The 144,179-nt window shown below is 39.8% G+C and overlaps 2 protein-coding genes and 1 pseudogene across 2 annotated transcripts; all 3 read right to left on the minus strand.

Moving 5' to 3' along the window:
* Positions 1-28,722: 28,722 nt before the first annotated feature.
* PGGT1B (protein geranylgeranyltransferase type I subunit beta) lies at positions 28,723-84,281 on the minus strand. Its single transcript, XM_005890860.3, has 9 exons — positions 84,117-84,281; positions 73,570-73,688; positions 58,399-58,466; positions 54,334-54,485; positions 52,276-52,408; positions 44,430-44,475; positions 39,280-39,464; positions 34,098-34,206; positions 28,723-31,020 (listed from the first exon to the last, which is right to left on the minus strand). Exons 1-9 carry the CDS (start codon positions 84,254-84,256, stop codon positions 30,839-30,841), a joined length of 1,134 nt encoding a protein of 377 aa, XP_005890922.1. The 5' UTR covers positions 84,257-84,281; the 3' UTR covers positions 28,723-30,838.
* Positions 84,282-88,344: 4,063 nt separating this feature from the next.
* Positions 88,345-118,576, minus strand: CCDC112 (coiled-coil domain containing 112). The gene is made up of 10 exons (XM_070377197.1): positions 118,285-118,576; positions 108,533-108,654; positions 104,930-105,051; positions 98,981-99,070; positions 96,619-96,694; positions 95,833-96,223; positions 91,996-92,406; positions 90,478-90,573; positions 89,181-89,299; positions 88,345-88,950 (listed from the first exon to the last, which is right to left on the minus strand). The coding sequence occupies exons 1-10, from the start codon at positions 118,396-118,398 to the stop codon at positions 88,920-88,922; spliced, it is 1,572 nt and encodes a 523-aa protein (XP_070233298.1). The 5' UTR covers positions 118,399-118,576; the 3' UTR covers positions 88,345-88,919.
* LOC102272157 (small ribosomal subunit protein eS27-like) lies at positions 104,340-104,584 on the minus strand (annotated as a pseudogene).
* Positions 118,577-144,179: the final 25,603 nt, after the last annotated feature.

Below are 144,179 nucleotides of genomic sequence, written 5' to 3' on the forward strand. Positions count from 1 at the left end.
TGCGAGGCCCGGGCACTGCAGCAAAGGGTCACCCGTCACCAAGACTAGAGAAAGCCTGTGCACGGCAATGGACACCCAGCACGGGCACAAGTAAAAATACATACATGTTTTAGAGAAATGTTTTTTAATTTCCCCTTTTCACAGGCTATTTAGAAATATATTGCTTAATTTCCAAATTATTCCAAATTTCTAAATAATTTAGATTTCTATTTCTTCCTGTTGATTTCTCATCTAATTTGAACAAAAATCATTTTAAAAAATGATTTCAGTGTTTTTTAAATATATTAAGGCTGTGGAGAAATTGGAAGCCTAGTACATAGCTGGTGGTAGTAGAAAATGACGCAATGAGAAACAGTTCAGTGGTCCCTTGAAAAGTTAAACATAAAATTACCAGCAATTCCACCTCTCAGAAGAACTGAAATCAGGACTCAGGAGATACTTACTTGCACACAAAGTATTCACTGGTGCATTTTTTACAGTAACCAAATGGTATAAACAACCCAAGTGCTGATCAACATATGACTGGATAAACAAAATGTAGTATAACAGATACATATAATGGAATATTATTTGTCTATAATATGGAAGGAACTTCTGATATATGTTTACAATATGGACAGACCTTAAAGACATTAGGCTAAGTGAAATAAGCTCGACACAGAAGGACAAATACTGTGTAATTTCACTTATGTAAAATGTCTACAATAAATAAATTCAAAATGGAGAATTATCATTTAATCGGTCCAGAGACTATGCTGTGGATGATGAAAATTGGGGTATAGATAATGGTGATGGTTGTACAACATTATGAATGCAAATAATGCCAATGAATTACACACTTAAAATAGTTTTGGAAAATTAGGTGCCTGGCCCTTGGGTAGTAGTTTACTATTTCCTAAAATATTATGTTTTGGGTAATATTCCATGTATGCTTAAAATGTAGTGCATTCTGCTATTGGGTAGAGAATTCCATGTCTCAGATCTTTGTTCTTCCTCTGTTCCTCCTTTACTGTATTCTTTTGTGTTTAATATTTTTTAATGAACATACTTTCATTCTTCTGTTGATTTTTAACAATTCCTATTTCTTAATAGTTACTTTAAGAGTTATGATATAAATATTACCTGTCACAATCTACTTTAGGTTAATAGTGACTTAATACCAGTAAATTATAGCAGCTTAATTCTCCCCCCTCAATTGCCATATATATTATGTATGTATAACACCTATGTATGTTATAAACCCAAGAATACATTCTTACAATTAGCACTTTACACAGTCTAACATTGCAGTCTAAGATTGCAAAAGAAATTGAGTTTAAAAACATATGTACACAATTTATTTACTCATGATTTATCATTTCTGGTACTCATCATTTTCTGCTATCTGTAGTCATTTCCTTTCATTCTGAAAACCTCCTTTAGTATATTTGCAAGACAGTGTGTTAGCAACAAATTTCTGCAATCTTTTAATTAATCTGTAAATCCAAAATAATCACAATAAAAGTACTCTCAGGATTTTCCAGGAATTTGCCAAGTTAATTATAAAATTAATTCAAAAGAGAAATACACAAGATTTTAGTCAAAACAATTTATAAAAGAACAACGCTCTAGCAAATACAAAAATGAAGCCATAATAATTAGAACAATTGGTATAAGAATAGTAAGTAGATCAATAAGACAGAATAGAAAATCTAGATTAAAACTTGTGATTAGATTTTACATGATTTATATTTATTTTCTAAGTAATACAGGTGATACTTCAAATCAGTGATGAAAGGGTGGAGAGCAAGGTGATGGAATAGGAGGATGCAGAACTCACCTGCCCCTGTGGACACATCAAAAATACAATTACACGTGGGACAATTCACACTGAAACTAACTGGTGACTGGCAAGAAGACTGTCATACAACCAAGGCGGTACAAAAGATACATGCAGCAGAATCAGGTGGGAAGGGAAGGGGAACAGTCAGGTTGGGACCTGTGGTCCTGGGAGAGTGTCAGAGGCAAACAGGGATTACACGGGTGGAGATTCGCCCTGGGAGTGAGTCATTCAGGCACAAACCGGCACCCTAGCCCTGAGGTCCAACATGGGGAGGACAAGCCCCCGTGACTGGCTGGAGGGCTGGTGGGGCTAACAGGAGGCCTGCAGAAAGCCGGGACTCCACTCGTGAGGAGGACACGGCCACCAGCCTGCTCCCGAAGCAAGGCAGAGACGGTGGATTGAGACGGCACACTGCTCCCGAGCCTGCCCCAGCCTGAGACAGCGGCTTGAGTCACAACCAGCTCTACACTGGGCTGGGGGCTGCCAAGGCTCAGAGAGAGGGCTCAGCAGAGAGACCACATGTGACTCAGGCCTGATGTGACGTCCGAGCAGGGCAGGGCCAGCCGTCACTGGTTCTTCCATAGGCGGCAGGTCAGAATGCAGCCTGGGTCTCTGACCCCAGCCAGACTGCTACAGGCCATGCCCCAACTCACGCCAAGGGCCCACACCAGCCCTCCTTGTCCAGCACTGCCTCCCCATAGGGTGAAGGGACGGGTGCCGGGATGGGCGGGAGAACTCACTAACAGGGAATGGAAACAGCTCAGACCCAATCCTCAAGGCTTCCGCTCCAGTAACCTGGGACCCAAGCCGGCCCCTGACTGGGTGATGATGGTCAAGGGAAAGACAGGAAGACCTAGCTCACACCTGGCTCCAGCCCAAGCCCCTCCAACTCAAGCGCACCTCCTACCAAGCCAGTAGCTGCCAGCACACCCTGGGGGAGATGTGACTCAGGACCACAGCAGATTCAGCTCTCTTGCCAAAGCCACTGGGCACTCACTGAATGAGTATGCGCCCACATAAGGAGCATACTCCTTCAAGACCACAATGGGTAACTGTCTCACAGAATTTCAGAGAGACAAAGTCAGAAAGAATGAGAAGACAGAGGAATCTGTCCCAATTGAAAGAGAAAAAGAAAACTCCTTGGGAAAAAAATGAAATAAACCATTTCATTCTTTACCAGGCAAAGAATTCAAAGAATTAGTAATATCAATGTTAACTGAGGTACATTTTTTGTGAAAGAAAAATATCTCTCTAGTAGAAGCCACTAATCTCATTCTAGAGGGCTCCATTCTTATGACCTAATCACCTCCCAAGGAGATCAGTCCTGGGTGTTCACTGGAGGGACTGATGCTGAAGCTGAAACTCCAATACTTTGGCCACCTGATGCGAAGAGCTGACTCATTTGAAAAGACCCTGATGCTGGGAAAGATTGAGGGAGGGAGGAGAAGGGGACGACAGAGGATGAGACGGTTGGATGGCATCACTGACTCAATGGACATGAGTTTGGGTGGACTCCAGGAGTTGGTGATGGACAGGGAGGCCTGGCATGCTGTAGTCCATGGGGTTGCAAAGAGTCGGACACGACTGAGCAACTGAACTGAACTGAATCACCTCCCAAAGCTCCTACCTTCTAATACCATCACAATAGGGGTTGGGATTTCCACACAAGTGCTCTGGAGGGAACACACACATTCCATCTAAGGCTGAAGGCTGTCTGTCTTGTTTCTGGTCGCACTGTTGAGCTCCGTTATTATTTCTAATAGTTTGCTAGTTAAGTCTCCTGGAATAATAAAAAAAAAAGAACACACATTATATTATCTGAATAGACATAGCTCACTTTTCCTATTCTTTGCCAATATTTAGAGAATTTTTTGCCCATTTTGTTACACTTTTCATTATAATGTTGGCTAGCAGAAATGATAAGTCATTCTGGACTTATTTCTGATTTTAATGGAAACCTTCCAAATAGTTCATCTTTGTAGTTGAGGATTTGGGGGGTTAAGGATTTTGGGTTAATAATATCTTTTATTGGGGTAAGAAAGTTTTTTCTATTCCTACTATGCTAAAAAGAATTTTTTATTAGATATACATGTTGAAATTAATTGAATTCTTTCATGAGGCATCTGTTTACATGACTGTAGGATTTCCATTTTTAATGTAATAATAGAGTGAATTATGTTAAGTTTTTTCCAGTGTTGAATCTCTTCTGGAATAAGTCCTGCTTGGTTATGATATATAAGTCTATTAATACATTACTGATGTACCAACATGTTCTTCAGCATTTTTGCTTCAATGTCCATATTTGTCTCATTTGATCACTTTCTGGGGGCCTAGGATTCCTCCTGTTCCTTGTATGTGCCCTGAGTCAGTAGCACATTTGAAGTCATTTCCATTTTTAGCTTAGTAGCTTTTCTCTGTTAACATTATTCCATCTGCTTTGCATATATTTCAGGATTCCTTATAATAATTTCTGGCCTGCCCAATGTATCACTTCCTGTTTCCTAGTACTGCTATGAATTTTTTAAAAAAGCATAAAAGATCTGTCATTTCCAGGAGCCTGACATGGAAGGAACAGAGGTCTTTGCATGGCTCTATTTCCTTCTTCCTCAAACTCCAAGGTTGATGCCATTTTAGACTCTTGCTGCTGCTGCTAAGTCACCTCAGTCGTGTCCGCCTCCGTGCAACCCCAGAGACGGCAGCCCACCAGGCTCCCCCGTCCCTGGGATTCTCCAGGCAAGAACACTGGAGTGGGTTGCCATTTCCTTCTCCAACGCATGAAAGTGAAAAGTGAAAGTGAAGTCGCTCAGTCGTGCCCGACTCCTAGCGACCCCATGGACTGGAGCCCACCAGGCTCCTCCGTCCATGGGATCTTCCAGGCAAGAGTACTGGAGTGGGGTGCCATTGTCTTGCTGGAACCTGATAATTTCTAGTATTCTCTGATCAGTTTAACTATCACCAGAAGCTAAACACATCTACCTAGTAACATTTTCTTCTCTTTCTAATGTGGTTTTTTGGTTAAATTCCATAAAATGTAGCTGTTAGGAATAAAGGTAGTAATACATTAGCCAAAGTTGTCTGTTACAGAGATAAGTCACAATTTGCCTTCCCTAAATGACTTTTCAACACTCAATTGGGACAAATTCTTAGACTTTCTTAGAATGAACCAGCTTGATCAGCTACCAATCTTTTTTTCCCCTCTGCATCAGAATAAGGATTTTTTTCCCCCAAATGAAATGTTAGTTACCTCAGCAACATTAAGAAGAACTTTCCTTTTAAGTCCCCTTTCCCTTGAAGTGAAAAGGATATTGTGTTTTCTACCAGCTTCTTTTCTTCAGAAGTTTATCACAGACAATCTTTGGCCCAAAGAGGGTGGCAAACTGCTTTAGGGCGGTTTGTTGAAGGACAGAGGATCAATTCTTGTCTCAGAGTTTCCCAGACTACAAAGTTGGAACTGGGTGCACATATCCTAAATTCATCCATGGTCTCAGAGGACACTGTTGTTTCTCAAGCAAGTAAGACTGGGCCCAGAAGGAAGCCTGGAATGGCCAGTTCCAGCTATCTTAGGAGCCTGCGGTCCCATCAGCCAAGCTGCTGAGCACAGAGACTTGAATGCCTGCATTCCACGTCCATTCACTGAGTCCCGATAAGTATACCAACAACATTCATTCATTCATTCATCAAATATGACTGACCACCTACTGTGCGACCAGCAGTGTTCTGGCAGTGCAGATTCAGCAGTGAGCAAAATAAGCAAGACTCTTAAAATATAAGTGCCCTTTCAATACCATGCTGTGCTTTCAAAACCTCAATTTTGTATTAGACTTTTTGATGCTGAAGGTAATATGATCTGGCAGGGAGGGCAGAACTTTTTTTTCCTGCAAGGTACACTGTGAAATGATACACCATTTCTTTCCTAGGAAATGGGATATGCAAAGAGATCACTGGTTTGTCTGTCACTAGATATGGTAGAACTATATTAGATAACCAGGCTTCTTGTAACTAAGGTCCTGAAAACTAACCCCACACCTTGTCCCCAACCCGTTCACATTGGGACATAATTCTTTGGAGGATGGATGACATCCACACCCTCTATAAGTACGGGAAGGTAGGGTTAAGAGAGGAACCTGCCTCTGATCAATACAGCTGTGGCATCATCATAAATAATTTAACCACATACTCCGTTTTAGTTTCTTTGATCTCCTTCTCTCATCACGCTTGCTTGTGTTACTGCCACATAAGTTTGCTCTTTGCAGGGCTGAAGAATCTTCCCGCAGGACCTCAGTCATTCTCTGGGGGCAAAGGTCCACTTTGTATTATTTCTTCTGCCTCACAGGTTAGCATCAGTGTTTTTTAACCATCCTGGAGAATCTTGAGTCCATTGCTGCTTTGAGATGTTACAAGCCAGGGATGAAAGAAGTTACTTAGTGCTGTAATAAATGGGCTGGCTCTAGACCATTCTCCTCTAATTCCTTGTTTATTGTAGAGGGTTGTTTCTTTTGTGAGAATTGTGGGAGGGAAGACATGGGAGGAAGGAGAAGGGGTCATTTTCAGGATTCAGATCTGGTATGGTTTTGGCAGCAGTGAGTGAGGAGATGGGGTTGCATTTAAAGGAAGAAATTAGTGTAAGATTATCACATAGCAGAGTTCATTGGCTTTGGTAAAAGTGATAACGTGCATCTATTGTTTTCTTTTGTGACAAAACATATTTAAAAAATCTTTTTGTGCCACTGTTTCTCAGCAAAGAACACAGCTCATATCTCCATTAATTTGAAGTTTAAAATGTCAACATCAATATCGGCCACCAATTTACTGGTTAATCCAAGTACTGATATTTGATAGGGCTTCAAGTAGTGGTGATCTATTATACAGGGGAGAAGTATCTGGGGAGAAATTTACAGAGTAGAAAAAAATGGTAAGAAAAAGACTCTAAACATCATACTATAAAAACATTGACTTTAAGCAGTAAGAAGGACAAGCTTTTGGTCAAGAATTTTCACTTACAATTAGCCAGCCAAGGCAGAGGTGAGCTATGGAGTATATTCAAAATTTTAAAAGTAGCACCTTTGTCTGAATAAGATTAAGGGCACATGGGAAAATGCATGAAACTTCTATTTATTAACCTACTTGCTGCTCTTCGGTAACTCCCGCATTTATTCCCTTCTCGGGGAACACTCTCCTTCCAAGTTTGGCTATCCTCGCTGCCTCACCTCTCCTCACTGACTCTACTTCATCTGCTTCTTATTTGAATCCAGAATTGAAATGCAAGGACCTGTGTCTTCTGTGATGTGAAATAGATATACTCTCTTTTAAGAGCTCAAATAACTTTTGCTGCCCCTCTCCTAACGCTCGCAGGTCGTCAGCTGTGTCATGAAGCTCCCAGGATTGCCAAGGTTCCACCCTGACCGCTGCCGCCCCATGTACGCTGGCAGAGGAAAGTGAGGACATCCAGAGTTTTGCTGGTTTGGCCAGTGTTAGAAGGTAATTACAATTAGTAACAAACTGAGAGTAAACCACAGTACCCCAACCTTGAGCTCTGACTCTGACCTCTCTCTTCATTTACCCGGAGGGGCACAATTTTGAATTCTATCAGGGGAAACATTATTATGACACTTCCCGTTACAGAGGATTCTACTATGATTTTCTTTCTAACATATTTCTGGAACACAGTGACACTGTAAGTATTTCCTTAGAGATGCAGCAATATAGCTACATTAATATAAATTTTAAAAATATGTGCTGCAAATGTTATCTATTTTAGAGTTCCCTCAGCTTGCTAGGGGGAAGTGTTATATTTCATAAATCCATTTCATATTATATTGTTTACTCTTAAATAGGAAAATTGTTAATATTTATCTTCTAGTACTTATCTAGTACAATATTTATCTTCTTTGCTATATAGCAAAACATGTATTGTGAATCATTACATATAAGGGTACTAGAAGATAAATATTAACAATTTTCCTGTTTAAGAGTAAACAATATAATATGAAATGGCTTTGTGAAATACAACACTTCCCCCTAGCAAGCTGAGGGAACTCTAAAAAAATAGATAACATTTGCAGCACATCAGTTAGAACTGGACATGGAACAACAGACTGGTTCCAAATAGGAAAAGGAGTACATCAAGCCTGTATATTGTCACCCTGCTTATTTAACTTATATGCAGAGTACATCATGAGAAACGCTGGGCTGGAAGAAGCACAAGCTGGAATCAAGATTGCCGGGAGAAATATCAATCACCTCAGATATGCAGATGACATCACCCTTATGGCAGAAAGTGAAGAGGAACTAAAAAGCCTCTTGATGAAAGTGAAAGAGGTGAGTGAAAAAGTTGGCTTAAAACTCAACATTCAGAAAACAAAGATCATGGCATCTGGTCCCATCACTTCATGGGAAATAGATGGGGAAACAGTGGAAACAGTGTCAGACTTTATTTTTGGGGGGCTCCAAAATCACTGCAGATGGTGATTGCAGCCATGAAATTAAAAGACTTTATTTTGGGGGGCTCCAAAATCACTGCAGATGGTGACTGCAGCCAATAAATTAAAAGACTACTTGGAAGGAAAGTTATGACCAACCTAGAAAGCATATTCAAAAGCAGAGACATTACTTTGCCAACAAAGGTCCATCTAGTCAAGGCTATGGTTTTTCCTGTGGTCATGTATGGATGTGAGAGTTGGACTGTGAAGAAAGCTGAGCGCCGAAGAATTGATGCTTTTGAACTGTGGTGTTGGAGAAAACTCTTGAGAGTCCCTTGGACTGCAGGGAGACCCCATCAGTCCATTCTAAAGGAGATCAGTCCTGGGTGTTCATTGGAAGGAATGATGCTAAAGCTGAAACTCCAATACTTTGGCCACCTCATGCGAAGAGCTGACTCATTGGAAAAGACTCTGATGCTGGGAGGGATTGGGGGCAGGAGGAAAAGGGGACGACAGAGGATGAGATGGCTGGATGGCATCACCGACTCAATGGACATGAGTCTGAGTGAACTCCGGGAGTTGGTGATGGACAGGGAGGCCTGGCGTGCTGTGATTCATGGGGTCGCAAAGAGTCGGACACGACTGAGCGACTGAACTGAACTGAACTGAATGTGTACCTAGTTGAAATATTTGCATCTCATTCCAGAAGGAGTTTTAAGTTTCTTTTTTCAATATATCAAATTTGGTTTACTTGTATGAAAAGAAATTTAACTGTAAAAGTACTGATTGAGTAACAAACTCCATAATTAATAATTACCCCATTATTTTGTTAACACAGACAAAAAGGACTATCATATATAAAGTATCCAACACCTAATAAGCCCACAAGTATATATTCAATGAGTGAATGAATATATATATATAAATATATCTACTTTATAACTGGAGAAACCGAGGTCAAAAGAAAGGTTTTTAGCTATAATTATGTATAACTCAGGAAATTCTCTGAAAATATGATTCATATATTCTTTTCCTATATTTCCTTAAAGGATAAAGAAAGTTCTAATAATGGACATTTCCTCTTTGAAAGGGAAACCTGGGAGTAATGTTTTACAGATAAAAAGCCTCAGATTAAAATTTCAGAATAAAAATAAGGAAGAAAATTATTTGATCTAAAATACCACTTCTGTGTTTCTTTTAATTAAAAAAGTCTGGAAAAATAGTTTAAATACTATGAATTTACAGAGTCTCATCAATTATGACTTGAAATTGTGGATAAGAAAAAGCTGGAAATCTTAGTAAAGTTATAACTTTTTAAAAATTGCATACACCATCTTATTCGTATTTTCCAAATGACTATTGCAAGTGGGAAATAAAACCAGAAATATAGCCATATCTTTACCTGCTATTGGCCCCACAGTTCTACTCTGAAAAGCTGTATTTTATGGCTGTTTTGCTGTTTAGTTGCTAAGTCATGTCTGACTCTTCTGCCATCCCATGGACTGTAGCCCGCCAGGCTCCTCTGTCCATGGGATTTCCCAGGCAAGAATACTGGAGTGGGTTGCCATTCTCCAGGGGATCTTCCCAACCCAGGGATGGAACCTGCGTCTCCTGCTTGGCAGACTTACCACTGTGCCACCTGCGAAGCCCGCATTTTTTGGCACTTAAGTCCCAAATGTATTTTCTCCCCTTCTTTGTTATAGAACCTTGATCAATGTGCCCAGCATAGAGAAATAAAAACAAAACCCCAGCGGTCTTTGCAGCTAGAGGTAGTCAGTGAGATGTCACCGGAAGTTGTTACGTGCGGCTTCCAGGGAAGCCCTCTGCCCTCTCCTTTCTTCTCTCCTAACTGAAACACAGTTCTGATGCCTGGCACTCCAACCTCCAGCTCGGACTCCCGAGGACACCCTGAGGATAGAAGTCATGTATTAGGATGACTAGAGAAGAAAAAGAGAGGAGTCCAGTTCTCTAGGAATCTTGGGGCTTCCCTTCTAGCCTTAGACGTCCTACTCCCCCCCCACCCCGACCCCCGTCTGCTTTTACTGAAGAGAAAATTAAACTCTAACTTGTTTAGACTATGTTTTTTGGAGAAGGAATTGGCAACCCACCTCAGTACTCTTGCCTGGAAAATTCCATGGATGGAGGAGCCTGGTGGGCTACAGTCCATGGGGTCGCCAAGAGTCAGACAGGACTGAGCAACTTCACTTCCTTTCTTTTCTTTTCTTTTTGAGTTTTCTGTTACATGCAACCAAATATAGTCCCAACTGATAGAACCACATCATACCTATTTGGCCTTTAGTTATTCACTTAACTTTTCTGTATCTCAGTTTACTCATCTTTAAAAATGGGCAAAATAACAGTACTGGCTCAGAGAATTGTTATAAGGATTAAATGAACTAATACATGTACAGTGATTATAATTGTAAGCAGAGCAGACTGAATGCTCAATGAATCCTGTCTGTCACTATTCTGCACTTGTACCATCCATAATACCATACTTGGAGTTTAAATGTGAAAGGAGAGTGTGTGTGAAGAGGCAAATTCGCGGAATTTGTTTCTTGCTGCATCCTTCAGAGTCAGAGACCTGGGCAAAGGGCCTAACAGAACCCTGATAATACAATAATGCATGCTTCTCAATTAAAATCACTTCAGAGATTCGCAAACACCTTCAGATAACCAAGTTCCTCTAGGCCTTTCCAGAGTGCTGAGATGAAGGTGAATGCTGAGGCTCGTTTGTGTTGGCAGGTCACTAGCTGACGGGCTCAGTGGCTGGAGCCCAAGTTCGCCGTTCCAGTGAGGGCCAGCTGGCTGGTTCCATTCCATGGCTTTAGACTGTGCAGTGTACTTAACCCTGGTTAATTGCCCTCTGAACAGGATTCCAAGTTTCAATTGTGTGGGAGAAGACATATGGGCGTGTAACTCAGCCATGCTGGAGAAACTGTCTGCCTTCTCCACCTGCCAGCAGGTGCACGTGGGTTGTAACAGGCTTTTTTTTTTTTAAGTGATTTCTGAGATCTTTTTCAGAAATCTGACTTTTTTTCCATCTGGTTTATTTAGGCTTCTGAGCCTTAGGGTTTTAACTTTAGAGTGCCTCTCAGATTAGCTTCACTCCAATTTTAATATAAAAATGAAGACAGTTGATATGTACTGAGGCATTCACTCTGAGTCAGCACCATTGTAAGTGCTAACTCATATCATCCCATTTGATCCCGACAAAACTCTACAAGGCAGTTATTACCATATCCACTATGTCCAGAGAAGGTTACCCTAAGCCACAAACAGTGGGGTGACTTGCCCAGCATCCCCGGGAGAAGCAGCAGCAGAGTGAGGAGAGAGCCCACACTCTTAGCCTGCACACAGTGTCTTAGTCATGAACTCTCCACTTCTGCCTCAACTCTTCAAGCCCCAGGTGGGCGGAGGTGTGACTATTTGACCTAGTGCCTTTAATTGTAGTTGTATTTTTATGACTTGTTATTCCACTCTTTCTTTACTCACAAAGGATGATAAAATCTCTCAGGCAAGATCAAATCCCAGGACTGTACTGTTTTTTGTGCTGGGGGCTTGTCTTCGGCTGGTCCTTTATCTGAGTTCACTATCAAAAGCCCACAGGAACTTCTGGTCTGTGGCTCCAAGGCCACTTCTCTGTGGACATTTTTCCTAAAGAGTCCATTCCTGCTAGTGATATCCAATTGAGGAGAATGATGTCTTGTAACACGTGCAGGAATAGGGCCCATTTCCTTGATACTAACTGGCATCATCAATGTATTAACAGCGTTTTGGCAGAGGCAGGGGGAGAGAGGAAGTGAAAGAACTTTTAAAAAGCAGAAAGCTATAAAAATGTATTTTACTTCTGTGATCTTCCTCCCAAAACCTACTGTTGTTGTTTAGCTGCTGAGTCGTGTCTGACTCTTTTGCGACCCCACAGACTGTACTCCACCAGGCTCCTCTGTCCATGGGGATTCTCCAGGCAAGAATACTGGAGTGGGTTGCCATTTCCTTCTCCAAAGGATCCTCCCAACTTGAGGATCGAACTCATGTCTCCTGTACTGGCAGGCAGACTCTTAACCACTGAGCCACCAGGGAAGCCCCCCAAAACCCATAACCCCAGTCTAATAATGAGAAAAACATCAGACAAATCCCAACTGAATGGATTCTACAAAATACCTGACCAGTACTCAGAACTGTCCAGGTTATGAAGAAAAGTCTGAAAAACTGTTACAGTCAAGAGAAGACCTGAAAACTAAATGTAATGTGGTATCTTGAATGGGATCCTGAGACAAAAAAAGAACACCAAGCAAAACCTAAGGAAAATCTGAATAGAGTTAATAATAAGAAGAATGCATTAGTATTGGTTAAGTAATTATAAGTAAATATAAGTAACACCCTGCTAACGTAAGGTGTTAATAATATGGAAAACTGCGTGAGGAGTGTTTGGGGACTCTCTGGACCATCTTTGCATTTTTCTGTAAATCTAGAACGTCTAAAAATGAAAAGCTTGTTAACTTGGAGCAAACATGGCAATATTGTCAAGTCCTAGCACACATGTGAGAATCTGCTGGGCTGGCTGACATACTGTTCTTTCATTTACGGAACTCAACACCCCTGTTGTCTGAAGAGCTGTGGGCAATTTATAAAGACAGACACCTTAGTTTTCATTATTTGGAGCTATCCATGAGGCACATTTTATGATCCCCGTGTTATGCAATCATGAGATCTTGCACAGGCATGGCTTGCTAAAGGTCACCGGGATGGGAGCCGAGCTGGGTGTGGAGCCCTGACTGCTAACCTCTCCTGGTACCCCTGCAGGCTAGGTGGGGAGATGGATGTCAACTAGCACCCACCAGTACTGGCCTTAAGCTGAATGGGGTGCTCCCTGCTCAAAGGCTGCACGGTGCAGGTGGGGAGAGAGAAATACATCAACAGTTATTTTCAACACAAGAGCTAAGTGCCAAGGCAGACAAGCGAAGAGCATGGAGAGAGTTGAGAGGAAAGGCTCCCCCAGGAAGGAGGTGGCTATTTAGTCCTAGAAAACAAAATCTCAGCCTGAAGTGCAGGTGAGGCCTGCTTAGGGAAAATGTATTTCCCAGTTCGTTAGGGGTCCTGCTGCGTCTGGCCTCTCAGCCCGTTCAGGCCTCCTCTTAGGGTCACGTGGAGGCAGGGGTGAGGCTGCAGCACTGAAACCCGCTTTCTGGAAGGGCAGTGATCTTACAGTCAGTGACCCAGATCCCGTGAGCGCATGGAAGGGCTCCAACAGACACGAATAGCAAAACAGAAAAAGAAGCTACTGTCCAATTTGCTTGGCTTCCTCCTGTGTCTCTGAAGTGTAAATGGAAAAGGGAAATCATGCAGGATTTTCTGGGCTGTGAGGTATGTTGGCACTCCTAGGAGAGTGTCGACAGCCTGAATTTTCTGTTTGTGCCTTTAGTGATTAGCTAGTCAGGACCACATAGACTAATGCAATTTTCTTACACCCTTTGCTAGCAGGGCACAGGCAGATCTTCGTAGGCTGTGAACCTCTGCTTGGTCCGTTTCCTCCCTGTGGGAGATGCAAGGAGTCATGGTAACTCTGTGCTCCTCTAGGCCCTGGTCTGAGGTACTGTACAAAGCCCATTCTGCAAATGCGAGAGATTGTTTTCTTTGTAATAGCGAGTCTCTGAATTAAAGAAGCAGTTCCCTAAATGGGAGGTCTCAAATCAGTTGTTATCTGCTAGTTTTATTCTATATATTTTTGAAATTATTTGCTCCTTTTCCTTGTTCTCGGAACATGGCAAGCAGCCAGCAAGTGGGCCCCTCTTCCATCCCTCCTTGGAGCCTTCTGTCACCACCAGCCCCTCTCAATGTCCTAGAAGTTCCTGCTCTCAAAGACAATGCCGCATCTTACCCCGAGAGAGTTAATACCCTTCCCTTCATGCTCATTTCCCTAAATCCAGAAGAGGAAAGAGACTCTATTTGCTGGCGCTGTCACCGGTGTGGTCTCACGGGCTGCACTTCTTCGGTAAATTACCCCAATAATTGTTCCGCCTTTGGGGGAAATTGGTCTTTTATAACATCTTCCTTTTATGAGTCTTCCTAACAGTAAAATTTCTTTCACACCTAGAGCTGGATTTTAAAAATGGTGCGTTTAAAAGGCTGGCTGAGGATGTATGTGGGGATACATACATAAGTTTACAATACCCAGGGGAAAAAAAGGATACAATCTGAGAATGTGATTTTTAAAGTGAATGCAGACCAGCTAGGAATCAGGATTTTTTTTTTTTTAGCATCTTTAAAGAAAAGATGGTAATCAGTATTTAGAGTTACACTGTTGAAAAATAAGCACCGAATGGTGGCTTACTAGACAGTAGTCATATCAGAAGATGTGTTCATCTATAACTTATTTGATATGATTTAATTTCTCTTGTAACAACTTTGTTACAGTGATAATATTAAATCATAAAAAGAGCATAATTGTACATCTGGCCTGAAGGATAAGAAATGGGGTACGTGCTAGCCTGCATTTCATGAAAACCAGCCACAAATCAGAGGAATACAAACAGAATTATTTTGAAACGACTTATAAATATTATATACATTACTGCTTTAGGGAAATAGCCTTCTTGTAAAAATGGCCAACAAGATTCCCTGATTGATTTATCCAATGAGCATGACTGTCACACCTACCACTACCCAAGGATGAATAAACCGAAGCTGCTGACACCGAGCATTCACAGTCTGCTTGAGTAAACAGGTAATTACCGTCCAACCTGGGAAGTTCTTTAGCAGAGGCACATAATCAGAACTAGGGAGCAACAGGGCAGAAGCAAAAGTCTGAAACAGGCCAGCATCTTGCTCTGCCCAATTTAGCTGGGCGGGTGAAACCTGACTTTTAAGTTGATGGTTGAAGGGAGAGGAAGAGTTCAGAAGGGCAGATAAAGGGCATTCTAGGCTGAGAGGCAGTCTATGCAAAGGAAAGAACAGAGAGAGCAGAGTGCCCCCTGGTATGAGGGGTTGGAGAGAAGGGAAGGACTAAAGGCAGTGCGGCAAAGGGAGGCAGGGCTTAGCTCACCAGGGCCTTATCCAGCTTGCTAAGGAGGTACGTGGTTACTCCATGGACTCCACCCCTCAGACTTTAATGGTCACAAGACTTACTGGGGAGCTCGTTAAAACAGATGCTGACTGGACGGGTTTGAGTGTCAGCTTTTCCAACAAGCACCAGGTGATGCTGCCGCTGCAGTATTTTTCAGGCCTCACTTGGGTAGCAAATAATCACCAATTCCAGTAGCTGGAATGGATCCCCTGTGTACTAAGATATGCTACTGTTAATCCTTTGAGAAGGGTCTAGGGTAGGACCTGGGCCAACAGCCTGGTGGGTTACAGTCTACAGGGTTGAAAAGAGTCGCACATGACTGAGCAACCAACACTGGGCAACAGAGCCTCTAGGATGTTGGATGCCCTCCAAAAGCTGCCTCCTGGGCTGACTGAGTGGCTTACAAACAAAATCTCTTATATGTTCTATGATGTGAGGAAGGTGGAGAAACGGAGCGGGCACAAACAAGCAGGTCTCGCTGTAAGAACCGCAATTTGGTTTTCTATTGAGAAACCACAGTGTTGCAACAAATAACCCCAGTTACCCTCAGCGGCTGATACTGGTTGTTGGCATGGCCCCAGGGCCTTCTCTCCTCAAGTGTTAAGTGTCAGGAGATTGAAATTTGCTTCCAGTCCACCTCTGCAGCAGACAGGTCATCCAGCCTGTGGTGGTGTCTGCAACAGCCCCACTTTACCGAGCTCAAAGTTGCCACTACGCAGAGGTGGCAAAGGAGCAGCGGAAATGAGAAATTCAAGATCTTGTTCTATGACCTCCCAGTTACTATTGTTTAATTATTTCTATAAGTGATTTTAAGTCATCCCTTAGTCCTTTCTAAAAATATAACATAGATGATAAAACTGACCATTTTTTCTTATAAAATATCAATATTTCAATATAGTAACAAACATTGAGCCAGCCCCCACTTCCTCAATATTCTCAGGAATGAAATAGAAATATGGAAAATGAATACACCAGACTCTGTCAAATAAAAGAAAACTCGGGTTTCTGCTGAGTAGATTGGTCGAGGTCGCCACCGTATATAAGCATGTGGGTATAAACATTCACACGGATGTGGCTGTATCTGCAGGTCCATTTCTAGCAGTTGGACACACGTGTTGCCTCTGCAGACGGCTGCTGCAGGATCGGGGTCAGCGTGTCACTGTGGTCTTGCTTAAAATTTTTCTGATATGATCACTTGCCTTTAAAAAGAGTAGAGAAGACAGAGGTCACCATGGTCGAACGCATGATGACATTTGCCACACCCTTTAGTCTGCTGGTTTGGGCAGTAACAATCATCTGGTCTTAAAGCTCTTCTTGTTCTATGTGTTTCAGGGGCAAAAAAGAAAGTCGTCAGGTCTCCTGAAGCTAAGTTACCCGGGCCTGAGTAATTTATTAAGGAAATAAATCTTTGAAATAAATTCCCTGTTAAGTCAGAATTTTTTCCAACTGTGTCCTTGGTTGACAGTTTCTGCCTTCTCTTCAGACAACAGTGAAACAAAATCAAAATGAGACGTAAAAAAAAAAAAAAAAAAATGAACTGGAGGGAAAGGCATGTTTTCTTTTTTAAACACAGGCTAACTTCGTCATTGATGCCCTTCCTACCACTTTGTCTCCCCCACATATACTATCACACAACTCTGGGGCAAAGCACTTTCCAGGTAGATGCTACATTGTTAAAATTTAATGGATAATTTCCATTATGGTATTATATATTTATAAGCAGAGAAGAAGCTACTTCCATAGACACTATGAGTATTAAACATTCATAGACACTATGAGTATTAAACATGCAACACTTATAATAACCCAGTTTGCAATCTCTGACTTAAATGAAATCTCCTTTTAGTGAATTGGAGTGAGCTCTCTGAAGCCATTTAGACACTAAAGTAAAGTTGGTACATGCCTGCTGTAGAAATAAAAGCTGGGATAATTCGGTCTGGAGCACTGTGTTCTGTAATCTGTGTTTCTTCTCCTTATAGGAGGTAGCACAATGTTTGAAAAAAAAAAAACTTAGCCAGGCAGTACTTCCTAAAACTCATTTGTCTACTTACATATTAATAGGTCCTCCACTTAGAAATTCTTCCTGCATTTTTTGGTTTCATCTGTGAGTGACTGAGCTAAAACATTTCAATATAATAGCTAATATCGAGCCAAACCTCACTTCCTCAGTCTTTTCAATACAAACATCTTCCGTCTCCAGTGTTGGACATGTCTCCTACAGCTAGGTCTGACATAGAAAATCAAGAGCTACGAGTATCCTTTACCTGTATTTTTCCCTCTTCCAAATCTTCAGGCTTCTCAATACTGATGAACTTTCGGGTATGGGTGTGTGGGGCGGGGCAGGAGAGGGACACACGTGCGTTCTGACTGCCTCCTAAAGACCGCTGCTTGGAGCTATTATTCAAGATACATACATTTATCAGTCTGAAGTCACCTTAACATCATCTACAATCCAGGTTAAAACGCCCTTGGAATTACTTAGTATAAACTCCTAAACCTGGCTTCTCATCAGAATTACCTGTGGTATTTAAAGATTCCTGTCCACCATAACCTTCTGAATGAAAAAGCTTTGGAGGTGAGCCTCACTCTGGTTCTTTAAAAGGGCAGCTCTGAATTTATCAATCCAAATTCTCAGTGAATCTCTAAAATATGAGAAAAAAATTTTGTATAACATAAACCATTATCACAATTAACAAAATTAAAAACTTTAGTGTCACTAACACGACTGAGCGACTTCACTTTCACTTTCCACTTTCATGCATTGGAGAAGGAAATGGCAACCCACTCCAGTGTTTGTTTGTTTGTTTGTTTTTCCTTTGGGCTGCAGAGCTCCGTGCTTCCCCAGAGCAGAAAGCAGAGGAAGAGCCTAGAGCGTGGCCCCATGGTGCCCACGAAGCCACTCCCACCCACTGCAACCCCACTCCAGTGTTCTTGCCTGGAGAATCCCATGGACGGAGAAGCCTGGTAGGCTGCAGTCTATGGGGTCGCAGAGTCGGACACGACTGAAGCGACTTAGCAGCAGCAGCAGCAGCAGTGTCACTAAATACCTAGTTCATATCAAATTTTCCTAGTCCTCTCAAAAATGTCTTTGGAAAATTAGTTTGTTCAAATCAGGACCCAAACTCAAATTAGGTGCATGTGTTATCTCTCATTTCTCTTAACGGTCTACCTTATCACGTCCCCTCCATTTCTTCACGCCACTGCCTTCCTGAAGAACCCAGAGTCGTCCTCAGGATGCGGTACCTCTGACGTGGCTGTCTGCTTCCTCATGGTGCCATTTTACTTTCCCCATTTCAGGTCTAGCAGATTGAGTAGATCCAGCCTCGTCTTTGGCAAGGATGCTTTATTGCTAGTACAGAGTACCTCACAGGGCATCAGTCAGGAGGCTCTACTGCCTGGACCTATGTTCAGGGTCATAGCGGCGGCTGCGCGGCGCTGGAGCCACAAGTGGCTGAGAGGAGCTACCTCACATCCAAGGTAGGTGCAGTGGCTGCACTTCGCTGGAGCAGCCGTGAATAGATATCCCACGTCCAAGGTAAGAGAAACCCCAGTAAGGCAGTAGGCGCTGAGAGAGGGCATCAGAGGGCAGACAGACTGAAACCACAATCACAGAAAACTAGCCAATCTGATCACATGGACCACAGCCTTGTCTAACTCAATGAAACTAAGCCATGCCGTGTGGGGCCACCCAAGACGGACGGGTCATGGTGGAGAGGTCCGACAGAATGTGGTCCATTGGAGAAGGGAATGGCAAACCACTTCAGTACTGTTGCCTTGAGAACCCCATGAACAGTATGAAAAGGCAAAAAGATAGGACACTGAAAGATGAACTCCCCAGGTCGGTAGGTGCCCAATATGCTACTGGAGATCAGTGGAGAAATAACTCCACAAAGAATGAAGAGACGGAGCCAAAGCAAAAACAATGTCCAGTTGTGGATGTGACTGGTGATAGAAGCAAGGTCCGATGCTGTAAAGAGCAATATTGCATAGGAAACTGGAATGTTAGGTTCACAAATCAAGGCAAACTGGAAGTGGTCAAAGAGATGACAAGAGTGACCGTCGACATTCTAGGAATCAGCGAACTAAAACGGACTGGAATGGGTGAATTTAACTCAGATGACCATTATATCTACTACTGTGGGCAGGAATCCCTTAGAAGAAATGGAGTGGCCATCATGGTCAACAAAAGAGTCTGAAATGCAGTTCTTGGGTGCAATCACAAAAACGACAGAATGATCTCTGTTCGTTTCCAAGGCAAACCATTCAGTATCACAGTAATCCAAGTCTATGCCCCAACCAGGAACGCTGAAGAAGCTGAAGTTGAACGGTTCTATGAAGACCTACTAAAAAGGAAATGGCAACCCACTCCAGTACTCTTGCCTGGAAAATCCCATGGACGGAGGAGCGTGGTAGGCTACAGTCCATGGGATCACAAAGACCTTCTAGAACTAATAACCAAAAAAGATTTCCTTTTCATTATAGGGGCTAAGACGCTTCAGTCATGTCCGACTCTGTGTGACCCCATAGACAGCAGCCCACCAGGCTCCTCTGTCCCTGGGATTCTCCAGACAAGAATACTGGAACGGGTTGCCATTTCCTTCTCCAATTATAGAGGACTGGAATGCAAAAGTAGGAAGTCAAGAAACACCTGGAGTAACAGGCAAATTTGGCCTTGGAGTACAGAAAGAAGCAGGGCAAAGGCTAATAGAGTTTTGCCAAGAGAATGCAAACACCCTCTTCCAACAACACAAGGGAAGACTCTACACATGGACATCATCAGATGGTCAACACCAAAATCAGATTGATTATATTCTTTGCAGCCAAAGATGGAGAAGCTCTATACAGTCAGCAAAAACAAGACTGGGAGCTGACTGTGGCTCAGATCATGAACTCCTTATTGCCAAATTCAGACTTAAATTGAAGAAAGTAGGGAAAGTCACCAGACCATTCAGGTATGACCTAAATCAAATTCCTTATGATTATACAGTGGAAGTGAGAAATAGATTTATGGGACTAGATCTGATAGTCAGAGTTCCTGAAGAACTACGGGTGGAGGTTCGTGACATTTGTACAGGAAACAGGGATCAAGACCATAGCCAAGAAAAAAAAAATGCAAAAAAGCAAAATGGCTGTCTGAGGAGGCCTTACAAATAGCTGTGAAAAGAAGAGAAGTGAAAAGCAAAGGAGAAAAGGAAAGATAAACCTGTTTGAATGCAGAGTTCAAAAGAATAGCAAGGAGAGATAAGAAAGCCTTCTTCAGTGATCAATGCAAAGAAATAGAGGAAAACAACAGAATGGGAATGACTAGAGATCTCTTCAAGAAAATTAGAGATATCAAGGGAACATTCCATGCAAAGATGGGCTCGATAAAGGACAGAAATGGTATGGACCTAACAGAAGCAGAAGATATTCAGAGGTGGCAAGAATACACAGAAGATCTGTACAAAAAAGATCTTCATGACCCAGATAATCACGATGGTGTGATCACTCACCTAGAGCCAGACATCCTGGAATGTGAAGTCAAGTGGGCCTTAGGAAGCATCACTATGAACAAAGCTAGTGGAGGTGATGGAATTCCAGTTGAGCTCTTTCAAATCCTGAAAGATGATGCTGTAAAAGTGCTGCACTCAATATGCCAGCAAACTTGGAAACTCAGCAGTGGCCACAGGACTGGAAAAGGTCAGTTTTCATCCCAATCCCAAAGAAAGGCAATGCCAAAGAATGTTCAAACTACCGCACAATTGCATTCATCTCACATGCTAGTAAAGTAATTCTCAAAATTCTCCAAGCCAGGCTTCAGCAATATGTGAACCGTGAACTTCCAGATGTTCAAGCTGGTTTTAGAAAAGGCAGAGGAACCAGATATCAAATTGCCAACACCCACTGGATCATGAAAAAAGTAAGAGAGTTTCAGAAAAACATCTATTTCTGATTTACTGACTATGCCAAAGCCTTTACTGTGTCCATCACAATAAACTGTGGAAAATTCCGAAAGAGATGGGAATACCAGACCACCTGATCTGCCTCTTGAGAAATTTGTATGAAGGTCAGAAAACAACAGTTAGAAGTAGACATGGAATAACAGACTGGTTCCAAATCAGGAAAGAAGTATGTCAAGGCTGTATATCGTCATCCTGCTTATTTAACTTATATGCAGAGTACATCATGTGAAATGCTGGGCTGGATGAAGCACTAGCTGGAATCAAGATTGCTGAGAGAAATATCAATAACCTCAGATATGCAGATGACACCACCTTTATGGCAGAAAGTGAAGAACTAAAGAGCCTCTTGATGAAAGTGAAAGAGGAGAGAGAAAGTTGGCTTAAAGCTCAATATTCAGAAAATGAATATCATGGCATCCGGTCCCATCACTTCATGGCAAATAGATGCGGAAACAATGGAAACAGTGTCAGACTTTATTTTTGGGGGCTCCAAAATCACTGCAGATGGTGACTGCAGCCATGAAATTAAGAGACACTTGCTCCTTGGAAGAAAAGTTATGACCAACGTAGACAGCATATTAAAAAGCAGAGACATTACTTTGCCAACAAAGGTCCATCTAGTTAAGGCTATGGTTTTTCCAGTAGTCATGTATGGATGTGAGAGTTGGACTATAAAGAAAGCTGAGCACTGAAGAATTGATGCTTTTGAACTGTGGTGTTGAAGACTCGTGAGAGTCCCTTGGACTGCAAGATCCAACCAGTCCATCCTAGAGGAGATCAGTCCTGGGTGTTGATTGGAAGGACTGATGTTGAAGCTGAAACTCCAATATTCGGCCACCTGATACGAAGAGCTGATCATTTGAAAAGACCCTGATGCTGGGAAAGATCGAAGGCAAGAGCAGAAGAGGACAACAGAGGATGAGATGAGTTTGAGTGAACTCCGGGAGTTGGTGATGGACAGGGAGGCCTGGTGTGCTGTGGTCCATGGGGTCGTGAAGAGTTGGATTCGACTGAGCGACTGAACTGAACTGATTACCCTTTTAGAGACGGCAGGACTGACCAGTGGACTCAAGTGCAGGAATTCTGAGCCTTCCATTTTATAGTTTCCATCAATTTTTCTCCTAATGGCTTCAGTATCCACTGATGATTTTTACCTAGAATCCATGAGAATTTTTAAAATAGTTCTTTTCAACCACCCCCCCACCCCCCGCCCATCTCCCATCATTCCTTTTAAACTGAGACTTTTTCTGAAAAGAGGAACTTTCCCACATCAATTAGGATTTGTTTACTCTGAACATGCAGTTTGTTCAAGAACAGGCAATAGGAATGCTGACTTTAGAAATGGAGTCATATTCTAAAATCATAGTGTTTGTTTTCCTCTTTGACATTCTGCCGTCCAAACTGACCATAATCTAAAGGCAAGTTTAGCCACGCATGGCCAGCCTGTGGTCCTCTGATCATTCCTGCCTTCCAGCTGAGCTCACCTTCTCTGGGGCGGGAAGCTAACTGGTTCCATTCCAGCTTCATGCAGCTCTGACTTTGCAAAGTCCTTTATCTTTCTCATGTAGAGACTCCTTTATCAATCCATTATTCAAAAAATATTTTTGTTTTACATGTTTAAAGATTTGAGTGGTGCCAGTTCCTGGTGGAGCCAGACTGTGACAAACGAGGGGTACACACAAGGATTAACCCCCAATCCTCGCCTGCTCTCTGAAGCCAGCTCAAATAAACACGATAAACAGAGTGTTTGGCGACACGCAAATCAGCTTCAAGGAAGTCCTCTAGGCCTCACCTTCTTCCTGATGGCCACTCCCTAAGCCCACACCAAACACATTCTGGAGTTGGCAATGAATCTAAACCTTATTCCACAGAACGGCTCTCAAGTACTTGCATGGGATACATATGGCCCATTTCTTGTCCCCCTGGAAAGCCTCATCTTCCCACTTGTAACCGTTTTGCTGTGTGCTCCTGTGAAACTGACAGAACAGAGCGTGGTGGTGTCAGCACCTCCTTCGTTTCAGCAGCCCTGCTTCTCCTGAAGGGATGCTTCAATAGGCAGGGGCTAACTGAGCAACCTGGCGGTGTTTTTGCCTTTGCATTTCCTGTTCCACCAGAGGCACTCGTTTACCTTGAGAGGTTTAGCATATTACAACAAAGAGAAAGGGAAGCAATAAACCACCTTAGAGTCTGCAGCAAAATAAAAATCATAAAGCCAGCCTCTGTCACTTGAGAAAGAATTTTCTAAATCAAACTCCAGTTAACATATCAAGGTGATGGTAGAGAGAAGTTGGGAAAGAAAGAAGTCCCTGCTACACACACATGAGAAATCGTGTTACTCTCAGCCCTGGGGAAGTGCAGAGGATGAGAGAGATGGAGTGGAGGTGTGTGGACGGCCTCCTAGCAGGGTCTAGGCAGGCGTGCAGGAAGAGAACAGAGGCTGGCACTCTGTCAGTGCTGCCCTTAGATCTGGGAAAGGAGGCCGCAATGCAGCGCTCCCCGTAGGAGACTGCCGGGCCCCCTTTCTGGAGCATTCCCCCAGGGACCAGGGACAATGAACTCCAACAGGAGCCCACTTCCAGGGCCTGCACGTGGCTCTCGCTGGACTGTGCTATTAGTGGGTGCGCACCCTGGGGCCCAAGGTATGACGACGGAGCAGCTGCCTAGGGGAGCTGGAGGCGATATGAATCTTGTCACAAGCATAAGGGAGCCAGCCCTTCAAGGTGTGGGAGGGTGCCTACGTTGGGGAGAGGGCTGGCCATGGGCTGTGATCCCTGAGGAGGCCAAGATTTCTAGATTTCAGCACCTGTTTCAAGATGCTTGATAGGGTGACGTTGGTGGGTAAGGAGTCTGGACAGACGATGTGGGCAAAGATCACCTGGCTCAGACTGTGTGGAGTAACTCTGTGCTGGGATGGAAGAGGCGCAGGGGCGCAGAGAAAGATCAAGTCTGGGGGTGGATGTGTGCAAGAGTCACCCCCTACACTCCCTCCAAGAAGAAAAGAAAGTGGATGCGTATTCTGCTGATATTTCTAACCATGGCAGGGAGCCAGGGCTGGCAAGCCAGGGGATGCCTTTTCCCTTTGTCTGCCTGTTCTGCTTCAAACGAGCAACAGTCATTGCCAAGGCATGGCCTGGAGTGGAAAGTGAAATTAATCGTGCTCTTAAGCTATTCACCATCATTCTGCATCACTTGCTGCCCAGCCCCTGATCTGTCATCAGGATGTATTTGTTAGTTTGAAAAATTAAAGTTGCTCAGTTGTGTCCGACTCTTTGTGACCCCATGGACTTCTCCAAGCCAGAATACTGGAGGCGGTAGCCTTTCCCTTCTCCAGAGGATCTTCCCAACCCAAGGATCAAACCCAGGTCTCCCACATTGCAGGCAGATTCTTTACCAGCTGAGCCACAATAGAATGTAATTCCCTCGCATGAATTCCAACTCTTAAAATATGTACACATATAGTTTATGTGCTGGCCCTGTGACCTGAAGTCCCAGGACAAACAGTTTTCGCTTACCTCTACACCCAGGGTGGCTCAGCAACACTGACGTGGGAGGGGATATATATACTAGATATATGAAATGAAGACCATGTTTCTGGAATAAAGACCCAGGAGTTTCTGCATAGGCCAAAGAGATGGGATGGTGTGTGTAGGGGACTTGTGGGTACAGAGAAGAGTCTCACTAAAATCAGGGATACTGGTGGTGGCCTGGGATTAGAGCAAAAAGGCCACAGCCATGGGACTGTGTAATCAGAAGCAAAGGGCAGAAACCCACCCGGAAAGGCCATACTAGACCAGGGGCAGACACCCAGTAGGCACCACATCAGGCCAGCAACCTACGAGAGTCCCCCACTCCCCGCCACAGACTGCCAGGGGGCACATACACACAGACAACAAAGAGCAGAAGGAAAAAACAAAACACAACACTGGTATCAGAAGAGTAGCTGACAAATGTAAATGGTCCTGCTCCTTAACCTCCTCTACCCTTTGACAGCCAAAGACGTGGGCAAATGAAGCCTGGGTCCGTTTGAGAAAATTTGCATCTTCTTATCGCCACTGCGCCTTCATTACATTTCAACCCTACTACCACAGACTAAGGTCATACTAACCTTTTTAGGGTGGGAGCAAAGATCACATTGTTGAATCACACTCGTCACCTAAAACTTTTTACAATTTAAATTTGCAAATAATTATGGGGTTCTTACTTTTTCCTCCTCCCAAGGTACTTTTTCTAAATCAGTGATTGGTTCTCAAGTTTCTAAGTGCACCAGAGCCACCTGGAGGGCTTTTAAGAGTTCTACAATTTTCTCCATACAGGATTTGGGCATTTTAAGTTTACAGATAGGTGGTTTCTGTTTGTTTTTCTGCAATCATTAAGAGGAATCTTCTCTTTAAGCACACCTTCTAACTAGTTTAGGTTTATATGTAAAGTTTTTTATTCTTTTTAGTAGACATTTTTCTAGAACTAAAATTACACATACAGAAAACTGCACAAGTCTTAAGTGTCCAGCTTGATATTCATAAAGTGAATGCACCGATGTGACCAGCGCCCAGAACACAGAACATCACCAGCACCACAGGCTCTGCCGCGCCGTGTGCTCTTCCAGGCCCTGTGGGGCAAAAGAAACCAGATGGAAACTAACGTGTTGGTTATGACTCCACTCAGAGAAAGTTCAAAAACTGACGGTGATTTAAGTCATGACTGCTTACATTTGAGAAGTGAGGCGGTGACTAAACAAGGGCACTGATTTCTGACATCATTCATGATCAATTCTGCCCATCCTGAACTTCATCTAAATGGCATCAGAGCATGCACTCTATGCCTGGTGAAAGCTACTGATATTTACCTATTAGCTGTGTGCAACTGATACTTTACTAAGTTCTCATGGCTTTCCAACAAATTCCTTTAGGTTTTCCAGATACAAAATCAAACTTGCAAATAGTGTGCCTATACCTTTTCAGTTCACATTTATTTCATCTAATTTCATAGACTAAAACCTCCCAACACAAAATGAAGTAGTAGAGGAGGGGTAGGCCTTGTCCCTGACTTTAGTTGGAAAGCCTCTTGTATCAACAGCAACATGCTGGCTTCTATGGAGAAGTACAGTGTGAAATGAATTACTCAACAGGTTCTGCTTATTGAGTATACTTAACATAAATGAATGCTCAATTCTGTCAAATATCTTTTCTGCAAAGATGGAGATAATCATTATTTTCTCCTTAACTCTTTAACATAATGTACTAATATTATTCTTGCATTCCTATAATGAACCCAAATTAGTCATGACTTAATAGTGCTTTTTAATTATTTGCTAATGTTATCAGTGCAATACATGCACTGATATATTCATGTTAAGAGCCATCCGTAATTTTCTCTTTGGTACAATCTTTGTTAGGTTTTAAAAAACAACGCCATCATGTTCACTTTACAAAATGAATTTAGAAGTCTTTTTTTGTTTCTATTTTCTTACCCCTTTGGGGTTCAAGAGTCTCTTAATAGCCCCTGGAATTGTTTAAACAATATTAGGATTATTTCATGACAGTCTGGTAGAAATACCCTTGAAACAATCTGGGCCTGATACTGTTTTGGTAAAAAGCCCATTTGTTTTCAAATTTCTGTATCAACTAGGGTAATCTTGGCAATTGGCATTTTTCTAAGAAAAGCTATTATTTTCTAATTTATCACATAAAATTACGTTGTAATTTTGAAAAATTTCCTGGCTTATGGTTATTTCTCTTGCTACTGAAACTTATCCTTTTTCTGTTAGGAAGTCTGGCTGTTTGTCTTATCACGTCTTCCCCCTTCCCCATTTCTATTAATCCCTTCCTTCTACTTCCTTTGGGTTTGCTTTTTCCTCCAGCTTTTAAGACTTGATTATGTAATTCTTAGCTTTTCCCATTTTTATTGATCTTGTTCTGAAACTATACGTTTCCTGTCGTAATAGTTTTTCATAGTCTCGTGGTCATGTCCTTCTGGTGTGCTTTCGCTGTCTGAGGGACGCTGGGCTCTCCTTCTATTCCTTAAGACAGTTTTAACAGGACTTGACAGTAATCCTTCTCAGGTTGTTTCTGGCAAAATGAGTTTTCCTGTACTCTTACGGGGGAGCGGTGCCCTAGGACGCCTCTTCTTTGTTCTCTGGCCCTGTAAGCTCCTGTTTCACTTTCACAAAGTGATCACCTATGTCCACGTATCGTGTCTATGTATTCTGACCTTTCTTTCTATATATCTGGCCTCTCTCTTCTCTTGGTCCTGTGGTACCTATCTGGGCCACTTTGGATTCTAACTTGAGCAGGGCTTTGTCTCATTAGGTTTAAGATGCAAACAGGACAGGGCTCAGGCTGCTCCCGCACAACGATCAGACCACACTATACTGATTTAACACTTAGGTGCACGTGGGGACCTGTGCGACCCCTTCCAGTTCCAGCTTTTGCTCTCAGACTGGCCCGCTGCACTTTCTAGTGAGAAAACTGTGGGCAGTGTGATAGCTCTGTTCTCAAGGCCAACAGAAACCAGCTGCCTGCCTTTCACTTCCTCCCACACAGATGCTGAAACTACGCTGGTCAGTGGGTTGTCCAACACTGTATTTTGAAGTTCACGGGGACACCCTGTCACCTGGTTTTGTAGAATGGGGTCTGTGGTGATCCTAGTTACTCTAGGGTCGAATGGGAAGACTCAGAAACTACACTGCTGCCATCATCTTCCTAGAGTTTAAATTCTGTGGGATCTCTATTATAGAAAAGAGAGGTTTTAAAAACAATTTGAAGATGGTTATGGTTATAACAGAAATTATAATTAGGAGTTCACTGTATTCAGGTAGTATGCTAAGTACTTAATATGTATTATCTCATCTGACCTTCTGGAGAAGGAAATGGCAACCCACTCCAGTATTCTTGCCTGGAGAATCCCCTGGACAGAGGAGCCTGGCAGGCTACAGTCCAGGAGGGTCACAGAGTTGGACATGACTGAAGCGACTTAGCAATGCATGCATGTGACCTTCAGAAAACCTTGTGAGATCCCCTCATCTCACTTTATCAAAGGGGGAGCTAGGGTCCAGTATGACACTGGTGAACTGGCAGATGTGGGACTTAAACCCCAGTCATCTGACTCCAGAGTACCTCTTTACGATAATGACACTGAAATATTATCAGACCCAACAAACCACAGTTTCAAACGATGTACCCTGTTGGAAAAAATTTCTATTTGAGTTTAAATATTTATAAATGATTATTTAAAGATCTAATTAAAATGTACACATAGGTCAAGTCTAAAAGCACTTGTAGATGATAAATAGGTTGAATTGTGTTGTAATGACCTGATCAACCTTGTTTTCATGCAGATGTCCAAAACAAGGATTCTCCTACCACAGTTTAAAAAAATACCACACTGGAGGTGGGGAAAGAGCATAGGGAACAGATTGAGACTTCATAATCCCCCTTCTCATTCTATTACCACTGCTAAAGATCAAGTATACATATGAAGCAGTGCTTATAATTTATTTTATTCATACTTTCCTGTTAGTAACTATTTAGAAAAAGTTCGGAATAGCTTCTCCACAATTCACAATGGCCTGGTGGTTTTTTTGGTCAATATGCTGTTGTGGAATTGAACATTCACTGGCCAACAGTTTCTTAAGAATGCCTCTCAAGAGCATGCTAATTAGAATCGCACTGACATATGTAATCTTATGCTATTAAATTACACAAGGAGTTAGAAAATATTTAGCAGTTTTATGAAATACTTTGACCTTGGAATTCTACATCTTACGAATACAGATACTAACTTTTTTACACTTTCAACCACTAATGGCAATTCAGAATAAAAAAAATCGGGGGCTTTTCATATAGTTCTAAGGCTATTACATATATCTCATTTTGACTCCTGATGTCTAAGAAATGTCTTAGTTTGAGATGCAGGTATCTTAATTTGTCAGGATTTAAACCAGTGCAAACTGGAATAATTCATGGAAGGATGACACCTGTTGTCAGGTTTATTTTTTCCCCACCATCAGTTCTCTGATTTTATTTCTATTAAAAAAAAAAGAGTTGACTTTGGCAAATTGAGGTTTAAACTAAGCATGCGAATAATAAATGAATCATTTTGTCATGTATATACTAGGTTTCCCCTGGGATCATTATTTAAGGGTACTTTTTTTTCACCACTAAAAAATAAAAATTTAGATATTACAATACCTAAACAGTGATACCAGTAATTTAGTTTTCATCCTGATACTTGTAAACCTAAAAATCCAACATTTATTTTCACCAAGATTTTAACTTAAACCTAGTCCCTCTGGTGAAGTGATTTCCTTCTCCGTTTCAAAACTACTCTCGTAACTTTGTCACTGAGCAAACAGTGATGGGTGTAATTCATTGATAAACTGATTACTAATAAAGGGAAGTTTTTACACCACTCCTTATACAATTCAGGTAGGTAACAAAATGAAGAAAACAGAACAATGAAAAGCAAACCCCAGTCCTTAACCTCTAAGGGATACATTACCTTCCCACTTACCTGAAAATATTACAAAAATATGAATGACTGTGTATGGAGCTATACCATTAAGTTTAATTGAGAGGTGTTATTTTTTTTCACTTAAATGTTTACTTATTTAACTTCAAAAAATTAGAAAATCATCACTTTGAAATCAGAAAAGCTAAAACACTGGGAGCAAGAACAACAAAAAACCAAATGGCTAAAAATAACTCAGTTATAAAAATACAGTTTAAAATTTATCTCAGAAAAAGAAACAAAACCACTAAATGTTTTTCCCTCTAGGTAAGATGGCTTTCCCTGGAGAAAGGAGAAAAAAAAAAATTACTAATGATTCGAGATTAAAAGTAAACGTAACTGTTATTTACCCCAACAACATCTAAAATAGATGACCCACACAGCACGAAACTTTCCCATTCACAATCACACACAGTTAAATTACTTTCTCCTCAGCTACATAAGAGTCTTTGTATAACAATCTCCCTTTAGGAAATTACTGTATTAGTTAAGCCTATTCATTCTTGCTATGAAGTTAATTTCATTTATATAGGCCACAAAAGTTTAATTGGCACATTTTACTTAAAAATAACACAAAATAAGTCATTCTTCTTTTAAAAATTATGGGATCATCTGTTTTCAAAGAATAACCCCAGATACTTAATTCATTAAAGCAATGTTCCACCATAAGCAGTCAAGCTTTTTAAATGATCACTAAGTGCTCACCCGAAGATTACCACTGCTATGTGAACTTCTTTTGAAGATTCGTGTCCATTTTATAATATGATACAATTCGGTACTCAAGTTTTTTTTTTTTAAAGATAACCTACATACATACAGTTAATTTGCCTCAAAGAACTTAGAAATACAGTATAAACATTTAAGAACCACGACGAAGTCCACTGTGGTTCAAACTTCAACAAAGATTTTCTTGAAACCTAGTACAAAGGTTACTGGCTCAAGACCATATTCCAAAGTGACATCGGCACAAGATTCGATTGTAAGACTACCTCTTAAAAAAAGAGCACATGTGGTTATCCATGGCTTTTAACCTTGAGCTACAGTTAGGCTACAAACCCTCCCCGCCGCCCCCGGCTAAAGTTAGTCATGTGGAGATGTGCACATTCTCTGAGCACTGTTTAGAGTCCTTGGTTTTCCAGCTCTGATGGAGATCTCGAAGGCGCTCAGAAGTCCGTGTGCTTACGTTCAGGGCAGGATGAACCTTACAAATGCCGCTTTCCTCCATTAGTGACAGGCCACAAATTCCAAAGTATGCATGCAAAGCATCTGAAAATAAGACATTTTTTCATCACAACAGGCATTATTATTTGTACAAAATATTTAGCTACTTATCAGCCCATCACTACATTAAAAATAAATTTAGAAAAATACTAGTGTTGAAATATTTGCTTTCTCAGAGTCTCAAACCTCAAATTTTTAAAAACTAGATGATCAAAATCAGATGATATTCAAGAAAATATCACTAACAAGGAAAACAGTTCCTAGCTTAAGAAGTGAGTCCACCAACATCTTCTGTGACTGAAGAATAAACAGGAAGAGTACTAGCAAAGACTCCTCACTTTAATGGGTTTTCTCTTTTGCTGACAACAGAATATGGAAACAAAGATGTTTCTATTATAAAAGGAACTTTTCTTCTTAAAAATGAAAATAAATAAACCTCGGAATCTAAGTAGCACTGCATTCCCTGCTAAGTTTTAACTCTGACAACTCCTAAACCACACAATGCCAACTCTGTGTTAAATGAAAGAAGGCTGAGCAAAATAACTCATTCTGGAATGCTGTACTATATTTAATTTTCCTATTTGAAGTAATGTCAGTCACTCTAAAAATATACAACCTGAAAGTAAAAACAAACTCAGACATTCTGTTTGGTTGTAATAATGTGACTGTTCACACCAGAACGATTCTGCACTGACCTCACTATAGTTTCCCATCTTTCGGGGGCAGTAACTTTCTTCCATTAAATGACCACTGAAATCACATGGCTGTTGCCTGCATGGCAGCCTTATATGGAGTCGTAAAAGTGCTCAGAGTTCTGCTGTTATGGGAACACTTACAAAAAATAGATTTTGTACTAGTCAAAATATTTTTCTATTTTTGAGTTGGTTATTATTTATAGCTTCATGGGCTATTAAGGTTCAAAACATCTTACCAAGTCAAAGTGTATCAAAAGAATGAAAGAGAAAGGTTGACTTAAATAAATATCATTTAGTTTTCACAACAGGAATGACAGACAGTTGTACTTATTCAGTGTTATTTGTGAAAAAGTTATTTCACCAGTTAGGCCCATGTTAATCCCCTTTTATGTTTTTTTCAGAGAATGCTTATGACTTCTTCTAGCTCACTTTCCTCTAATTTTCACACCAAAAAAAAAAAAATTTGATTTTTCCTATTTTATTTTTCTTGCAGTTATGTTAAATTACAAAAGGCACAAAGCAACATTAAATTTTATTGTCTAGAAATGAGAAAACTTTTCTAGGAAAAAAATGCAACAGAAAATACACTCATAATAATGTAAAATAGGATCTTACACGTTCCAGGTAATGTAAAATTTTTATTCCTCAAAAGGATTTTTTATAAAAGCTAATGAAATAGAAGTTAAACATTTCAAACCTTAAAAATAAATAATAATCTCATCTGTAGGTGGTGATGTATTCGAGCACTTTAGATGTAGAAATATACATTTTCTTCATAGTAAAACTTAATTCCTTTAATAAATTTTTCCTGTTAATGTATATAAAATCTCTTTGTGTCAAAAGATTGATTTATTAGAACCAAGCATAAGCTAATTTTAAAAAATCCTATTAAAATAATCTTTATAACAGCTCTGGAAACAAATCTTTTCCACATAAATTCAATTTATCATACAACGATTTCTATGCTCTGTAATGTATAGAATCGGAAGACACTGCAACATTTCTATAAAGAATATCACAACCAAGCATTTACACAAATATTAAACTTAGCAATTGACCTCTCTACAAAAAAGCTCCAAGAATTTTCTTTTAAAAAAGCTATTGTAAAAAATCAAAATGTATCTCAATATGTTTACATAAGAAATGCTTTTCAAGAATGTCATTTCCCTATTCTCATTATTTGTTAAAAATAGTACCATGTACTGGTTGAAAACAATGGAATTGATACCAAAACAATTGTTTTCTTGAGGGACTTTTAAAACATATTTACAGCTATGGGTTACAGATGCCAAAATTTCTAAATATTCCCAGATGGTGCTAGTAGTAAAGAATCCACCTGCCAACGCAGGAGATGCAAGAGACATGGGTTTGATCCCTGGCTTGAGACGATCCCCTGGAGTAGGAAATGGCAACCCACTCCAGTATTCTTGCCTGGAAAATCCCATGGACAGAGAAGCCTGATGGGCTACACAGTCCATGGGGTCACAAAAAGTTGGATGTGACTGAGCAACTAACACTTTCTAACACGTAGAAATAAAAAGCATTGCAATTTTTTTTTTTTAAAGAAGCATATTTTGCATGAAAAAAACAAGTAAATATGGATATAAGGAAATATTCCTGCTTTCTTCAGGTACAAAAATATGATTTCATGAGCCCTTTATTTGTATTTCAATTCAGGTACATATTCTGACTGTAACAGTTCTATGACAAGAGATGAGGTAAAGAGGTTCTAGGCTAACAATAAAAACCATGATATTATTGCAATGCTGCAAAAGCAATCATTTCTTGAATCTAGTTTCATGTATTTATAGCTAATACTTTGTCATTCTGCTTATCAAAAGTGTCAGAGTTCTGACTTATTTTTAACAAACTCTTGAATTGAGATTATGGAGGCTGTAAATATATCATTTACTGGAGGTGAAACCTAAGAGGGAGGAGGAAGTAGCTTGGAGAATGACTTCTGAAAAGAGTAAGAATTAGTTCTCTTTTGGATTTAAGAGTAATTTATTCTACACATAGCTCAAGTGACAGCTAATACTCCTAAAGATTTTGGATGAACCAAATTATTCTATAAAAACCCGGGACCATTTGAACCAAATTATTCTATAAAAACCTGGGACCATTTGAACTGGGACCATTCAGACCACCTGTCTTATTGTCTGCAATAACATAATACATTGCTAAGTGAAATATTTGGGAAAAAAGGCAAACTATACCAGTATCTTGATAATCAAACCCTTCCTTTATACCCTGAATATCCTAAATCTACTGTAAACTGAAACAATTTACCTTCTTAAAAACCTTACTTAAAGTTAAGTTTATAACTGTGGCTATATTTTCTATCACATACCCTTTCTGACAAACGCTTAAAGATTATTCAATAAATAAAACAAAGGTTGCTCTGGATTTACGCAAAAAATAAACTACCTGGATGACTATCCGGCCACTTGGCAAATCCCCCAACGAGGCGATCTTGAGTTGATAAGATGTAATTTCTATTTTTCTCAAAGTTAGTATACTGGAAAATTTTCAGAAGCTGAAACGACAGTAACAAATATAAATTTATTGACATAAAACTTTCATATCAACCTGTGGCTCAATTTTCAGATATATATAATTTTAAAATGCTTTTCTCTAGTTAAGGCTCTCAAAGCAAGCCTAAGGGATTTGAACATTTAAAATTATCAACCACATTAACTTTTTAAAAATCATCTACTCTCATTTTCGTGACCTATTCACTATTTCTTTCTTTTGAAACAGATCCAAATGACTTCTCTGCAACATATTCAAAACACAACTTGCCAATGTGTTCAACTTCACCAGTTATTTTTACAAGGGCAATTTTATTTACCCATATTCTAACTCTTATAATAGATTTCTGAACTGTTATGAACTATAGTAATGATAAGTAAAAATACTTCAAAAAAAAGGACAATAAAAATTATTAACCACACGCTAAAGACAATTTTGAGAATAGTAAAAAATTAAAGCTCTTTAATTAAGAAAGATAAAAGGTGAGACAAATACAATTTTAGCATAAAAGATTAAGTAGCTTAAAGATTCAGGACATGTATTGTTCTTTTCCCCAAGATCCTATTAAATAGAAAAAACAAAGGATAAATCAAATTGTGAAGAGAACAGGGTCAGGGGATGGTGGAAAGCTCAAGTGTCACAAAGCAGCTGAAGGTGTGCTAATAATATGAATCAGAGAGCCACAGAAAGTATTAAAGACTAACAAAGCAGCATCATGTCTCAAAAAGCAAAATAAAACCAATTAGAAAGTTACGGTACTAATAAGAAGCAAACTTATTCATTCATTTTTATTTAACTAATAGAATATAAGCAGAGACTCTTTAGACTCCTGATACTAGAAATGCTTTCTAGTATCAAGTGGCACATGGGTCATTACATAGAGAAGAAACTATAATCGTACTTGGTTAAGCAATAAAGAATATTTACACAATTCTAGTAAGTGATTATTAGTTTTCAAATTTTAAAATCAACCTATAGGCAAAGCATAAAATATTTGACCATTGTTACTGAGCAAAATATGAATGTTACCTAACTTGACGTTATACAAAAAAGGCAAACTGACAGATTTAGAAGGAAGAGGAAGAGAAAAGGTTCAGAACTTAAGAAAAAAAAAAAAAAAAAAAACCCAGTAACAATTTGCTGGAAAAAAGGGAGACCAAATTTTCATTTTTCACAACTGGGAATCAAAGATAATGTCTAAATGAGTCAACTCAAGCAATCAGCATGTTTAAAGTTATTTAAAGTTATCTATAAGAATTAAAAATTTTAAAAGTTGCCTCTAGAAAGTTGTCAAAGGCCACCAAAATCATACAAAGAGACTCAAGAACGAACTTGAAGGGGCTTGTACTGGTCAGAGATGGGACAATCTGAGCATTAACAAGAACAATGTAATGGACTAAAACAGATAAAACATTAAAATCTATGGGTTCACAATGGCACTCAAAGGGTAAAAAAGAAAAAAAACCCTAAAATCCAATTATTTTATTGGAAAACTGTAGAGGATGCTAGAGAACCAACTCAATGGATGGAATGAACATTATTAAAGTTAAAATAAATAATCATCTGTCTTTCTCTGTATAACCACATCTTAAGTTAAAGTGAACTTCTTTACAAAAGGATACTAGTTAGTAAATTTACAGGGAATGGTAGAATATCACCATTTAACAACCCCCAATGACATAATGGATTTAAGAAATGATCGTCAATAGCTGCTAAAACCATTCTGTAAGAAGATGATAAAGCTTTTACACACCAGCAACAAACAATCCAAAAGGAAACTAAGAAAGCAATTCTACTTATAATGGCTTCTAAAAGAAGCCACTAAATACTTGAGAATACATTTATCTAAGGAGGTAAAAGCTTTGTACGCAAAATACTATAAAACACTGGTGAATGAGATTAAAGATCTAAATAAATGGAAAAGCATCCCATCATCATGGATAGGAAGACACTTAAGATGTCAACACTACCCAAGCAATCTGTAAATTCAATGCAATCTACATACAAATGTGAACAGCCTTTTTCCTAAGAAATGGGAAAGCCAATCCTAAAATTCGTGTGAAATTGCAAAAACAATCTTTAAAAAGGAAAATGTTGAGGACTCATACTGCTTGATAACGATACTTACAATGCTACAATAATTAAAATAGTAAGGACCAATGCTTACTATGGAGAGCACAGAAATAAACTCTCACATACAACATCAGATGACTTTCAACAAAGGTGCCAAGACCACTTAATGGGTAAAGAACTGTCTTTACAATAAATAGTACTAGGAAAGCTGGATATCCACATGTAAAAAGATGAAGCTGAAGTCCTTGATTTACACCCTTACAAAAATTAACTCAAAGTGGATCAAAGACCTAAACTTAAGAGTTAAAACTAAAAACTGCTGTAATAAAACACTGGGGAAAATCTTCATAATATTGGATTTGGCAATGATTTCATGGAACAACAACCAAAAGCCCCAAACAAAAGAAAAAACAGATAAATCAGACATTTCTCCAAAGAAGATATACAGATGGTCAATAAGCACATCAAAAGATGCTTGATATCACTCATTGTTCAGTTCAGTTCAGTCACTCAGTCGTGTCCGACTCTTTGCGACCCCATGGACTGCAGCATGCCAGGCTTCCCTGCCCTTCACCATCTCCCAGAACTTGCTCAAATTCATGTCCATACCCATCAGGATGGCAATTATAAAAAAATGGAAGAAACAAGCACTGGTGAAGATGTGGAGAAACTGGAGCCCTTATACATCACCAGGGGGGATGTAAAATGGTGCAGCCTTTGTGAAAAACAGTTTGTTGGTGCCTCAAAAGGTTGAACACATAACTATCATATAATCCAGCAATTCCACTCCTAGTTAATTACCTGGAAAAAATGAAAGCAGGGACTTGAACAGATATTTTATACCAATGCTCATAACCACCTTATTCATAATAGCCAAAAGGTGGAACCAATCCAAGTGTCCACCAGCAGATGAACAGATAAACATAATGTGGTATATACCTACAGTAGAATATTACTCAATCATAAAAAGGAATAAAATTGTGATATATATGACAATATTGATGGATCTTGAGAAATATAAGCCAGACACAGGACACATATTACATAATTCTACTTATATGATGGACCTAGAATAAGCAAATTCAGAGAGGCAGGAAGCAGGAAAGAGGTTACCAGGGGCTGGAGGAATGGGAGAAAGGGTGCTATTGTTTAATGAGCAGAATTTATGTTTAGGGTGATGGAAATGTTTGGGGTATAGATAATGGTAATGATTATACAACACTGATCCATACACTCACAAATAGTTAAACTGATAAATATTACATTACATATATTTTACCACCATAAAAAAAGGTGAAGAAAAACAGGTTGATGGGGAATTTTATAATGTATAAATCAGCTTTGACAACTCTGGAGCCCTTAGATCAAAAAGCAGAGACAACCAGAGACTGATTATATTATATTCCTCTTGATGTGATGCAATAGGAAATAGCTACCTTTGTTTAATGATTGTACTGAAGAATTTCCAGATAAAGTAAAAAGGGGTTATCTAGGAATTGCTTTAAAATAATACAGTGAGGAGGAAAGTGAGCAGCTGTATGAATGAATGAAGGCTGGCTTTGAGATGAGAACTGTTGAAATTGGCTACTGAACATATTAAGTGTTCATTATACAGCATTTTCTCTTTTCACTATGTTTGAAATTTTCCGTAATTAAAAAAATTAAAATGGTGCACCAGATAAATGGTACTAGAAGTGAGAATAGAAAAAACATTCTATTTTCTTTATTTACTTCAACCACATGTATAAATTTTAAGAGAAAAAAATTAACATGTTATATAGATGATGAATATACTTTTGTTAGATTCCAGAATATCAGGCCTAGGTGATACTTGCAATTTTAGGATATAGAAAACTTGTGGGTACTCAATGGCTAATAATCTTATGGATTTACACAAATGAAAAGGTAGCAGAGATGGGGAAAATGTATGATCATATAAATGAATACATTTCAGAAGGCTTACACAAATAAATGAATAAAAAACAGAAAACTTTAAATGGTTTTTAAAGGAATTACCCCGTGGTTTATCTTTTAAGGTATTTTCCCATAAATCCTTTACTGGTATGTTCAGACATGTTCCATCTAGGTGGACTACTGGTAAGTTTCAGTTACAAGCTTTTTATAGCACTACACCTAGTTTCTTACATAGGTTCTGGACACTAGAGTCCTATAAGAATAAAAATTTTTAAGTAGTAGAACAGGTAACTGAATTCTGTGGAAAAACCATACAGAAACTGCCGGGAGCCCGCGAGAGACATTCCACTCGTGACAAAGGTCATGAGGAAGGAGGCTCGGCATATGCAAAGGCGGCATCGAGCCTCAGGAGTCCCCCTGGATAAATAAATCACCTAAACCATTTGTATACGATAAATTTGCAGGAAAGAAACCCTGGTTTTTGATAAGGATCAAAGACCGCTGACTTTGCATCCCCTATTATCCTCTATGTGTAACTTAGGGTATAAAAGCCCCTGTTGAAAATAAAGCTACGGGCCTTGCTCACCAACGCTTGGTCTCCCCATGTCATTTTTCCCCTCAATTTCCAGCTGAGTCTCCATCTGGAGCGCGGATATCCTCTGCAACCATTTATCTGCCTGGGCTTCTAAGACCCACTCGAGAAGGTGTCTAAGGTGGGGCACCTTCCGCTATTCAAGAGGGCGCCTGCGGCCTCCGTGGTCAGAACTAACCTGGTGACATGGGTTATATTGATTTTCCGTGTAAACCAAGCTACTCAGCTTCTTTTCTCCACTGAATTTTCCTACTGAGCTATCCTCATTCTATTACTCTTTATATCTTTGATAAATATGTAAATAGTCGCCGACACCGTCTCCCCTTCGAATACCCTGGATCAGCCGGGGCTGGACCTCCGCAAGAAACCAGCTTTGCCAGGAAAACCTTTTTGGCTTTAACCTAACAATATTTAATGAACACTAAAAGACCAAACCCTTTAAGCACAGTTTTTTATTAACAAAGAGTAAAAGTTTCTCATTTTCATTATTTCTCTTACCTTTAGAGTTGCTCCCACCCAAAAAGAGTAACAGGTGTCAACAGGCTTATTAGGCCTTCCATGATAACCGTTCTGTTGTCTCATTATGCACCACCTTTTTATCCGGTTCAGTTCTTTTTCTGAAAAAACTTCTTCTAGTTTACCCATCAGGCACAGTGATGCAATGCCACAAAAAGTTGATCCTCCTGTTAATTAAAACCACACAGTACTTTAAACTTATTAGATGTCTAGGGAAGTAATATGAAATGATTGAAGAAAAAAAAATGGTTAAGTAATTCTAGGAAGCAGTGAAAGAAAGGTAAAATTAAAAGAAATATAATTTTACTTTTATATTACTATTTTATTTACTTAAATCTCACTATTTAAAATAACCACTAGGCACTGAGGTCTTCAATATGCACTTAATGAAACAGAAAAAGTTTAAAATAATTTAAAAGTATAAGAATCATTTTTTTAAAGGAAAAACATAAGATTTATAAAGTAGTTCAAAATTTTATGGCTAATGGGAGGGCTGAAACTAAAGTCTAGGACTACTGTTTCCTGTCTACCACTCTTAAACACCTGAGTCTGATTTTAATTCCCTTAAAAATGACAGTGTACTGTTTATAACTAAGGTCCCATCTGCCTAAGCTACAGGCTAATTTTTACATATAACATAAACTAGAGGCTTATATGCACTCAGCTTCAGAAATTTAAGGAAGAAAAAGTGAAAGTGAAAGTCGCTCAGTCCTGTTCGACTCTGCAACCCCATGGACTATATATAGTTCATGAAATTCCCCAGGCCAGAATACCAGAGTGGGTAGCCTTTCCCTTCTCCAGGGGATCTTCCCAACCCAGGGATCAAACCCAGGTCTCCCACATTGCAGGTGGATTTTCTTTAGCAAAAGTTATCTTAAGGAAGAAAAGTTCCTTAAACAAAGGAATAGGAAAGGGAAAGAGTATATGTGTGTTGGGGGTGGAGAAGAAAACTATCTGGAAGTAGATGCACAATACGTATCGATGCTCACTATGCTAGATTGAAAAATGCCCCACCCCACCCCACCTGCCACCACTGCCCAGTGATACCCAGGTCCTAATCCCTGGAACATGGGCATGTTTTCTTATATGGCAAAATGGACTATGAAAACGTGATGGAAGTTAAGGATTTGAGATGGGGAGATTATCCTGGGTGGGAGACACCCTAAATGCAACCTCAAGTGTCCCTGTAAGAGAGGGACAGAGAGAGACTAAACTACAATCAAAAAGGAGGCAATGGAAGCAGAGACTCAAGTGATGTGACGGCAAACCAAAGAACGTCAGCAGTCCCCAGAAGCTGAAAGAGGCAAAGGGACAGACCTCCTGGAACCTCCAGAAAGAACCCACCCTGCTGACATCTTGATCTGAAGCCCTGTAAGATGCAGTTCAGGACTTCTGGCCTCTGGAGCTATGAGAACAAATTTGCATTGTCTTACACCCCTAAGTTTATTAAAATGTTATAGCATCAAAGGAACCAATACAGTCACAAAGGTAACTACTTTCCTCAGGAAATGAAAAGTCAGTATTTTTCCACATAGGAAAAAACAAACAAAAAAATTCCACCACTTTCCATTGGCACTATCTGTTGTCAACTCCAAACAATCTGAAAATACTCCATATTTCCAATTTATTACAACTTCAATTACAGATTTTTATTAGTTCTAGCTCTTTAAATAGATTGTTCCTAATATGCCTCATTTTGCAATTCTCCTTTTGGTGTTACAAATCTTGGTTATATTCTCTGGCAAAGGAAAAGTGAGCATTCGCTCTAGGAAATGTAAGGCAGCTATCACACTAAAATGGTCACTGTCAAAAAATAAAAACAAACAAATAAATAAAGGGTCACTGTAAGAACTATTTAGTCTTCAGATTTTTTTTCCCAATGGAAAAAAAAAAGAGGAAGATCTATGTTAGCAATAAGTATATTAAAACAAAAGTAAAACAAATATATCATAACCTTTTAGATTAATTTCTATTCAGCAACTATCAATCTTATTCCTCCTTCAATGACCTACTAGTTTCAATTTCTCTTTTATGAAGCTGCCCATGACTTCAAGTATTATAGATCATTAAATATAAAGCCTCTAACAAAAAGTACATAATTTTTAAAACTAACTGCACCAAGAAATAAAGAGGTATTTAATTGCTACTCTCCAAAATTATTGTTGGAATTTTTTAAAGCAAGCCAGAACAATTCAAAATAAAAATACTCTTTACTTTGCCCAAACAACCAGATTTTGAAAATAACAACTTCTGAAGTAAGCTTGGACTCTGAAGAGCCAAACAGTTATTACAAAGACTATGCTTTAAGCTAAAACTCACTTATCAACATTTATTCCTAAGAGGTTCCTATCTAAACAATTCTAAAAAACCAGTTCTTAAAATGTGGATTAAAAGTAGCATGGTAGAAGAGTGTAAGAGGCAGACATAAAAACAGCAAAAGACAGGTAACATTCTGACAGTGTAGTATATTAAAAAACATTACCAACAGAGCAGGCACGAGAACTCAACTACAATATGCTTTTAAGGCTAAATATTAATAGGATTAGGTCAATGATTTCTACAAGCATCAAAAAATTTGAGAACATCCCATCATTATATTAAATTACAATTTAAGAACTGCTTCTCATAATAATGATCCAAATTCTAATCTTTGTTCATTATGCCTCAGTTGAAGAAGGTTATGTAAACAAATGACCTTCTTTATCGAAGGCAGTAAGAGAATATTAAGGCACATACAAGTAAGAGGAAGATTTCCAGATAGAGAATGGGATATGTATATATGGTTGGTTTCCAATTCTAAAAATGAGCTGTGTTTGTCGTTAGTTTGCAATTTTAAATAGGGGGCTTATCCAAAAATATCATTTGAGCCAATACCTGGAGGATGTGAAGATTGGGTGGCAATAGCAACTGTGTCACTGGTCATCAGCACTTAGTAAGTGGAATACACTTACAGCTGCACAAAGAGGAAATCTGGCACCTGTAAGAATGTCTGAGAAGATGGGGTCTGAGCTCACTATTGTAAAGAATGTTAGTGGGCACCCTGGGTGAGGAGATACTGAGCAGTGCAGGAGACTTGTGGAACAGACACCAGAAAATGAGACTATGTTCTCTGGGATGTGAAGGAGAGCTGCTGCTAAGTCGCTTTAGTTGTGTCCGACTCTGTGCGACCCCATAGATGGCAGCCCACCAGGCTCCCCCGTCTCTGGGATTCTCCAGGCAAGAACACTGGAGTGGGTTGCCATTTCCCAGGGCCGCTCAAATCTGATACTTGCTGATGGAAAGAAAGGAGAACAAACATGACAACTTCACAGACTGCCCGAACTGCAGTGCTCGTTTTTAGAAAGAGGTCTCTCTTGCCAGTGCAGACAGGGATAAGACAAAGAAGGGAGACTATACCAAAGCCTTCCAGAACAGTACTTCTCAGCCTGTCTAACCTCACAGCACACAAGAACATTAAAACATCTGACATTTGTAGGACACTCAGTGGTGCCAAGGAGCTCTAGACACCCAGGTCTTGGCTGCCCCAAAAGCTGAGTGAGCAAGGAGCAAGTGAGCAATAGCTTGGCAGGCCTATAACCCTTCTGCAGCGTATCCTGTACCTTGGCACCCTGAGAAGGAAGCCCTCCCCTCTACAGCTTTAGTCCTGAAACCTACCAACCCAAAAAGAGAGGTAAAAAGAATATGTAAGCTTTTCGGCATGAACCACAGTCCATCAATGATGGTCTTGTTGGGTAAGAGCCTACTTGAGTCAAATGGACTCAAAATCACTACTTGTGTGACTCAGCAAGACTTTTTTTTTTCCCATCAGAGAGTATCAGCTTTGAGCAGCCCTCTCTGCTTCACATCCTAGAGAACGTAACACCATTTTCTGCTGTCTGTTCTACAAGTCTCCTGCACTGCTAAGTATCTCTCAGCCAGGGTGCTACTAACATCCTTTAGTAGAGAGCTCAGACCCCGTCTCCTCAGACATTTTTACAGATGCCAGATTTCCTCTCTGTGCAACTGTGAGCATATTCCTCCTTACCAAGGGGTGATGACCAGTGACACGATCGCTATTGCCACTCCAGTCTCATAGAGACTCAGGCACACACAAGAATTAAGATGTCCTCATTACAGGATGGCTTCAGAGGAAAATCCCAGACAGTGTTCTCTATGCCCCTCAGTGGCACACGCTCTACGAACACCACTGAAGGAGGGCGTGAGAGCATGAGAGAGGAGGAGTGACCGAAGAGGCCGGGCCCTAGGGGAAGCACAAGCATTACGTTCAAAAAACTTTCATACCTGTCCTGCAGTTTACAAACCAGTTTCCCTCATATCTCTAACAAAGAAAGAAGAACGCCTCTGAGCGACTCAGTGAGGAGCCTAAGCTGCACAGCGAGTGTTAGGGCTGAGACCTGAATACGAATGTGTTCCGTCCACTCCCTCGTGCTAGCAGGGGGATGGACACGCCAAGGGAGCACAAAAACACGGCTGTCAGAAAGAGGAAATACGGGGTTCATTCAGAAAGCCTCCCTGATCTGAGCTCTTTTTTTTTTTTAAGGAGCATGGAAGTATATTTTCTTCTACATGAAAATTTTCCACGTGAAGAGTTCAGGCTATTGATACGCTGACAGACTGACTATAATCACTCTTCTGGTTCTCCCAAAATTGAGGGAAAATGTGAGAGACTTGTATTAGTGTGTGTAGTGAACATATGCCATACACAAAAATGTTTTATCACTATGACTTAGTACAATTACATTAAAGAAGGTAAAAAAAATTTTTTTCTTCACAAATTCATTGATTCATGTTCATTATTCTGTATCTAGCTTTTTAGTATTACACCAAAAAAGAAAACTTGCTCTTTTCTAACAATTTCTTAAATCCTCCCAAGATGCTTTCATGCAGCTAACAGTTGAAAAGATTACTAGAAAATACTGTTTGAACATTCTGGTCTGAATAATCTCTGAATGATTACTGACCTAGAAGAGGCTCAAGTTGGCACAACAGTGTCAACAGGGAGAAGTAGGAAAGAAGATAATCAGGCTGCATCAAGAGTTGAGACAAACTTCTGAGGTTCTACATGTTGAAGATACCATGATGTTATTTAAAGACAAAAGAAACCACACATCCACTTATTTAAGATGCCTTACCATGAGATTCAAGTCCTGCTCCCTGTGCCAACCCATTGTCATAGGACTGAAAAAGAAAAACATATTCAGTTAATACTGAAATAATAATAAATAAATATGGTGTCATGATGCAATTTTTCTTCTTGATATAATTTTATCTCTCCCTTTTATCTTTCAAAATATGTATTTTTTCCCACAATAAAATACATCTAGGCATTTTCAAATACCTGATCTTGTCTTATTCACCAAGCTAAATCAGTAAATGTATACACTAGGCACATTCTGAGAATAGATTGTTCAAAGATGGCACTTTACATATTTAATCTTCACCCAATAAAAAGCCTCAACCTTTATTCCTCTCCCACTTGCAAGAGGTATGATTTTAAGGAAAACGTAAGGATTTCATACTCATATATATAACATTATAAATATAAAACAAATCTGTTTTGAGGCTTGTGGTTAGCTGAGGATAATGGTGTCCTACCTAAAATTTGAATTTCCCCACATATCCCACAAAGTCAAAACAGGATAAGAATAATACAACTAAGCAATTATCCTTCAATTAAAAATAAATAAGTATTTTTAAAAAAGAATAATACAACTACATAGAACTTAAACTCTATCAAAGCTAGAAGACATGCTGAAGCTTCAAGTTATCTGTCTACAGAAAAAGAAACATCAAATCTCACACTCCTGATACACTTTTGCAGAGAGTAAGGGCAATTCACGAAAAATCGTGAGGAAGAGAGAGGAGGGGGGCTGTCTAAGATTACCTAAAATTACTGTCTCAAAAGGAAAGGCCTCCTTAAGTGTGAAATTATAGGAAATCCTTGTTTTGCACTCTTCCAATATACACTAATTCCAATAACACAGTATGCCTCACATTTCAGTAATAACAGTATAGTAACTATGAGCAACTGCAAGAAGTACAAACTTGCTGCTAGTTCCTCAGTCCACAAACGACTACATAAATAACAGATGTGTATCATGAGCTATGAACATTCACATCACCTTTTTCATAGTCTGTCTGTAACTGGTCACTGCACGTTATTCAGCACAGCAACGTATGTGGTTGTGCTGTTTCTTTGTATTTTAATGAATAACCAACGTGATGTTTGCAAAAAGCCAAAACCAAGGAAGAGACTGGCCACCAAAGATAAAAGTGCAGTAAAGAAATGAAAAGCAGTAGCACTGAAAGTGAAACTGAGATCAAACAGAGTAATAGAAGAGATAGTTATCATGATAGTGATGGCTGTTTGAGACTAGATATGAAGTCAGAAAAATTAAGGGAAGGTGAAATATCTACATGAATGAAGAAAGTGTCTATCATGAAAAGGAAGATGTTCTAGAGAAGTGATGTTGGCAAAAACTTCACATAAAAGGAATTCTCAGGTATTTCACAACAATGACAATGCAAAGGACAAAATGATGGAAGTTGATACAAACTTAGAAAAGAGTATAATCATTTACCAAGACAGAAAAGATGCCTGTTCCATACTGTAAGTTATATAATGAGAAGACAAAGAATGCTGTTCAAACTACTCCTTATGAATTTTCTAAACTTTTTCAATATTGCTAATGTTTTAAATTACAGTGTACTAACAAATATTGGTTTACCATTAAAATTTCTCTATACATTTATAACTGACAGTAACATTAATAGTTTTAAATGTTCTGGCAAAAAATTTATAAAAGTCACAGAACAAGTGTCATTTTTCCCACTGGTGATTAAGATCATTTTGTATGGTTTCAGCCAGCACAACCATCATTATGTCTGGGGCTACCAGTTAAAGCAAGGATGCCTATAGTGAGCAATGACCACAGGAAAGGGACTGAGGAGGGCATGCAAGTCAAGGTGGCAGCGTTCAAAGGGCATAACTCTGGTGAAGACAGAAGAAGAAGAAAAAGGAATAAAGAAGGGCCCTTTGAAGATCAGATAATAAAGGAAAACTCCAAGGAGCAAACTTTAAAAACCCAGGAAACAAAAAAGAACTCTCTCCTAGCAGAAAATCATAGAACTCACTACCCTTCCCCAATCACTAACTACACAAACAAAAACACAATCTAAATTTAAAAAATCATACTTTGTTTCTCTGCACTGAAAAGATGGCACTCTTACTAAACTAGGAATTCTTGTAAGAAAAAACAAATCCACTAATGACTAAACAGAAAAAGACAGATCTACAAAAGGAACTCAGAGTCTCTGAGATGGAAACACGGCGATCAGGATGAAAATATCTCCATATAGGAAAATCTGCCTTCACCTCCAAAGTATGGTGAAAGCAAAAGAAAACTGCAGTAAAGCACCCCAAACTCAATTGTATACCCTCAAATAGCACTTGGGAAGTGAAAAGAGATTTAAAGTTAAAAAATGAAAAGGATAAACAGTAGGAAGAAATAAAGAAAATTAAATGATTTCAGGAAAAGACACTAAGGAGCATGTAAGAAAGGCTGAAAACAACCAAGAGAATAAAAATGAGATAAAGAAGTAAGTAAAAGGAGTTGAAGAGAAAGTGGTTGAAATGAAAGATGAGCAAAGAAAGAAAATTACACAAAACTGCAATATCTAAAGGAAAAGGAAAAACAATGGACTACAAGTAGGGGTCAGCAATCTGGAGCCTGCAGGCTAAATCTGGCCTGAGGCTGGTTTTCTGTAGCCCTGAAGTTAAGAAAACAGTCGATCTCAATCCTGATAAAATAAATGCAAATTTGGAAACACACCAAGGTATCATTTTTCACCCACCAGACTGGTAAAAATAAAAATACTGCAACAACATTCTATTGGTGAGTCTGTGTAGACAGAGGCACGCTCACACACTGGTGGGAATACACACTGGTTCTTATTTTTGGAGTGAAAATGAAAATTTATGTCTGCATTTACTATTTGATCAAGCAATTCCACGTCTAGGAATTTATTTTGAAAATATACTCCCAAGAATACATAAGCATACATGCAGAAAGGATTAGTTTCAACACTGTTCGCCTTAGGAAAATACATACCCTATATACAGAATAGTTGAAAAAAACCATGATGTGCACATAATGGAGTACTACAAAACTGCAAAAAAAGAAAATCAAAGAATGAGGAAAATTTTTTGACCTGATACAGGGTGGTTTTCAAGCTATACTGTTAAGTGAAAAAAGCAAAATGCAAAAAAGTCCTCTCGAGTGAGAGAGGAGGGTGAACCAGAAACTAAAGAGAACATTTACCTACAGAGTGAATGGGAACATGGCGGCAAACACGGGAGTTAGGCAGAGGAAGGAGACCGAAGATAAGGGAGGCCCTTGTGAGTTACACAGTTTTGAACCTAAAATTCTGACTTTCAGAAGCAAGTTAATATATAACATATTAAGGAAATAAAATCAACAAAGTTGGGGGGGTGATCCTAAAGTAGAATCCAAACAAACAACTGTATTTCAAATAAATGACATAAACACACTAAAGGTTGGGGGTAAGGTGGTGGTGGAGGGAATAAAAAAAAAAAAACCAAGTGTTTTTTAAATATAACATTCTGACACTATACCTGTGGGCTCTAAGCAACAAGAACCAATGCATTCTGGATAATAGGAGTCAGGTTTGTCACTGTCCAAGAAGGAAGTTACAAATGAAAAGAGGAAGATTAAAATGAACTGAATGGAGTTAAAACAACAAAGATCATGGCATCCGGTCCATTACTTCATGGCAAATAGAAGGGGGAAAAGTGAAAGCTGTGACAGATTTTCTTTTTTGGGGGCCCACAAGAATCACTGAGGATGGTTACTGCAGCCACAAAATTAAAACACACTTGCTCCTTGGAAGAAAAGCTAATGACAAACCTAGATAAGTATGTAAAAAAGCAGAGACATCACTTTGCCTACAAAGGTCTGTATCATCAAAGCTATGCTTTTTCCAGGAGTCATGTAAGGATGTGAGAGTTGGACCATAAACAAGGCTGAGTGCCAAGGAATTGATGCTTTTGAACTGTGGTGCTGGAGAAGACTCTTGAGAGTCCCTCAGAATGCAAGGAGATCAAACCAGTCAATCCTAAAGGAAATCAACCCTGAATATTTGTTGGACTCATGCTGAAGCTGAAGCTCCATTATTTTGGCCACCTGATGAGAAAAGCAGACTCACTGGAAAAGATTCTGATGCTGGGAAAGACTGAAGGCAAAAGAAGAGGGCAGCAGAGAATGAGATGGTTAGACAGCATCAGTGGCTCAATGGATATGAATTTGAGCAAACTCTGGGTGATACCGGAGGACAGAGGAACCTGGCACGTACAGTTCATGGGTTGCAAAGAGTCAGAGACTGAACAAATGGTGTTGGATTAAAATTAGTATGAACTCGGGCTTCCTTGGTGGCTCAGATGGTCAAGAATCTGCCTGCAATGCAGGGGACCCGGGTTCAAGTCCTGGGTGGGGAAGATCTCCTGGAGAAGGGAATGGGTACCCACTCCTGTATTCTTGCCTGGAGAATTCCATGGACAGAGGAGCCTGGCAGGCTACAGCCCATGGGATCAGAAAGAGTCAGACATGACTAAGCGCTTTCATCGTTCCATTAGCATGAATTCATGGTTTTTGGTAAATAGATATAAACGTGTGGATGTGTATAAGGGAATGTCTGTGTATACATATATACATTTCCTACCTCTAAGAGAGGGGCTAGAAGCAATGACATCCTAGTACCAATGAGCACATTTTGTGCCCAAATCCTGGTTTCTAAACACCAGCCTTCAAAAAGAAGAACCAGAACTTCTTGAAGAAATGACCAATTTTAGAACTGAGGCTGGGAAATTAAACTATGAACCCAGAATATTTTGTGCCAGAGAGCAAGGACGTGCTCAAAAATGAATGGGACACGTCAAAAGGGCATAAGAGCCTGCATGAAGGGGTTTTTGCTGGCTCAATCTGGGACAGTATCAAAATAAATGATCAGTTCAGTTCAGTTCAGTCGCTCAGTCGTGTCCGACTCTTTGCGACCCCATGAACCGAAGCATGCCAGGCCTCCCTGTCCATCACCAACTCCCGGAGTCCGTCCAAACCCAAGTCCATTGAGTCAATGATGCAATCCAACCATCTCATCCTCTGTCGTCCCCTTCTCCTCCTGCCCTCAGTCTTTCCCAGCATCAGGGTCTTTTTAAATGAGTGATAGTTACAGATAATAACCCATTGAATCAAACAAGAATCTAGAGTTCCTGTTGAAATTAAATAAATAAATATATAAAGGTAAAAGGAAAAGCTTTTTGTAGCAGCAGAATTTTAACTGATAATTATAGAATGAATGGTAGAGCTGGAAAATCATCAATGCATGCTAACACTAGAGGATAAAAGTTTGATGAGGGACAGGAAATTTACATAGTCTCCAAGTATCTCACCATGAGATAATAAATATAATCACAAAGGGAAAAAATGCTAACTTTACAGAGAAACATCTGGCATACACCACCTTAACCAAGTGATCGAAGTTAACATCACCAATAATAAGGCGTATCAACAAGTTGTACCTCCAAATACAATGCACTAAGAAGAACATGATATTATTTCTGCAATAATCATGCCTATCACAATACCTATCACTGTTAGGGAAATAGGGGAAAGTCTTGTTCAGGCTTCAGAAGCAGGAGAGCAGCCCTCTGACCTGCTCTGACCTGCGTGGACACTGCCTGGATTCCACGCCTGCTGGCGAGCACAGCAAGTCAGGCAGCACTTCAGATTACAAAGGGAGTTCATCTTGAAATTCTTGAGCCCCTGATGGTCTGGGCAACCCCTGCCCCATCTCCGGAGGGTTTAACGAAACTCATAAGGTGAAACAAATCTTTCCACATTGTAGAAAGATTAAAGTAAAACCATACCCGCATTTTTGCACACAAACTGATACTGATATCAGCTTGTGGCCTAGGATTATGAGCAGGAGCCCCCGAAACTGCGATTCGAAGTCTCACTGGTGGGTGGACGCACCTCCCCTGGACCCTTCTCAACTGAGCCTCCAGATTGCTGTTAATAGGGACTTCCTAGCGCTGTGAAAGTCTGGATGTAGCTCAGCCCAATTTGGTGACGTATACACTGTTACTCCTATTTTTTATATATTTATATTTCTTTTCAAATTATCTTTCTTCTATAAAAAATTGAAATTGTTTATGTGTGTAACAATGGTTTCTTTAGCTAACGAATTCTTTGAATGGAAAACAAAAGTAAAACTTTTGGCAAAACAATCACCCATCTTTGTCTATAACATCAAACTCCTTTTGTCTTAAAACTTCTTTAAAGGTTTGTTCTTTCTGCCTCCCGAGGCTTTTAAAAATTTGTACTATTGTACAAAATCACTACAGATGTGACTGCAGCCATGAAATTAAAAGACGCTTACCCCTTGGAAGGAAAGTTATGACCAACCTAGATAGCATATTCAATAGCAGAGACATTACTTTGCCAACAAAGGTCCATCTAGTCAAGGCTATGGTTTTTCCTGTGGTCATGTATGGATGTGAGAGTTGGACTGTGAAGAAGGCTAAATGCCGAAGAATTGATGCTTTTGAACTGCGGTGTTGGAGAAGACTCTTGAGAGTCCCTTGGACTGCAAGGAGATCCAACCAGTCCATTCTGAAGGAGATCAGCCCTGGGATTTCTTTGGAAGGAATGATGCTAAAGCTGAAACTCCAGTACTTTGGCTACCTCATGCGAAGAGCTGACTCATTGGAAAAGACTCTGACACTGGGAGGGATTGGGGGCAGGAGGAGAAGGGGACGACAGAGGATGAGGTGGCTGGATGGCATCATTGACTCGATGGACATGAGTCTGAGTGAACTCCGGGAGTTGGTGATGGACAGGGAGGCCTGTCGTGCTGCGATTCATGGGGTCACAAAGAGTCGGACAGCGACTGATCTGATCTGATCTGATCTGATATTCTGTAAATTCTGATTTATATATTTAATTAAAAATAACTCTATTCCTCTAGGAACTTACATTTCTGCTCTGAAATATGGACTAGTAAAAGCTGAACTAACAGCCTAAAATATTTTAATCTATAAAATAAAAATTTCATATTTAGTAAGTAAAATAAACCTGGGAAGCAGCACTTCTATTACTCTGATTTTATACAAAAGACTAAAAAGTAGAGCAAATGATATTTCCGGCTGAGACTAAAATTTCCTTACTATTGTTGATAAAAAAGACTATATTGTGTGAAAGAATAACATTTCTACTTGATACTCTCCTTAAACCTTAGATTAAAAAAAAAAAGAAAAAACAACCCACACATAAAACTATTTAGAAACCAAAAATGATCCAAAAATCTATTGTCAGCCCAATCTTGCTACTTAAAACGGCTTAAGGAACATCTCACACCCAATATATAGGAATAACCTCACCAAGGGCACCACAATTCTCCTTTAAGTTTGGCTGTGACTTCTCAAGGAGCCTTACTACGATAGGCTATCAACATTTACTTTGAGATTTTACTGTTTTTTGCTTCCAAGGCTGACCAATTTCTTTCCACTAAAGACACTGTCTCTTTGGATACAATCCGATTATATTTAAAATTTAATGGCTAAAGAGTCAATCTGTCCTTGAAGACTATTTTTACATGGCTATTCTGATATATGATGTACCTAGAAAGCAATCTTATTACCCTATTTCCAAATTACTGCTATTAATAGAAGAGATGAAGCATGCCCCAGCTCTCATCAGTCGTGTCCGACTCTTTGCGACCCCATGGACTGCAGCATGCCAGGCTTCCCTGTCCATCACCAACTCCTGATGCGTGTTCAAACTCATGTCCATCGAGTCAGTGATGCCATCCAACCACCTCATCCTCTGTTGGCCCATTCTCCTCCCAGCTCTCCTATTTCAGCAATAATAACTAAAGGAGAGAGTCACTATCAACATAACTCACCATACTTCTTCTAATATAGTTGATAGCCTTTTTCATATCCATGCCAGACCAGTTGTTGAGCATATAGCAGATACAGGAAGCACAGTATACAAATCGCATGTCATTTTCACTGCCTTCAGGTACTGCACAAAAACTGGAAGTAAGAACAATATGATTTACTGTACTGTAATTCACTTGTACAGGGGGTTGTTTAGAGACAGCCACTTCATGTTTTCACTCACAGAAGAACCTATCACTAATAATGGATTTAAAAATCATATACTACTTGTATTATTCAGTAGAGAATAGGACTACTAACTTGAATGATATAAAACTACCCCTAAATCATCACTCTGCTCCAAAGTTCTGGTGTCTGGGTAGCTTAACCCATGATTGCAGCTACTCCTCTCAAGACGCCAACACTCCAGAGTAAGTTCGTCTACTCTCAGCCATGGAAAGCTGTGGCACAGTGGTCTGAGAATTCATGAGAGAAACAGGACCAGGTGAAACCTGGGAACTGTTGGTTTTGCCTATGTAAAATTTCTTCTCAATGTATATATAGATAACCAATATGATAACTGATCATATTGTTTTAATTTTTACCCATAATTAGTTTTAGAGTCAGAGAAGGCAATGGCAACCCACTCCAGTACTCTTGCCTGGAAAATCCCATGGACAGAGGAGCCTGGTAGGCTGCTGTCTATGGGGTCACATAGAGTCAGACACAACTGAGCGACTTCACTTTCACTTTTCATTTTTCATGCATTGGAGAAGGAAATGGCAACCCACTCCAGTGTTCTTGCCTGGAGAATCCCAGGAAGGGCAGAGCCTGTTGGCTGCCGTCTATGGGGTCGCACAGAGTCGGACACGACTGAAGCGACTTAGCAACAGTTTTAGAGAAGTATATAATAGTGTTTCATTTCTTTTATTTATAAACAAGGGTAAGATAGCAGTAACCAAAGACTATAGTGAAATACTGAGAAATTAGTGACATGTACTTGCTGCGTTAAGTATTTAGTTTTATAGTATTTCTGCTGCTGCTGCTGCTAAGTCGCTTCAGTTGTGTCCAACTCTGTGCGACCCCATAGACAGCAGCCCACCAGGCTCTGCTGTCCCTGGGATTCTCCAGGCAACAACACTGGAGTGGGTTGCCATTTCCTTTTCCATTGCATGAAAGTGAAAAGTGAAAGTGAAGTCGCTCAGTCGCGACTGACTCGTGGCGACCCCATGGACTGTAGCCCACCAGGCTCCTCCATCCATGGGATTTTCCAGGCAAGAGTACTGGAGTGGGGTGCCATCACCTTCTCCATTATAGTATTTCTAATCAATGTCAATTTATCTCGCATGTTTCCATTAATTTTCCCCTCATCAAGAGCAGTGTTTTTAAAATAATGATAGGAAAACACAGACAAGAGTAGACGGAACACAGATATAACATGGCAGGATTTGTCTGCCAAGTTTCCTCTTGAGACAGAATCATTACTGCTTTATTACTTCCAAGACTTAAAAAAATGCTTCACCTTAAAACTCTTTTTTGTTAGACCCATGACTCAGATCATCAAATATTAATGAACTAACTTCTTTTTCTAGCCTTTAAAAATATCACAGAAACTACCTAAACTAGAATATAATATTCAACATTCATCCCTTTTTCCTCCTATAACTATCTTAAGGCATAAAAGTTTAGATTAAATAAACTTCTAAAACATTGAGACTAATTGTGTGTCTACTTCAAAATGTTAATCTTTTACCCAGAAGGTAAATTAAAGTAGATTCTAATCCTGAAACTATTAAACCACTTATTTATGGATCACTTACTGTCCTCTTAAAAAAAAATGAAATAAAAATGGGGTTCTATTATTGTGATTACTTTCATTTTCATTCACATAAGAAATATTTCATTGATTAGGCATTTCAACCATATTATACAGTGAACTTTTAGGTGGTTGGAGTAAGAATTTATGACAAATTCTATAGGTCTACTATATTCATTTTTAGTTTCAAAAGATTTTTCTTTAAAAAAAAAAAAAAAAAAACAACAAAAAGAGAGAGAGACAAGTAACAGAAAATGACCTGTACCTTCCATCTTCTAGCTGAAGGGCTCTCAAGCCTGCTAAGCAAGCTTCTTTATTTACCCGACTTAGGTCATCTCCAAGAATAACTAGGCATGAAAGGCCAGTGTAGGTCATTGCTATGTGGCCACTGTCGTAAGGATGAGCAGTTCCGGGATTCTAGATTCAAAAGTAATATAACGTTAATTAGAAAACTGAATGAAATCTTACTCCATTATACAATTTGACAAGAAGTTTCAGTAAACAGTAAAATCAAATGTTGTTTTTACTGACTTGTATAGACATCTGGTAGAGAAAAATAAAACTCAGTTTCATGTATGTCTCAACATAAGTATTACTGCATACTATCCAGGCACGTAATTTTAAAATTTATCCTCAAGTTTTATGGAAGTAGATCTGATATTCAAATAAACCAAATTATTTAAACTTTCTATTTGATCAACCACATCAATTATTTAGAAAAGCATGTAGAAATAATTATTTTATGCCATACAAATTCAAATTAAGTACCACAGTAGTAATTACCATTTAAAAATAATACAAAACAATATAGTTGAAAAATCTTTTCCTATTCTCATACAGTTGAATTATCTGACTTTCTAATAACATTAACACTTAGAATAGCAAATAACAAAAAAATGCAAAGGCTTAAGATACTAACATTGAAAAATTCTTTGGAATAAAATAATCTAACTTTTAAAGTTTAGATCCCAAATGAGTACTGACTGTAAAGTATTTTGTGAAGACTGTTAGACTAGTAATTGACCAGGCAGAGCTGGGGAGTCAAACTACGAAACTCATATTACCAAAATACTTACTGAATTAGTTTCACTGATTTGACGGTTCCAACAAAACTACAAAAAGTTATCAAAAATCTCTTAAGGTTTATAAAATATGTGACTCCTTGTAGGAAACCCTGTAGACTCCAGTTGGCACAGACACAGATAAAATTAACTTAAAAACTTTTTTAAAATAAAAGTAAAAATGTAAAGCCAAGTAACTTAAGACTGCACAATACACAAAGCACTTAAAATTTTATAATTATTTTCAAATAGCCAATCCTATTAACTAGTTATTTTAAAAAGCTAATTTCACTTAAAAAAATTTTACATTGTACTAATTTATCTGTTAAGAAAGTTTTGATTTTGACAGACTAAGAGCACATTTTAAATTCATCTTTCTCACAGGCTTTCCTTCTGTTTTAGTTGGGCTCATCAATAACTACTTCAATACCTGAATAACTGCTCAAAATATTACAAAGTTAAAATGAATCTTATACAAAGATTTTGGTTAAAATAGACTCCATTGCTTTCTACAATAAATGTTAACCTCTACACTACTGAAAGGCATCAAATCCTGGCTCTATTACACATTGGCTTGCTCATTCTGAAAAATGGAGATATTAGTGTCCACTTCACAGGCTTACTGTGAAGATTAAATAAAGTTACTGTCTATACAGATGCTAGTTATCTTACTGATGATAATGCAAGTGCAAGGCAAGTATCCAAAGGGCCACTACTTCTTTGGAGTCATGACCCAAGGGTCTTAGAACCACCAGTGACTTAATCAGAACACTTACCTGCTCACTGACCTTCCGTAGTTCTTTACAGAATGTGTTTGTAAGGTGTTCAAATTTCCTCTAAATATGAACTCGCCCCACCTATCCAGTCTTACATATACAACTCCTTATACGGTCTCACAAATATGACAAGCAACTCTTCATTGTGGTATCTCTTTCATTCTGAGTTTCTCCTTAGAACTTAAGCTCTGATATGCCTGGATACTCGACTCCACATTTATAACTGACTTCTTAGAATTCTTTTTTGGTTGTTGTTGTTGTTCAGCTGCCAAGTCATGTCTGACTCTCTGAGACCCCACAAACTGCAGAATGCCACCATCTCCTGGAGTTTGCTCAAACTCATGCCCACAAGTCAGTGATGCCATCTCATCCCGTCGCCCCCTTCTCCTCTTGCCCTCAATCTTTCCCAGCATCAGGGTCTTTTCCAATGAACCAGCTCTTCACATCAGTTGGCCAAAGTATTGGAGCTTACTTAAACTAAGTACCTGCTACGTTAAAAGCACTGTGGCATATCCAAACATAAATCAAACGTGTATCTTAATCGTGAAGGTAGAAGAGAAGTCTATTTAAGTACAGTACAAATCAGGATGCAGTAAGTGTCATGATGGAAATACAATAATGCATGGATAAAGATTTTTTTCTGAAGGATGAGAGAAGCTTGGTTAGGTACAGATGAAGAGGGGGATTTAGGTAGGAGGAAAAGTAAAAGTAAAGCAGAGAAGGAAAAATCCTGGCTATGCAGTATGTGTTAAGGATAGCACATAGTTTCAAAGAGAATACGGGATTTGTTGGAAGAAAAACAGTGAGAAAAGGGGGTTGAGAGGATCCATCAGTGTTTCTCAAAACGTGTTCTATGGCCACTAGCGGCCCTGAGCATTTTTCAGTTAAGTCAATGGCCTACAGGTGGTTTTAGAAGAAAAACTGACGATGTTATTTTATTTACATACTATATTAGACAGTCTTATTGCTCCCTCAGGTTCTCGTGGTTTCACCCCTCTCCTGGATTCTCAGCCACCACCCTAACAGACAACTCCTCGTGGGCCCGTATGATTCCACCAGAGCCTCTAGCTCCTTCTATCATTCAAAATTCAGATTAATGCAACACAGAATGGAGTGGGACCCAGCTTCCCCAGAAAATGCCTAGGTCTCGATGAATTAGGGCCACAAATGGGTTTTAGGAGACTCTGTGAACCAAAGGCAAAAAAGGTTTCTTCCTAAACTTTATTCTTGTTATTTCAAATATGCTTTGGGAGAGGGGTGAGGGGAAAAAGGAAGCTGTTTCCATAAAGTAATGTTATCAAAGAACTGTTTTACTCCAACAAGTGTAGGTATACATCTGTACAGGGTATAGTGCTGTATAACGGTCATTATTATCAGGGTCATGACTTATAGATATCCTGTCCATTATGACTAAATGCAGAGCTATCTCTAATTAGCACTGGCTTAAGTTGCAAAGTATTTTATGCATCAGATAAAAAGAACAATTTTTACGGATTTTTCTAGATTCTCTAATAAAAGCAATGGGCATACGTGATTGGAGATACTGTAGCAAAGTCATATGACTCACACAGGCACGCTTGTCTACAGCTTAAGGCAAAGGAAGAAAGCTGAAGTGGTGCCTCTGTCAAATCATGTCACTTCCTCCAAAATCACTGCTATTTATTCCAAAATTTTGAAGCAGAGTATGGAAAAACTGGTAGCATGCCATTTACCTTCAGTTTGGAACCAGATACAAATCTTGATGTACTCAGTGTAGCCAGATATTGGCTTGTAACCATTATATACGCAGGCCGATCCCATCTAGGAAAAAGTTTCTATTTTGTGAGGTCTTCTTCCACAAAATGATGACACTTTTCTCTGCTTTCTATTGTAGAAAAATACTTTGTACGCAGAAGAAACACCTACAAAAGGTTGTTTGGGGCCTGCCTCTTTGAAGAGGACAAAGCTCCTGTCAGGACCTACGGCTTTTCGGCACCTGCACGCACTAGCGCCACAGTCCTGCCTGAGCCTTGGTGACAACCTGCCTTTGCATGAAGGTCGTCACAATCCATCACTACTTGGCCTCGCACCAGTGCCTTGGCAAGAACGTTTTCTTTCATTCCTAAGAAATGTGAACCACATATAAAGTCCTACTGGAACACATGGAAGGTTTCTTAGGGAACAAATGTACTCGAGTACTTTATTCCCATTTTCTCCAGGAAATCACCAATAATTTGTACACACACACACACACACACCCCCCCAGGTGCAACAGCAACAAAAACATAATTTTTGTAACAACAGGAATTCCTGTGGGTTTATATATTGTGCATTATTTCAGGAAGTAAGGTGGATACAGCTTCCCTTTAAAAAGTTACAGTTCATAAAACACCTTTATTTAGCTACACTAAAACTTGGAAACCTGGTTCTTTCTATATACTTTCTTGGTTTTCTTTCTTACTAAAAAGCTCTGCACTCCCCCTCCTCTTTCCTCCTAATCCAAACAGAACTAACCTTTGATGGATTGAATGGAATACCCAGGTAGGAAGAGCCTCGGAAACCACAGCGATTTAGATTTGATCCTGGAAAATAAAAACATGTACTTTTAAAGTGTACCTTACTTTCACACAGATTCTAATGCAGTTCAATTATACAATCTCTCAGAAAAAGTGTATTTTAGTACCAAAGCTTTGTCACTATCTCCATTTTCATGCTACCTAATGCTGAATGTCTGCTCTAGGAGCTTTACGCGGATTCTTCATTTAATTTCCAAACCAGTCCAAACCAAAATATGACTTCCTACCAGATACTTTTAATTTCAGCCTATGTCACTGAGTCAAAAATGTTTTCCTACCTTTTCTAAATGACGATTTTTCATGTGATCAACATATTCAACCTCTCTTGCTATAGAACCAAAAGCAGATGCGCTGATAATAAGTGACATGTTCAAAGTAATAGCTGGTTAGCAACACAAATAGTCCCATCCAGTGTCTTTTAACTTTAACTCACAGCTTCTTTACAGAGGAGAAATGTTTAGGTATAAATTGTTCTACAGTTGCAGAAAATAAATGTACTTTATATTTTAGTTTTAGATAGTCCTTCTTTCTAAGTACAATGCTTTGTACAAAAGAACACTTTAGTTAGAACCTGGTATCTGCTTATTCATAGCATGTTTAATCACAAGATATTTTTCCTACCTAAAATTTTTCATTTTTCAAGATATCAATGGAATATAACTGGGAACCTAAGAAAGGAAATAGCTACACCCACGAAAAGGAATTCTTGAGCACTACTGATGGGAATGTAAACTGTTGTAGCCACTCAAAAAAATTAAGACTAGAACCACCATGTGATCCAGCAATTTCACTTTTGGGTATATATATTAAAAAAAAATGGCATCATTATATCAAACATTATCTGTAGTCCCATGTTTACTGCACTATTCACAATACCCCAGACATGGAAACCACATAAGTGTCCAACTATGGAGGAAAGGATAGAAAACATGTGAAGTATCTATAGATAAACATGTATGTCTCACACACACTCACACACACACTCACACACACACACACAAGATATGATGACTCAGCCATCAAAAGATGGAAATTATGCTTCTTGCAACAATATGGATGAACCTAAAGGGCATTCAGTTCAGTTCAGTTCAGTTGCTCAGTCATGTCTGGCTCTTTGCGACCCTGTGGACTGCAGCATGCCATGCCTCCCTGTCCATCACCAACTCCCAGAGTTTACTCAAACTCACGCCCATTGAGCCGGTGATGCCATCCAACCATCTCATGCTCTGTCGTCCCCTTCTCCTCCCGCCTTGAATCTTTCCCAGCGTCGGAGTCTTTTCAAAGGAGTCAGCTCTTCACATCAGGTGGCCAAAGTATTGGAGTTTCAGCTTCAGCATCAGTCCTTTCAATGAATATTCAGGACTGATTTCCTTTAGGATGGACTGGTTGGATCTCCTTGCAGTCCAACGGACTCTCAAGAGTTTCTCCAACACCACAGTTCGAAAGCATTCAATGCTCAGCTTTCTTTTTTTTTTTTATTTTATTTTATTTTTAAACTTTACAAATTGTATTAGTTTTGCCAAATATCAAAATGAATCCGCCACAGGTATACAAGTGTTCTTTATAGTCCAACTCTCACATCCACACATGACCACTGGAAAAACCATAGCCTTGACTAGACGGACCCTGTTGGCAAAGTAATGCCTTGAGAACCCCATGGACAGCATGAAAAGGGCATCACACTAAGTGAAATAAACCAGACAGAGAAAGACACACAGTGCATGTTACTTACATGTCGTAATCCAAACAAGCTGAACTCAGAGAGAGGAGAATACGAGTTGTCAGGGCAGGCAGGGAAGATGCTGGCCAAAGGGTACAAACTTTGAACTGTAAGGTGAATAGGATCTGGGGATCTAATGCATGTACAGCATGGTGACTGTACTGAACAATATTATATTGTATCCTTGCAAGTTAATAAGACCTTAAATAGCAGAACTTAAATTTTATCACCACACACACAAAAATGTAATTCTGTGAGGGGAATGGAGCTTTTAACTAACCTTATTGTGGTAATCATTTCACAGTATACATGTACATCAAATAATCATGCTGTATACCTTAAACTTACATACATGTCAGTAATATCTCCAGAATGTTGGAAAGAAATTCAAAAATATAAATGAAAAAAGTGGTCATACCCACATTAAAAAGATAAGTGTGGTTTTAAGAACTATTAGAAAATCAGCATGATAGAAATAGAAGGTAGGAATGTAGTACTAACAGACTGTATGTGTATTGCTATTTAAAAAAAAATCAAGCCAACACACTAGTACAACAGCTGGAACATGGAAGCAACCTAGATATCCATCATCAGATGAATGGATAAAGAAGCTGTGGTACGTATACAAAATGGAATATTACTCAGCCATAAAAAGGAACACATTTGAGTCAGTTCTAATGAGGTGGCTGAATCTGGAGCCTATTATAGAGAAAAACAAATATCATGTATTAATGTATATGTATGGAGTCTAGAAAGATGGCACTGCTGAACCTATTTACCGGGCAACAATGGAGATGCAGACACAGAGAAGAGACTCATGGACATGGGCTGGGGGGAGGAGGAGAGGGAGAAACGAATGGAGAGAATAACGTGGAAACACATACAGTACCACGTGTAAAGTAGATAACCAAAGGGAATGTGCTGTATGACTCAGGGAACTCAAACCGGGGCTCTGTGACACTGGTGGGAAAGGGTGGGGAGGTGGGAGGAAGGTTCCAGAGGGAGGGGACACATGCATACCTATGGCTGATTCATGCTGATGTATGGCAGAAACCAACACAATATTGTGAAGCAATTTTCCTTCAATTAAAAATAAGTTAGTTTAAAAAAAAATAAGTTTGGGGAAAAAAATCAAGCTGACTTAAAAACTGGTTCTGAGGTGAGGACCTAGTTTCACACCCCTTCTGACTGGTGCACGAGTAATCATAATTGGCTTCAGGCACTAGACACTGTAACAGGGCTTCCCTTGTGGCTCAGCTGGTAAAGGATCCACCTACAGTGTAGGAGACCCCGGTCCCATTCCTGGGTTGGGAAGATCTGCTGGAGAAGGGATAGGCTGCCCACTCCAGTATTCTTGGGCTTCCCTTGTGGCTCAGAAGGTGAAGAATCCACCTGCAATGTGGGAGACCTGGGTTTGAAACCCTGGAGAAAGGAAAGGCTACCCACTCCAGTATTCTGGCCTGGAGAATTCCATGGACTACACAGTCCATGGGATCAAAAAGAGTCAAACACGACTGAGTGACTCTACCTTTCACACTATTCAGTTTTATATCTCCTGAAATACTTAGAATAGTAGCTAATACATTAATTCTCTGAGTAATCTAGGAAACTTCTTCCCTAAACTTAAAACTCTGCATGAAGAATCTTCCCCCATTAACAACAAAAAAAAATTACTTAAAAATGAATACTATCTAATGGTGATAATGATTTTGATGACCATGGTTCTCTTACTTTTGCTAAAGACTTTTAAATTGGTAGGGCTTCCCTTGTGGCTCAGCTGGTAAAGAATCCGCCTGCAATGAGGGAGACCTGGGTTTGATCACTGGGTTGGGAAGACCCCCTGGAGAAGGGAAAGGCTACCCACCCCAGTATTCTGCCTTGGAGAATGCTATGGACAGTCCATGTGGACATGACTGAGCGATTTTCATTTTCACTTTAAATTGGTAAGCCACTTAAGACTTGCTAATACATTGTGACTGAAATCGAAGAAAGTAGGGAAAACTGCTAGACCATTCAGGTACGACCTAAATCAAATCCCTTATGATTATACAGTGGAAGTGAGAAATAGATTTAAGGGCCTAGATCTGATAGATAGAGTGCCTGATGAACTATGGAATGAAGTTCGTGACGCTGTATAGGAAACAGGGACAAGGCCATCCCCATGGAAAAGAAATGCAAAAAAGCAAAATGGCTGTCTGGGGAGGCCTTACAAATAGCTTTGAAAAGAAGAGAAGTGAAAAGCAAAGGAGAAAAGGAAAGACATAGGCATCTGAATGCAGAGTTCCAAAGAATAACAAGAAGAGATAAGAAAGCCTTCCTCAGTGGTCAGTGCAAAGAAATAGAGGAAAAGAACAGGATGGGAAAGACTAGAGATCTCTTCAAGAAAATTAGAGATACCAAGGGAACATTTCATGCAAAGATGGGTTGATAAAGGACAGAAATGGTATGGACCTAACAGAAGCAGAAGATATTAAGAAGAGATGGCAAGAATACACAGCAGAACTGTACAAAAAAGATCTTCACAACCCAGATAATCACGATAGTGTAATCACTGACCTAGAGCCAGACATCCTGGAATGTGAAGTCAAGTGGGCCTTAGAAAGCATCACCATGAACAAAGCTAGTGGAGGTGATGGAATTCCAGTTGAGCGATTTCAAGTCCTGAAAGATGATGCTGTGAAAGTGCAGCCCTCAATACGCCAGCAAATTTGGAGAACTCAGCAGTGGCCAGAGGACTGGAAAAGGTCAGTTTTCATTCCAATCCCAAAGAAAGACAATGCCAAAGAATGCTCAAACTACCGCACAATTGCACTCATCTCACACGCTAGTAAAGTAATGCTCAAAATTCTCCAAGCCAGGCTTCAGCAATATGTGAACCGTGAACTTCCTGATGTTCAAGCTGGTTTTAGAAAAGGCAGAGGAACCAGATATCAAATTGCCAACATCTGCTAGATCATGGAAAAATCAAGAGAGTTCCAGAAAAACATCTATTTCTGCTTTATTGACTATGCCAAAGTCTTTGACTGTGTGGATCACAATAAACTGTGGAAAATCCTGAAAAAGATGGGAATACCAGACCACCTGAACTGCCTCTTGAGAAATTTGTATGCAGGTCAGGAATCAACAGTTAGAACTGGACATCGAACAACAGACTGGTTCCAAATAGGAAAAGGAGTACGTCAAGGCTGTATATTGTCACCCTGCTTATTTAACTTATATGCAGAGTACATCATGAGAAATGCTGGGCTGGAAGAAGCACAAGCTGGAATCAAGATTGCCCGGGAGAAATATCAATAACCTCAGACATGCAGATAACACCACCCTTATGGCACAAAGTGAAGAGGAACTCAGAAGCCTCTTGATGAAGGTGAAAGAGGAGAGTGAAAAAGTTGGCTTAAAACTCAACATTCATAAAACGAAGATCACGGCATCTGGTCCCATCACTTCATGGCAAATACATGGGGAAACAGTGTCAGACTTTATTTTTTTGGGCTCCAAAATCACTGCAGATGGTGACTGCAGCCATGAAATTAAAAGACGCTTACCCCTTGGAAGGAAAGTTATGACCAACGTAGATAGCATATTCAAAAGCAGAGACGTTACTTTGCCAACAAAGGTCCGTCTACTCAAGGCCATGGTTTTTCCTGTGGTCATGTATGGATGTGAGAGTTGGACTGTGAAGAAGGTTGAGCATCGAAGAACTGATGCTTTTGAACTGTGATGTTGGAGAAGACTCTTGAGAGTCCCTGGGACTGCAAGGAGATCCAACGAGTCCATTCCGAAGGAGATCAGCCCTGGGATTTCTTTGGAAGGAATGATGCTAAAGCTGAAACTCCAGTACTTTGGCCACCTCATGCGAAGAGTTGACTCATTGGAAAAGACTCTGATGCTGGGAGGGATTGGGGGCAGGAGGACAAGGAGACAACAGAGGATGAGATGGCTGGATGGCATCACTGACTCGATGGACTGAGTCTGAGTGAATTCCGGGAGTTGGTGATGGACAGGGAGGCCTGGCGTGCTGCGATTCATGGGGTCGCAAAGAGTCGGACACGACTGAGCGACTGAACTGAACTGAACTGAACTGAATACATTGTGAGTCATAAAAAGGCTCGTACCCTTTGACTTGGGAATGATGGACATGAATATCCACTCCAGTAACTTCGAAAATGAGATGATTATATGCGCAGAAACACTCAGGATAGTATTTTGATGATAAAAATTTTGAAGTGACACAAAAGTCCAATGTGTTAAATGTGTAATGTATTTTATCTACTCAAAGAAAAGCAATGTATCTACTCTACTCTACTCTATTAAAAGCATCTACTACTCTATTAAAAGCAATTATTTGGGAAAACTTAATAGTAACACAGAGAAATATACATGATCAAGTTAAGAGAAAAGCAGGATACAAAAATATATGTGTATTATGTTTATAATTAGGTGAAGTGTACTTATCATCAAAGCTTCAAAGGCAATAAACATTTTCTGGGACATGAATAAAGTTGAATTTTGTCTTTGTCACAAATTACCACAAACTTAGTAACTTAAACCAACACTCATTTATTGTCCCACAGTTCTGTAAGGTCAGAAGTCCAAGATAGGTTTCACCAGGTTAAAATACTTGTTTTATGTTGTAGGGCTACATTCCTTATTGGAGGTTCTGGGGAACAATCTGCCTCTGAGTTCATTTAAGGTTGTTTGGCAGAACCAAGTTCCTTGCAGTTGTAAGACTAAGGTCTCTATTCCCTTGCCAGATGTCAGCTAGGGCATGCCCTTACCTCCCAGAGGGCACTCTTGCCATTTCCTGCATCTGGGCCCCTGTATCTCAGAATACAGCAATGGGGCCCAAATCCTTCTCATGCTTAGAATCTCTCTAGTTTCCCCTTCTGCAGCATCTCTCTCTTGTCCTCCTTTCCTGCATTTTTCTCTTTTGTCTTCTGTAATAAGGGTTTATATGATTATACTGTGACTGTATGTATAACAACCATAGACAATCTCCATATTTTAAGATTAGCTAATTAGTAACCTTAACTTCCGGAGAAGGCAATGGCACCCCACTCCAATACTCTTGCCTGGAAAATCCTATGGACGGAGGAGCCTGGTGGGCTGCAGTCCATGGGGTCGCTACAAGTCAGACACGACTTCATTTTCACTTTCACTTTTCACTTTCATGCATTTGAGGAGGAAATGGCAACCCACTCCAGAAATCTTGCCTGGAGAATCCCAGGGACGGGGGAGCCTGGTGGGCTGCCGTCTGTGGGGTCGCACAGAGTCGGACACGACTGAAGCAACTTAGCAGCAGTGGCAGCAGCAACCTTAACTTCATCTGCAGCATCTGTAGTACCTAGATTAGTGCTTGACTGAATAACCAGGGAACAGGAATTATGGGGGGAGAGGAGGTGACATCTTCAGAATTCTGCCTAATACTCTTTCCATACTCCAAACTGGATATAACATTGTATTTTTTAAATTAAAAATAAATTATCCCTTCCTTACCAAGCTACGAGTGCCTTTATCTTTTTAGGGTCATTTGTTTTAATCCATCTTGAATTGGGTGAGGGGTAATGTCAAATGATATATTTTCCTAGGTCCTATATTTTATCTGAACCCTAAAATGTTTTACTATTATTATTTAAACTTTTTCAATCAGCTTTTCCTTTTTTCCCTTTGGACTGCCTTTTTAAAAGTTATCTTTTCAAGCTACTGATCCACTGACAGTTCTCTATGAAAATCAAATCCTATTTCTACTTTTGATGAAAGAAAGCTGATTCCATGTTTCAGGTCAGAGTTCATACTTCCCTTAAGAAACCTTCTGGAGCCCCCACTAAGTCAGTTTCATATCGAGGCTGATATATAGTAGGGGCTTAATAAAGCAACGTTTCTTTAAAATAAAAATATCTTTTCTTCCATTTTCAAAAGAGAGTACACATCATCATCTTAAAAAATTCATCAGGCCATTCTGTCTGGCTCCTGTCAAGATTTGTCTGCTACTGTGAATTCTTTTATAATACTAGTAAGCTTACTTATTTATGATAACTATTCAAGTACAAACATGCAATTTATTCCGAATTTACAACTGAGTGCATATTCAGGATAAAGTTTAAACTTCTTCGGAGGGTTTTAGATAGCACCCTCCAATGTTCCTGTTCAATACTAGCAAATAAAATGTGGTCTGGCGGATGAACATTATTAAGTCTAGTTCGGAAAAATGTAGATGCTTTTGGGTCATAACCTCGGCCCACATCAAAACCCTCAGAGTAGGACCTGAACATTATAATACATATAAGAAAGAAAAATAATCCCTGCCTTATTACACAGTCAGAATTGAGAACCACTGATTTGGTGAATACATCCATAAAGTCAGACTAGTTTACCATGTTATATGGAAGTAGCTTAGACAGCTATGCATCATAAAAACCCAGATTACTTAACAAATGAAACTGGGTCAACAGAAAGAAAAAGGAGCAGCAGCAAAAATGGGCATATGAATGGGTGTAATATACACATGGGTATTTATGTGTGAGTATGTAGTTGTTGTCTAGTCACTAAGTCATGTCCACCTCTTTTGCAACCCCATGGATTGTAGCCCACCAGGCTCCTCCGTCCCTGGGATTCTCCAGGTGAGAATATTGGAGTGGGTTGCCATTTCTTCCTTCAGGGAATCTTCCTGAGCCAGGGATCAAACCCATATCTCCTGCATTGGCAGGTAGGTTCTTTACCACTTGGTCACCAAGGAAGGCCAAGTATGTAGAGAGATGTATTAAAGAATAAAACATGTTTAGCTATCAACCATAAAGAAAAACAATCCCTTTATCTGCATGCTTGCACATTAAAGATAAGTATTAAGCTACAAAGCTGACTTCTGCTTGATGACTGGGTCATATCTGACTTACAACTTAGGATTTGACTACTAAACTCAAAGAAACACCAGCCATGCCAAGCATCATAAAGACAATGTATTTAGATATTCTCTAAAAAGCAAAGAAACTCACAGAATGTAAAACTTTAATGAGAGTTTAAAAAGATTTTAGTCAGGAGAGTTACTTTGCTTTTCACAAGAAAGTGCAATTTGCCCTCTTTTAAAGAGAAAATTTTATTGAGACAAAATAAAAATACATAAAATATTATATTTAAATGCTTCCAATAAAAGATAACTCAAGCTAAAATATCACCAAATTACTAGTGGTGTTACGCTGCTTATATAATCCAAAACTTGTTTTGGTTATGTTCGTAACTTTCTAATTTTCATTTTCAAAGTTATGTTATTGCACTATGCAAAAAGAATTCAAGTGAATGTGGTGATTTTTTTAACGTAAAAGTAGACATTTACATTGTATGGCTATAGAAATAATTTCTCACAGGTCTCAAGAAACACAAGATTTCCTAGTAAAAGAACATATCTTATATGACTCCTGTTTCAGGATGTCAAGAAAGATCCACACAAGGTAAATAAAATATTATATAGCTTAAAAAATGTTTTTTTGTATCTATTTCCTAAATTCCACAGATTAGTTTTAGAATAGGACCTAGACCAGTTAAAGAGAAGGCAGGTGGGGGATTTTCTTTCATAGAGATTTGAAACTTAATAGCATTTCATCCAACAAAACAGTAAGCTGAGAATTTGGAACTGCAGGTGGGCTGTGAAAAGACTTGTGACATAGCATACCAGGTAGTGACTAAGGGCCGCTGCGGACATAAACCAACCCATGACTGGGACACTACCTTTACATAAAATTCTTGATCTACAATGCCTCCCAAACAAGTGTTCTATAATTTCTAAAATTTCTAACGCTCAGTTTAGCCACATGAAACTATACTTATATTTCCAGCATGTTGTTTAAAATAAAAAAAGGAAGCAAACTCACTGAAAGTCTACTAAAAAATTGAAATCATTGAACATTTTACATTTTAATATTAAACCACTTTATCTACATTTCCAAATACTTAATTCTAATTTTTATGAGCTCTATTAAGGAAGAGGTATCAGATTTATTTTCCTTTAAACACATAAGACAGCCTCAGAGTTCTCATGAAAAAATTCTTATCTCACAGAAAAATACACATGATAAAAAGAGCACTCGACGCACGGGATCAGTATAGGGAAAACTGAAAATGAGAAACAGAAAGCTGTATTCTAACTTTGTTTCTAACATTAACTAGTTATATTACCGTGGACAAATGACTACTCTCTCTGGATACTCTCTCTGGATCTTAACATCTACTTGTAAACTGATGGACTATAATATTCCTTGTTTTGTTCTAGCTCCAAAATTGTCTGGTTGTGCCCCTGGTCAGAGAGGGTAACGAAGTCGCCAGGCTGATTCCTGGTGTTTCCTAAATACTTGCTGACATTGATGAGAAGGGCCCCAACCCTCCAATGGTCTGACCGCACACTTATTACTAGGATACCACTGGGATCTTTACACTCCTAGGATTAAATGGAAGGCCAGGGGTAATTGTGATTAAATATTTACAAGGTACTTAATTGCCACACAGGACAGTTTCCACAAGGGACTATATATTTTCCCAGTATAGCAGCATGGGGACCTGGAGTCAGAAGCCAGGGATTCCAGTCTGACTCTGTCACTGACATCTGTGTGTGACCTCGGGCAGGCCTCTCACTCACTTTTCCTTTCAATGTCTGCCCGACTTCTGGGAAAGGCAGACTGAGGGAAGAACAATGTGATGATGTATTTGAAAACTACAAAGTATTAAATAATGCACTGAATTGTTCCTGCCAGTAGCAAAATGTCAATATTTGTGTACAGTCATATAAATTGGCTTAGTTTTTATTTGTGTTGTGTTTTAAAGAGAGGCTGAGATAAAGATTTCTTAACTCAAATTTTTAAAATACAGAATTTTTATTGTCAGCATTCAAACAATGCAGAAATATAGAATCAAACAAAAGTACCTTATCCAGCCATCCCCTACCTCTGTTCTCATCTCCTTCCCCCTCCACAAAGGCTGTCTATGCATGCTTTTGGAGCTTTTCCTATACACTGATGTTAACAGATTATTAAAACAAAACACCCCTGTACATGCTGGTATTTATCATTTAACTGCATCTGATGAACAGTGTCATGTAAGTACATACACAGATCTACCTCAATCACCTTACTGCGGGGGAGTACTCTTTACTGGCCTACAGCTGATTTAACTGTTTCATTTTCGGCGGATACTTACTGTTTCTGACGTATTACTATAACAAACAATGCCAACACATCCGTCTACACAGAGTTCTGTGCACATGTACTAGGTTCCTGAGGTTAGCAACAACTTACCACTAACCTGGAGGCTTTAAACAACAGAAATGTATTAACAACAGAAATGTATTCTCTCGTATAGCCCAGGAGTTCAAAATCAAGTTGTCAGCAGGTTGGCTCCTTCCGAGGGCTCTGAGGCAAAGCCCGGTGTATACCCGCTCTGAGTTTCTGGTGGACCCACCCTGAGCTCTGCGTCTGTCTTCACATGGCCTGTCCTCCGTGAGTAGCTCCCTTCCGTTCTCTCTGAAGGACACCAGTCACTCTTCTTGAGCTCCTTACCCTAATTATGCTTCCCAATTATGCTTCCAAATGCAGTCACCCTCTGAGGTTCTGGGTGCATATGCCTTTGGGGGACCATTATTTAATTAGATACAACACACACAAGGACAGGTGAGGGCAAAGAGTCACACTCCTAAAATGCCCTTCCAAAGGTTACAATTTTTACTTCCACCAACAGAGTATTAAAGTGCTCCTTTCCCCACATTCTTACCAACTTTTAAAACCTTTTCAGTAAATTGATGTGTTAGGTAAAAAATAATGTTAATATTCTTGTTTCTACGGCATCTCCCTAATTTCTAGTATCAGTCGATCCTCTTTTCATGTATTTAATGACTATATGTACTTCTTTTGTGAAGCACCTATTCACAAATTTTGTCATTTTCTAAGTGGCAGTGTGTCATCTTTTCCTCAATCTTTTAACAACTTCTTACAGTTTTGGTATGAATATTTTGCCTAGTATATACAGTGGCACAATTTCCTCCAAGTCTGTTATTTATCCAACTTTATCTTTCCCTATGTCACATTTAAAAATATTTATTTAATCAAATCTGCCAAAATTTTCCTTTATGGTCTCTGGGTTCTGTTTAACACTTTTAAGATTTTTGAGTCCCCTAGGATTTTATGTGATACCACAAAGTAGAACAAATAGAGAGTTATGAGTAATAGAAAGCATTCTATTCAGCTTGCAAATGCCCTATAAATGTGAAAATATTTGAGGAGCTACAGGATGCTGTAGGCTAAATGTGAAAATACAGAAAAGAAAAAAAATAGGAAAAGGTATAAGTCATTTACAGTCCAACAATTGCTGATATGCAGTGATGCACTACACATGAGAAGAGAAAAAAAAATCTAAGACAGGTTCATTCATTGCCCTCCAGAAGTCTACAATTCAGACATAAGCAAAAATATTTTAAGCAACAGTTAAGCAGCAATGATTGAAAAAGTAAAAAATTAGCAATGGGCTTCAATTTATGAAGTACATGGAGTTGAAAGTACAATGGGAAAGAGAATTCTGATGGATGTCAAAAGAGATGGTAAATACACCCGAATTCAAAAAAATTTTAAACTTTCATCAAAGTATAATAAACAGTTTAATGAACTTCTTCAAAGTAAACTTACCTGTATAGCCAGCTCTCTGCTCAGGAAAAAGTACATGACCAGCACCAAGAAGCCCATCCTGCTTCCTTCTTGGCACTCCCCAAAGGCTCAGGTTGGCTTTACTGACATTTTTACTTTGTATTAATAGAATAATATACTATATATTTCTTTATCACAAAATATGTTTGTGACATTCATCCAAATTTTTGTATGTAGGTCTAAACTGCCCTTTCCCATGACTGTACAGTGATCCAGCGTGTGAATTCCAATACATCACTGATCTGCAACACCAATGATGGGTAGTTTGCATATTCCTACTCTGGGCTCCTGTGAAAAATACTGCTATGAATGACCATTCTAGTACATATCTTTTGGAGAACACATTTTTTCATTTCTGGTTGGGTACATACTGCTGCTATTGCTGCTAAGTCACTTCAGTCGTGTCCAACTCTGTGTGACCCCACAGACGGCAGCCCACCAGGCTCCCCCGTCCCTGGGATTCTCCAGGCAAGAACACTGGAGTGGGTTGCCATTTCCTTCTCCAATGCATGAAAGTGAAAAAGGAAAGTGAAGTCGCTCAGTCGTGTCCGACTCTTAGCGACCCCATGGACTGCAGCTCACCAGGCTCCTCCGTCCATGGGATTTTCCAGGCAAGAGTACTGGAGTGGGGTGCCGTTGCCTTCTCTGGGGTACATACTAGGGAGCAGAACTGCTGTCACAGAATGCACATTTGTTGCGTTTTAGTAAATTTGTAAATTTAGTAACTTTGTTGTGTTTTAGTAAATACTGCCAAACAGTAACTATAAAATAGTTACAGTTGTGCAACATTCTCATCAACATTTGTTATTTTCCACCTCTCATTTTGGTCATTCTAGTGAGTGCACAGCTAACATAATTATCAGAGATAACGTGACAGTTTCAGATGACAGTTGGCAAGGCTCTTGCAATAGAAGATCAAATAATGAGAAAAGTAAGAAGCCTTCAAAAAGAATATAGTATTAATTAGCTCAATCATGAAGCCAGCAAACAGTCTTTAAAGGCAGATAAAAATATAAAAGAAAGTAGGAAGCACAATGAAAAAAAAGACTACTGTTCTGATAATTGTAACCTATAGCATGGGTTTCCTACATTTCTAGAGGAACCATAGCTATTTTATTCCAAGGAAATTAAGTATCATAAGTAATGTCTAAAAGTAATATATTTTAGCAAAAACTTCCTATAGAATAGCTTTGCTATATACCACAGTGTAATTTCCTATCTGTATTATGTGAAATATATTTAGGAAACACCAATTTATAATTAGGACATGCACTGTTAATAAACAAACAAAAATTACACATAATCTGTAACAAAACTACCTTACATCTGTTTAATATTAATATCTAACTTTTTAAAAAATTTCAGACTTTCACTCAGACTAGTGAAAAAAAAAATTCTGATTAAAAAGGAAAATACAAATTACTTCCATTTTGCAGGTGACTAGAAATTAACCTCACCTTAGCCACAAGCTCCTAGAGAACGAGAACCATATCTCATAGTTTACAACAGTCCCTCTGTACAAGTTTAGCAGAGTATTCTTAGCAGAACATTCAATAAATACTACTCAGCAAGATGTTAGAATCTATACTCTTCAGTATATCACATATGCTGCTTCATGTCATTGGTGAAAAATGATTAGATATTTATATCAGAATTCTGAAAGATCTAAAACTGCCTAATCATTTTTTAACAAGAATTCATTAATAGGCAAAGACTTTTTAAAATTATAAACAAATACTACAAACTTCAAGAATAATAAAGTAGAAAGCTCAAACTATGTCCAATGGCATCTGCTAATAGATCAAAGCTCTTTCTTTCTAAATAAAGCTTTGGTTTATTATTTCCCCACAGCTTACCTGGGTGAGATTATTCCAACCAATGAACCACATCATTAAATTATAAATGCTGACTTATAAAAGAAAGGTAAGCAGTGATCATACATAAGAAGTACGTGACTTTCTGGGAGTTTATTTGGGCTTGATCTAATCCAACTCAATGTTAGCATTTCTAACATTTGTAAGTTAAATCAGTATTCGATTCTTTAAACTTAATGGAGTGAACAACAGAATTTATAAAACTTGTGTGTATTTAGCTGATCAGTAATTTATGAATTCTGATAACTAATTGATCAAATACATCAAGTTTAAGAAGCATGAAAACGACTGAAGTGTAACCAGGAGTTCTAAGAAACCATTAAAGAAGCACTAATGGAGCATTAGCGGGAAATGGTTAAGAGGCTGGAATGAAACCTTTTGATGGCGAGTTTTTTTTCAGTGAAGAGATAAAAAGAATGGCTGAGAATGAAAAACAGAGTGAATGCTACAAAACTAACCAAACATAAATGTGGAATACAAGTCGTCGAGCAGCAGCTGTCAGGGTGGACGTGCACAGCAGGATGGTGCACAACTGCGAATCCCCGTTCAACCTCTGAGCAGTCTTCGCAAGGCACGATGCCTACCTTGGTCAGCACCTTGCTCAAACAGAAAGGGAGTGTCGTATTACAAGGAAAACGCAGATGAACAAAATACTGGGTTGGCCGAAAAGTTTGTTCGTGTTTTTCTGTAGGATGTCACGAAAAACCCGAACGAACTTTTCAGCCAACCCAATATGATAATGGTTTGTGAATACACGAAGATTTTCGAGTCCAACACACGTGTTACGCTAGGTACAGCTAGTCACACTAAAAATAAAATGCTAAAAACTCACTCACTGTCTTCTGTGGGAAGGACCTGCAGGGAGTAAATCCACTCTATTATATCATCCTTGTTCACCACATCTAAGGAGTCCAACATATCCAGCCCAGAGAGTGCGAAAAATGCAATAGTCAACCTAAAAAGAAAAAAATATAAAATTCCATCTTATCAAACCAATGAAGTCTTTCTGTTTCAGAAAAATAATAAACTCATTCTAACTTTACAATAATTTAAATGATAGCCCCAACTTGTGAAAACAGAAAAACCCAATTTAGTTTTATAATTTAATAATATCAATCAAATCTTTGTTTTAATTTCTAATAAAGGGATGTTTAAGGCTTAAGAACTCAATGCTACTCATCTGAAGTATACATGAATTCACTGAAGCCAGGTTATGAGCAACCTAAAGGCTAGAAGTAGAATTGAGAAAGAATTCCATGCACCTAGTCAGTATATATAAGGCCAAAAGGATGGAAAATATATACAAATCTCAATTTTCACTGATTCGCTAAGAGCAATTTATCAGTTCAGTTGCTCAGTCATGTCTGACTCTTCGCCACCCCATGGGCTGCAGCACGCCAGGCTTCCCTGTCCATCACTCCCGGAGCTTACTCAACTCGTGTCCATTGAGTTGATGATGCCATCCAACCATTTCATCCTCTGTCATCCCCTTCTCCTCCTGCCTTCAATCTTTCCCAGCATCAGGGTCTTTGCCAAGGAGTCAGTTTTTCACATAAGGTGGCCAAAGTATTGGAGTTTCAGCTTCAGCATCAGTCCTTCCAATGAATATTCAGGACTGATTTCCTTTAGGATTGACTGGTTTGATCTCCTTGAAGTCCAAGGGACTCTCAAGAGTTTTCTCCAACACCACAGTTCAAAAGCATCAATTCTTCAGTGCTCAGCTTTCTTTATAGTCCTGCTCTCATATCCATACATGACCACTGGAAAAACCATAGCTTTGACTAGAAGGACCTTTGTTGGCAAAGTAATGTCTCTGCTTTTCAACATGCTGTCTAGGTTGGTCATAACTTTCCTTCCAAGGAGCAAGCGTCTTTTAATTTCATGGCTGCAGTCACCATCTGCAGTTATGCTTATACCTGGTGCTTAATTTTTAAGGATGTTAGAATAAATCTATCATTATTCAAATTTGTTTATAAATAATGTGACCCCTTGCGAAAAAAGGGGGAACAAGGAACACTAAAAATGCAAATGCATTGTAACTCCCATTTCCTAGAAATGAACAGTCTTTGAGAAATGGAACACTCTAAAGCAAAATCCTTCCCCTCCAAGATTGTGCACTAACTCAGAAAGCTAAACCCGTACTCTCACATAAAAACTGGTCCCCGCAGTGGCTGCTTTTTACATGAAGAGTTTGTTACATATATAGTTCCTTTCCTGTTGAGATGCATTCTATGGTATTGTCTGATTGAACATGGTTATCTCATTTCCACATTCTAATAATTCCTATGACTAACACTGACAAACTAGGACTTCAAATTATCTGGTCTAAAGTCTTCTCGCAGAGCCACTCCATGCATTCTATAACCTTTTATAGAGATTCCAAGGGAAAATTAAGCCTTAACGCACTAAGGCAATCACTATATATAATTAACTTCTCTCCTCTGCATTTAGAATGGTATTATTAATTTTAGGAGAAATGGAAAAACAGTCACTCATTTTTTTAAAGGGTATAATTCTCTCTCTAATCCCTGGTTGAAAAGGCTGGCATCCATTAGATAACAGGAGGAGAAATCAGAGAGCAATTTAATTCCAACCAAAGCTTTAATTCCAACCAAAAAATTAAAACTAGTGAGATACTGGTATACTCAAGAAGACACTCTGGGAGACTTACATTATCTAGAGATTGGAAAGTGGAAAGTGAAAGCCACTCAGTTGCATCTGACTCTTTGCGAACCCATGGACTATACAGTCCATGGACTTCTCCAGGCCAGACTACTGGAGTGGGTAGTTTATCCCTTCTCCAGGGGATCTTCCCAACCCAGACTTGAACCCAGGTCTCCCACATTGCAGGTGGATTCTTTACCAGCTGAGCCAAAAGGGAAGCCCATTGAGAGATTATTATTATGTATTAGGCACTGACCTGGAGAAGGAAATGGCAACCCACTCCAGTGTTCTTGCCTGGAGAATCCCAGGGACAGAGGAGTCTGGTGGGCTGCCGTCTATGGGGTCCCACAGAGTCGGACACGACTAAAGCGACTTAGCAGCAGCAGCAGGCACTGACCTAGAAAATTTCTCATTATTATCTCAGTTTAATTCCAACAAGTCACTGAGATCCACTTGAATTAGAGAGGTGATTTATCTGAGTAAGATCAGGAATAAATGAAGGGGAGTAGAACCCCTTTATGTGGGAAGCAGTAGTTGAGAGCTCAGATCTGCAGTCAAATGAGCTAGCTTCAAATCCTCGGTTGGCCAATTTCCATCCATCTGTAATGTGGTTAAGTTACCTAACCCTTTCTAAGTCTTTTCTAAGTCAGCTTCCTTACCTGTAAATCATTGTACTTCACACAGTTATTGTGCTTACCTGCTCACAAGCAAGCACTAAATAAATGGAAGCTACTGCTATTGGTATTTCCTGATCTGAAGGGACAGCGCTAACATTCACCGTCTTAACACTACAGGCCTTTTCACTGGTTGGCAATCTCCACCACCCCACCCCAACCACTCTTCTCTAAAACCAAATGCTTTAGACGTGGGGAAAATTTCTACCTAACAGTACCCACATTTGAAAGTCACTTCACTTGATGAAAGTTATGTTTCATGAGATAAGGTCTGCCTTGTGCATGATATGCAGTCAAATAATTTACAGAATTAACTAACAAATAAAGGACCTGCAATATTACATCTAACCCTCCTGGAGAGCTATCATTGGGTTCAGTTTTGCTGAAATCTATAAAGTGAATGACTACAGTCAGGTAAAATAAGGCATCTAATAATTTAGTTTATTAAATCATTACTATGTGCTCAGTCACTTCAGTCGTGTCCAACTCTTTGTGACCCCATGGACTATCTAGCCCACCAGGCTCCTGGAGTGGGCTGCCGTACTCTCCTCCAGGGGATCTTCCTGACCCAGGAACTGATCCTGCCTAGCCCGCATTGCTGGCGGAGTCTTTAAGCAAAATGAAGAGAGATGTAAGTGAGAGACAACGTGAAGACGTTGAGAGAACAATGATCTTCCCGTTACTAAAATATGTTACAGAAAAATGTAAACAAGGGGCTGTAAAAATAAGTAGGTATTATTTTTTAAATTAAAAGCAGAAGTCATCCAGTCCATCTCTTTCGTTTTCTAGCTCAAGATAATAAAATCCAAAAAACTCAAGTAACTTACTTCAGATTTCAGTGCTGGATCACCAACAGAAACTGCTGAGGGGCTCTGAGTCAAAGGCGTGTTTCTCAAGTATGGCGCAACTGGAATCGGCGTAAAGACAAACACCACACCAGCAGCAAAACCTGGAGGCCGAGACCTCACTACACAGCAAAGAAATCAGAAATCCTAGACGGAAGGCAGGGTCTGGCACCTGGGGCTTGGGTGAGTGGGGATGGGAAGCAGTGAGCTTCTCAGGTGACTCTAGTGGGCAGCAAGGCTTACAGAAGCACAGTGATGTGCACTGGGCCAACACTGCTCCCCAGCGGCCATTCTGAAGACAGTTTGGTTCTCATCACTAGAGAAGGGTGCTCCTGCTACCCAGTTGGTACAGTGGGGTACGCTGCTATGATGCACAAGACAGGACCATTCAGAAAAGAACTATCTGGACCAAAATGTCAAAAGTGCTGAGGTCTAGAAACTCTGCCCTCAAGTCTTACGGTTATCTGCATGCAAGTGTTAACTGAGTCTTTTTTAAAATTATACTTGTACTATGGTATGGAAATCAGTCATCTGATGGTAAACTATTTTAAAACCTTGTATACTTATTAAAGGCTTCTTAAAGTCCAGCATTTTCAACCCATAGCACTTTAGACTAAGGTTTATAGGATTAACAGCACTATAGTGAAAAGACTGTTTATCAAATTTAGCATCCAGCAGTGGCTGGCAGAATAGAACCAAGAAGCCTTTGGAGCAAACATCCAGCCTTCCTCTAAGATAAGATAATAAGAAAATATTCTTTTGGGGACCATACTAGAGTTCTCAAGTAGTCCTAAAACTCTGAGAGCGAGATAATTAAATAATTCCTAGGGAATAACAAGGAATTCTGGGCTGGGGGCCTCTGGGAGAAATAATGTGAGGTCTTATGGTGCCTGGGGTAGAGACCATCAGGCAACCTGTCTTGGTGCAGGCATCTAGAGGGGTGACTGTGCCAGTACATGCTCCTAAGATGAGGCCAGCAAAGTGCTTTTTACTTTATTACTTCTTCAGAGTGCATCTGTCTGTTTTCTTCCTTTCTTCTTTCCCCCAGAATTGAACTCTGAGTCTGTAGCCTGAAAAACCAAAGTAAGCCATGTCTTCCTGCCCGTTCTCCTACTCTGAACATTACATATAAAAAGTTTAATCTTACATGGATGAAGAAGTAACATCTCCACCCCACTCCCCCTGAGCCTGATCAAGTTCCTTCACCAGCAGATCAATTTGCAGGTAAGAGACATGAACTAAATGATGCTTCCAAAAGGCCTCACATTTTTTAGACTTAAGAACAACTGTTTTCAGGCTTAGAAAACAGCACAAAACAAGTAAGAATTAAATAAAACCAAAAGAAAAAAGGAAAAACATTCTGTGCAGTGGGGGAAAAAAATTCTAGCCATACTATAATTTGACTCTTGAATACAAGCTTGAACTGCCTGGGTCCACTTATATGCTGATTTTTTTCCCAGTAAATACGTACTACAGTGTACTACACACAATCTGAAGTTGTGGAACCTCTGGTAAGGAGAGCCTGACCTCTGATATTCCACTGCACACCCTGGGCCCCAAGCCCAAAGTTGCTCAAGGATCAGCTGTGATATGATTTTCCTATGCTACTATCTGAGTATTGTACCATCAGGTCAGAGCAAGTGAACGATCATTTGGGGTATACCAGGAACACTCACTTATGGGAGTTAGGGATCAGGGCTTCCCTAATAACTCAGTTGGTAAAGAATCCGCCTGCAATGCAGGAGACCCTGGTTCTATTCCTGGGTCAGGAAGATCTGCTGGACAAGGGATCGACTACCCACTCCGGTATTCTTGGGCTTCCCTTGTGGCTCAGCTGGTAAAGAATCCACCTGCAATGTTGGAAGATCTGGATTGGATCCCTGGGTTGGGAAAGATCTCCTGGAGGAGGGAAAGGCTACCTACTCCATTATTCTGGCCTGGAGAATCTCATGGACTATATAGTCCACAGGTTCGCAAAGAGTTGGACACGACCGAGCGACTTTCACTTTCTTTTCACGGGAGTTGACTAGATTCTCAAATTTTGGGTCACTTGCTCTGCTACTTTATAGTACAAATTTCTTTACTGACATCTACCAGCATCTTCAACAATAGACTGCATTCCTGGCTAGATCTAAGGTGGGGCTATGGCCAAACCAGGGCTTTCCTGGTGGCTCAGTGGTAAAGAACCTGCCTGCCAATGCAGGAGACTCAGGTTCGATCCCTGAGTTGGGGAAGATCCCTCGGAGAAGGAAATGGCAACCCCTTCCAGTGCTCTTGCTGGGAAACCCCATGGACAGAGGCACCTGGCAGGCAGGAGTCCATGGGGTCACAAAAGAGTCAGACACAAATTAGTGAGGACAACAACATGGCCAAAATCATGCTGCCGAAGAGCTCTTAATTATAAAAGAACAGTTACATTAAGAAACAGAAGCACCACTGCTGATAAAATTAACAGTGGAAATGGAGAGTCTGGTAGTATACATTAGAAAGAATCATGAAGTTAAAATACATAGTACATAGAAGCACCAATAAATAATTATGAATGAATGGTAGAAAGATTTGTGATTTCCAGAATTTTAAGCTGATTCTTCATTCATAATATCTTGAAACAGTAATTTTCAGCCTATATTTTACGCTGAAATATAGGCCTATAAATTGACTATTTATAGTCAATATTGGTCAATTTATAACTACAAATTATAATAGTTAGCTATTATAACTATAATAGCTCAGCCTACAAATATAATAGCTATAAATATATAGCCTATAACTATAATAGCTCAGCCTATAAATATTTTCAAGAACAGTCACACATTTTTGGAATTAACATGCAAAATAAAACTTCTCCTGCAAACTAATTTTTAATAAGAAATGTTTACTGAATATCCACTACAGACTAGAAGTGAAATTCATGTCTGACTCTGCGACTCCATGGACTATATACACAGTCCATGAAATTCTCCAGGCCAGAATACTGGAATGGGTAGCTATTCCCTTCTCCAGGGGGATATTCCTAACCCAAGGATTGAACCCAGGTCTCCCGCATTGCAGTCAGATTCTTTGCCACTACAGACTAGATGTCATGACAAAAATAAATAAGACAAACATCCTAAACTTAAGCAGGTTAAATTTGTGGGGAAAATTACGAAGTACCTATATCCTTCTGCCTCTTGTTCTCTAGTTGGCAGTTTCAACCCTAGAATTCTGGGATTCCTCCTTCCTTCTTCATCCTCTCCTTTCTATTCCTATTTCTGCTATCCCAGGACCTGGCTCCTGGATGACTGCAACAGCTTCAGTCACTATTGATGACTCTGGTTCTGGTCTTGTCCCACTTAATATAATAACCTATCTAAAGTCTAGCGATCACTCTGAAATGCTTATCTAACCAGAAGACCCACTGCTTGGCAACTTCCCATCACTCACATGATATTTAGTTCCCAGTTTCTTGACATGGCAAAGTCCATACCTACCCCTCCATACTAAATTCTGACCATACCTGCCTAACATTTTGAAACACTATTAAGAGAACTGACTGACGACACTCTGGTCAACACTCGCCTATCTATCTTTATTGTCTTTATCGTCCTTTTGCCTATTATCCACCCACCTACATGAAAACTCAACACATTTAATATTTAGCTCCAGGGTTACCTTTTTCCAAGAAGCCTCAGACTAGACTCTTCTCTGAGCCTCTCTTTGGGTGGAATTACACAGGTGCTTCCAGAATGCCCTGTGACGATCACAACCTTTGTGTGAACAAACTCACAGAGGGGCAGCAGGGGTCGGCAGCCTCAGCCTCACCTGGGAGCCTGTTGCAACCGCAGCATCTTAGACCCCGCCCAGACCTACACCCTGAGAATCTGCATTTTGACAAGACCCCCAGGTGAGTCACATGCACGTTAGAGCTGGGGCGCACTGCTGTAACCACCTGTTTGTACTCTTCTTTCTTCTATTAGGCAAACTGTCTCAAATTTTAGTGGGCATGAGAGCCACCTGGGATGCTTACTATGCTGCTAGACTCCCAAGCCCATAAGAAAGTCCGACGAAGCAGATCTGGGGAGGGGCCTCAGGTATATGTCTTTTTATAAGCACCCCATTATCACTGATTGAGAGACACACTGTCAGACTGTGATATACTTCAGATAAGGGAGGGAACCAAAGGACAAAGAAGTTTGTAGGTGGCTAAGTGGTGACATCACAGGATACACAGGGGATATGGAGGACACCAGAATAGAAAGACTTTGTAAATGTCTTAGAAACAAAACAAATTGTCTAAACCCTTCTAGAAGAGCTGGATCTGTAAAAATAACAGACTATGGTCAATATTTTGCTTCTCAATTTAAAAAGACCTATTTTAATGCCCACTGCCCAAATACAAATGACAACAATATCACATAACCAAAAAGCTCTCTAAACCATTCATGAAAAGAAACCTGCTCACTGATAAAGCTCACAATCCAAGGCCTATATTCACCTGAGTTAACTAGTAACTACCACTTTTCAGAAGATAAAAGAAAAACCTGAGTGAACCTTTTAATTTTCATAAAGCCACTATTAGAAAAATAAAATAAAAATAAAAGTATTCTATTGGTCAGGCTAAAAGAGAGAGAGAAATGATTTTACCAAAATGATGTGTCAGAAAATGAGAGTCTAAATGTCTAGTTCAATAGTAGCCTTCCCAGGAGTCAGCTGCTTCCTATCTATCAGTAAAAAGAAGTGAACACAGGAATACCTGAATCGTAGGTTCCAGGGGTCCCCAACCTCTAGGATCTAACACCTGATGATGTGAGTTGAAGCTGATATCATAATGGGAATAAACTGCACAATAAATGTAATGTGCTCGAATCCTGCACCGCCCTCCCCACTCCTCTCCGTCCACGGAAAATCGTCTTCCACGAACCTGGTCCCTGGTGCCAAATAGCTCGGGTACTGCTGCTTTACACCATATCCTCATACGCAGGCATATGGCAGCCCCTCAATAAATGCTTGTGAAATTTAACTACAATACCAGCTAACAGTTATGACTTAGTTAACACGCTGTTTTATCTTAAGTAAAAATTTTGTGACTGGGCACCTTTGCTTAAAAAGTTGAAGCTTCTTTCACAAGCATCTTAAAGTCAATTATGAATCACATACACCACAAAAGGATTTAATGCTGAACTAAGGAGAGTAAAAAGTTTGAATCAAGAAATACTGAAAAACTGCTAAAAAAATCACTACAAAAACCAGTATGTGCAGAGTATCTTAAATGTGGTTATTAACTGAGCCATTAAAAAAATCCAAAGTGATTAGGTAACAAACATGAAGCATAAAAAGAATATAATTAATATTTCTTTACTAGCACATTATATTACATATCTGTTATCTAATACACAATGCCTGGTGTAAATTCTAAGATTATATGGTTATTAAATCAATTGAAGTTAATTGTTTAATAAGATAATTTTTGCTGCTTTACTTATGCTATGAGCAAGATTAGAGTTTACTGCCAATATACATTAGTCTATATGGTTTTGTCCTTGCTGAATTTTAAAGAGATCAAACAGAGTGGCATTTTGAAAAAGCAACACAGACCTGTGGTAGCTACAAGCAAAGTTCAACTGTTCAACAGTCAAAACAGGATGACATTTTTCATTCAAATGCCTTAAATTCACATAAAATTAATCATCATAAACTGTGATTTACCAGTATATTTCTAAACATCCCAATCAATTGACTGAGTTTTGGAAATGCTAATTTAATTTAGGTCAAAACATAGGCTCTACTAGTCAGTCAATGCACATGGATGGAGAAAGGAATATAAATGATGCTTCACTCCTTCTTTAGCAAAAATCTGCTCATCTTTCAGGGCTAAGCTCAGAATGACTACTGAACAAAATTATGTACTTATTGCCTGCCTTTAGGCCAGATTAGTCAAGGATCTAGTGCAATGCTGTCCAGCAGGACTTTTTGAGATGACGGAAATGTTGAAACACAAAAACCACATGCCAATGTGGTGACTGAGCACTTGAAGTGTGGTAGCTACTGCAAACAGAGGAAGTGATTTTTAAGTTTTATTTAACTTTAATTCAAATTTAAATATCCAAATGTGGCTACCAAATCGGATGAAGCAGTCCAGGTGTTACAGAAGTAAACAAGAAAGACAAAAACTGTGCCTTCCTGAAGTCTACAATCCTGTGTGAAAGATATTAAATCAATCAATCAATATATAATTTCAGGTGGTGACTGGAAGTAGTCTCTTTTGGAAAGGGTGATTAGGGAAAGTCTAAAGAAATCTGGTTTAGGAACCTATTGAAAGCCCTATTGAAACTGCCTGCGTGTCTTGTTCAGCTGTCCTCCAGCACCTATATAATATTTCTTGACCGTGTATGCAGAAGTAATCTATAAAACTTCCCAAACTGACCCAGTCATGAAAGGGTCAAACCGTTTAACCCCAGGCTCAGTTAAGAAAACACGGAAAGAGATCAGAGCAAAACCAATCTGCCTTCTCTTCCAAGCCAGTGCAAGGCATCTTTGGAATCTTACTTTGAAATACAGGAATGCAGAGCAAAGATCGCCTCCTCCTCTCGTTCTTCTCATCCCGACTTATACTCTGAATGGCTAATTCAGTTTCTTAGCCTCTGCCAGATCACAGTCCTCAGACAACCCTAACTCACAATACTACTGCAAATCAAACTTTAACAGGCTGCTCCAACCAATACTGCACCTTGTACGCCAATCCTTAGACTTATAATCCTGGAAAGTTCTTATCTACGGAAACCTTAGAGGCTCTCTGCCGCTCCTATACATTGAACGCCTTACAGACATTCAATGAAGAGTTAATGACCTTACGGAGGCAAGGGAAGCACTGGAGATTATTAGTTAAAATACGATAACAAATACTCTTTTTATACTCCGAAGTGAGGCCAAGTGACTCACAGGCTCGGGGAAGCAGCTCAGAGTTGATACGAAAAAATGTTTGGGAAGTGAAAAAGGGCGGAACCTGAAGATTCCAAAAGCCCGCGACTTCCAGCTCGTCCCAGCCCTCTCGCCTTAGCTCGCGGGAGCAATGGGGACCGCACCACGGCCCGGGAGGCGAGGCAGTACCCAGTGGGCGGCGGCGCAGCCCTCTGCGGGCGCCCACTAAGCCGCCAAGCTCCGCAGCGTCTTTCGGGGGGCCGGGCCCCGTGTCGGCCCCGCTGACTGTGAGCTACCGATTACCTGCTGGTCTCGAGCGAAGAGTAGCGCTCAGGCAAAACCTGGAGGCAGCGCTGGAAGAACCGCACGTGCCGGTCTCGCAGGAAATCCAACCGCTCTCCCTCTCCGCTCCCCGTCGGCCGCTCATCCTGCGTGGCCGCCATACTGCTACGGAAACGACGTCTGCGGCGACCCGGAAGCAGTTGGCGCGCGGCTCTAAGGGAACCGAGGGGCGACACCTGGGTGGCGTGCGTGGGGAGGGGGCGTGCGTGGGGAGGGGGCGTGCGTGGGGAGGGGGCGTGCGTGGGGAGGGGGCGTGCGTGGGGAGGGGGCGTGCGTGGGGAGGGGGCGTGCGTCCGCCCCCACCCCAGCTGGCGATTGAAACTACACGCTGTCAACCGAAGGCCTTACGCGGCAATTTCTCCCTCAGATTTCCCCTTTGGTGGGGCACGATCTTTCCTTTTTGTACTCTAAGCCCAAAGCTTTGGAAACACCTTTTAAACCCTGTAAGATTCAGCCAACAAATCCTTCCAGAACTTTTATCTTCGTTCGATTTTTGGGAAGAAGTGCAAGGTCAATAGCTTCAAAGTCGTTTTGAAAAAATTAGGGCCCTAAACAACATGAAGATGGTATATACGAAAACCGAAATAGGTCAGTATAGAGTTGCCAACAGATTCATTTTTGAAGGGCCACAGTTTTAAGCTGAATGGGGAAAATCTACAAAACTAATACAGAGATAACTAAATGCTCATTAAATCATTATCGACGCTACACAAGAGATGTTTCTACTCCTCTAGAATACCAGGAATTGCATGTGCATGCGCCCGCGCGCGCACACACACACACACCACTGTTGATTCGCATACGAGGGTTTGTATCGCACACACACCACTGCTGATTTGCATATGAGGGTTTGTATCATTTTCTTTTAGGAGACTAGAGATTGTACTCTTTAAGTCAGTGTGTCATCCAGCATCAATAATGCATCAATATGCAACAGCAAATAAATGCTAGGTGTTCTACAAATAGGCATATGCTAGAAAATGAAACAGCATAAGCTTCTTTTTAATTTTCTTCAAAAAGAGGGATTTCAGTTGCTTCAGCCATACATTCTTCCCTTTAAAAGTTTATGAGGTAGTCTTAGGGGAAAATATCCACGCAAGGATCCGGTCTGAACTCGGGTTTTTACAGTCAGCTAATACAAGTTTACTAAAAAGCCTCTTGATGAAAGTGAAAGTGGAGAGTGAAAAAGTTGGCTTAAAGCTCAACATTCAGAAAACGAAGATCATGGCATCCGGTCCCATCACTTCATGGGAAATAGATGGGGAAACAGTGGAAACAGTGTCAGACTTTATTTTTCTGGGCTCCAAAATCACTGCAGATGGTGACTGCAGCCATGAAATTAAAAGACGCTTACTCCTTGGAAGGAAAGTTATGACCAACCTAGATAGCATATTCAAAAGCAGAGACATTACTTTGCCAACAAAGGTCCGTCTACTCAAGGCTATGGTTTTTCCTGTGGTCATGTATGGATGTGAAATTTGGACTGTGAAGAAGGCTGAGCGCCGAAGAATTGATGCCTTTGAACTGTGGTGTTGGAGAGAGAGTCCCTTGGACTACAAGGAGATCCAACCAGTCCATTCTGAAGGAGATCAGCCCTGGGATTTCTTTGGAAGGAATGATGCTAAAGCTGAAACTCCAGTACTTTGGCCACCTCATGCGAAGAGTTGACTCACTGGAAAAGACTCTGATGCTGGGAGGGATTGGGGGCAGGAGGACAAGGGGACGACAGAGGATGAGATGGCTGGATGGCATCACTGACTTGATGGATGTGAGTGTGAGTGAACTCCGGGAGTTGGTGATGGACAGGGAGGCCTGGAGTGCTGCGATTCATGGGGTCGCAAAGAGTCGGACACGACTGAGCGACTGATCTGATCTGAATACAAGTTTGAGCATAATTTTGTTAGCCTTCTTAGAAAATGTATTTCTTAAAAAGCATACCATGTGGGCTGGAGTTTTCACCAATCCAAAGCACCCTGAATAATGTTAGGTACTAGTAACTAATTATTCAGGTATTCCTACATGTCTTTAACAAATACTACATTAACAAACTGCCAGGTATGGGCAGAGGGCTGTCCTCGGTGCTTCTGTACAAATATGGAGGCCAAGAGTCATTGTCCATAGGTATGTCCAGTCTAAAGGAGTTTTCATTCCATGATTACAATGAAGATTTTTCTCACTTGCACAGATACACCACCAAATGGCTGAAGCTATTCAAAGCTCAGACAGAAAGACAATCTATTCAACCTGGCTCTTAGCGGGAAGCCAAATATTTCATCTGATTCTCAGCTCAAGAACCACTAATATGATCCAAATGGAGAAAATATTTCTATGGTGGACTCACTGAGAGAGAATATACTTCCTAGGTAAGTAATCACCCACTTTTTCATGGGTGATTCTGACCATACAAGAATTCTGACATACATATGACAGAATCTAGCCCTTCACATAGAATGTCACTGCACATTATTAGCTAAAAAATGTAGACCACAAGTCTTCAAAGTATAGGAATGACAGAGTATGTATAAAATTGAATATTATTTAGCTATTAAATGATAATGTTTGAATTATATAGAAACATAGAAAAATTGTACGTGCTGTAATGCTAAGTGATAATAGTATAGTATCTAAAATGTACTCTAAGAATAGCTATTTAAAATATGTAGGTATATTTTCAGAAGAAGTTACCTTCAGAGTAGTAGAACTGTGGGTGCTTTATAACATTTTTCCTTTAGTGTTTTTTCCTCAATTTCTTAATCCAGTGTAAGACCTGTTTATCTGACCTCTTTTCCACGAGCCTGTAACTGAAGACATTATGTTTACTCTGCATCCTTTATACAAAGGATCCATATGATAAATTCCTTATTTGTTTCAGATACAACTAGAAGGACAAGTTTCTTCAAAATACTATAAACAAAATTAAGCAAAAACTGTAAGAATCATCTCACCCAATACAATAGGCTTACCTTAAATGCGGGAAACAGAAAGCTGTATTTGTGTACAACAAAAAAGCAACATGTCAGAAAGCAATGCATAAGAAACCTTTACTTTGCTCTATCCTGTTGTTATTCAGTTCTGTTTTTAAATTCTCTTGTCCTGTTGTTTGTATTTTATTTCTAAGCCACCTCAAATCATTTTAAAAAGTTAAGGAGAACAAGTGCAACAAATAAAATGGGCATTCCTGAGTAACAGTGTTTTATATTAATTCTCTCTTTTTGCACCAAGAATTGTATAAATAGAATTCAGTTTCCAAAATCTGGAAGCCATCTACTTTGAATATTAACTGTGAAATAAGAAAAGGTTTTAAACACTACTCCTAGTAAATTTGTATCTAAATCATTTGACCTAAATGATCAAATTATAATTAACATACCCTGAGATAAAAGTTATAAGAAATGAAGTTTCTTATATTTGTCATGTATGTGATGCCCTTCCTGTAAGGTGGGAACTACTTAAAGTTAGGAACTAAGATTTAAAATTTTTTTTTTTCATAAAATTGAGTCGAATGAAGTTAAATTGTATTTTCATTTATAAAAGTTTGGAAATTTTAAAACTGACTCTTTTGACCAAACGTATTGGTCTAGCAATTTAAAAAATTTTAAATACTACTAAGAAATATCATAGTCCTTTAAAGTCAGCTTACTTTTCCGATGCTGTTAAAAACAAAACTTTCACATCTTGAGGCAAACAAAGCACCAAAGAAAACTGCATCAGCTGAGAAGATGTGAAGGACCCAGGTTTATAAACGTGTGGGGCTCAGGAAGAAGATGTGAAGGACCCAGGTTTATAAACGTGTGGGGCTCAGGAAGAAGATGTGAAGGACACAGGTTTATAAATGTGTGGGCCCAGGAAGAAGATGTGAAGGACACAGGTTTATAAACATGTGGGCCCAGGAAGAAGATGTGAAGGACACAGGTTTATAAATGTGTGGGCCCAGGAAGAAGATGTGAAGGACACAGGTTTATAAACGTGTGGGGCCCAGGAAGAAGATGTGAAAGACCCAGGTTTATAAACGTGTGGGGCCCAGGAAGAAGATGTGAAAGACCCAGGTTTATAAATGTGTGGGCCCAGGAAGAAGATGTGAAGGACACAGGTTTATAAATGTGTGGGCCCAGGAAGGCTGAACGGAGACGTGGAACAGCTGAAGGAGACCAGTAAGATTGTATATCAATAATGCAAATAACAGAATATATAGGAGGTGAGAGGTGTATTTTTAAAATAAATATTTTCCTTATAAAACAAAGCATGCGTCAAACAAATACAAAATATTTGTTACACAAAAATGTAGTAACTGACAAATTACCAATTTGTTAAACTTAGAAAAAGTTCTAACTTATTTCATAACTCAAAAGAAAAAACTTAAAATTTTTGTTACTCAAGTTAATTTAGTTCCAAGTTATAAATGGTACAAAATCTTGGTTTAAAAATGTCACTCTATGATTGTCTCAATTTATTTTGCCATGCCATGACAAAAAAAAAAATCTTTCAAATGTTTTAAGTATTTAAATAAAATACTGTTTCTAACATAAACTTATTCAAAGAACTTTTACATCAGTAGGCCAACATGTATTAATTACCCTCTTAGTATAAACAAGAAACACTAATGACAATGCGTTGTAGAACTTAATACCTGCCAATTCACATGCAACACAATAATCAATCTGAAGAGGCTAATAAAATTTTAAGGACATGGTCATTCTCTCCTCCTGTAACTCCATATGCTAACATTCTCATCAACTGAATGACAATTTCATGATCCCATATTTTCTAAACTCCTTGTCTCCAGGTTGGAATAGCCCTAAGGAGAAGAAGAAAAGAGAGTATAAATATGTAGGGTATTTTTTTAAAGTCTTGATTAAATGTTAACTTTTAAAAAGTATATAGATTTGTTTTATCTATACACTCTTTAAAAAGTTTATAATAAACTATTATAAAATATAATATATATAAATTACATAAAATATATACAGTTCATATACAGTTTATTAGATTATTATAGAGTGAACACCATTCTAACTCCTTCTTTACCTATGTGGGATATGTAGAAGTGGCCCAGAGCCTGTTGGTCCTATCTTTTTGGTCCGTTCTTCCCAACCTTTGGTAGGTTTGTAAAGTCTAGAGGGATCTCTACTAACATTGTTTTCAACCTGTAATCGGAAGTAAAATGAGTGCCAGTTAATTTAAATGAACTATTCAGTTTGTACTTGTAAGATCTTTAGTAACAGAAAGCAGGTTTAAGAAAAATATTTGATATTCCCTAGACAGAAATAAAACTGTTAATAACCTCTTCAGTAAACTTCTAATTGTGCTCATACAGCTAAAATAAAATTTGGATTACATCAATCTACTAATAAAATGTTAATTTATTTTTTCTAGTTACTTTATTCTACTTCGCTGTTGTATTTTTTTGTATTTCTCTCATGAGGGAAATTGGAGAAGGCACTGGCACCCCACTCCAGTACTCTTGCCTGGAAAATCCCATGGATGGAGGAACCTGGTAGGCTGCAGTCCATGGGGTTGCTACGGACACGACTGAGCAACTTCACTTTCACTTTTCACTTTCATGCATTGAAGAAGGAAATGGCAACCCACTCCAGTGTTCTTGCCTGGAGAATCCCAGGGACAGGGGAGCCTGGTGGGCTGCCGTCTATGGGGTCACACGACTGAAGCGACTTAGCAGCAGCAGCAGCAGCATGAGGAAAATGTAACACAGCAAACTATGACGGACAATAAATTTAAGATAAATAACCACCAGTAAGTAGTCCTTTGTTTCATCTGTGAGAGTCACTAGTATCTTTATCACCAATGAAATTCAACAATGCTCATAGCTGCTATAGATCTAAAGTATAGGCTCATATAGGAAGAATGGGGGCTTCTCTGGTGGCTCCGACAATAAAGTATCCGCCTGCAATGCAGAAAACCTGGGTTCAATCTCTGGGTTGGGAAGATCCCCTGGAGAAGGGAAAGGCTATCTACTCCAGTATTCTTGCCTGGAGAATTCCATGAACAAAGGGGCCTTGTGGGCCACAGCCCATGAGGTTGCAAACAGTTATACATAAATGAGCAATTAACACTTTCACTTTTTTTCACATAGGAAGAATAAAGAAAAGAATGAAGAGCAAGAAGAAAGAAGGAATTTAGGATAAAAGAAAACGAGGTGCTTATAATGTGAAATGGTAGAATTAAACAGTTGCTTTGTAATTTGTAAATAAGTATGAAATAAAGGAGATGGAGATAAAAGAGAACTGGATTTTACGTTTGGAGCCTTACAAATAAAAGAATTATGATAATAACAATGAAAATAATTAATCTCAGTGTAGAGTACCTTTTCTTTTAATTTTGCCAGTTTTCTTTGTTTTTCTGCCTTCTCATCTTCCTTTAATTGTCTATTCAGAATTTTCAATTCAAGTTTATGTAAATCCTAAAAGACATATACCAACAAAAAAGATAACATTAAGAAGTAAAATTAACTAGAATTTATTTCAAAGTTTAGTTGCTTGCATGTAAAATTAAATTACCTTAAATAGCAATATACCTTTAATATCAACTTTTTCCAAAAAAAGAAAATCTAAGAGCTTTATTTTCTCTGAATATCAACGTAACACATGCACATCCTTTCTGAATCACTTTCTTTCAACTGTTTCTTGTTTTATTTTATGGGTCAATCTAAAACTTCCTTTCTTTTAATGGGTAAAATTTTCAGTTATCAATACAGAGATGTCTGGTTTTAGATCTCTTGCATTATACTTTCTGTGCAATACAAGGTTTTCTTTTTTTCTAAGTCTTTTATTATGTGACTTGCTTGCTTTTTTGGGGAATGGATCTTTGGTTAGGGAGATTTTTATTTTTTATATGAGCCAAAAGAAATACCATTAGTAATGTGTTATTTTTTATTATTTTCTTTGTGCTTCCCTTATGTTTTGCTTTATAAATGTTGCCTATATTTGCACGTATATTTTGATGCAATTCATAAGTTATCTCTCATTTGTACTCTTTTTCATTTTAAAGTACCCTTCCTTGTCTTTTTTAATATAATTGGACTGAATTCTGCCCTATCTGATGAGACTGCAACTTCTTTCTTTGATTAGGATTTTTCTTGTATACATTTGTTTAAAATCACTATAGCCCTACCTCTCAGCAATAACCTTGATTCCTTTAAGTATATACTGAGTATAATGTGCTAGACCCTGGGGTAAAGCATGAACAAAAAGGACAAAACCTCTGCCTTCATAGAGCTTACACTATGGTAGGAAGCTGGACAGTGACCAAGTAAGCAAATCGCCTACGGGGAAAACCCAGCCAGTGTGGCAGAGCAGACAAGACCTTCATGGCCTGGACTGTGGCTGCCTTTCCAGTCTCGTCTCCTGCTGGCTTCCGTATCCCCCTCGATACTGGCTTCCATCTCCCCCTAAGAATATTGAAGTGTTTACAGTTTCCCCCATAAGCTACTGTTACGCTCCTCCAAGCCGCCCATTCACGCTGTTTCTTCTGCTAGGAAGGAGCTCTCTTTCCTTCCCTTTCAAGACTCAAGTATCGCCTTCTGCCTCACGCAGCTATGTGAGCTTCCCTCCGTGCACTCCACCTCCCCAAGCTGTCTGTCCGCACCTCAAGCGCCACACTGTTTACCATATCACAGCGAAGTCCCCTATCTGCACACCACTCATCCCCACTAGACTATAACCTACTAGAAAGCAGGGAGCACAGCCTACTTATTTTGGTGTACTAATGCTAGGTCCAGGCCAGATACGTAAGAAGCATTCAATTAATTTTTGCCGAATTGAGCCTGGAAGTAATACCTCCATGTGTATCACTGAAAAATTATTCAGGAAATGTATTTACTTACTCTTTCTTGAAACCTGGAAATTTCATCAGCAGCAGTTTTCCTTTTTTCTGCCTTTTCTGTCTTTTCCCGTATCTCCTTTTCAAGTCTCAAAAATTCTTCCTGTTCTTTCTTCTGTTGGGTGTACGTTTCCAGCAGCAATTTCAGTTTACACTGGCGCTGACGCTCTCTCTGCTGCTTTTTCTCTTTCTCTTCTTCCTCTTTTAACTGGGAAGCGTTTTTCATTGACATTTCTATACTTCTCTGTTTTTTCCAAGCTTCAATGGCCAATTTTTGCTTCTTTCTTTGTTCTTCTTTTTGTTTTTGATTATCTTCCTGTTTACTATGAGAAAGTACTTGTATGCTGTCTTTTTCCTTTAATTTGAAAATTTCCTCCTTTTTTTGTTGCTTTTTGGTTTTCCAATGCTGAATAGACTATGTGGTTAAAAAACAACAATAGCAAGAAAAAAATTTTTAATAACCAAAAGCATTTTATTTTTTATTTTAATTTGGCTGCACCGTGAAGCATGTGGCATCTTAGTTCCCCAACCAGTGACCGAACCTGGGCCTCGACAGTGAAAGCACCAAATCTTCACCACTGGACTGCCAGGGAATTCCCGCCAAAACCATTTTAAAATACAACCTCAAATCCGTATCTCTTTCTACATAGTGACTGCAGTATGCTTGTTGCTTAGATTTGAAAAGTGGTTTTTTAAACCAATGCAACTTTTTTCTACTTCTCTTTGTAAAAAATTTAATGTATCTTTTAAAACACTAAATAATGGCTATTCCATTGGCCTTTCTCTTCCTCTTTGAATCACCAGGTACACAAGGACTGCACCTCATGAAGTCTCCTCCTCCCCTTTACCTCCTTCCTTGATGTTCACGGGAAACAGTCCTTTCCTCTGATCATTTCACTTCTGCTTCCAAATTCTCTTTCTAGGCTTATAATCCCTTCTGAGTGACCCATCTCTGGTCAAATTCAGAAAAGGAGTTAAAAGTGAGGTAGGTGAGGATATGTGCTCTGAAGCCAGGTATCTGGGACCAAATCCTGGCTTTTCCAATTACTAGATGTAACCTTGGGTGAGTCGTTACATGTCTCTGTCCTTATTTTGCTCATCTGTAAGTGGTAGGTAGCATTTCTCAAATAGGGTTGTTCTGAAGTTTAAATGAGTCAGTGCTTGGCACATAGTGCTTCAAAAGTATTAAAAAAAAAAGGAAAATAGCTTCATATCTTTATAAGTGGGTATGTAAAGATTATTTAAAATTCTAGCGGGCTTTTCTATGCCATAAAGGAAACTGAATTACTTTTCCCTGAAGTTCCTCATGGTATATCATCCATTTTCATGAAATACATCCTTCTGCTGTGTGTACTATACACAAGACAATGTGAATAGGACCCACAGCTGATTAAACAATACCAGATGCCATCTAGTCCAGTGCTACTCAAAGTACCAGTCCACAACAATATCAGGAATTCATGCCGGAAGGTAAATCAATGTACTGCTTCTTTCAACGAGGAAGTTTTCTATGAAAAAACAGTCACTTGAACTAAATAGCATGCTTACTGGGTAGCTGATTCTTGTATAATCACAATAACTCATTGAAGACCAGAAACAGTTTGCAAACTAACATCCAACCCATGGACCAAGTTTGACCAGCACTGCTCTAGGTGAGATAAGACATGTGCATAAATACTAGAACATATTTTAGAACATGCCATCGCATAGCACACAAGACATATAAACAAGTGTTAGTGAAATTCTGAGGGGTGAGTAGGCAAAAGGAAGCAGCATATGATCTGGGCAGATGCAGGTTAAGTTAGCAGTGGATGGTGGAAGAAAGAAGGAGGTTCCAGAAAGTGAGAACAAGATAAGCAAGAGGACATGGACCACAAAGTTCATGGAACGTCTGAAAAGAAGTATGTTCATTTAGGCAAAACATACGATATATTAAAGGAAGTGGGAGATAAGAATGGTAAACTTTCTACTCAACCTTCTCAGCTCAACAGATTTAAAATGCATTTCTGGACTTGCCTGGCCACCCAGTGGTTAAGACTCTATGCTTTCACCTCAGGGGGCATGGGTTTGGTCCCTGCTCAGGGAACTTATAATATCCTGCATGCCGCAGGGTGCAGCCAAAAAAACCCCAAAATACAGAACTGCATTCCTGATGCTATACTCCCAAACTTCCCACTTCTCCTCGAACATGTCCTGCTTCTGTAAATGACATCTCCTCTTTCACACTCTTTCCTATATCACCCTGACATTCAATCAGTCATCAGGGATCAGGAAACACGGTGGCTGGGAACAAGAAGAGAAAGCCAGAATCTAGGTGGTTTACCTTTATTACAAGAAGCATAGTTAAGGAACACTGTCTGTTCCTTTACCCTAGACAGGTGGTTCTGGAACTTGAGTTTGTTAACAGAATAACCTAGAGGCTTTATTTAAACTCAGATTTCGGCCCCACCCTCTGAGTTCAGACCAGGTCTGGGGTTGGACCCTGCTAAATTCTGACAAGTTCCCAGGTGACGCTGACTTTGCTAGTCCTCAGACCACCTTCCTGGCCCCTGGAAAAAAATCTCAAATAATTCTTGTGCGTGAAGTCACTCAGTCGTGTCCGACTCTTTGTGACCCCATGGACTATAGCCTACCAGGTTCCTCCGTCCATGGGATTTTCCAGGCAAGAATACTGGACTGGGTAGCCACTTCCTTCTCCAGGAGATCTTCCCAACCCAGGGATTGAACCCGGGTCTCCCGCATTGTAGGCAGACGCTTTACCGTCTGAGCCACCAGGGAAGTCCAAATAATTCTTATTAGATTGTTATTTTGAGTTTTAAAAAATGACTTATGTTTCAAAATGTTTTCTTAAAGTTTTAAGTGTCGACCTTATGAACATTCAACTTATTTTGGAGAGAAACAATAGCAACAACAAACCACCAGTTATTTCCTCTAATACTTTACATGTAAAATCAAGTATTTCTTTAATGCTCCTTTTTGGGTATGTTGCCAGCTGAATCGTCATACCTTTCTTGTCAAACCAAACTGAATTAAAGTTTATTGCGCTCAAGTCTAAAAAAAAAAAAAACTTAGGACTATCTAAGCCTATGGTTCTTGACCAGGGGCCATTTCTACCCTCCAGAGGACGTCTGGTAATGTCTGGAGATATTTTGATCATCACATTTAAGGTGGTGCTACCAGCATCTACTGGGTGGAGGTCAAGGATGCTGCTAACTGCCCTACAGCGCACAGGACAGCCCTCACAGTGAAGAACTATCCAGTCCAAACAGTCACCAATGCCAGCGAGGAATCCTAATCTAAACCAGAGCCACAATAATATTTTTGTGAAAATGGGACCTTTTAGGTATTTGCTACAATTAAGAGTTACTCTACTCTGGGGTTGCCAAAACTTTGAGTCTTTTAAAATAAGTAGTGCAACTAAAGTTCCAAAACTATTTAGAAACTTTTGAGTCAAAGAATTTTTTTTTCCTACTGCCCTCTTTATTTTCTGTTGCAAATAATGTGGACTTCACTAGTAAGATGACTTATCAAAAGCCTAGTTAAATCTGAATTTCCCATTTCCAGTGGACATAGGATGTTACCATTGTCAGATGTTTTCTGACTCATTGTATTATTTCTTAGAGTAGATTATGCTGGATGTTGAGTATGTCAACTATAGTTCCACTAAAATGACTTAACTTCTCAATGCCTCAGTTTCACCTGCTATGAGACGGGAGAAAACCGTAAACATATCTCATAGGCTGGCACTAAAGTTAATAATGTATGTTAAAGAGTGTAGCACAGTCCTAGTCCTAGAACACAGACATATACAGTAAATAATAGCTATTACAATTCTTATTACCTCTTTTTTTCTTTCTTCCAGGGCCAGAAATTTTTGATACCATTTCTCATGCTGTTGAACTTCATCCTGCGTTCTTCCGGGAAGGTGCTCCAGAACTTCTCCCATGAACACTGGCTTCCCTTTATGCTTGCTTCTCATCTTCACAAAGTTCTGGTGGTCATAATCATCCCAGCCCCCCTGGCGCCCTCCCGTCTCCTGAAGGAACGTTTCAAACTCTACCACTTCTTCTGGAAGAGCACTTGGTGTGACTTTGTCCACAGGAACTTTGCTCAATGCTGCTCTGAAAGCCTTCTCTGTTTCTGAATTACCCAAAGCCCATGTGTCAATTTTTCTTGATATGGCATTCAACTCATTATTAGTTGTTTTCTCTTCTTTAATAAGCTCTTCATATCTAAAATTTTAAAAATAAAAGTTTGAAAAATAAGATACAAACCAATCCAAATTAGCCCTTTGTTTTCCTTCAAATTTTATTATTCCCAACTCTTGATATCTTCTCCACTTCACATTATTAACATTTATAAATCTAAGTCTTCAAAGAGTTTCCTCAGAGGAAAAAACAATCTTTCAAACTCTTATTTGAGAGTTTATAGACTCCAAATATAAATGAAAATTCACTTAAAACATTAAAAGCAGGCTAAAACCTAAAGCAAAAGAGAAGTATTATACTGCTTTTGTGTAAGACTAGTATTAAATTTGTAACAATAAAATAGTTTACATACAACTACCTAAAAAGTTATTGAAAAATAAAGGTAAATAATTTTAAATTAAAATGTGTTTAAAACATACATCAACCTCTGCTCTTCCTTAAAAGTGTTAATTGCATTTTCAATTTCCTCCATCATTTCTCTGAGCTTTTCAACAACTGTAAAAAAAAAAAAAAGGAAAAATTATGTCATATTTTATTATGACTAAGAATTAAAAATTAGGAAGAAAATTAGAATGTTCTCTTAATTAAAAAACATTTCTCAGCCTAAAGGATAAGAAAAAAATGTATTTTTTAAAAAGTAAATTTTTATGATTGAGATTTTTTTTATCACAGATTTTTTCCTAAGCATACATACCTTAAATATTATTTTTTTTCCAAAAAAACTTCTATATCACATATGTTTTCTGTGACTTGCACTTTTTCTTTAACAATATGTTGTAATTAACTTTCCATATCAACATACATATGGTACTTCATTCTTTGTATGGCTACATGGCATTTCGTTGTCTAATGCTACCCTAAATCATTAATTCTCCAACTGATGAATCTTTAAAGAGATGCAATGCTGTAGTAACTATCTTTGCATATTTCTGCATGCTCAAATAAGTATTTTTATTTAATTTTTTAATTTTCATTTTATTTATTTATTTTTTTTTATCACAAGTTGCCAACAGCACTTTATTTAATTTTCATTTTATATTAGACTATCATCGATTAACACTGTGGTGCTAGTTTCAGGTGTACAACAAAGTGATTCAGTTACGAATATACACGTATCTGTTCTTTTTCAAATTCTTTTCATATTCAGGTTGCTATATAATATCAAGCAGAGTCCCCTGTGCTATACAGTAAGTCCCTGTTGCCTATTTATTTTGCAGTACGTACATGTCAATGCCCAACTCCCAATCTATCCCTCCCCCCTCAAATAAGTATTTTTAGAGGATAACTGATTGCTATAAAAAGTATGCCCACTTTACAGTATGTAAAATACTGTCACACTGTCCTTCAAAGAGGCTCGAGCTATTTACAGCTCCTGGGAGTGCTCCTGCTCATGTAATTCCAGCCATTTCCAAATTTGATTATTTTTCCAAATAATCAAAAATTTATTATCATTGATTTAACTGACATTTGTATAATAATTAATAAGCCTGAGCACTTTTCCATGTGTTTTGTGTTTCTTTGGCTATAATATGCAACTTACAATCTTTGCCCATTCTCTTCATCTGTTACCTTTGTTGCTCGGATTTGTAGACACTCTTTACACATTATGGATATTAGCTTTTAAAGTTACATATATATTGCTAATATTACCCTCATTTGTATTTCAACTTTTCTGATAGGTTTGTGGTATTTTTGAATAGTCAATTATGTCCACTTTTTTCTTTATGATTTCTGACTTTTGTCATTCTTATAAATTATATACTCATAAAAATAGTAATCCGTGTTCTTTTCTCATATTTTTAGTGGTTTTGGATATTTACTATTTTTAGTGATTATGCTATAAGCAGTGCATCAGTGCTCTACGTGCAGTCTCACTTCATTCCCACAACTCTGAGTTAGGCTGTATGATTATCTCCATTTCAGAGCTCAGTAAGTGAAAGTTCAAACAGACTGAGTCACTTGCCTAAAACCACGTACCTGACAATTCAAGGATTTGACCCAGCATGTGTCTGATTCTTAAGTCCATACATCTTGAGCACTTTACTGTACTGCTTTGATCTCTCAGGAATGAATGTTGGCATAAGGAAAGAGGTAAGGACCCTATTTCATCTTTCACAAATGACTAAAATTTGCCCTAATACTACTTAGCCATTCCCTCAGGTATTTGAAATGCCTCTGAAAGGCAATAACTTCAATTAGCAAATGATGGGAACAGTAGGCAAAGAATCAAGAATCTTTTCCTCTTTATCAGCTGAACCTGAATCTTTGTATACCACAGATTCTTCATCTGAAGCTGCTACTGCTGCTAAGTCCCTCAGTCGTGTCCGACTCTGTGCAACCCCAGGAACTCTAGTCCACCAGGCTCCTCTGTCCATGGGATACTCCAGGCAAGAATACTGGAGTGGGTTGCCATAGCCTCCCCCAAGGGATCTTCTCGATTCAGCGATCAAACCTGTATCTCTTGTGTCTCCTGTATTGGCAGGCAGGTTCTTTACCACTAGTGCCACCTGGGAAGCCCTATTCATCCTATATATGACATTAATATCTGTTCTACTTCATAATTTATAAGCGTTTGATAGCATTTTAAAGACTAAAAAAAATACATAAACAGCAGATATTACATTTTCCCAATGTTTCCTTATTAATCTCTAACAAAAAGTAAAGTTTACCTCCTCCATTAATGCCAAATAGAAAAATTTATTTTAAAAGTATATATTTTTCTAATGAACAATAGAAAAAACTAATACATAAGAAAAAAATAGAAAATGTAAATTTACTTACAATCAGGTGTAGGCTTGGCATCTTTTAACTGATGCTGAAGTTTCTTTACATTGTTGTATATTTTGGCCAATTGTTGCTGGATTTTTGCTCCTGTAAGGAAGAAGGACATCACCAGATGGTCAACACAGAAATCTGATTGATTATATGCTTTGCAGCCAAAGATGGAAAACCTCTATACAGTCAGCAAAAACAAGACCGAGAGCTGACTGCGGCTCAGATCATGAACTCCTTATTGCCAAATTCAGACTTAAATTGAAGAAAGTAGGGAAAACCACTAGACCATTCAGGTATGACCTAAATCAAATCCCTGATGATTATACAGTGGAAGTGAGAAATAGATTTAAGGGACTAGATCTGATAGACAGAGTGCCTGAAGAACTATGGACGGAGGTTTGTGACAATATACAGGAGACAGGGATCAAGGCCATTCCCGTGGAAAAGAAATGCCAAAATGCAAAATGGCTGTCAGAGGAGGCCTTACAAATAGCTGGAAAAGAAAAGTGAAAAGCAAAGGAGAAAAGGAAAGATATAAGCATCTGAATTCAGAGTTCTAAAGAATAGCAAGGAGAGATAAAAAAGCCTTCCTCAGAGATCAATGCAAAGAAATAGAGGAAAAGAACAGGATGGGAAAGACTAGAGATTTCTTTAAGAAAATTAGAGATACCAAGGGAATATTTCATGCAAAGATGGGTTCGCTAAAGGACAGAAATGGTATGGACCTAACATAAGCAGAAGATATTAAGAAGAGGTGGCAAGAAAACACAGAAGAACTGTACAAAAAAGATCTTCATGACCAAGATAATCATGATGGTGTGATCACTCACCTAGAGCCACACATCCTGGAATGTGAAGTCAAATGGGCCTTAGGAAGCATCACTATGAACAAAGCTAGTGGAGGTGATGGAATTCCAGTTGAGCTATTTCAAATCCAAGATGATGCTGTGAAAGTGCTGCACTCAATATGCCAGCAAATTTGGAAAACTCAGTAGTGGCCACAGGACTGGAAAAGGTCAGTTTTCACTTCAATCCCAAAGATAGGCAATGCCAAAGAATGCTCAAACTACCGCACAATTGCGCTCATCTCACATGCTAGTAAAGTAATGCTCAAAATTCTCCAAGCCAGGCTTCAGCAATACGTGAACTGTGAACTTCCAGATGTTCAAGCTGGGTTTAGAAAAGGCAGAGGAACCAGAGATCAAATTGCCAACATCTGCTGGATCATGGAAAAAGCAAGAGAGTTCCAGAAAAACATCTATTTCTGCTTTATTGACTATGCTAAAGCCTTTGACTGTGTGGATCACAATAAACTGTGGACAATTCTGAAAGAGATGGGAATACCAGACCACCTGACCTGCCTCTTGAGAAACCTATATGCAGGTCAGGAAGCAACAGTTAGAACTGGACATGGAACAACAGACTGGTTCCAAATAGGAAAGGGAGTACGTCAAGGCTGTATATTGTCACCCTGCTTATTTAACTTATATGCAGAGTACATCATGAGAAACGCTGGGCTGGAGGAAGCACAAGCTGGAATCAAGATTGCCGGGAGAAATATCAATAACCTCAGATATGCAGATGACACCACCCTTATGGCAGAAAGTGAAGAGGAACTAAAAAGCCTCTTGATGAAAGTGAAAGTGGAGAGTGAAAAAGTTGGCTTAAAGCTCAACATTCAGAAAACGAAGATCATGGCATCTGGTCCCATCACTTCATGGCAAATAGATGGGGAAACAGTGGAAACAGTGTCAGACTATTTTTCTGGGCTCCAAAATCACTGCAGATGGTGATTTCAGCCATGAAATTAAAAGACGCTTACTCCTTGGAAGGAAAGTTATGACCAACCTAGATAGCATATTCAAAAGCAGAGACATTACTTTGCCAACAAAGGTCCGTCTGGTCAAGGCCATGGTTTTTCCAGTGGTCATGTATGGATGTGAGAGTTGGACTGTGAAGAAAGCTGAGCACTGAAGAATTGATGCTTTTGAACGGATGTGTTGGAGAAGAGTCTTGAGAGTCCCTTGGACTGCAAGGAGATCCAACCAGTCCATCCTAAAGGAGATCAGTCCTGGGTATTCATTGGAAGGACTGATGCTGAGGCTGAAACTCCAATACTTTGGCCACCTCATGTGAAGAGTTGATTCATTGGAAAAGACCCTGATGCTGGGAGGGATATCGGCAGGAGGAGAAGGGGACGACAGAGGATGAGATGGCCGGATGGCATCACCAACTCAATGGACGTGAGTTTGGTAGACTCCAGGAGTTGGTGATGGACAAAGGAGGCCTGGCGTGCTGCGATTCATGGGGTCGCAAAGAGTCGGACATGACTGAGCGACTAAACTGAACTGAACTACTGAAGGATGTACTTTAAAATAAGTCTATGACAAATGTGGTTACCAATTCAGGATTCTTCACACAAGACTGATCACCCTCACCTAGTAAGTAACTGAAGAACAATTAAAGAACAAAAGATGGTTTATGAGTGTTAGTATAGCCCGAACCAACTCTTGCTATAAACAAAGCATCTAATTTTGTCTAATCTTTTAAGGCACAACAGGTTAAGTCTTATTATAACCTGTGCCAGGGAATTGTCCTTAGAAATATTTTTTTAACTCTGGAGACTGAGTTATTGGACACTCCAAAACATGGATCAGTAGCATAATTTTAATCATGTTTTATTTTTTAACAGTTTTTTCCTTTTTGCTATAATTTGCGGACATAGAGTTGATCTCAATTATTGTTAGAATATTAAGACTGTATTGCCAACATTAATGCTGTGAATACTGACAAACTGCCCAGTGAGAATTAACTTTACCTAACCACACCAACTAAGGCGGGCTGGTGACACCCTCTGGTGTCATAGTCATGGTCTTGAGGAGATGTCTCAGATGCCATTTACTGGTGTCTATGCTATAGGTTTCCCTGTAGCTCAGATGGTTAAGAGTCTGACTGCAATGCAGGAGACCTGGGTTCAATCCCTGGGTCAGGAAGATCCTCTGGAGAAGGGAATGGCAATCCACTCTAGTATTCTTGCCTGGAAAATCCCATAGACAGAGGAGCCTAGTGGGCTATAGTTTGTGGGGTCGCAAAGAGATGGACATGTCTGAGAGACTAACGCTGCTACTGCTATACTACAGGTTGTCAAGCGCAGCCAAAGGACCAGTCTAAAGTAAGGTGCTAGGCCCACAATAGAAGCCTGAAGAACAAAGGGTCTCAAAGCCATTTTCAGATGTTCTGTATCATCAGCAGGAAGACTGGATTCTTCTTTAATATTTCCCTTCTGAAGTAGTAACCTTACTGTAATCACTTAAATTATTAGCATAAAGTCAAATACTCATATTTATATACATATTCATATAGTAATATTTGATCATCATCTTTGGGTAGTTTACTTATCCACCTCCCCCTTATTTTTTTTTGCAACTCTTCCACAAATGAACATGAAACACCAAACGGCTCTGTTCAAAAGTCCTTAAAAACAATTATTTTTTTAAAAAGTTTATCTTTAGGCTGGAAGCCAGTGCTAATATTCAAAACAAACCCAAATATGCATATATGACTTTGGCTTTTTCCATTTTTTATTAAAATTCCAGAGTTCTATAAAAGTAGAAACTTTACCCAATGTATTTTACAGGGTCTAACTCATTTTTAGGCATTTTAAGTCAAGAAACTTCCCTAGTAATCAGGAAAGTGTTTTCTGTTGTTTTACATCTGCAATAGTTTGAACAGCTACAATGATACCACTATAGAGAAAATGATCTTTTAGTAATTCATTTGGAACTGACATTCTGCACTATAGGCAAAGCATTCAAGTACAACATTACATAAATGCATGCTAAAATGTGACATAATATTTGAAGTAAAGTATAGCTATTTAATGCTTCTGAACCGAAACATGTGAAAGGGAAATTTCTATATCCTTATATTAATGCAGTGCATTCCTTCTTCTCCAAGATAAGATAAACACAAAGTATGAATAAAGAGAAGCAAAACTGTAGACAAAGGGAAATTAGAAAATAAAAATAAAGTGCCTTAAAAGGGAGAAAATCAAGTGACTTAAAATGCACAGAATGGAGATACTCTACTTAATGGCATGATAGAGAGACAGAAAAATCACCCTTTTTGTCTGTAAAAGAACTGAGGGATATTAAGAAACATTAATATTAAACAAGGGATGCTCAGATTCTTCTATGAATCAAAGAGGAGAACTAGAAATCTGGCATTTATGTTAGGTCTCATCATTCCAACAGAAGAGAGAGAATGATTCTTGCCACCGTCTGACAAAAGATGACTTTTTAAAATAGTGCAATCTTATATTCTGAAAGGAAAAACTTACTAAAAATTTCTTTTAATTAACTATAAAGGTGTCTCATGAGCAGTATAGTCTCTATGTAATAAGTCTCAATATTTTATAAAGCTCAACGATAACCACTGCTGTGCTGTGCTGTGCTAAGTCGATTCAGCTGTGTCTGACTCTTTGCGACCCTATGGACCATAACCTGCCAGGCTCCTCTGTCCATGGGATTCTCCAGGCAAGAATGCTGGAGTGGGTTGTCATACCCTCCTCCAGGGAAATCTTTCTGACCCAGGGATCAAACCCACATCTCTTACGTCTCCTGTGTTGGCAGGTAGGTGCTTTACCACTAGCACCACCTGGGAAGCCCCTGAAAACCATTACTTTTCCTTTAATCAAAGTTAGCAAGTGTTTTTACTATAAAATAAGGACTTGCAGTTTAAAAAATCTACTCTACAAGGAAACAAGGTATTCTTGTAAAATTCTTTTTTAAGGCCAACATTTAGTACAGTTAGTAATTATTAATATTCATAACAAGCAGTAGAACATATTCACTGTACAATCTCTAACACTTTCTTATATATTAGGTTGACCAAAAGGTTCATTTGGGTTTTTCCATAACATCTTACAGAAAAACCTGAACGAAGCTTTGAGCCTACCCAATACTATTTCATCAGATGCACAGACAGCTCTCCTATGGTAGAAATGGCAGGTTTTATTAATATATCACAGACAAGTAAACTCAGGTTTAAGCAACTATGTGACTTGAGCACTTTAACGGTCATACAGGTTCTGAATCTGTTGATGCTTACTGAGTCTGGGATTCAGTTGATAGGATCCTGGTGATGAGCTAAGATCAGACACCCAGTAATCAGTTTTCCTTTATTTTTCAAATTTATTGCCCATAATCAAAGCTTTATTTAAAAACTGACACCAAAATACGAGACTGTTGTTGCAAACCTTGCAAAAAATTAAACATAATTACATTATCTTGGTAGATTAACTGGAATCACTGAACTGAAAAGGCTTTCTGCGACAGGACACAGATTCAGGAAACTGTGTGGATCATTAGTATTGCTTTCTTCTAAATGAACATCCTTCTGAGTCTGGCCTTTCCTCCTATTGGCTGGCACAACAGTTGAACAACCTACACCAAATACCACTGTGTAAGCCTGGCTGTAAGTAATCTTGTAGCTACCTGGACATTTTACAAACATAAAGTAAGAATTTGGACTTTGAACCAGCTGTGTCTTTTTATGTTTTTTCTGTTCCTCTTCCAAGGAAGGCTACAGTACACCTCCAGCTAAAGGCATGCTGATCCTTTTGCAAGCCCAGCCTGTGCAGATCTTTAAGGCACCCTTCCTTTATTAAAATAATGTAGTATCATTAACTGATTTGACAACCAGAAAACAAAACCCTCTTTTTCCTATTAAGACGAAATATACACAGCAAACAATGCAGTTATAACAATACAGTTATAAATATCCAGACTAAATAGTGACCCCCAAAATAAATACATATCCTTAAAAGATAAACATTACACCAACTAGAATGTATCTTGATAGAGACTGTAACAGTCACGCACAAGGACAACGCACAGGGCAAAACTATGACTTTATATCTCTCAATGAGTTTTGTTCATCATGAACTCAACTTACTTTCTGTTTTCCTGCTGTTAATCAGTTTATTTTCCAATTCTTCCAGCATACTATGTTCAATTCTGAAGTCACTTTTTTGGTTGTAGAAATGACTGTGTTTGTCTTTTTCTAGATTAATAACCCTTTAGGGAAAGAAACAAATAGTATAAATATGATTTAAGTACACTTTTAATTGTTTAAAATATGGATATACTTACAATCCGTACTTTGTATTAATTCATCAAAGGATTCAAAATAAAATTACTTGGATCAATAAGGCTATGGAATGAAAACAGTAGTTAGGAAAGTGCTGTGTGTGTGTATACTAGTCGTTCAGTCGTGTCCAACTCTGTGACCCCACGGACTGTAGCCTGCCAGGCTCCCATCTGTTCATGGAATTCTCCAGGCAAGAATACTGGAGTGGGTTGCCATTCCCTTCTCCAGGGAATCTTCCCAAACCAGGGATCAAACCTGGGTCTCTAGCATTGCAGGCAGATTCATCTGAGCCACAAGGGAAGAAAAATGCACTATAGAAATGCAAGTTACTAATGCTAATAAAACTAAAACTTCAAAAGGCAAACATCTATGAAGGCAGGGATTTAATGTTTTTATGGGATATGGTCTACATTAGTGTCAAAGCTTCTTCATCTCATCCTTGCTCCTTGGCTTTAATCCATCTACCAGTAAGGACTTCTGATGTTAGCTTGAACCCTGGGGTAAAACAAAACAATTTACCATCAAGAAACTTTTTCAGTTGGACAAAGAAATTTATTTTCTCAACATCTATTTTCTTTCTCCCACAAGGTGGAAATTAATATAAATACTTCTCCACTAATCCTGAATTTAATGAGTGGTGGAGTATCTCTGGTCACTGATTTCCTTTCCTCTATTCTGAGGGGCAACTGTATAAGGCAGAGTTTCCCAATCTTTTTCACTTGCCAACCAAGAAGAGAATTTAATATAAAAGGCACACTGAGGTAAATAGATGAGAATGCCACAGGCCCTACCTGGCTGCCCCGAGGCTGAGGGAGTCATAACTTCAATCTATGTTGGGAGGAAGGAAGGGGAAGAACAGAGACATCAATAAAGCTTTTAGTCTGCAGGTCAGTCTAACAGGCTGCGGGCAGCTCCTGGAGCCCTGCACTGAGCACCAGCCTGCCTCGACTCTGGCTGGGGTGGGGAAAGGCACCGAAATCAAACAGAAATGCCCATCATGGACACAGGCTATGCTACGACAGTAAGTCATGCTTTGTTACTCCTGGATTCGATATTGACCCATAAAGATATTCAAAATGTAATAATGGAGACAAATTGCCAAACAAAAAGAGATGCTCAACCTCTCTCGTAACATGAGAAAAGACTGAAACTATACCATGGTAACATGCTGTATCTATCAGACTGGTGGGAAAAACACACACAAGTTTAACATATTCTGATGATAAAACTGTGGGGAAATGGGTCCTCTCATATATTGTTGGTGAAATCATAAATGGCCTATCAAGGATAATTTAGAAATTATTCATTATTCATCATAATCATGAATAATCAGAAATTATTCATTACAATCGCAAATTCATATACCTTTGATCCAGCACTTCTACTTGAAGGAATTTTTCCTAAAGACACACTTACAGATGTGCAAAATGATATGAACCTCCGTGGATGCTCAATTAATTAAGCGTTTATTTACTATAATTTAACGTTTTCTGTAATCTAATGTCTATCACTAAGGGGCAGATTAAATAAGTGCTGGTACGCGCACACACTGGAATGCAACGCAGTACCGTGTTCTACGTACTGATAAGGAAAGACCTCCAAGATACACTCCTTTTTAACAAAAGTTTTACATGAAAATGTTAAGACATACTAGAGAATGGAAAACTGATTCCCCTCACATCGTTCCACATGATATACCTCATATCACTCTAACTCAACAGTTTTACCTGTCTTTTTCCTCTCTTTCATCTACCTTTTATCTTTCCTTTTCCTTTTTTGCTTAAGTACTCTAAAGGAAATCCACTACATTATGTACTTCCACCCCAACATACTTCAGTGTGCATTTCTAGAGATTATGAGTATCTGATTTGTATAATTATAATACCATTATCATGCCTGAACAAAACCAGTAACTTCTTGGTATCTAGGATATACTCTTAAGTTAAAAATACAAAACAAGATGCACAAGAATGTATATATAGTATACTCCCATTTATAAAAAAAAAAGGGAACTATTTGCATATGCATTTTTATGTCCTTAAAAAAGCATATAAAATACCTGTGAAGGATATACAAGAAACTAAAAATGGTTGTTTGGGGAGAAGGGAAATGGGTGATATGGGTCACAGGTGAAACAAAGACCTTCCACTGTGGATCCTTTGATGTGAATTAATTTTTGAATTATGTGAATATATAACCTATTCTGAAAATAAAAATATTACAAATGGTGTTCTTCCCTTTATATTCAATGAGAATTGTTGGATTCAATTTCAATGGATTTTTCTAATACTCTTTCAATGAGTTTTTCCAAAACCTTATAACAGATGAAGAAAGCCTAATCAGAGTTATAAAACCTATACACAGATAAGGTACCTATCTATACTGGCATAATCTAACTGGCTTGCTATATTTATGTACATTAATCATCTGGCAGATTATCTTATCTAGAAAGAAACATAAACCAGAAATCTTAACCTAGAGTCCAATTCTATCTAAGATAATGCATTTTGTAAAATAAAAAAAACTGTAGTTTATCAAATTCTGAGTATTAAAAATGAAAGAATTAAACTGATACAGTCAGAATTCAGTCTCACGAGGCTGCACTATGGTATAACTTGTTAAAATTCAAACAGTATACTATTTATTGGTAGAATTTCTAAACAGACAACTGCCACTAATTCTGGTCTAGAGATCATTTCTTACAAAAGCCTCCTTTTCTCTTGGTTCTTCAGCAAATTGATACTGCATAAATTCAGAGTAGTGTATTATAAAGCCTCCAACTATAGGAGAGGGCTAGCTACTCTGAGCTCCAGTTCTTTTACCTTTACTCATTATATTTATTAAATCATATGGTGCTACTAACAATGGTGAACATTCAGTAAATACCACTAGTTATTTAAAAATACATAAACACTAAAACTTAAATGCCATCTTCTCAATTTTTCTAGTCATAATGTACAGGGTAGATCTGAAAGAGGTAGAGACCAAGGAAGGGAGACCAATTAAAAGGCCAATTAAAAAAAAAAAAAAAAACCTCAAGAGTACAGTAGGACTCTTCATTAAAATTATTCACTCAAAAATATTTACCAAGTGCTTACTTTGCTAAGTCAAAATGTATCCAATCTGTTACTTGACATATGTGATCTAAAGAAATCTTTTATTCTCCTTGATATACACTGATTCAAAATAGTGAAATTAAGATTTAAAGAACTCTACTTAAAATTAACTTTATATTAAATAGTTTACTATCATTTGTATATTTCACACTTCTCACGGGCCCCTTGTTTTACATTTGAAAGATTAGTGACTAGTCTTTGGTAGGGGATTAGAGTGGAGGAGAATTAACTTTATATCGTTTGTAATAAAATGATGAGTAATGTTCCTTGAAGATAATGTTCTTATACTTACTGATTTTTATATTTTTCAGCTGTACGTATGAATTCTGCTTTCTTAGTTCGACTAACTTTCTGCTTCCAGTTTTGAAGGTGAAAAGGACGAATTCCACCTGAAGTACCGAGACAGCCATCATTCTGAAGAGAAAACAAAGATAAATTTATCCTCAAAAATAAAAATGGTGGGAGATGAACGTGGAATTTTTCCAGAGTGTGTGCTGTCCTTAGTTGCTCAGTGGTGTCCGACTCTCTGCGACCCCATGGACTGTAGCCCACCAGGCTCCTCTGTTCACAAGGATTCTCCAGGCAAGAATGCTGCAGTGGGTGCCTTGCCTCCTCCAGGGCATCTTCCCAACCGAGGGATCAAACCCACGGCTCCTGTATTGCAGGTGGATTCTTTACTGTCTGAGCCACAAGGGAAGCCCTTTTTTCAGAGATAAAACATCAATAATGGAGTTTCTCACGGGATAATTTTGGGGCCAATCTTATTTAATTTTTAAAAATACAGCTCGTGGAAGAAGGAATATGTGTTTTAAAATGCTAAATTAGTGAGAAATGTAAAGTCTTCAGGGAGTTTTATAAAAAATCTCTAATTCTTTCATTCATTCACTCATCTACCAACATGCATTGAACACTTACGATGTGACAGGTGCTGGCCTAGACACTAGGGAAACAAAGATGGGCCATGATAACATGTGTGCACTGTTGCTAAACCGCTTCAGTTGTGTCCAACTCTGTGACCCTAGGGACCACAGCCTGCCAGGCTCCTCTGTGCATGGGATTCTCCAGGTAAGAATACTGGAGTGGGTTGCCATGCCCCCTCCAGGGGATCTTCTAGACCCCGAAGATTGAGGAATCGAACCCACGTTTCTTATGTCTCCTGCATTGGTAGGCGAGTTCTTTACCATTAGTGCCACTGGAAGCCCATGATAATAGGGCCTCTGCCTTAAAATCTAGAGAGGGAAACAGACTTAAGAAGAAAAGAGTAAATAAGTGAGACATTAAAAAAAAAAATCAACACTGTAAGGCCTATTAAGGAAATAAACAGTGCTGAGATGAAGATAATGGGGCCAAGGGATTGTTTTGGTTTTTTTCTTTTCAGTTAGAATGGCCACAGAAGTCTATTTGAGGGGATGATGTTTAAGGAAGAACGGAGCCAGCCAGGACAAAAGCTGCAGGGAAAGGTGTGCCAGGCAGAGGGACCAGCATGTCCAAATGCCCTCCAGGAGGAAAAAAGCTTGGCTGGTTCAAGCAGAGCAAAGGCAATTGTGACATAAGATGAGTGAAATGCAGAGCTTTGTAGGAGTTGAGGGTATAGAACCAGGCAAGTGGCATATCACACCAGCATTTTAAGGCACTACAGGAGTCTGAATTTTACTGAAGGGTTTAGAGTAGGAGAATGCCATGATACATTTAATTTTTAAAGAAAATCTTTCTATTTTTTAAAGAACAAATTCAGGGAGGTGGAGGAAGAGAGGAGGCAAGGCTGGAAGCAGGAGAATCAATAGACAGGTGATGCAGCAACAAAGACAAGGAATGATGGTATTCAGGTCTACCAGGGTGATGGTGGAGACTAAAAGTAAGAAGCCTAAATGTATCTTGGAGGTATAACCAAGAGGAATTGCTGACAGCCTGAGAGATTAAAAAGAAAATAAAGGAACCAAGCCTTCAAATTTCGAGGAACGAGCAAACAAGAATAAAGTAATGATTTTAGGTTAATACTTCTAAAATTGAGATTTACTTCACATACCATAGAATGTGCACATAAAGTTTACAATTCAGTGTTTTTTACTATATTCACAAAGTCGTGCAATCATCAACACTATCTGTTGTTGCTGCTGCTGCTAAGTCACATCAGTCGTGTCTGACTCTGTGTGACCCCATAGACAGCAGCCCACCAGGCTCTTCCGTCCCTGGGATTCTCCAGGCAAGAACACTAGAGTGGGTTGCCATTTCCTTCTCCAATGCGTGAAAGTGAAAAGTGAAAGGGAAGTCGCTCAGTCGTGTCCGACTCTTAGCGACCCCACGGACTGCAGCCTACCAGGCTCCTCCGTCCATGGGATTTTCCAGGCAAGAGTACTGGAGTGGGGTGCCATTGCCCTCTCCACAACACTATCTAGTGCCCGAATATTTCTATTATACCCAAAAGAAAGCTCGCACTCATTAAGCAGCCAGTTCCCATACCCTTTTCCCGCCCAATTCCTGGTAATCATTAATCTCCATTCTGATTCTATGGATTTGCCTATTCTGGACAATTAGCATAAACAGGATCATACAATGTACAACCTTCTGTGTCTGGCTTCTTTCACTGAGTATAATATTTTAAAGATTCATTCATGTTGTACCATGAATCTGTACTTCATTCCGTTTCATGGTTAAGTAATATTCCACATGACTCTAACATATTTTGTTTACTCATCACCTGACAGACAATTGGGTTACTTTCACTATTTGGTCACCATGAATAATGTTACTAAGAACATTTATGTACAAGTTTTAGTATGAATTCCATTTTCTTGGGTATTTCTAGCAGTGGAATTTCTGAATCACAGCTAAGTCTTTAATTTTCCATTTGTGTTATTTTTTATTGTTACAGTGGAAGCATTCCCGTAAGTCCTTTATCAGATAAATGACCTGCAAATACTTTCCCCAATTCTGAGTTCTTTTCACTTTCCTGATAATATCCTTTGAAGCACAGAAGTTTTGAACTTTTGAAGAACTATCCAATTGTTTTCCACAGTGGCTGCATCATTATATAATTTTACATTGCCATTAGCAGTGTAAAGGAGTAGTGTAAAAATGTAAAAAATGTAAGGGAGTTCCAGTTTCTTCACATCCTCACCAACATTTGTTATTGTCTGTCTCTTTTACTATAATCATCCTACTGGATGTGAAGTAGTATCTCACAGTGGTTTTGATTAGCCCATAATGACTAATGATGCCGAGCATCCTTTCATGTACTTATTGGCTATTTCTTTGAAGTAATACCTACTTATATCTTTTCCAATTTTAAAAACTGGGGTGTCTTTTTGAGTTTTAAGAGTTTTATATTTTTAGATATGTCCTTATCAAAATATGATTTGCAAATGTTTCTCTCCCATTCAGTAGGTCATCTTTTCATTTTGCTGATATTCCCTTTACTGTGCAGAATCATTTCAGTTTGATGTAGCCTCCTTCATTTTTAGATAATTATTTTGCTGAACACAGAGTTCTTGGTCAACAGTCCTTTTCTTTCAGCATTTCTAACAGCATAACTACGTCTGTTATCCCATGGGGCTTCCCAGCAGGGGCTAGTGGTAAAGAATCCACCTGCCAATGCAGGAGACATAGACATGCATTCGCTTCCTGGGTCCAGAAGATCCCCTGGAAGAGGGCACAGCAACCCACTCCGGTATTCCTGCCTGGAGAATCCCATGGACAAAGGAGCCTGGTAGGCTACAGTCCATAGCACTGCAAAAAGTCGGGCACAACTGAAGCAATTTAGCATGCATATGTATTATCCCATACTTTTGAAGTCCAAGGTTTCTGTTGAGAAATCAGTTGTTAATCTTATTGAGAATGCCTAATATGTTTTGAATTGATTTCTCTGTTGGTGCTTTCAGAATTTTCTTTTTGTCTCTTTTTACAGTTTGATTATGACATGTCTAGGTATGGATCTTGAAGTTCACTAAATTCCAATAATGTGTAGATCAATACTACAGCCATCATTTCTTCAAAAATTCTTTCCCACTTTTCCCTCTCTCCTTCTGGGACTCTCATTAGCTGTGACATCTGATGGTGTCTCACAGGTCTTTAACACTCTGTTCACTTTTCTTCATTCTTTTCTTCTTTAGATTCCTCATTCTGGATAATCTAAATTGACCTACCTTCTTCTGCCAGCCCAAACGTAGTGCTGAGTCTCTCTAATGAATTTTTCATTTGCATTTTTGTACTTTTTAACTCCAAAATTTCCATTCCATTCTTTTGCTATAACTTCTCTCTTTATCAGTTTGGTTCAGTTCAGTCGCTCAGTCGTGTATGGCTCTTTGCCATCCCATGGACTGCAGCACGCCAGGCTTCCCTGTCCATCACCAACTCCCAGAATTTACTCAAAATCATGTCAATTGAGTTGGTGATGTCATCTAACCATCTCATCCTCTGTTGTCCCCTTTTCCTCCCACCTTCAATCTTTCCCAGCATCAGAGTCTTTTCAAATGAGTCAGTTCTTTGCATCAGGTAGCCAAAGTATTGGAGTTTCTGCTTCAGCATCAGTCCTTCTAATGAATATTCAGGACTGATTTCCTTTGGGATAGGCTGGTTGGATCCTTGCTGTCCAAGGGACTCTCAACAGTCTTCTCCAACACCACAGTTCAAAAGCATCAATTCTTCGGCGCTCAGCTTTCTTTAAGTCCAACTTTCACATCCATACATGACTACTAGAAAAACAATAGCTTTGACTAGATGAACCTTTGTTGGCAAAGTAATGCCTCTGCTTTTTAATATGCTGTCTAGGTTGGTCATAGCTTTTCTTCCAAGGAGCAAGCGTCTTTTAATTTCATGGCTGCAGTCACCATCTGCAGTGATTTTGGAGCCCTCCAAAAAAAAGTCTTTCACTCTTTCCGCACCTATTTGCCATGAAGTGATGGGACCAGATGCCATAATCTTTGTTTTCTCAATGCTGAGTTTTAAGCCAACTTTTCACTCTCCTCTTTCACTTTCTTCAAGAGGCTCTTTAGTTCTTCTTCACTTTCTGCCATAACGGTGGTGTCATCTGCGTATCTGAGGTTATTGATATTTCTCCTGGCAATCTTGATTCCAACTTGTGCTTCATCCAGCCCAGCATTTCTCATGATGTATTTTGTATATAAGTTAAATAAGCAGGGTGACTATATACAGCCTTGATGTACTCCTTTCCCGATTTGGAATCAGTCTGTTGTTCCATGTCCAGTTCTAAGTACTGCTTCTTGACCTGCATACAGATTTCTCAGGAGGCAGGTCAGGAGTCTGGTATTCTCATCTCTTTAAGAATTTTACACAATGTGTTGTGATTCACATAGTCAAAGGCTTTGGCATAGTCAATAAAGCAGAAGTAGATGTTTTTCTGGAACTCTCTTGCTTTTTCGATGATCTAGCCGATGCTGGCAATTTGATCTCTGGTTCCTCTGCCTTTTCTAAAACCAGCCTGATGCATCTGGAAATTCATGGTTCACATACTATTGAAGCCTGGCTTGGAGAATTTTGAGGATTACTTTGCTAGCATGTGAGATGAGTACAATTGTGCAGTAGTTTGAGCATTCTTTGGCATTGCCTTTCTTTGGGATTGGATTAAAAACTCACCTTTTCCAGTCTCTTTATAGATGTTTTCTATTTGGTGAGATACCATTCTTATACTTTATTTCTTTAGAAATGGTTTTCTTTAGCTTTTTGAACATGTTTAAATCAATAATTTAAAATCTTTATCTGTTATGTCCAACATTTGGTCATCTTAAGGGACAGTTTCTTTTTACTATTCTTTTTTTTTTTTAATTCTTCTGTGTGTGGACCATATTTTCTTATTTCTTTGCATATCTCATAATTTGTCAGCAACTCAACACTTTAAATAATACATAATGTGGCAACACTAAAAATGAGATTTTTTTCCCTCTCTCCAAGGTCTGCTGTTGTTGCTGGGTTTTTTTCAGTCATTTCTCTGAACTAATTCGGTAAAGTCTGGATTGTTTGTGTGGCACTGAAATCTCTGCTTTGTTAGCTGTCAGTGAATGATTGGTTGGTCAAAGATTTTCTTAGATGTCTTGAACCTGTAAGTCCCCACACTTTGAGGGGGTCTGTGTGCAAGCTGGAACATGGCATCAGTACTGGGGCAAGCAGTTTACAACTCCACTTTAGCCTTCACTTCCTGTTGCACAGTTTCAAGGTCAGCCAAAGATGAGAGCTCAGGCCTTCTTAGGCTTTCTCTGATTGCATTCATTTCCTATCACTACTGTAACAAACTTACCAAAAAAATGAGTTTTCCACAAATTTAAGAGACTTAAACACCACAAATCTATTCTTTTACTGTTTTGGAGGTCAAGTCTAAAATTAAGGTGTTGAAAAGACTGCATTCTTTCTGGAGATCCAGAGTATTTACTCCCTTACCTTTTTTCAGCTTTTAGTGGCCACCTTCATTCCTTGGCTCATGGCCGCTTCCTCACATCGCATCGCCCTCTTGCTTTCACTGTTACATCTCCTCTTGGTTCTAATCCTCCTGCTTCCCTCTTACAAGGTCTCCTGTGAATACACTGGCCCACCCAGATAATCCCACATAAACTCCCCACCTCAAGAGCCTCAACTTAATCACATTTGCACAGTTCCTTTTATCACATGAGGTCACACGTTCACAGGTGCTGGGGGTTAGGATGTGACTATCCTTGAGGGAACCTAGTGATACCGTGAGGATGCACAATGACTTACAATCCACTGTGTCTGAGGCAGACGGAAATAAATGGCTGACATGGGGCAGAGAAGGATTGTCCAAGCAGCCGTCTGGGACAGGCTTGCTTGTAAAAGTATATTAATAACAAAGGATTCCCCCTCCCCTATTTGTGTTTATTGTGTATTATTTGTGTTCGTTGTATAACAACATTAAAGGAAATGTCAAAAGAAGACCAAAAAAAAGGTGTGTGTGGGGTAATTCTTCACTCTGCCACACCTGGATATATACACAGCCCTATTCATTTGTGTGATCTTCTAGAGGAAATCCGTTTTGAGTAATTATGTAAAGTCAGAAAAGTAATGTGGTTATTACTGAAGGCCCACTCCAGTCAGCCGAATGCCATTAAATACAGGTCATCACAGAGAGGGCACTAGAGACAAAGAGAGGACACAGCCCTACTCTGGAGCAAAACCGGGACATACACTCGTGTGATACAGCCAGAGATACTTCAAAAGTCATAATTCAACGTGCTAAAAAGATCAAGAGGGAGATGGCATCTAAGAGAAGAATCAAGAAATTTGTAGTCTTTGGTCTTGAAAAGCAATGGCTGAGAGGAATAATGGCTGAACAAATAATATACAAACATTAAAATACATAGATAGGGTACATTACTACTTTTCCTAATGATGAATCAGAAGATTTCACACTCTGTGGAGGCTGTGAAATAAAATAAAATGCAATATAAAATAGTTCTAAAACTTCAAAGATAATTGTTCCAAAATAATTTAAGGGAACTGGTATAGACTGAATTACCACTCCCCTAATTCACATGTGGAGGCCCTAGATTTGGAGGTGGTGCCTTTAAGGAAGTAATTAAGGTTAAATAAGCTCATAAGGATAGGGTCCTAATCCATCAGGACTGGTGTCCTTATAAGAAGAGGAACACCAGAGAACTCTCTCTCTGCATGTGCACAGACAAAGGGCCACGTGAGGACACAGCAAGGCAACTGTCTACAAGCCAAAAACCAACCCCAACGGCTCCTTCATCTTGGACAAGATCTCAGCTGGATCTTTTCAGCCTCCCAAAGTGTAAAAAATATATATATATGTATATATTTCTGTAATCTAAATCACTCAGTCTGTGGTATTTTATTATGGAAGCCCAGGCAGGCTAATCTAGGAACCTTAGGGTTTTGGCAGATACCTCTAATATCATGAGGCTGTCACGAGGAAAATGATCTCTTCTCAGAAAAATGTTAGCTGTTTCACTGTCAGGGTCATAGATTCATGAAATCCTATGACAAGTATTCAAGTCCAGAGCTGGGCTACAGAATCTGAGTCTATAACGTGCATGTGTTTGTATATATATATGTGTGTGTGTGTGTGTGTGTGTGTATGTGTATATATATATATGTGGTATGCTGTGGGGTACAAAGAAGGATAACACATAAACTCCTCAAAAGTCACAATATGCTAGAGATTCTAATTCTTTTTTAAAACCCAAACACCCTTGAGAAATTCTACCTCGCTACTGCCACAATAGCCAACCAAGAGGCTCTGCCTTCTCTAAATTGGTGACAGCGTATAAAATCCGGTGTCTCAACTTCAGCCCTACTGATATTTTGGACCAGGGAACTTTTTGTTGTGGGGGCTGCCCCTCAGCCTGTACCGGCTAGATGTCAGTAGCACACACAACCTTCTCCACAGTCCACCTGCAGTTGTGACAACCCAAACTGTCTCCAGACATTGCTAAATGTGAGGGGCTGATGGAACAGTTGAAACAGCTCCATAGGTGATTCTGATCCAACACTGAGGAAGGCAAACCTCTGAGAACCACTCTAGTGGGCAGGAGTGTGCATCAGTAACAATACTAAGCAACTTGTGAGATATGCAAACCAGGATGAAGTGGAATTTCTGGAAATACGTAAAGACACTGTATCTCCTTAGAGGAAGAAAATGATGGAATCTGTCCTCAGCTCTTAACAGCCTTCCTTCAGGTTTGGATTAATCTACAAACATTTAGGGAGTGTCTACTACGTTTCTGGACTAAAGCAGCACAGTTTTTGGTGCTGGGGATGTAACAGTGAATAAAATTTCCAAAAGTTTCTTCCCTCATAGAGGGCAGGGTTTACATTCCTAGACGGAGTGGAGAAAGACAACACACAAAAAATGAATATAAAATATGTAGTATATTATAGGATAAGTGCTATAGAAAAAACCTAAAAAGAGAACAGTGTGCTAGGTAAGGGGATTCAGTTTGGGGAGGTCAAAGAAAGGATCACTGAGCTGATTGCATTTGAACAAAGATATCTGAAGGTGGAGATGGTGCTGGCCATGAGACCAGGAAGGAAGAGCATTCCAAGCAGAGGGAACAGCAATTGCAAAGCTCCTGAGGTAGAAGTGTGCTCGCCTGTCTGAAGGACCACAGGAAGCCAGTATGGCTGCAGTAGACCCAGAGCAGGGGACTGGAGATGAGGTGACAGGGAGATCTTGGGGGCAGCTCAGAGGCCCTGTAGAGTCTAAGGTGTGGAACATGGTGAAAACGTTTGCTTTCACTCTGAGGGATCTGGGCAGACAAGTGTCATTCCTGAATGGTCTGGTTGTTGTGAATATGTCAGGAAGGCAAGAGTGGGTGAATAGAAACCAACTAGGAAAGTGTTTCTGCTAAGGGAGAAATGATGGTGTGGACATGGGTAGTGGTGCTTGAAGTGGGATTCTTGACTTATTCTGAAGATAGGGCAGACAGGAATTGCCTGTGCTTTGGGTGTGGGCTGTGGGAGAATGCGGAGGAGTCGAGATCTTTGACAAGAGCTGCTGGCTCCAACGATTCTCCTCCGGGAATCCCCTAGTCTTTACTGCAGAGAAAGGGGTCCCAAGGAGATCTGTGGAAACACATCTGCCTCAGAGATCATCCCAGTTTGATTCCTCCTTGTGTTCCCAGCGCTGACACAATAATACAGCAGCCATCAGTCACTGGGCACTGACTCTCTCTCTAACCAAGCACTGTACCAGGGGCTTCCCAGACAAGGTGCACGGCTCAGGAAGGTGCGTATGATCAGATCCAACGCTTAGAGAAGAAACGGAGTCACGAGAGGTTAAGTGTGTTCCTGTCACAGAGGCAGAGCCAGGGTTTCCACCCAGACTTTCTTGCACTCCCAAACCACCAGGGAGGGGGCTCCGTAACAGCAGTTAAAAATGCACGAGCGAACAAAGCACAAGGCTAGCAAGCGCCAGGCCCCGAGCGAAGGGAGGCTAACGGCCGCGGCTCTCGCCTCCCGGCCGCGCTGCAGAGGACACCTGTTCAGCCGGGGACCCGTCCCGCGCCTCCGGCGCCCGCAGCCCCCTCAGACCCACCTCTGCCTCCTCCATTTATTTACCTGTTGCGGCACCGCGGCTCCCACGCCGGTTCCCGGGGCCGCGCCCGCCCCCGCCACAGCCCCGGCTACGGCGGTGGCCGCCGCCGCCACCACGACCGTCGTCAGGGCGGCCATCTTTTGACGCCGCGCCGCGCGCTCCAGCGGCGGCCACCCGGGTCTGGGGTGGAGGGCTTCGGTTGTGCGGAGATCCGGGCTCTGCCGGGGCGGCTGGGCTCCTCCACCGGGATGCCAAGCGCGACGGAGATACGGGGCGGAGCCGGGCCGCGGGGCGAGGCGAGGCGGGGTCGGAACCAGGGCGGGGTCGGAACCAGGGCGGGGCCGGGGCGCGGGGCGGGGCCGGAGCGCGGGACGGAGGCTGGGGCGGGGCGAGGCTGGGGTGGGGCGGGGCCGGAGCGCGGTGCAGGGGAGGGACCGGAGCAAGGGCCGGGGTGGCTCAGAGCGCGGTGTGGGGCGGGGGCTGGGGCGGGGCGGGGCGGGGTCGGAACCGGGGCGGGGCGCGGAGGCCGGTGGCCGGGGGCGGGGGGTGGGAACCCGGTCGCGGGGTGGGCTGCGGCGTGCTGTGTGGCGCGGCAGTATTGATATATCGCCGTCCATGTATCTACTCTTACTTGGCAAAAATATTTCTCCCTGCCCCCGGTTCCCTAACTGCCAGGAAAATTCACTGTCTTTCACTGTCATACTTAAGTTTATTCATGTCATATATATATTATATCGGAGAAGGCAATGGCACCCCACTCCAGTACTCTTGCCTGAAAAATCCATGGACGGAGGAGCCTGGTAGGCTGCAGTCCATGGGGTCGCTAAGAGTCGGACACGACGGAGAGACTTCACTTTCACTTTTTACTTTCATGCATTGGAGAAGGAAAGGGCAACCCACTTCAGTATTCTTGCCTGGAGAATCCCAGGGACAGAAGAGCCTAATGGGCTGCCGTCTATGGGGTCGCACAGGGTCGGACACGACTGAAGCGACTTAGCAGCAGCAGCAGCATATATATTATATAGATAGGTATCTATATATTCATAGATATAGGTACTTTGGGCTTCCCTGGTGGCTCAGACGGTAAAGCGTCTGCCTGCAACGTGGGAGACCTGGGTTGGAGACCTGGGTTCGATCCCTGGGTTAGGAAGATTCCCCTGGAGAAGGAAATGGCAACCCACTCCAGTTCTCTTGTCTGGAAAATTCCATGGACAGAGGAGCCTGGTCGGCTACAGTCCACGGGATCGCAGAGTCGGATACGACTGAGCAACTTCACCAAAAAAACAAAGATAGATTACTTTAAATAATAGAACTTTTTTCTAGGTTTCTACTAAGTTCTGGTGAAACTGAGTATAAAATGAAAAAACATGATTGATGAGCCTGAACAATAAACGATATTTCACATTTCAAACCAACAAAACAGAGCATGCCCCACACCATCAGATATCAGAAGCAGGAATGGCCCACTCCAAGGACTTGGCCAAAGAGAAGAGAAATTCCAAAGATACAGTGTTGGGAAGGTGGGGAAAAGGCAGAGATGACTTCTCCAGTCAAGGCATGGGCAACCAGTCACAATTCAGCTAGTTTGTGAATACCTTGCATTTTCTTCCTTTAAAGGAATGGATTCATCCATTCATCAAATCATTCATTCAATCAATATCCAGCTGCCAGCCCTGGAAAATTAACTGTTGAATCAGGTGAACACACAAGGTTCCTTCCAAACTTCTAGCAGTGACTTCAAACAAGTAAACAGCGTATTTACTGAACATTTACTTTGAGCCAGCACTGTTCTAAATAATCTAGAGAAGTAGTACTATTATCATTTTCATCTCACGGATATAGTTAGGTAACACAAGATCATACAGGTGGGAACTAGAATACAAGCTTGGGTGGCCTGACTCCAGAGACCATCCGGGTAGAAATGTTAAATAGGCAGAGGGATAAATGCTTCTGGAGCCCTGGACAAAGACTGGAGCTAAAGATATGAATTTGGTCTTCATCTCCATAAGATATTTTAAGAAAATATCTTAAAAGACCTAACGAGACCACTCAGGAAGAGTACAAACTGGAGTCTGGAAAGTGAGGCCTAGAACTCTCCAACATAGATGACACGGACGGTGGGAGAGGTCCGTAAGAAGCGGGAGGTCCACAATCCTATGGCAGGAAGTGTTTCAAGAAGGAGAGGATGATCAACTGTGCTCTGCTGCCCAGAGGCTGAGTGACATGAAAACAGAACTGATGGTTAGATTTGACAATGCAGAGGCCACTGGATACTCTTAAGGGAATGTGGTAACAATATGCAAAATACCTGCTTTAAGATTTTTCCTGTTTTGTTAGGATGAAAAATTTCCCAAAACAAAATGATTAAGAATCTCATAACCTTCATTATCTCCTCCACCATCTCAGCCAGGCTTTGATCCTGGTTCCTCAGTTCCTCCCTACTCAGAGTGGGTTAATCTGTTTCATGCCTCTCTCCTAGGATCTCTGGAGAGAAGTATTATTCCTTGGCTTGTGGAAACATTACTCCAGTCATCACCTGTATGGTTTCATGGCCTTCTCTCCCCTGTGTCTGTGTCTCTGTGTCCCAATTTCCCTCTTCTTATAAGGGCACCAGTCATTGGATTAGGGTTCTTTATAATCCCATATGACCTGATGTTAACTTTATTACATCTGCAAAGACCTGGTTTCTAAATAAGGTCACATTCAGAGATACTGGGATCAGGACTTCAGCATATCTCTTTAGAGGACACAATTCAATTCATAGCACATATATAATACTCTATACCTTACACTTTTTAACTTAATATATTCTGTGACTCTATAAAGAAAGCTGAGCGCCAAAGAATTGATGCATTTGAGCTGTGGTATTGGAGAAGACTCTTGAGAGTCTCTTGGACTAGAAAAGACCCTGATGCTGGGAAAGATTGAAGGCGGGAGGAGAAGGGGACGACAGAGGATGAGATGGTTGGATGGCATCACCGACTCGATGGACATGAGTTTGAGTAAGCTCCAGGACTTGGTGATGGACAGGGAGGCCTGGCGTGCTGCAGTCCATGGGGTCACAAAGAGTCAGACATGAGTGAGCGACTGAACTGACTGAACTGATTCTGTAACTCCTTGAAGTAAGTTCACAGAAATATTCCTTATTTTTAAAAAATGAATTCATAATACTCTTATTCTAAAAAAGATTGAAGGCAAAAGGAGAAGGGGGTGGCAGAGGAAGAGATGGCTAGATAGCATCACCAACTCAATGGACATGAATTTGAGCATGGGGACACAAAGAGTCAGACATGACTTAGTGAATAAACAACAACCACAACGCCCGTATTTCATTCAGCTAGTCATCTATCTGGCTTCCCTGGTGGCTCAGACAGTAAAGAATCTGCCTTCAATGCAGGAGACCTGGCTTTGATCCCTGGGTTGGGAAGATCCCCTGGAGAAGCAAATGGCAACTCACTTCAGTATTCTTGCCTGGAGAATCCCATGGACAGAGGAGCCTGACGGGGTACAGTCCATGGGGTTGCAAAGAGTTGGACACAACTGAGGAACTGGCATCTGGTCCCATCACTTCATGGGAAACAAATGGGGAAACAGTGGAAACAGTGTCAGACTTTATTTTTGGGGGCTCCAGAATCACTGCAGATGGTGATTGCAGCCATGAAATTAAAAGACGCTTACTCCTTGGAAGGAAAGTTATGACCAACCTAGATAGCATATTCAAAAGCAGAGACATTACTTTGCCAACAAAGGTCCGTCTACTCAAGGCTATGGTTTTTCCAGTGGTTATGTATGAATGTGAGAGTTGGACTATGAAGAAAGCTAAGCACCTGATGCTTTTGAACTGTGGTGTTGGAGAAGACTCTTGAGAGTCCCTTGGACTGTAAGGAGATCCAACCAGTCCATTCTGAAGGAGATCAGCCCTGGGATTTCTTTGGAAGGAATGATGCTGAAGCTGAAACTGCAGTACTTTGGCCACCTCATGCGAAGAGTTGACTCATTGGAAAAGACTCTGATGCTGGGGGGGATTGGGGGCAGGAGGAGAAGGGGACAATAGAGGATGAGATGGCTGGATGGCATCACCGACTCGATGGACATGAGTCTGAGTGAACTCCGGGAGTTGGTGATGGACAGGGAGGCCTGGCGTGCTGCGATTCATGGGGTCGCAAAGAGTCGGACACAACTTATCGACTGAACTGAACTGAACTGAGGGACTACACTTTCATTTTCAGTCATCTATTGACAAACTGAGGATAGGTTACTTCCAATCTTTTGCAGTTACAGTGTTGGGGAAGAAATTTTTTTCCTCTGCCTTTCTAGGTTCTTCTTGTAGTCTAATAATTAAATTGACATGAGACAGATTAACAGAAAATGGTCAAATTTTAACTCCACACATATGGGAGTTCACGGAAATATGAGACTCATAGAAATGACTAAAGCAGGCAGCTTTTATATTGTTTAGACAAATAAACAATAGATTTCTTTGTGAAGAACTGACAAAGACACTTAGGCTTGGGTACTAATGAGTGAAGAAACCAAGCAGAGTCGTCTCTGTCTTGAATTTTCTATCCCTGGACATAAAGATGTCCCATGCCCTGGTGCTCAGAGGCTGCCTTTTAGATGGGAGATTTATTTCCTGATTTCAGGGGAAAGAGGGCAGGGTCAGAATGTCCTTCTTGCACTGGCTGGTTCTCAACTTGAATTCAAAACAATCAATATGTCAAAGTAGCATACTTTGGATTGGTCTGCCCTGAACTCCATCACAAGTAATGATCATTACTTGAGCCACCAGGGAAGCCTGGTAATGATCATTAGTATTTCATATTTGGGGAAGTGTACCTTCAGTGGAATTGCTGAGTCAAGTGATAAATGCAAAGAAAATGTAGTTAGATATTGCTAAATTCCCTTCCATAGAAAGTTGTACCATTTTGCACTCCCACTAGCATTGCCTAAGGGTGCCTGTTTCCTTATTATTTGCCATCACAGTTCTTCAAATTTTTATATTTTAGACAATCTCAATAGGTGAGAAATGGTATATGTAAGTAATTTTAATATGCCTTTCTCTTGGTATGAATGAAGCTTTTTTTTGTAAGTTGAAGGACATTGGCTTTTTCTTTAAATTCTGTTCATATCTTTCCTTAATGGTATTTGGTCTTTCTCTTTCCAGTTTTTAAGAGCTCTTTATCACTTAAGTGATTGTGATTTTTTTGATATAAATTGCAAATATTTTCTTCTGGATTTTAATTTGATTAGTTGACTTTTGCTTCTTTCCCCCTTTGCTTTGAAAAAGTTTATTTTTATGGAGTCAAGTCTGTCAGTGTTTTAGTATTTTCTTTGGTGCTTCTGGATTGATAATCATAGTTGGAAAGGTTTTTCTCACTTCCAGCTTATAAAGAAATGAATCTGTTTTCTTTTGCAGTTTTTTTTTCTCACTCCCAGTTTATAAAGAAATGAATCTGTTTTCTTTTGCAGTTTTATTTTTTACATTTATATATCTGGATTATTTGGATTTCATTCTGGTATCCAGGATGAAATATGGATTCAATTTTACTTTTCCCAAACGGCTATCTAGTTATGCCAAAAACATTTATTAAAAACAGTATATTTTCACCAGTGACTTGAGGTATCACTTTTCCCATATAATTGTTCTATGTTAAATTTTTTATTCTAATCTGTCATTCTGTATATCTAGTTATGTATCAATGAAGATGCTTTTTTAAATTTATAGGGCAATGATAAAATGTTTTAGTATCATACAGGGCTAGTTCCTCTCATTGTTCTTCTTTATGGGATTTTTCTGCCTTTTCCTAATCCCCAAAGAACTTTAGAATCAAGAGTCTACTTTAAGAGAAGAATCGCAATATTCTTAATGGAATTACATTAAATTTTTTCTTAACTTGGGAAGAATTTACATAAGTATGATATAGAGTTGCCCTACCCGTGAACAAAGGTATGCCTTTCATTTGTTCAAGTCTACTTTTGCACCTTTGAAGAATGAATATTTTAAGCTTATTCCTAGGTTTTAATAATTTTCTATTGCAACTACAGGTGTGATTTACCCTCCCTTGATATCCTCTAGTGTTATTCTTTGGATATATAAACACTATTGATTTTTCTTTGTTAGTTTTTTATATTGCTACTTTAATCAATTCTGTTACTTTTGGTTGTACAGTTAAGAATGATTTCTTAATTTTATATTTTTACATTAAGGGTTTCCCTTTATACAATTACATTATCTGCAAATAGAGATAATGTTATCTGTTTCTTTCTAGTTCTCACACTTACTCCAGACAGGAAGACAGAAGAAGGCTGTCAATTTGGGTTCCCCTTCCCAGGTGGGGCTAGTGGTAAAGAACCTGCCTGCCAAAGCAGGAGACATAAGAGACCTGGGTTCGATCCCTGGGTCAGGAAGATCCCCTGGAGGAGGGCATGGCTACCTACTCCAGTATTGTTGCCTGGAGAATCCCATGGAGAGAGGAGCCAGGTGGGCTACAGTCCATGGGATTGCACAGAGTTGGACACAAATGAAGCAACCAGCATGAAGTCAGATCACAAAACAAGGACTTAGAAGAGGCAAATTTTTTGTCTTAATAATTATGCAGAGATCACTATTGCATGATGAAACAGTTATGATCCATCCCAAAGTCACAGAATAATATGCTTAAAATGTGTGGAACTGCTCCAGACAGTTAAGCAAAATCACATATACTCTTATGCCTGGGCACCGGATTTATTCTTTTATATAAGGCTTAATTAATAACAAAATATTTGTATTATCTTCTTAAACACTAACAAATGGATAACTGTATGGTGAGCTATAGAATTCATCAGTATAAACTGACAGAGCTAGAATAAGGTTGTCTCATATTGACTTCAGAAATTAGAATACAAACTAACCAATATTACCTATGTAGTGTTAGTCGCTCAGTTGTGTCTGACTCTGTGACCCAATGGACTGTAGCCCACCAGGCTCCTCTGTCCATCGGATTTCTCAGGCAAGAATACTGGTGTGGGTTGCCATTTCCTTCTCCAGGGGATCTTCCCAACCCAGGGATTGAACCCGGGTCTTCTGCACTGCGGGCAGATTCTTTACCACTGAGGCACCAGGCAAGCCCTATTACCTATGTAAGAGATGATAACTTCTCCACAATTTTCATTTCATTCTCAAATAAAAACACCTGAACTCCTTCCACTAACTTTTAAATGACTATCCCCATGCAAAATGTTCAATTGTTTAAACAGCTGTATTTCTAGAAACTGAAAAGAGAAAGTGATTTAAAGAGTTCCCAGTCTTTCAGCTCTTTTTTTATAGGTCCTTGGTAATGTTAGAATTCCTTAACCATATACTCTTCAACAGGCTGTCAGTTCCCTAGGGATGGGCCGAAATATTTACTGTTGAACAATAACAACAGTAGCAGCCAAAGCAACAACAGTGGATTTTTACATCAAATGAAGCTGTTAAGACAATTCGAAAGTAGATCTAGATAAAAGGGGAAAATGTGAACAGTTATTTTAAAAACAACAATCTTCACTTTTGATGACCTATTGGTGCCAAACACTCTTATCAACACACATAACTACTCTTTGCTATAAATAAATGAAGTTTGAGAATCTTGGTCAATAAACTTTCTAAGATAATATAGCTAGAATATGGCAGAGCCAAGCATCAAGCCTGGATCTGACTTGGATCTAACTTAATAGTTAAAACTTATTTTCCTAAAGCAAAAACAAAAACAAACAAAAAAGCCTCTAAGTCTCTTTTCTTCTTTTGAAAAATATTTTTTTTCCTGGGAGACAAGTGAAAATAAAGAAGACAATCACTTGTGTTTGAATGGATGTTGATTATTCTTTTTCGGGTGGTCCTAGCTTTACATCTTTTAAATCAGCCTTAGGAAATGAAAAATCTTTAGTATGGTTGACAGTTTTATGACTACACCCCTTAATCCCAATAGAGCACTTTTCCCTGAAAATTCAAACCCATCTGATGAACATGAACCTACCATTAAAAATTAATTTCAGAAGTCATTCTTCTGCAGGGTCATTCTTCTACAGTTGGATAGAAAATTAAACTCATGTATCATACATACATATTCCCTTGGATTTATACAAAAAAATGTCAGGAACTCCTAGCTCATAGGAACACAATAAATTTTCAATGACGTATTTACTCTTACTTGAGAATTTTAAATCATTTCTTTATATAAATGCGGAAGTTAAAGAATTGTACATCATGAAAATGATACAGAAAATATTACTGAATGGTTGGGACTTCTGTAATGTTTGAGGTTTATTTACAATTACATATATTAATTTGAGCAGCTATATACTGGCTACCTCTGGGCTTCTTTTTATGTGAGAAAAAGAACTATTTTTTAAACCAGTGTTTTTTGAATTTTTGTTACATATAAACTGAGATAATCTTAACATTTTAATACTAGCTGGTGCTTATGTCGCTTCAGTTATGTCTGACTCTTTGCAACTCCATGGACCATAGCCCACCAGGCTTCTCTGGCTATGGAATTTTCCTGGCAAGAATACTGGAGTGAGTTGCCATGCCCTCCTCCAGGGGATCTTCTTGACCCAGGGACTGAACCCGTGTCTTCTGTGTCTCCTGCACTGCAGGTGAATTCTTTACTGCTGAGCCGCAGGGGAAGCCCCAGATGGTGCTTATGCATGCATGCGTGATCAGTGGTGTTGGACTCTTTGTGACCCCATGGACTGTTAGGCTCCTCTGTCCATGGGAGTCCTCAGGCAAGAATACTGGAGTGGGTTGGCATTTCCTTCTATAGTGCTTGTAACATATAACAGGAAATGTCTAGTGATAGGCATAATTTGGAGCACAAAGACCCTATATGACTTGCTCACATTGGAAGGAAAATCAATAAGTGTTAGGGCCATTATCAATGAAAGACTATAGATACCAAACCAGGTTTCCAAAGACAGGAAAGTACAAGGAAGTGGACAGCCCACCCTGACTTGGGCAGCACTGAAAGATTGCTCAGAGGGTGATACAGATCTGTCTGCAGGAAGTACTTGGTGGAAACCTTAGTGGAATCAAATGAGAAAGAAAGAAAGAAAAAAAGGAAAGGTTTTGGTGTGCTTGACTTGGCTATTGGTCAGTGTAAATGAATAAGATTTGCTTCCTCTGTCTGTCAATATTTCTGCAAAGGCTAGTCCTTAGCTTGGGAGGCAGGGGTGCTCACTTACTTGGCAGAGCTTGGGATTGTAGCTATCAGACATCTATTGCAGAATTGTTTTCCTTCTTTAAGGCTGTCAAGCCACGGGGAGACTATATGAAGAAGGGCACAGACAGGAGCTTTCAATATGGAGTAGATTAGATGATAGATGATAAGATAATTCCAATTGACATATCCTGAAATGTATTCATTGAAAACATAGATTATACTTTTTTTTTTTTTTTAACACTCATGAAGTGGGTCATTTTTGTCACAAAAACGACCATATATTTTGGCCACCAAAACTTCAATAAATGTCAAAAAGCAGAAACAATGCAGATATAATCCTCTGATCACACACCCGCATACACAAAACTGAAAAGACATAAAGACTCTATTACATAAATATTTAAGACTCCCAAGTCAAAGAAAATATGAAAACTAAAACTGCAATCTAATTAAAATACATTGGTAACACTACAAACCAACATCCATGGAATACAGCTAAATCCATCCTCAGAAGAAAATAAGCAATTTCAGTAGTTATATTAGTAAATAAGGAAGGATAAAAATAAATGAACTAACCACTCAACTCAAGAAGATGGGGAAAAAATCAATAATCAAAACAGTAAAAAAGGAGAAATGAATTAAGAAATATAAAAGAAAAAATAAAATAAAAAACAGGGAATGACAATTCTAATGAATAAATTTAACCAGTTAAGACAGATAAATCACTGGCTAACTTGATCAAGAATTAAAATCAAGAAAGCCCCACTAAACATACATAAGAAAACTGAAAAAAAAAAAAAAAAAAGAATCACAGGAGGCAACTTTACTCACAATTGTCTGCAGATAAATTTGAAAATCCAGATGAAATGGATCATTTCTCTAAGAAAATACAATTTACTAAAGTTAGAAAATTAAAAACCTAAATTAAATATTAAAAACCTGAGAAAAAGGAAAAAATATTAAAATGGTAGGCTCCCAAAGAGCACCAGGCCCAGAGGACTTCATAGGCTAATATTATGAAACTTAACAGAACAAACAGCCTCTGATGCATTTTAAATTGTTCCAGAGCAGAGATAAAGAGTGGAAAACTTCCAAATTCTAATAGCAGCATATGTTTGTTACCAAAAACTGACAGCAATAGCACAAAAAAGAAAATGAATATTGATGCAGAAAATGTTTACCAAGTTTCAGCAAACAGAATCCAGTAACATATTGGAAGAATTAAAAGAAAACTACTTTGCCCCCACCCAGTATCATAAGAGCGTTTCAGTATCATTTCCCACGTTACGCCGTGGGTGGGTACCACCCGCTGGCTCACTCAGCATCTACTTCAGCTTCTCTTTGGTGTGCCATCTATACTGCATAGACAGAAAAGCTCAGAATCCTCATTTCCCAGGCTCCCTTGTAGTTAGGGTTCACAATGTAAAAATCTATTTTGCTAATCAGATGCATTTGTGTGAAATTCCATTTCAGAACTCAACCGAGTAGGGGAAGACACAGTGGTGAGGCACGTTTTTCCAGGACAGGTCATGGCAGACGCAGTAAAACTCTGCAGCTGCCAATTCTAGCATCAGTCTCCTTATTCAGAGGTATGAGAGAGAAGAAGCTATGCTCCTGCAGGTAAGAATTCTGGTAGCAGCTTCTTGTTCCCAGACCACATGAAGACAGCGTGCTCTCGGAGCTAAGAGTGCAGGCGTGACTTCCCACTGTGGCAGGGGGAGCGGGTCTCCTGGTGGGCCAGGTCTACACTGTGGATTTGGGCGATATTCCCAGAGGAGCTTGCATTTCTAGCTCTCCACTGATTCATAAGCAGTTTATTCCCTGTACTAAATCCCTTTCACTTTTCTGCAAGTGAACTCTGGCTGATAAAATAGGTTAAAAGGGAGAAAAAAGTATACAATTTTCTTCAAATATGCTGGAAAGGCATTTGATGAATTTCAACATCCATAATTAATTTTTTAAATCTTCACAACATAGGAAAGATCCATATTTCTTAAAAGCTAGTATTTATGTTTAGTGAGGAAACACTAGAAGTATTCCCATTAAAATCAACAAGACAATTATGTCCACAGTCACCACTATTATTTAGCATAACTCTAGAGGCTTAACCAATGCAATTAGACAAGAGAAATACATAAGAGGTAAAAACACTGGAAGAGTGGTGCATTATTATTATTCATAGATAACTGTATACCTGCAAAACCCAATAAACTCAGTTAAAAATCTGTTGTAAACAATATGAGAACTTATGAGATGGATGGATACCAGATTAGTGTGTAAAAATGAACTGCCTTAATTTATACAAACAACCAGTCAGAAGACACCATGGATATGCCAATTTAAAAAACAAAAAAAACAAAAAAAAGAAAAGACATAAACACCAAAATTGCAATAGCAAAAAAGGAAAAAATGAATACATACTTATATGTATGTACACCTATATGTACACCTTATATGTGTACATATATGTGCACCTACACCTAACTTATATGTATACATATATACTTATATGTATGTATACATACATGTATATGTATGCTTATTTAACTTATATGCAGAGTACATCATGAGAAATGCTGGACTGGAAGAAACACAAGCTGGAATCAAGATTGCCGGGAGAAATATCAATCACTTCAGATATGCAGATGACACCACCCTTATGGCAGAAAGTGAAGAGGAACTAAAAAGCCTCTTGATGAAAGTGAAAGTGGAGAGTGAAAAAGTCGGCTTAAAGCTCAACATTCAGAAAACGAAGATCATGGCATCTGGTCCCATCACTTCATGGCAAATAGATGGGGAAACAGTGGAAATAGTGTCAGACTTTATTCTTTTGGGCTCCAAAATCACTGCAGATGGTGACTGCAGCCATGAAATTAAAAGACGCTTACTCCTTGGAAGGAAAGTTATGACCAACCTGGTGGGCTGCTGTCTGTGGGTCGCACAGAGTCAGACATGACTTGAGCGACTTGGCAGCAGCAGCAGCAGATAGCATATTCGAAAGCAGAGATATTACTTTGCCAACAAAGGTCCGTCTGGTCAAGGCTGTGGTTTTTCCTGTGGTCATGTATGGATGTGAGAGTTGGACTGTGAGGAAGCCTGAGCGCGGAAGAATTGATGCTTTTGAACTGTGGTGTTGGAGAAGACTCTTGAGAGTCCCTTGGACTGCAAGAAGATCCAACCAGTCCATTCTAAAGGAGATCAGCCCTGGGTGTTCTTTGGAAGGAATGATGCTAAAGCTGAAACTCCAGTACTTTGGCCACCTCATGCGAAGAGTTGACTCATTGGAAAAGACTCTGATGCCGGGAGGGATTGGGGGCAGGAGAAGGGGACGACAGAGGATGAGATGGCTGGATGGCATCACTGACTCGATGGACGTGAGTCTGAGTGAACTCCGGGAGTTGGTGATGGACAGGGAGGCCTGGCGTGCTGCGGTTCATGGGGTCGCAAAGAGTCGGACACGACTGAGGGACTGAACTGAATTGATACATATAAATATGTGCAAAAAAGTTAAACTGAAACACAGGGCCTAACGAAGATGGCATTGAAATTAGTAACTCTTTTAGAGAGAACTTATACGAAAGGATAACTTTCTTACCCATGTATGTCTGAAAGTGCTTTTACTTTGCTCGTACCTGAAGGAGAGAGCCTGGCTCAGTAGAGTACTCTAGAGAAAGAAAGAAATTCTCCCTCAGAAACACTGAAGATATCGTTCTCTTTTCTATTCTACCCATTATTGCCACTAAGAAGTCCAGGAACAATCTGATTCTTTTCCACCTATAACTAATCTCTTGGAAGCTCTTTAAAAAGGCAAAAACAAAAGCAAATCATCTGTCAGAAATCTGAGCAGAACTCAACACCTACCAAATCCAGGAGAGCATGTTCTCTCCTGGATTTGTTCTCTAGCGTGTTCTCTCCATTACATCTGACCCCAGAATGCCTATTTAATGTAGAAAATCGAACACCAAAAGTGTAAGCAAAATTAATCTTCAACCAGTTCAGTTCATATTCTTTAATGATTTCCCCGCAGTGAAATTTGAAAACCTCATCTTTGCTTCTCATTCTCAAACAGAAAACTGCATTTTAGTTTTTATCCACCAGATGGCACCTGAGAAACAATAAACAACAGTAGAGAGACTGAATGATTCTTAACAAAAGGAAAATTTTTTCATCTTTTATGCATGAAAATTAGAATGTTCTTCTTAGGATATATCAGCATTTAAGGCAATGGCAACCCACTCCAGTGTTCTTGCCTGGAGAATCCCAGGGACGGGGGAGCCTGGTGGGCTGCCGTCTATGGGGTCGCACAGAGTCGGACACGACTGAAGTGACTCAGCAGCAGCCCCAGGGTATGAAGGCACATACCAGTTAAAACCCAGGCAGGAAAATAAAAACATTTACTCTCATATTCAGTTTCTCAAATACAGTCAACTGACATTCAGTCTCTCAAATAGATTTCACTTTCCCAAATTTTATACTAAATCTAAGAAGCCTTTTTAGTGAAAATTGTTAGAATAGTTTTTAATACTACTAATTTCTATATGATATAAACAGTTAAAAAACTCATTTCAGAATATAAACCAAAAGATTAGAGACTTGTAACTTTGACGTTCACAAGTTAATGTTTACCAATAATCTCGTTCATCTTTGATAATCTATTATTCCCTATTGTGTGTGACCAGACTCCCTAAATGACCTACAAACCCTGCATTTTGTGGCCCTGTCCATCTTCCTGTTTCCCTCTTCTTCTAAACAGAAAATTAGAACATATTTGGACACATATACTAAATGAGGACTAACTTTAGACAGAGTTACCAAATACGAGAGCAAATAAATGTCTTTTTTTCTTTAACAACTATTTTTGTCCACTGGCCAAGTGGTATGTGGATAACAAAACCACTGGTCATTTATGAAGCAAATCTTAGGTGAAATTACACTTATATTTTTTTCAGTAGGAATTTTTTTTATCACCCTCATTCACTCACTCAGGAATCAAGCACAGATACAACACTAAATCCTTTCATAGGGTTTTCTTCTTTCCTGGGGAAATTACTGGGGTTTCTCAAGTAGGACACTGCAGTGCAATTACCACCTCTTACCTGGGTGCAAGGGTGGAACAGCTCTTCCAGTCAGGAAAGAGCTTGGATGGGGGACTTTCCCAAGTACTGCCACAGCACAGCACAGGGATCATGAATGGAATCATTCCATGAGTCATCCCATAAGTATTAATCACATATTCAGCAGCTGTTTTATTGAATAATCATTAAGTGCCAGTTACACGAGAAGGCAATGGCACCCCACTCTAGTACTCTTGCCTGGAAAATCCCATGGATGGAGGAGCCTGGTGGGCTGCAGTCCATGGGGTCGCTGAGTCGGACACGACTGAGCGACTTCCCTTTCACTTTTCATTTTCATGCATTGGAGAAGGAAATGGCAACCCACTCCAGTGTTCTTGCCTGGAGAATCCCAGGGACAGGGGAGCCTGGTGGCTGCAGTCCATGGGGTCGCACAGAGTCGGACATGACTGAAGCGACTTAGCAGCAGCAGCTGCACACTGATTTAAGCTGGGACTACAATGCCAAATGAGACATGTCCTTGCCCCTAAAATGCTTACAATCCTTTAGGGAAGACAGATGTTCAAGGAAAACCAACAAGCGAAGTCCAGCGTGGCCCACATAAATACAATGTACAGTATTTTATGGGAATACCCAACCCAGTGTAAATTAGATTTGGGATCAGATGTCCTCAAGACAGTTGTCTTAAAGAGGAGACACCCAAGCTTAGTTTTCAAGGACAAAGAAAGGGCAAACAACTTTTTAGAAGAGAAAATAATCTGAGAGAGGGCACAGAGAAATGAGACCCAATGGCTTATTTATGGAACTGGAAGACAGTTAACTAGAAGCTAGTTAATCCCTCCACTGCCACTCTCACAAACCCACCCCACCCAGTGAATAATTGCCCCCTTTTTTTTTTTTTTTGGCACGAGAAAAAAAAAAGAGATAATAGAAAAGTTTCAAAATGAGTGACAGTTACAGGAAACACAGGTTTACAAATCAGCACAAGCTGCTATTACCAGTTTTCTAGAGAAAATAATTGACTCTAGTGAGAATATACTGCATCTGCAAGAGATGCTCTTGTAGTCTGGGTTGCAAGAAGCCTACAGGAAAAGCTGAGGAGCTGCCACTTTCTAAGGAGATGCCATGTCAGGAAAGCGACAGTGAGGGGAAGTGTAGTGAGGGAGGCTGAAGTGCTCCTGTGGTTGGTAACATGTAGAGTTAAGCTCCATCTCATGGGGTGTGTTCAGTAAGACCAGATAAGCTACTGCATCGCAAGGCAGCCAATCAGGGGAAGGGAAAGGGAAGGAATTTATCTGTTAGCTCTTTCCCACTCCTCATTTTCCCACTGGTCATGAGTCTGCCCCGTGGAGCATTAACTACCCTGGCAAGGCAGACTCAGTCTCCCCAGGCATGGAGGGGAAGCTGAGGTCAGACTGCTTCACTGAAGTGGGCATTTGTCATGTTATTTGGCTACTCATTACCTTTGGGCTCATTTCGTATTTGGAGAATGTACTAATTTAAGAGTCTGCTCTCCAGAGCATTAACTCTTTTGGCACCTTAGATTTGAGGATGTAGGGTCCAGATTCTGCCAGTCAGACCCACCTGACTGAGAACTCCATGGGGAGGTGAGCACAGTACCTTACAGACTCCATCATGACAGGCAGACGGAGAAGCAGCACCTCCTAGAGGCCGTGGCCAGACGTCCTAGCAGGAGCCTTTAGTTTCTAGCACTGGGGGTAGGAGACGGGCTGTCTGGACCCTGGGAGACAGGGACAGCGGGGTATCCTCTACAGCCATCCTCCTATGTAACCTGCATGTGGCTCCTGGTCTCAGAGCATCCATGGTTGATTCTCTTGTCCTCACTAAGATTCTGAGAGCTACTTAAAACCTTTAATAATTTTTTTTTTTTTTGCTTAAACTAACTAAAGTATGTGTTTTTTTTTTTTTTAACTCAGGAACCCTGAAAGATTCATGTAGCCTAAAAACAAATTTGGAGTTGTCTTTAAATCATGACACACTTCTAATCTTAGATCTGCTCATTTATGTGAAACATGTCTCATTAATTTCAATTCCATACCCTATAATCAAAGAGTCTTAGGCATAGAAGGATCCTTTCAGAGGCATTTTATCACTTACCGTTGGCTTTGAGCAGATCTTCATATCATACCACACTCATTTGAGGGAACCAAGTTTCTCCTGAAACAAACAAACTAAAGGTAATTTTTACTAGTTCAAATGTTTTTGTGTCAGCCATCCAATGAGCAGGGCTGAGAGGCCACTCTTGGGAAGTTTTATTTATCTGAGAGACAGGTGAAAGGCCTACAGGCTGTAACCTAATTTAGTCAAACACTTCTGGTAGGAAAAAAACCAGTGACCTATAAATCAGTAATTTTACTGTAATATCTAGAGAAACCAGGTCACTATTTCCAGCCCTAAGTTTGTCCCCTGGTCTCTTAGCATTTAACTATGTCATGAATTTCCTTTTGATAAGGTTTATTAACAAACTTAAAAGAAGAATCAAAAATTTAAGGCAAAACCCACAGTGAAGATCCATAGTGAAAAACAAAAGCACTGGGACAAAATATCTTTGACCAGCATCGTTAAAACAAGCCTGTCAAATGCCAGGAGTGTATCCAGGGGACTTGAGCAGTTCACTTTAGGGAAATAGTCAACTGGCCCATAACGCTGTCTTGATTCAAATTCAAGTTCACCAGATATCTCTCAACTGAGAGAGGTCCCAGTGAAGTAGTTGAGGGTTTATGGACTCTTGCTTACATGCGTGCATGCCAAGTCGCTTCAGTCATGGCCAACTCTGTGGGACCCTATGGACCATAGCCCACCAGGCTCCTCTATCCATGGGATTTTCCAGGCAAGAACACTGGAGTGGGTTGCCGTGCCCTCCTCCAGGATGGACTCTTGAGTCAGACCTAAGTTCAAACCTAGATTCTCCCATTGACCCACTAGCTGTGCAAACCTTGAGCAAATTACTTAACTGTTTCCGGTCATTTTCTTTGCATGGGTTGTTTGTGAGGTCTAAATAAGGTGATGGTTTAAATAAGGTTGTAGAGCCGTCTGCACCCTGGCAGAGCCCAGCAAGAGCCCAGAGCCCCAGGCCCTGTTTTCCTACACACATGTGCTTCCCTTTAAACCGCTCTCAGGGGAGCACTCTGTGGAGAAAGCCAAATGTGTGGTTCCAGGAAAGACTGGCCTTTCTAAGCCACCAAACAGATGAAAAGCTTTTTTTATTTTATAAACTCCATTTAGAAAATGCATTTTGTTACATGATTAAAGCAAATGCCCAATATTTAATTTGCTTCAGTAAAATCAGGGGCCAATCCTCTTTCAGTTCATTAAAAATAAAATCCTACTGGAAGACACACTTCTCATCTGTCCCACTTTGAAATTCTCACTCAAACCTGTGTCTATGAGAAATTCAGAATCCTTGCTAGAATCTTTCTTAAGTCTGTTCAGACCAACATTCAATAATTTACATGAAGAATATTAAAGCTTAGTCAAGACCATAACATTTTCAGATCATTTGCTTGACATTTAAAACTTCCAGATTTAAATATGGAATTGAATTTTTTTTTATAATTGTCCAGTATGTAAGTTCTGTTTTTTTTGTTTTTTGTTTTTTTTTTGATATTTGTCTGTCTCTCTTCACTAGTATATAAGTTCTATTCTAAAATCTCACCTGGTACATAATAGGAACTTAATAAGTTATTCACTGTTGAGTGAATGAATGAATGGTGAATGAACCAGTAAGCTTTTGCCACACAAATGAATAAATAGTATCTGGGCTAGAAAATAAGATCTGTACTAGGCTAAACTTCTTTCATCTACATACACAGAATATTACATGTAGTTTTTCATTAAATTATTTGAAACTCTTTCCTGTTTTTGATTTCTAAAGTTTATCTAGAACTTTTCACATGTATGAACTGTGTACATTTTACCTTGTATGCAGATTTAAGTGCATTTTCAATGACAATATCCATGTACTGTTGACAAATGAATTAGACATGTTTGGTCCTAAGAGACATTCCTGAAGAACAGATGCCTGCTTTCATGGTAGTCTTGGTTTGCCAGTATAGATAATTTAAGGGGCTGTCTAGATCTCACATTCTGTGTGGGATATTTGTCTAATTTTGGTACTAATGCAAAAGAACTTATGGTTGAGGTCTTTCCAAGAGTTAATGACATCATTTCTTCCATTTGACAAATCCAGTTTTAGTTTTTGTGAAAATATAAGAAAACTACTCTCGCATACATAGCTTCCTAGGTGGCATAGTGGTAAAGAATCTGCCTGTCAACGTAGGAGATGTAAGAGACATGGGTTTGATACCTGGGTCAGGTCAATCCTCTGGAGTAGGAAATGGCAACGCACTCCGGTATTCTTGTCAGGAAAATTCCATGGACACAGGGGCCTACAGTCCACGGGGTCACAAAGAGTCAGACATGACTGAGCGAATGAGCAGGCACTCTCACATACAACATGAATTTCCTTAATGGGCTTTTATATGTTAATAACTTTTTCTGTTTTTTTTTTTTTTTTTTAAACTGGAAATGGAACCATTAACCAAAAGTTCAAAAGTGTTTATAAGTGATTTTTGTTCTCTTCTGAAAGAGGGACTTGATTGACCTTTTGACCACGCTGCTAGAGGAAAAACTACCTGAAAGGAAAAAATTACCTGCAGACATTTTGGTGAACTCAGCACTCTGAGAAATTTCATTTGTCTGCTGGCCTTAATGGCATTTTGATGAAGATTAACAAGGAGGAATGGAATTGCTAGTTAAAACACACGTCCATAGACCTTTCAAGTAGGAAAGCCCAGCCTAAGGGGCAGGAGACAGGATGTGCCTATTCGAACATCATCTTTTGGAAGCACATCCCGGAGACCTCTGCCTGACACAGTCTCTGCCACCTTTTACTAACAACACTCCAACTACACCTTGCTCTTTGACCCAAATTAATTTTCCCTAGAAAGTTCTTATTTTTTATTTATTTATTTTTTACTGTTCTTTACCTCAAGACTTTTGGTAAATTGTGAAGTAAAAACCTTGCCGACTCATTCATTCTTCATCAAACAACTACTTATTAAGGACCAATCATGTACCAGGGAAATTCTAGGTTCTCACAGAGTTCATGTACTCATGGAGGAAGATGGTTATCAAATAAGCAAATAAGATAATTTCAGTTAGTAGTGAGGGCTCTGCACAGAATGGAACAGGAAGATGTAATGGAGAACGTGAGTGGGAGATCTTGAGAGCAAACGGGTTGGGGGTGTGCCATCTGAGCTGAGATGCGCACACGAGCAGGACGCGGCAGCCCCGTGGAGATGCAGGGACACGGTGTGCCAGGCAGGCAGAAGGGCGAGGGGAGCAGGCACACAGCTCGGGCGGGAGAGCCTGACACATGCCAGCACAGAAAGCAGGCGTACGTGATGGATCCCCGTGAGCAGGCGGGAGGCGGGTGGCAAATTGAGGTCAGAGAAGTAGCAGAGCGGGATCGCAGAATTCTGATTTTAGGTTAAAATGAGAAGTTGGTGAAAGATTTTAGTCAAAGGAGGGACACAATCTGGTCTGTGTCTTCACAGATGGAGCTGCATGCTGTGTGACAAATGGATTTACGTTAGCCTTGTGATTTGGACTGATATCAACTCATCTAGGAGTTCTCCTGGGGTCAGTGAAAGGGCTATTATTTTCATTTTCTGTTTTTGGCAAATCCGGATTAGTTTCTCTTTCTCCTTCCCTTTAGACGTGACCTCCAGAAATAGCAGGGCCTTCTAGGTGATAACCTTTCCCATCCCCAGAGGACATGACCATCACGATCTAGTAGAGGAGAGAAGCAGTCCGCTGCCTCATGCTTTCCGAGCAAACACATCTGTTTGTCTGACCTGCGAAAGCCATGCTGCAGCTCTGCCGAGACCCGGGGATTTTTGACAGGTCAGCTCTATTCAATTAATCAGAGTGACTGCAGTTTCCTCTGAAAGTAGGAAGCAGTTCTATCAGGTTACTGCCCTCATGACAGAGGCCTGTAACAGAGGCCTAAGACACGGCCAACTGTACGGGTTTCCGTAGCGTGAGGCTTCAGAATGACGACTGAAGGATAAACTACTTGAAGTCTGAACTGCACTAGGCCCTCAATGAATGGGGTGAGACTGTGCCCCAAGACTTCTGTGTCAACTTTAACAACAGTGACAACAGTCACCACTTCCCGAACACTGAGTTTTCACCAAGCATTCATCCAACTCAGGTGTTGGCAAACTGTTGTAAAGGACCAGACAGAAAATGTTTTCAGTCTGTGGGCCAGATGGTCTTGTTGCAAGCAGAGCTCAGTTCTGCTGTTGCAGTGAGAAGGCAGCCAGAGGTAACGGGGAAGGAATGGGTACGGCTGTGTTCCAGAGACACCGAATTTTCCCCAACAGGAGTGGGGCTGGGTGAGGGCCACAGGACGCAGCTTGAGGGCCCCTGATCTAAATGACTTACTTGTATTAACTTACTTGATCTTCAAAGCACTCCGATCACACCCTTTACTTTACAGAGGGACTGTGGCACAGAGAGGTCATATGGATGGGGTGGCACAGCCCATACCCTAGAGCGGAAGTGCACACCCACACAGCGTGACCCACACAGCACAGAGTCACCTCAAGTGCGGCACGGCCAGGACTTGCCCTGGGCTGAGCCATCTCCAGACTCCATCAACAAGGTTTACAGGTTCTCTGGATTCTTTATAAGATGCCTACCTCACAGGACTGTCAGAGAACAAAGTGTTGGGGAATGGAATGAGGCAAACAGCACGATGCTTGCATCAGCACAGTGCTTTGGAGGACCTGCAAAGTCACTGCACACTGTGTCCTTTATGTGATATTTGAGGGGTACCTGCGGTCTCCGGGCTACTGGGGGCACCTGTGCCTGGGTATGTGTGAACATCTGGGCAGTTCATGGAAGAACTATAATATTAGCAGCCACATGGAACAACGGACTGGTTCAAAATTGGGAAAGGAGTACGCCAAGGCTGTATCTTGTCACCCTGCTTATTTAACTTATAGGCAGAGTACATCCTGCAAAATGCTGGGCTGGCTGGCTGAAGCACAAGCTAGAATCAAGACTGCCAGGAGAATTACCAATAACCTCAGATATGCAGATGACACCACCCTTATGTCAGAAAGCAGAGAGGAACTAAAGAGCCTCTTGATGAAGGTGAAAGAGGAGAGTGAAAAGGCTGGCTTAAAACTCAACATTCAAAAAATTAAGATCATGGCATCCGGTCCCAGCCGATAGATGGGGAAACAATGGAAATAGTGACAGGCTTTATTTTCTTGGGCTCAAAAATCACTACAGACGGTGACTGCAGCCACGAAATTAAAAGATGTTTGCTCCTTGGAAGGAAAACTATGACCAACCTAGGCAGCATATTAAAAAGCAGAGACATTACTTTGCCCACAAAGGTCCACCTAGTCAAAGCCATGATTTTTCCAGTGGTCATGTATGGATGTGAGAGTTGGACCATAAAGAAGGCTGAATGCCAAAGAATTGATGCTTTTGAGCTGTGGTATTGGAGAAGACTCTTGAGAGTCCCTTGGACTGCAAGGAGATCCAACCAGTCCATCCTAAAGGAGATCAGTCCTGAACATTCATTAGAAGGACTGATGCTGAAGCTCCAATACTTTGGCCACCTGATGTGAAGAGCTGATTCATTAGACAAAACCCTGATGCTGGGAAAGATTGAAGGCAGGAGGAGAAGCGGACGATAGAGGATGAGTTATTTGGCATCACTGACTCAATGGACATGAATTTGAGCAAGTTCTGAGAGATGGTGAAGGACAGGGATGCCTGTCATGCTGCAGTCCATGAGGTCATGAAGAGTTGGACTTGACTGAGCGATTGAACAACAACAACAAAGAGTTCTCTGGGCTTCCCAGGTGGCTCAGTGGTAAAGAAACTGCCTGCCAATGCAGGAGACACAAGTTTGATCCCTGGGTCGGGAAGATCCCCCGGAGGAGGAAATGGCAACCCCTTCCAGTGTTCTTGCTTGAAAAACTCCATGAACAGAGGAGTCTGGTGGGCTACAGTCCATGGGTTCACAAAGAGTCAAACGCAACTGAGCATGCACACAAGATTTTTATACTTCTGTTTTTTCCCCCTACATATCCCATGTGATTATTGTGAGGATCAAATAAATGGGAAAGAAACACAGAGAATAGTGGAGAATAAAGAATTTCTGGGATAACAGAAATTCGGTAGCCTAAACTATACATAGAGTGAGACATTTTATGCTTTATTTCTCTAAATATATGGATAAGTATGCTGGGGAACTCTCCTGGATTTTTAAGAGATTAATAAACATACCTGGGTTAAATACATGGGGAGGTTTCAAACACCCATTATCCAGTTTATTCTAACTGTATCATCTGCATAGCTAGTTCAATACCAACACCTGGAGTTTGACGCTGGTAGAACACACAGAGCGTATTCAGTTGCACCAGCATCACATGCCCTGATGCGTGTGTGTATGTTTGTGTTCAGCTCTATGAAATTTTATCACACGTGTAGCTTAATGTAACCACCACCACAATCAAGACACAGAACTGTATCGTCAACACCAGGCTGCCTCCTGCTCCTCTTTTACAGCTATGCCCGCCCTGCTTAAACCGTGGCAACCACTAATCTGTTCTCCACAGTGCTAATTTTGCTACTTCAAGAATGCTACACAAATAGAGTCATACAGTATGCAATACCATACATTTTGAGATTGGCTTTTTAACTCAGCATAATTCCTGTTGTGTATATTGATAGTTCATCTTTTTATTGCTGAGAATGGATAGACCACAGTTTGTTTGACCTCTTAGGCACTGAAGGACAGTTGGGTTGCTTCCAGTTTGAGGTTATAATGAATACAGCTGCAGTGAATATTTGTGACTTTCATTTCTCTGGGATAAATCCCCCAAAGGGCAATTGCTGGGTCATATGATAAACACAAGTTTAGTAGTAAAGAAACTACCCAACTGTATTCTGGAATAACTCTACCACTTTATTCCTATTTGTTTATAAAGCATACGTTAACTAAGAAAACTCCTTTGTAATCTAATATTAACTATAATATTTACTCTGTAATTCTTAAAATTACAGGGAAGCCTGACATGCTGCAGTCCATGGGGTCACAAAGTGTCTGATACGACTTAGCGACTGAACAACAAATTTTAAAAAACTTAATAAAGTCATTATTTTGCCACCTCATAAATTACAAACCTAATCTTATATCGGTGAAGGCAATGGCAACCCACTCCAGTACTCTTGCCTGGGAAATCCCATGGACGGAGGAGCTTGGTAGGCTGCAGTCCATGAGGTCGCTAAAAGTCAGACATGACTGAGCGACTTCACTTTCACTTTTCACTTTCATGCATTGGAGAAGGAAATGGCAACCCACTCCAGTGTTCTTGCCTGGAGAATCCCAGGGACGGGGGAGCCTGGTGGGCTGCCGTCTATGGGGTTGCACAGAGTCGGACACGACTGAGGCGACTTAGCAGCAACCTTATATCAGATCTGTTTTTAACTTAAAATCCACCCAATGATGGAAGAGAATGTAATCCTCTTCTCTTCATGTCCCTACTATTGAACACATTTTATGCAGTTGATCTTTCTTGATGTTTATCTCTCTAATCTTATAAAAACAAGACAGTCTCTGTAAGACTCACGAACATATTTTTCTCTTCTTTTTGTAAGATGAGACTATAAAGCAAAATGAAAACAAAAGATTCTTCCAACATGCTATAGTTTAAGAACAGAAAATATAAGCTCTTACTGAGTTGACTCAAAAGTACATTCAAAAAAAACACAGAGGAAGTTGATTTTTATCCCTTCTTTTCCTTTACATTTTCATGTAGGTAGACCAAAAGATCAAATAGGAGAAACTTTTCTTTCTGAAAAAAAATCAAAAAGTGCTTAGAAGGAAAGGTAGTGTTCTATATATAAAGAACAAACAGCAATGAGGTCAGCTGAGGTGACACAATTTCATTGATTTCAGAAGAAAAGAGTTCATGATCTCAGGTGCAATATTTATGACTCAACCAACAAGTTTTGTTGAGAATCATGATATGCCAGACACCATGCTAGGTGCAGTAGGGAAATAGGAGTTTAAAAACATAGGATATTTTCCAACCACTTTCTGTCCAGCTGGGAGACACATTGTCCCACAAAAAGAGATGGGAGAATGAAACAGAACCGCATACACTTAATGATAATAGCTGCACTTACACTGGTTGTGGGCCAAACAGTGGGCAGACTGCTTTGCATGTTCCTCGTTACTCAATCCTCACAACAACCCTATGAGGTCACTGCCATCATTCCCATTTTACGGATGAGGAAACTGAGGCTTGGAGAGTAAGTTAAAATGTCACATGTCTCTTACAACAGTCTGCTTTTTCATGTTTACTAAAAACCAAACGGTTTTTGGTTATGTACTCATGTACATTATCTTTCCTGCCCCAAGGAGGAGTGAAGAAGTGCTCTCTCTACAAATGTGTGGCCTGAGCTGGGCAGCAGCTGTAAGGCACAGGTATGGCACAGAGACTCACTCATATCAGTTCAGTTTAGTCAGTCATGTCTGACTATTTGCAACCCCATGGACTGCAGCATGCCAGGATTCCCTGTCCATCAACAACTCCTGGAGCCTGCTCAAACTCATGTCCATCAAGGCGGGGATGCCATCCAACCATCTCATCCTCTGATGTCCCTTTCTCTTCCTGCCTTCAATCTTTCCCAGGATCAGGGTCTTTTCAAATGAGTCAGTTCTTCACATCAGGTGGCCAAAGTAATGGAGTTTCAGCTGCAGCATCAGTCCTTCCAATGAATAATCAGGACTGAGTTCCTTTAGGATGGACTGGTTGGATCTCCTTGCAGTCCAAGAGACTCTCAAGAACCTTCTGCAACATCACAGTTCAAAAGCATCAATTCTTTGGTGCTCAGCTTTCATTATAGTCCAATTCTCACATCTATACATGACTACTGGAAAAACCACAGCTTTGACTAGATGGACCTTTGTGGGCAAAGTAATGTCTCTGCTTTTTAATATGCTGTCTAGGTTGGTCATAGCTTTTCTTCCAAGGAGCAAGTGTATTTTAATTTCATGGCTGCAGTCACCATCTGCAGTGATTTTGGAGCCCCAAAAAATAAAGTCTCTCACTGTTTTCCCATCTATTTGTCATGAAGTTATGGGACCAGATGCCATGATCTTCGTTTTCCGAATGTTGAGTTTTAAGCCAACTTTTTCACTCTCCTCTTTCACTTTCATCAAGAGGTTCTTTAGTTCTTCACTTTCTGCCATAAGGGTGGTGTCATCTGCATATCTGAGGTTATTGATATTTCTCCCAGCAATCTTGATCCCAGCTTGTGCTTCATCCAGCCCGGCATTTCGCAAGACATACTCTGCATATAAGTAAATAAGCAGGATGACAAGATACAGCCTTGACGTACTCCTTTCCCTATTTGGAACTAGCCTGTTGTTCCATGTCTGGTTGTAACTGTTACTTCCTGACCTGCATACAGATTTCTCAGGAGACAGGAAAGGTGGCCTGGTATTCCCATCTCTTGAAGAATTTTCCAGTTTGTTGTGATCCCACAGGCAAAGGCTTTGGCATAGTCAATAAAGCAGAAGTAGATGTTTTTCTGGAACTCTCTTGC

This window comes from Bos mutus, chromosome 10, assembly GCF_027580195.1.
Source record: "Bos mutus isolate GX-2022 chromosome 10, NWIPB_WYAK_1.1, whole genome shotgun sequence".
In the NCBI taxonomy this organism is placed as follows: Eukaryota; Metazoa; Chordata; class Mammalia; order Artiodactyla; family Bovidae; genus Bos; species Bos mutus.

What these genes read in the sequence shown, in the direction of transcription:
- PGGT1B (XM_005890860.3), bottom strand. Translation starts at nt 84,256, where the DNA reads ATGGCGGCCACGCAGGATGAGCGGCCGACGGGGAGCGGAGAGGGAGAG. An exon ending in TCTTCGCTCGAGACCAGCAG is followed by an intron (nt 73,689 to 84,116) that starts GTAATCGGTAGC and finishes TTTTCTTTTTAG; the next exon opens with GTTGACTATTGCATTTTTCG. An exon ending in TTCCATTCAATCCATCAAAG is followed by an intron (nt 54,486 to 58,398) that starts GTTAGTTCTGTT and finishes TTTTGAATCTAG; the next exon opens with AATCCCGGAACTGCTCATCC.
- CCDC112 (XM_070377197.1), bottom strand. Translation starts at nt 118,398, where the DNA reads ATGGCCGCCCTGACGACGGTCGTGGTGGCGGCGGCGGCCACCGCCGTA. An exon ending in TGCCAAGCCTACACCTGATT is followed by an intron (nt 96,695 to 98,980) that starts GTAAGTAAATTT and finishes TTTTTTTTACAG; the next exon opens with TTGTTGAAAAGCTCAGAGAA. An exon ending in TGGCAAAATTAAAAGAAAAG is followed by an intron (nt 89,300 to 90,477) that starts GTACTCTACACT and finishes TTCCGATTACAG; the next exon opens with GTTGAAAACAATGTTAGTAG.